The sequence below is a fragment of the Hibiscus syriacus genome, unplaced genomic scaffold (assembly GCF_006381635.1).
Source record: "Hibiscus syriacus cultivar Baekdansim isolate YM2019G1 unplaced genomic scaffold, ASM638163v2 tig00005974_pilon, whole genome shotgun sequence".
NCBI classification, from domain to species: domain Eukaryota; kingdom Viridiplantae; phylum Streptophyta; class Magnoliopsida; order Malvales; family Malvaceae; genus Hibiscus; species Hibiscus syriacus.
The window spans coordinates 3,800,311-3,944,489 of NW_024062076.1; the positions used below are offsets into that span (position 1 = coordinate 3,800,311).

Here is a 144,179-nt window from a genome sequence, read left to right on the forward strand (position 1 = left end):
GATTTTTAGTTCGCAGGCATTTATTCATAAAAAATAATAAAATAAAAGCTAAAGCTTATTTCTCCTTTGTGTACACCTAAGGACAGAGGTTCAGTACTGTCTTATATCAGGAGGAGTTCTAAGTTTTATTACATGTAGGGTTTTAGTTCTAGGAGTAAGGTACTCGAATTGTCCTTGTTAGTGCCCCTTTGGGCTGTTAACCCTCAATCCTAGTCCATTACAGACTTAAACGGACCGAGTTCAATTCGAGGGGATACATTTCTCTATGACTAACACGGAGAATAAATTCTCACGAAGACATAGAGCATATGAACCCGAAAGTTACTTGCTAGGTCTGACACGGAGAATAAATTCTCACGAAGACGTCGCTTTCACTCCCACTTAAAAGGGACAAGCTCAATTATAGAGCTTTATGTTATGCAATGCAAGTGTTGCGTGTGAGGAGAAATGTTTAAACTTCTAACAGAAAAATAAATAACGAAATAAAATACTTACAAGTAAAATGAAACATATAAATATTATGAAAATAATAAGTAAATATAAAAATTTTGAAAAGAAAGAATTAAAAATTAAATATATGAACTTTTAATTTTTAATTAATAGAGACAATTTATAATTAATTTTAAAGTTTGACCAAGTCCCCAGCGGAGTCACCAAGCTGTCGTAACCGGTTTTCGTCCGGGCACGAAAAATTTATTTGGCGGTGAAATTGATGTGAATAAATAGTTTTGAAAATAATTTGGGAGTCGCCATCGGCCTTTTGGATCAGGTAGGTCGAATACCTAAAAATTATTTTTTAAAAGAGTTTTAAGAAAACATCTATTAAAAAAATAATTTGATCTGCGTTTATAACCAAAAATTCATTCTTTTTAATAATAAAAAGGGATTCGTGGTCGGTTACGTTTAGGGAAGGATTAGCACCCCTACAACGCCCAAAATTGGTACTTTTTAATTATAAATGTCTCTAGTATTAAAATTAAAAATTCAAAAAATATTTAATTTATAATCCTATTATTTCAAATTATATAAATAATATTTATTTATTTATTTAAAAATATTAGAAAAGAACTTCTAGGTGCCTTAAGACAGCTCTTTCTTTGATATAATAAAATTAAATTTAAATAAAATTAAATAATAATTTTTAATAATATTTAATTTTAAAATACCAGAATAGGACATCCAGTTATTAAGACTGTCCTTTTCTTCGATATTGAAAAATATTAAAATAATTTATTGAAAAAAATAAAATTATTATTTATTATATTTTATGACTATATGATAATAATATTTAAATAAAGCAATAAAAAACAATTAGAATGATATATTTAAAAGTAGTAAAATAAATAAACACATTTAAAAATAGTGACTAAATTATATTAAAAATTAAATTAAATATCTAATTCATAATTAATCAAAATTATAGGTATTAAACAAGCTATTTTCTTATTTATTAATTTAATGACTAAAATAAAATTTATCTAAAATTCGAATATCAGATTAAAATAAATTAAAAATAAAAGCTCGGGATTAGAATATTAATTATTAAAACTAAAGGACTAAATACGTATTTATCCTAAATATATTATTTAATAGAAAGGACTAAAATAAATAAAATTAAAATTAAAGAACCAAATTAAAAGGATTATAAATTTGATTTAGTGACTAGAATGTAAGAGTTACAAGTTTGGATGGCTACGGAAAGGGTTTAACCTTTAGTTAATTACACAGATACCCCTCCCCCTTAAACGACGTCGTATGGAGGAGGGTTTATAAACCCTAAACCGGCTGGCCCTTCGGGCTAACCATTCATTTCTTCATTTTTCTTCTTCTCTCAAACAGAGAGAGAGAAGATTTCTCTCTGGCTTCTCTCTAAAATTAGAGAGAAGCCGGCCCGGTCAGCCACCGCTGTTGGGCTCCGATTGCTGCCGCCGGCCACTGTTAACGGTGGCCGGAAATTACAAAACCCACCCCAAATCAAAGCCCCTATTTTTCTATATCTAGTTCTAAGGTTATTTTAGCTTAAAACCTTACCAATCGTCGTAGATCTAGGATATTTCTCTTCGACGTTTTGGTTCTCTAATGACTTGTAGAGGCTCTCACGACGGCGATTTCCTCGGTAAGTCTCTTTTTCTCTTCTTTTGGTTTGTATTTTCTAGGATCGTTGGTGTAGTTCTTGCTTTGTTTTTTTTTTCTGTTTTTTTTTCTTGTCGTTCTCTGCCGTCCCCCTTCTTTCTTGCAGGTGTGGTGGCTTTTATAGCCACCACTGAGGCTCTCGTCGGACCGGTTCCAGTGGAGACTTCTGGTGAGTCACCATAGCTATGGCGGTGACTCATCATACAGCTCGATGTGGGTAGTTTCGTGGCGTTCTGGAGACTTCTTCATGGGAGTCGTGGTAGCAGGGGATCGTCGGTAGCATATGGTTGGGTCACCTGGCAGTGGGAGTGTTGGCAGAGGCGGCGGCTGGGCTTCTGGAAGCATCAGAGGCGGCTGGGGGTGGCTAGGGTTTAGAAACCCTAGCTGAAACCTTACTAATCGTTTAGGGTTTCTGGTTGGTCTGGGCCGGTTCTGGTTTGTTTGTAACTGGGCCGGTCCAGTTTTGTAATTATTTATTAAATAATAATAATATATAATATTAATAATAATAATAATAAATAATGATAATAATAATTATAATAATAATAATAATACTAATAATAATAATAATAATTTTAATAATAATAATAAATTTAAATGAAAAAATGATGTCTACAAGCTTATTCCGGACGATCAAAGGATTAGAATCGAATCAAAGCAAAGCTAAGGTGAGTGCATACTATATGTATATTATAATGGAATAAGACTTGTGATAAGTCTAATCCCTATGTTAATTTTTATAATACAGTAGTTGTGAATATGCATACATGATAATTATTGTGATACATGCATAAGACATATATATGTTCATGTGATATGATATGTGATATGAGAACATGATATGAAGTGACATGAGCTACATGATCACAAGAGAAATGACATGAGCTATATGATCACAAGAGAAATGACATGAGTACATGAACATATGAAATATAAGAATAATGCCCATAGTATACGATATGAGAATTATAGGTGTAATTGGCATGCCAAGAGTCGAGGATATAATAGTCCTTCGAGATGTAGGAGTCCTACGGGACGAATACTGAACTAAGGTTCGGTGCCCCATGAGGGAATAGATACGAGCTGTGGTGACAGCATTAGTGCACAACCTCAATGCACTCACATACCTCTAATCTCAATAATATACATGGGCTATGCAATTGAAATACCGATTTACAGTGAAAGTGACACAAGAAGGTAAGTTTCGTATGTGCATTATATGTTATCGTGTGATAGATACATGCATATTGAAATGTCATGATCCAATTGTAAGTATGAACATTCAAAGTTTATTGTTGCATATTCATTTATTGCCTCACTAAGTCTATGACTTATCGTGTAAGTGATTGACACGTAGGTACCAAGAATCAGGAAAAGTGGAAATAAAAGTAGCACAGACAGCAATACTACTAAGAGATCAGATCAGAAGTAATTGACAAAGTATGTACTTGGTTATGTATAGAGTGTTCGCATGTAATAAGTGTTAATTACAAATACTCTGATCGATTTTGTACTTTATGGTCTTATGTAAATTAAAGTATTTCGTTTTAATGAAAGTTTTAAAAATTCCCGGGATTTTCTATAAGAGTCAAGGTTTTGAAAAGTGAATGTGACACCTCAGACTTATATTCGGGTTGGATATGAGTTAAGGGTGTTACATTTAATGGTATCAGAGCTACGGTTTAGTCGATTATCGACATAAACCGAAGTCTAGAGTATCTTATAAGGTATACATGCCAACAAATAGTGGAAACTTCTGATCTGATGGAATAGTAAGTATGTTGTTTTGCTAATAGAACTATATGGTTGTATTTTTATAGATGTCCGGACAATGTAGATCTAGAAATGAAGCGGGAGACGATAGACCCGCTGAAAGCAGTAATTCACCTGCCCTGGCCAGGCAGAGTGAAGAACAGACATCCTCTGGAATGCCTGTTAATGATCAAGATATATTCTTTAGAACGTTAGACGCGATATTGACGCGTTTCCAACCTCCTGTTACTTCAACTCCAAAAATGAATGTTGCGAAAGAGTTGAAGGGATTAGGAGCTCCAGAGTTTAAAGGGGAAGCCAATGAAGGTCCTGTTACTGCGGACCTTTGGCTTAATGACATGAAAGTCATGCTTACAGGACTTCATTGTTCCGATGCTAAGAAGCTGGATGGAGTAATTTCCTTGTTGAGAGGACAAGCAAGGATCTGGTGGACCAATGTTACATTGAGGATATCTAATGCCCAAGTAACTTGGTCATTATTTTTAGAAGAATTCAAGTATAAGTACATTGGAGATCAATTTGTTCATCAAATGAAGCAAGAGTTCATGAATTTGAAGTAATGTAATCACACTGTATATGAGTACGAGTGTGAATTCAATAAATTGAGCCGCTTTGCTGCCGAGATAGTTCCTACTGAAAAGGATGCTTGTGAGTGGTTCGTAGAGGGTTTATATCATCGGTTAAAGGAAATGTTGATTGTCTTGAATTTATCATCATTTCAAGAAGTAGTTAACCGTGCCAAGGCTCTGGAAAGAGCTCAGAACGAGAGGTTTGAAAATTCAAGAGCTCAGACAGTCAAAAGATCGGCTGCTTCTTCGAGTTCCGCACCATCAAAAAGGGGCAAAGATGTTGGTTTTCGACCCCAGGTTAGATCAGAATCAGTTGCATCCTGCGCTAGAGGATCAAATCAAATGAGAGGTAGACAAACTCAGTCAGTGGAATTTGGAGCTGGGAGAACTAATCAGAGTCAAGCCAGACAATGTCCGCATTGTGGAAAGAATCATTTAGGGGTATGTCGAATGATTTCTGGAGTCTTCTTTAGATGTGGAGACGCCGGACATTTCGTTCGAGATTGTCCAATGTCAACCAGTGAATCTGTACAGCCAGAGAGGTCTGTTTCTGTAGCCCAGAGGGGAAGAGGTAGAGGCAGAGGAAGAAGTCAGTCAGAGTCCTCTGTTCAACAGGAGATACACTCCACTTATTGAGTGTACAACCTCAAGACCAATGATGATTGTGATGACACAGATATTATAACATGTACCTTTCTATTGTTTGACAAAGGTGTTATTGTATTGATTGATTCGGGATCTACATATTCATATATTACTAGTACGTTAGTAAGAGAATTGAACATTCCTTTAGAAACTACTAGTAATGAAGTAATAGTGACGAATCCACTAGGGCACAGTGCTCAGGTAAATATGGTGAGCCGAGGGTGTCCCATACAGATTCAGAGAATTGAATTTCCTGCTAATCTGATGGAATTACCTTTTGACGAATTCGAAGTGATACTGGGGATGGATTGGTTATATCGTTATTACGCTGATGTCGATTGTAGATTGAAAAGAGTGACATTGAGAAGTTCTGAAGGAATAGAAGTTATTGTATTTAGTGAAAGATGCAATCCATTAGCAAGTGTGATTTCAGTAATGACTGTAAAGAAGTTACTGCTACAGGGATGTCAAGGGTTTATTGCTAATGTACTGGATGTTAGAACCAAGGAGAAAAGGATTGAAGAGATTCCTATAGCCAGAGAGTTTCTCGATGTATTTCCTGCAGAATTTACAGGTTTACCTCCTGACAGAGAGGTAGAATTTCAGATTGAGATAATACCAGGAACAACGCCCATTGCAATGGCACCATACAGAATGGCTCCAAATGAATTACAAGAATTAAAGATTCAATTAAAGGAGTTATTGGATAAAGGGTTTATTAGACCAAGTGTATCACCTTGGAGAGCTCCAGGTCTATTTGTTAAGAAGAAAGATGGATAAATGCGCCATTGTATCGATTATAGACAACTCAATAAAGTGACCATCAAGAACAAGTATCCACTTCCCCGAATCGACGATTTATTTGATCAATTAAAGGAAGCTTCAGTGTTCTCAAAAATTGATATACGTTCGGGTTATAATCAATTAAAGATTCAAGAAAAAGACATTTTAAAAATGGCGTTTAGAATAAGATATGGTCATTATGAATTTATCATGATACCGTTTGGAGTTACAAATGCACCAGCTGCTTTTATGGATTTAATGAACAGAATTTTCCAACCGTATTTGGATCAGTTTGTTGTGGTGTTTATTGATGATATTTTAATATATTCAAAAGAAGAAGAAGAGCATAGTTCACACTTACAGATTGTTTTACAGATTTTACGAGACAAGAAGTTTTATGCTAAATTCTCTAAATGTGAATTCTGGTTGAATGAAGTGGCATTCCTTGGACATGTAATTTCTGCAGAAGGAGTTCGAGTGGATCCCCAAAAGATTAAAGCTATTATAGAGTGGAAAGTTCCAAAGAATGTATCGGAAGTTAGAAGTTTTATGGGGTTAGTTGGTTATTATCGAAGGTTTGTTAAAAACTTTTCAATTATAGCATTACCCATGACTAAACTGTTGAAAAAGGAAGTAAAATTTGTTTAGACACAAGAATGTCAAGAGAGTTTTGAAAAGTTAAAGAATATTCTTACAGAAGCTCCAGTGTTAGTTCAACCCGAGTCTGGAAAGAACTTTATAGTGTATAGTGATGCGTCTCATAGTGGTTTGGGATGCGTATTAATGCAAGAAGGCAAAGTGGTAGCCTATGCTTCGAGACAACTAAAACCGCACGAGAAAAATTATCCAACACACGACCTAGAGATGGTGACAGTAGTGTTCGCTTTAAAAATCTGGCGTCACTACTTGTATGGTGAAAAGTGCTACTTGTATACGGATCATAAGAGCTTAAAATACTTGATGACTCAGAAAGAGTTGAATTTCAGACAAAGAAGATGGGTGGAATTTCTCAAGGATTATGATGTGGTGATTGATTTCCATCCTGGAAAGGCAAATGTGGTAGCTGATGCCTTGAGTCGAAAGACGTTTGCAGCTTTGTGAACTCTTGATGCTAGATTATCGTTAAGAGAAGATGGTGCAATTTGTGCAGAATTGACAGCCCGTTTGGCTAAATCGAATTAAAGAATTGAAAGTTAAAGATGAAAAGTGTTTAAAGAGGATACAACAGATAAAGAATGGAGAGGGTACGGATTATAAAATTAAGTCTGATGAGAACTTGTATTATCAAGAAAGATTAGTAATTCCGGATGATGATGAATTAAAGAATGATTTGTTAACGGAAGCTCATTGTAGTCCATTGACAATGCATCCGGCAGGGAACAAAATGTATATGGATCTTAAGAGTCAATATTGGTGGCCAGGAATGAAGAAAGACATTTCGGAATTTGTATCAAAGTGTTTGACTTGTCAACAAATCAAAGTTGAACATCAAGTTCTGTCAGGATTGTTACAACCAATTTCAATTCCTCAATGGAAATGGGAAAACATAACGATGGATTTTGTGACGGGTTTGCCTTTAACTCTGAACAAAAAGGATTCAATCTGGGTAATCGTGGATAGATTGACTAAGTCAGCCCATTTTATTCCAGTACGAACTGATTTCTCCATGGATAGGTATGTTGAATTATATATTAGAGAGATTATACGGTTGCATGGTGTACCTATTTCCATAGTTTCTGATCGGGATCCTAGATTCACATCACGGTTTTGGAAGTCATTACATAGAGCATTGGGAACTCGGTTAAACTTCAGTACATCGTTTCATCCTCAAACCGATGGTCAATCCGAGCGAACTATTCAAATTTTGGAGGATATGCTAAGAGCTTGTGTTATTGAATACAAAGGATCGTGGGAAAGGTATTTACCACTTACTGAATTTGCATACAATAATAGTTATCAATCAAGCATCAAAATGGCTCCATATGAAGCTCTATACGGAAGAAGGTGTCGTACGCCCTCGAACTGGTATGAACTTAAGGATCGAGAAGTTATTGGTCCTGAGTTGATTCAGAATACAGAAGAGAAAGTTCAAGTAATTCAAAATAATCTGAAAGCTGTAGCTGATAGACAGAAATCGTATGCTAATTTAAAAAGGAAAGAAATTGAATTTCAAGTCGGAGATAAAGTGTTCTTGAAAGTGTCTCCATGGAAGAAAATATTGAGGTTTGGACGTAAAGGAAAGTTGAGTCCTCGGTTCATTGGACCTTATGAGATTACTAAGAGGGTAGGATCAGTAGCATATCAGTTATTTTTGCCACCTAAAATGGAAAGGATACACAATGTTTTTCATGTCTCAATGCTTAGGAAATATAGATTTGATCCATCTCACATTGTGATTCCTGAAGAAATTGAAGTCCGACCAGATTTAACTTATGAGGAAAAACCTATTCAAATATTAGTACATGAAGTCAAGCAACTAAGGAACAAGACTATTCCATTGGTTAAGGTCTTGTGGAGGAATCACAAAGTAGAGGAAGCAACATGAGAACGTGAAGAGGATATGAGGATTAAGTACCCCTACCTCTTTACATAATGAAAATTCGAGGATGAATTTTCTTAAGGGGGGAGAGTTGTAACATCCTCAATACCGGGTTAGTGGCTAAATTGGAAAGTTTCAGATTTTGGTGATTAAAATAGAATGAATGAATAGTATAAAGATTTATATGTAAATTATTGTGTAGGATTGAATTGAAAGGAAGAAGGAATTGAAGGGAAAAAGAGTCATTTGCAAGGAAAATTAATTAAAGAAGGGATAAGGATATATATGAGTACAAGTGGGATGAAAAGAAGAGAACACCAAAGCCTTCCAGAGTTATCTTCTTCTTCTTTCTTCCTTGTACGTGTGAACCAAAGCAAAGGTAAGAATTCTGATTATTGAGTTTCTTGTTAAATTTAATATTGGGTTTTGATTATTAGATGATAACTAAGCTTAAGGAAAGCTTAAGTTATCTTAACATCAAAAGATGATTGAGTTAAGAGAGATTTAAGATTTGAAGTTCTTAAATGAAATCATGGAATAGAGTTCATAAATAGAATTGAAAGTTATATTTGACTTGTCATCAATCTAGTTAAGATATACGAAGTGTTAAAAACGGAATTCAAACATGTTGATTTATTAATGTAATTCTTGAATTACATATGAAGGATAAGATTTGAAGGTTTAAGATGAAATAAATGAGTATAAATTGGTTTAAGGATGTGTACTAGAGTTAAGAATGAAAAAAGGGATTAAACATGAAGGATTTAATCCAAATGAATGAACTTTCGGGTTCAAAAAGAGGATTCTGGGCAGAGTGCACCGATGCACATTCATGGTGCATCGATGCATCAAGGTTAAAACCCAGAAATTGTTTGAATGTGCATCGATGCATTGGTAGTGCATCGATGCACTCTTTTAAAATAAAGACATCGAATGCAATTCATGCATCGATGCATAAGTAGTGCATCGACGCATCCCAACAATAATACTACATCGAATACCATTTATGCACCGATGCATCAGTAGTGCATCGATGCATACCTTCATTAAAAGATGAAATTGACTTTTCTCTTAGTCTAAAGAGTGAATCATTAGAGTATATTAGTTATAATACTGATATAGATCCATGTTTGATTATGTAGATACTAAAAGTAAGCTTATTCCGGAACGATCAAAGGATTAGAATCGAATCAAAGCAAAGCTAAGGTGAGTGTATACTATATGTATATTATAATGGAATAAGACTTGTGATAAGTCTAATCCCTATGTTGATTTTTATAATACAGTAGTTGTGAATATGCATACATGATAATTATTGTGATACATGCATAAGACATATATATGTTCATGTGATATGATATGTGATATGAGAACATGATATGAAGTGACATGAGCTACATGATCATAAGAGAAATGACATGAGCTACATGATCACAAGAGAAATGACATGAGTACATGAACATATGAAATATAAGAATAATGCCCATAGTATACGATATGAGAATTATAGGTGTAATTGGCATGCCAAGAGTTGAGGGTATAATAGTCCTTCGGGACGTAGTCTTTTGAGATGTAGTCATTCGGGACGTAGTCCTTCGGGATGTAGGAGTCCTACGGGACGAATACTTAACTAAGGTTCGGTGCCCCATGAGGGAATAGATATGAGCTGTGGTGACATCATTAGTGCACAACCTCAATGCACTCACATACCTCTAATCTCAATAATATACATGGGCTATGCAATTGAAATACCGATTTACAGTGAAAGTGACACAAGAAGGTAAGTTTCGTATATGCATTATATGTTATCGTGCGATAGATACATGCATATTGAAATGTCATGATCTAATTGTAAGTATGAACATTCATAAGTTTATTGTTGCATATTCATTTATTGCCTCACTAAGTCAATGACTTAGCGTGTAAGTGATTTACACGTAGGTACCAAGAATCAGGAAAAGTGGAAATAGAAGTAGCACGGACAACAATACTACTAAGAGATCAGATCAGAAGTAATTGACAAAGTATGTACTTGGTTATGTATAGAGTGTTGGCATGTAATAAGTGTTAATTACGAATACTCTGATCGATTTTGTATTTTATGGTCTTATGTAAATTAAAGTATTTTGTTTTAATGAAAGTTTTAAAAATTCCTGGGATTTTCTATAAGAGTCAAGGTTTTGAAAAGTCAATGTGACACCTCAGACTTCTATTTGGGTCGGATATGAGTTAAGGGTGTTACAAAAATATCATCTATAAACACTACCATGAACTGATCCAAGTACGGTTGAAATACTCTGTTCATCAAATCCATAAATGATGTAGGAGAATTTGTTAATCCAAATGGCATTACCATAAATTCATAGTGTCAGTACCTAGTCCGAAAAGCCGTCTTAGAAATATCCTCCCTATCAATCTTTAATTGATGGTACCCCAACCTCAGATCTATCTTAGAGAACACTGCTCTGTCATTCAATTGATCAAGCAAGTCATCAATCCTCGAAAGAGGATACTTGTTCTTTATCGTTACCTTGTTTAATTGATGATAGTCAATTAAACAACTGCATAGACCCGTCATTATTCTTCACAAATAGCAAAGGCGCTTGATCGCTTGTGAATGTATATGCTAAGGCAAGCTAATCTGTACAAGTATACACAATCGATGCAAGTAATATAGTAGTGAGTGAGTATCGTCTCCATAGGGATTGGATTAGAAATATCTTTTCACCACAACTAGAACTAATCCTACTAAGTATTAAATCTAAGAACTAATATTAAGGAGCTAAGAATAATGATTAAATGATTGCAGACAAGTGTGGTCGAGATAAAGAAAATATGCAGACAAATAAAACAAAACAAATATTGGATTAAATATAATGCAAACAACCTCATATATTCAGACGTGTCATAGACCACTGATGCTAAACTATTATCTCGACAACAATTATTTGAAGCCTATAATGAATTATTATGACTCACTAAACTACCCAACATGATTACTAGGTATTCTTAGATGGTTGCTATGGCAATACCTATCAGCGTTAACTATAGACGTTGTCTTAACCTACTATAGCCTTTATCCATTTTAGTCGTTTGAGACTCACTCCTTATCTCTAAGGTAGACAAGTTAGAACTTCACCATCCCGGATTCATTCCTTTTCTCACGTTGATCTCTCTTAATTCTCTAGAATTCAAGAATCACGTTATAGACAAAAGGCTATCTCTCGATGCTCTTACAATGCCCAGACATGTTTTACCGAAACCCTAGGCGATCTCTCGTTGCTCTTACAGTGTTAAGGAAAAATATATAAACTATGAGAAAAACAGTCATAAGAAAATATAATTATTCATCATTCATAAACATAAAAATATTGTTCAGCCAAACAAAGTTTAACACCGAGTAAAGCATTCATGGTGTTATCAAAGATCATACAAGATTAAACCGTTTAATACAACCCCAAATAGAATTAGAATTTAGAAACAAAGGAATAATGACTCCCAAAGTTGGGGCTCTGTCGCGACAATCCTAATCAACAACCACGCCTGCCTTGGTGATCACCCTCTCTCGAGGCCTGATCACCGCTCTGCTATCGTCTGGCTATGGAGGACACCAAGGAAGACTGGGGGCTAGACGGAGGGAAAGCACTGCAGCTGCTTCCTCATGCCTAAGGTAAAGCTCTTCTTTCTTCTTACTTGCCCTCTTCTTTTTGTGGTTACGGATGGTAATTATAAGGAGAATCTCCTAGGGCTTTGCATACTTTTGGAGTTTCCTTAATTAACCGTTATTAATTTCCCAAATTTAAAAAGGAAAGGTGACTGGCGGCTGTCAGAATAATCAAGGTTTGCTTGCACGTGAAGTAGGTCATCCAACTGGCATGTGACATAGGCAGTTTGCCACATGTGCTTCAGGCTTCTTCAGATAAATCTTGCCTCGGTGAGATAAATCTGCTCCTCACGTTTTCATCTTCTCCTCACGTTCTCATCTGCTCCATTGGCCTTTGCAGCTTTTCATTGTCATGACTGAAATATTCTTCCTCTGTAGAGTTCCTGCACAAACATAACTCAAACAACCCCTTCTCCTCAGCAGCATCAGTTAAGCCAAATAAATCTTGCCTAGGAAAAACTTATCCACCACAAGCAAATATAACCTATATGCAACTAAAAATGCAATGCATAATTTGTTTAGACGAGCAATAACTTAAGTGAAAAGACTATAAATTAAGTATTTTTACGGAGTTATCACACCCGTAAACTTAAGCTATTGCTTGTCCACAAGCAATAGATAATAGCTAGAAGAAAATTAAAATTGTCATGACAAAGCAGATCAAGAATATCATCAGGTTTGAGATTTAAGCCCTCAGCAAAAATATGTGGCCTCAACATGTTCGATAGTCATATTAGTCAGGATCCTTTGCTATTGTGTGCGTGTGATTGTAACCAGTCTATGCATAGACGTAATTATAAAACTTAAAGTAAGCACTTCTAAGTTGTCAAGGCAACAAATTATTCATCAGGCTTAGTTTATACTCCTAGTTATTTATCAACTTTTATTCTCTTTATTCACATTTTTATAGGGGAGTCAGCTCATCATAACTACCGTTTCATACTCTAGGTGAAAGGGAGCATACATTCCACCCCCAAGCTAGTCGAGCAGATTCATCTTGTGACTACTTTCATTCACTCATATGCCTTGGCTATTCTTAATTTATTTTGGATTTTTTTATTAGGCATGCCTTTGAACAGAGGAATGTCCCTTTGTATTTTTCGAGTTTTCAAGTTTTTAAACACTAGAGAGTTTTTACCTTACCATTAGAATATTTTTGAAGTCTCGACAATTAGAAAGTTTTTTCCCTAAAATTTTACAGATTACCTAGAGCAAAGACATCCTACAATAGTGTTTATAAGTTTCAAAGGATCAAGCCTAGGGTTGGTTCTCTTCTTCAGACAGTCTTTACAATAATTCTGACCTAGGCAATAGAATTTTGCATTTATCATTGGGCATCCCTAATACATTCCTAACAATAATCTTAACATGCTTATGTCATGACAACCAAAATTTTCAACCAATTAACATCAATTACTATTTAAAAAAAGTATGGCAGAATGGACAATACCTCCCCCAAACTTGCGGGATGCATTATCCTCAATGCATGAAAACTACACTAAATGATGTTATATGCAAATGCAAAAATATAAAAAAATGAAGACTAAAAAAAACTTACTGTGGTGGTGTGGCTTGACTTGACGCCCTCGTGCGGCGTCGTTTGGGAGGGGAAGGGCTCTCGGATCCCGAGTCTACTACTTCTGGCTGACAAGGAGAGGGCTGAAGTATATGGCCCGCCGTTCTCTTGTATCATTTCTTGCTAGTCGAAGCGCGGGCTGGAGTGGACTACTCAGTCGCGGGAGTCGGTTGTGCTGGAACTGGTGGTGGACTAGGAGCTGCTGTTGGGGCTGGTAGTGTCGATTTAACTGGGGATGGAATGGGATCCTTCTCAAGCTGCTTCGGTACAGGCGTGAAATCTTCATCAGTGAAGAAGTGGGGTGGAGTATAACTACTGCTTTCAGTGGTGGAGAAGGATGAGGAACTCCTCGGTGTCATCGTGGCTTTCTTCTGGTACGGGTGAGACATAGGTTGCCAATGGTGGCACATCAGTGGGCACCCCTGGTGGAATTTCTGGAGGGACATAAGATGTCGAGGAATGGAATGTGTTACTGCCTGTATTGTAGTTGAGGGTGACACTGGGGAAGGTTAGCAGTCTGATCATTGTGGTTGGGAGTAATTCCTTGATGAAGGCGTTGAGTTGCATGTCCCTTGCCTTGGCGTATTCAAAGTAAATTTTCAAGTAGTCCTCCAGGAACCCAACCTTTTCACGTGTCTCACGCGTCTGTGTGACCACAGCAGCCATTCTAGCCGCGGTAACCAATTTTTCTCCTCGCTCCAGACCCTCCTTTGGGTCGTCATCATTGAAACTCATCAACTCGAGGACCTTTTTGTTTGTAATACCCTCCTTGGGTTTGATGAAGTCTTCGAATGGGTCCACAGGAACCTTTTTCTTTCTACACAGATGGTTCCTCTAGGCACAGTCATGGGTCTGCTCAAAGATGATTTCACCCACATCGATCATCCTGTAACAGTATCAGCCGCTTGACGAGGACAGTGGTGTTGTGGGACGTTGGCATCAGCTTGCCTTTAAGAAAATGGTTCCACAGTTTCACATGTGGCTTGAGGGCTCAACGATCTACTCGCTTTCTTGTGGGGGCATTCCCTTCTAACTTGGCCCACCCAAAACATAAATCCTGTAGAACTCTATTGTACATTTCTTGATCTGCCTCAGCCATAAATTTCTTATGTTGATCATCCACCTTCCCCAACTTAAAGTATTTGTTAAGTGCAGAAGGGGAAAAGCGATTGAGTTTTCCTCGAACATATACCGTGTGGTTGGAGGTGTTCGCGAGGTGGGCATAGAACTCCCTTACCATTATCGGTGCTACGACATTAGGATTACGAGCAAACTTCTCCCAGTTATGCTTCTTTATGACATCCATCACCTCAAGGCCAAACTGCTCTTCTCCCTCGGCTGGAAAAATGAATCCATCTTCCAAATAGACTTGGCGTTGCTGAATGGTTTTGAAGCGTGCCTCTGCTTTGTCTATTTGGAAATGTTTGAAACTTTGTCTGGGGGTTGGGTCGGTCTCGATCTCACCATTTTTCTTGGTTGATTTTAGTGGTGGCAATGATGAGGTATTTTTGAGAGAAATAAAACAAATTTTTTGGTTTGTAGAGAAAGAGGGAAACACGATGATGATGAAGAAGAGTGTAGTTTTTTATGGATAGTGATGGTTGGTTTTGGGGAATTTGCGTATTTTCTCAATGGGGAAAATATTTCTCATTAAATGAGAAATATGTGATTTGACGTAAAGGAATGGAAAATATTTCTTTCTCTTTTGTTCTGCCACCAAAACCTTTTTCCCTAGTTCGTCCTTTCTCCTTCATGCATGCTTCAACTCCCCATGCTGCCACGTGTTCCTTGTTTGCCTACAATATGAGAGAATAGAATAATAAAATAAAACGGATTAAAGCATAAAATAACTTAACTTATTTATGTACAGAATTCAGATTTTCGTTGCCTAGGTAACGAATATTTTCTCAATTAAGAAAAGCAAACTCTTGGGCATCGTTTGCCAACGATGTCTGTTTGTCGCGTATGACTAGGGCTCCTTTATACTCCTTGAGTCTCTTCCCATTCACTTTGAAGATGGAACCATCGTTTTGGTTCTTAATTTCAATCGCTTTATTGTCATGGACTTGGTGTACGATAAATGGTCCTGACCATCGTGATTTTAGCTTGCCTGGGAATAACTTAAGGCATGAATTGTTGAGCAATACTTGTTGTCCATAATAAAATTACCTCGACAGTAATTATCTGTCATGCCATTGTTTTTTTTTCTCCTTGTAAAGGCGGGCATTCTCGTATGCATGTGCTATACATTTATCAATCTTGTTTAGTTCCAATAGTCTTCTTTCTCTAGCAAGCTGAGCATCCATGTTTATCTTTTTAATGGCCCAATAAGCTTTGTATTTGAGTTCAATCGGTAGATGACATTCTTTTCCATAGACTAGCTTGAACGGGAAAATTCCCAGCGGTGTCTTGAATGTTGTGCGATATGCCCATAGTGCTTCATCTAGCTTCGGCGACCAATCTTTTCGACTTGGGTTGACCACTTTTTCGAGGATCTTCTTGATTTTTCGGTTAGATACTTCGGCTTGTCCATTCGTCTGAGGGTGATACGCCATAGCAATTATATGTCGTACTCTATATCTTTTCAATGCCTTGGCAATCAATTTATTATCAAAATGTGTCCCTTCATCGCTAATGAGAGCTCGTGGTGTTCCAAAGCGGGTGAATATATTTTTGTGCAAAAACTTCAACGCCGTCTTGGAATTGTTCTTAGGTGTTGTAATGGCTTCAACCCATTTTGATACGTAATCCACTCCCAAGAGAATGTACATATCTCCGAATGGTGTTGGAAAAGGTCCCATGAAATCTATGCCATAAGTCAAAAAGTTTGATCTCCAAAATGTTTTCCATGGCATCTCATGCCGTTTCGAGATGTTTCCTGTTCATTGTCATCTATCATATGACTTGTAGAATTCATGCGTATCTTTGAACAGGGTTGGCCAATAAAATCCCGACTGAAGCACTTTTACTGTTGTTCTCATCCCACCAAGATGCCCTCCATATGGTGACGAGTGGCATTGGAGTATGATATCTTGCTGCTCTTCTTCTGGAATGCACCTTCGGATTATTTGGTCTCCGTACTGCTTGAATAGAAATGGTTCATCCCAGTAGTAATGTCGCACATCGTGTCGAAATTTCCGTTTGCCCTGGCTAGATAAATCAAGAGGAAAAATACCACTAATAAGAAAATTAACAATGTCAACATACCACGGTGCAACCGTGACAAATAATAATTTTTTATCAGGGAAATCCTCTTTAATATCTGTGATGTCAGGACAATCAAGTTTGTTATCTAGCCTACACAAATGGTCTGCTACTTGATTTTCTATACCTTTTATATCCTTTATCTCTAAATCAAATTCTTGCAATAATAATATCCACCGAATTAGTCTAGGCTTTGCATCTTTTTTATTAATCAGATATTTAATAGCTGAGTGATCTGTGTGCACAATTACCTTAGTGCCTATTAGATATGGCCTAAACTTATCGAATGCAAATACTACTGCTAAGAGTTCCTTTTCAGTGGTGGTATAGTTCACTTGATCATCATTAAGTGTTATCTTGCATAGTAGATAACATGAAAAATTTTACTTTTTCGTTGCCCTAGCACTACTCCGACTGCATAGTCACTAGTGTCGCACATAAGCTCAAACGGTTCGCTCCAGTCTGGTGGGATAACTATTGGTGTTGCTGAAAGCTTTTTCTTCAAATCTGTGAAGGCATTTAAACAATCATTAGTAAACTTAAATGGATGATTTTGTTGAAGCAAAATACATAAAGGTTTAGAGATTTGAGAAAAGTCTTTTATGAACCGCCTATAGAATCCTGCATGTCCAGGGAAACTGCGTACACCTCGCACATTAGTGAGTGGGGGAAGATTTGCAATTACATCCACCTTGGCTTTGTCGACTTCGATGCCATGGCATGAAATTTTGTGTCCAAACACTATTCCTTCAGTTACCATAAAATGGCATTTTTCCCAATTCAGTGCTAGGTTGGCTTCTTCACAACGTTTCAACACCTTGGATAAATTACTGAGGCATTGGTCAAAGTCATCACCCGAAATGGAAAAGTCGTCCATAAATATTTTCATGCACTCTTCCACCATTTCTGAAAAGATTACCATCATGCATCGTTAGAATGTAGTTGGAGCGTTACACAGTCCAAACGGTATTCGCCTAAATGAATAGGTACCATACGGGCATATGAACGTTGTTTTCTCTTGGTCTTCGGGTGCTATGGCAATTTGATTATACCCCGAGTATCCATCGAGGAAGCAATAAAATGCCTTTCCCGCTAATCTATCTAACATTTGATCGATGAAAGGGAGGGGAAAATGAGCCTTCTTTGTTCCTTTATTGAGCTTCCTATAATCCATTCATATGTGCCAGCCCGTGACTGTTCTCGTGGTGAGTAACTCATCATGCTCACTTTTAACCACGGTTACACCACTTTTCTTTGGCACGCATTGAACTGGGCTAACTCATGAACTATCGGATATAGGATAAATCACTCTGGCATCCAACCATTTTATTATTTCCTTCATGACAATCTTCTTCATGATTGGTTTGAGCCGTCTTTGGGGTTCTACCGAGGTACTATGGCTATCTTCAAGATTGATTTTGTGTATGCATATGGTTAAACTGATTCCTTTCAAGTCTGCCATCATCCATCCTATAGCTTTTCTGTGCTATGACAAAACATACAACAAACTCTTCTCCTGTTCGTAGGTTAGGTTGGCAGAGATTATCACTTGTAAAGTTTCATCGACTCCTAGATAAGCATATTTCAAATGTGATGGTAAAGTCTTAAGCTCCAATTTTCGTTGCATGTTGTAAAGATGACTCTTGAGATTTAACTTCATCATAATCTAAAGGTTCGAATTTCATACCTGACTTATGAAGAAATCTCAATTGGTCATTTGTCTTTCCTCTGTGTTTTGCATTGTCATTGCTTTCAGGGTGTTCATTGTGCAGATTTCTGTTGTTGTGGCCATGATTGTCAGAACCGTCTTCTGAAAATAGTTCGACTGGGCCAAAGTTTTATGCTTCATGCACCTCAGTTGTAGGTTCATGGTACAAAGTACTATACTCATCGAGCCTTAGGGATTCACCTCGTCCAAGGATTACCTTTTCTTCAATCTTACTAATGCATTGACATTTCTCTGGATCATCTGCGTATTTCATAGAGTTGAAAACATTGATCGTGACGCTTTGCTCGCCAACTCTTATGGTGAATTCTCCCTTTCACAATCTATTAAAATTCTCCCAGTGGCAAAGAATGGGCGTCTCAAAATGATTAGTGCATTTTCATCGGCTTTGCAATCTAGAATGAGAAAATCCACTGAAAATACGAATTTATCCACCTTAATTGCAACGTCTTCAATTCGACCCTTGGGTCGCACATAAGATCGATCAGCCAACTGTAGAATGACCGAGTTGGAATGGGCGTGATACCCATCTAGTTTCATGAATATCGATTTTGGTATCAAGTTTACACTTGATCCCAAGTCAATGAGAGCTCGTCCGATGAAGTCATTAACAATGGAACATGGTATTACAAAGCTGCCAGGGTCTTTTTGCTTTGGTGGGAGTTTGCTCACTACTGAGCATATTTTTGTTACCGTGGTGATACGTTCTACCTTCCTTTTCTTTGTAACAATTTCTTTCAGATACTTGGCATAGGAAGGCATTTGCTCGATGGCTTCGAGTAGGGGCATATTGATACACAACTGGTCCAGAACATCAATGAATTTCTTGAACTGGATGTCATCATCATGTTTCTTCAACCGTTGAGGGAACGGTGGTAGAGGTCTCACATCGACTACTGATGGTGCATGGTAATCGCTGGCCTTGACCATGAATTTCTTGTTATCCAGTTGATGCTTTTATGAGCCTTCACTTCTTTCCTTCTCTTCATGCGCTTTCTCTTGTTCATCATTCTCAGATTCCTCATCCGGTTGTGTTACGCCTTGACGAGAATTGTTCAGTTGTTCTCCCTCAAACTTGTCATCTTGATCAACTTGTTTTCCACTCCTTAGTGTAAGTACATTTCATTGCTCCTTTTCATGATGACTAGTGACTTCAGTATCACTAGGGAGATTTCCGTGTGGGTGAGAACGTAATGTCGTGGCAATCTGTCCCACTTGATTCTCTAATGCTCTGAGAGATGAACTATGGCTTTGTAAAAGTGTTGCCTGACTTTGTAACAAATTTCCTTGATTTTTTATTGTTGTAGAATGTTCGTGCATCAAGGTGTTTGTAGACGCCATGAAATCTTTTATCTAGGCCATGAATTTCTGCAAGGATAATTCCAAGGAGTTAGTATTGGAATGAGTGTTAGAGGAAGAAGCTATACCTTTATTGTTCTGCCAGGGCTGTTGATGATGTTAATTCTGAATATGTTGATGGTCCGAATTATTTTGTTGTGACCTGTAATTTGTGGCTTGATTATTGTTGTCCCTTGATTATTCCAAAAAAATTGGGTGTTGTATCCAACCAGGGTTGTACGTGTTCGAATAGGGATTATTGTTGTTCCGATTATAGTTGCCCACAAAACTAGTTGACTCATGGTTTTCAGGATATTCACTCTCATGATGGTTGCTGTGACAGAATAGGCACACATTATTGGTCGCCTTGACTTTTCTTACCTCATTAGGATGTTGCAAATTTTTCAACATATTGGTTATGGCAAAAAGTCGGGCTGCTACCGAATCATTGCTTTCTAATTCATATGCTCCAGAGGTTTTTCTGTTGGTTCCCAATCTTTCACTTGGAAATTTATAGTCATTATTCGCTATCCTGTCGAGGATGTCAAAAGCTTCCTCGTGTGATTTGTCTAGTAGGGTGCCATTTGCTAAGGCATCCAGCATCATTCGAGTTGGTGCATTGACTCCATTGTAAAACATCACCACTTGCGTCCAATCATGAAATCCATGATTAACACATTTGTGAAGTGAACTTTTATATCTATCCCAATATTCGTACATTGATTCATCATCGCCTTGGTGAAAACTTGCAATGTCATTCCGAAGCTGTGAATTCATATTGGGCGGATTATATCGAAGTAAGAAGCTCTTGCATAAATCTGCCCATGACTCCATTGATCCGGAAGGAACTCCGCTGAGCCAAGATCTTACTCTATCACGTAAGGAGTAAGGAAAAAGCTTCAGTTTGAGCACATCTTCATGTACTCCTTGTTGTCTAAATGAATCACATACTTCAAGGAAAGAACGCACATGTTGTCTAGCGTCTTCATTGGGTGTACCAACAAATTGGCCGATAGAGTTCAGCATATTAAACATCACCGGTTTGAGTTCAAAATGAGTGGCTTGTATCTCAGGTGCCACTATTCCAGGATTGAGGTCATCGATAATTGGGTTCAAGTGATCTCGTATCGCTCTTGGTCTTGCAACTTGATCTCCTAAATCTCCCATGTCATTTTGCATTTGATTCAATTGTTCTCTGGTTCTTTGGGCACATAACCTTTGTCTGAACGATTGGTCAACTTCGGGGTCGAATGGTTCCAAAGGCTTACCAGCAGATCTCAAGGTCATGCAATAATAAAAACCTATAAAAGAAAATAATAAACTACGTTAGACTAAATAATTATAAAGTGACACAAAGAACTTATTATGGCTAGAAATTTTGACAGTTGACAATCCCCGACAACAGCACCAAAAACTTGATCGCTTGTGAATGTATATGCTAAGGCAAGCTAATATGTGCAAGTATACACAATTGATTCAAGTAATATAGTAGTGAGTGAGTATCGTCTCCACAGGGATTGGATTAGAAATATCTTTTCACCACAACTAGAACTAATGCCACAAATTAATCCTACTAAGTATTAAAGCTAAGAACTAATATTAAGGAGCTAAGAATAATGATTCAATGATTGCAGAAAAGTGTGGTCGAGACAAAGAAAATATGCATACAGATAAAACAAAACAAGTATTGGATTAAATATAATGCAAACAACCTCACATATTCAGACGTGTCACAGAGCACTGATGCTAAACTATTATCTCGACAACAATTATTTTAAGCCCAGAATGAATTATTATGGCTCATTAAACTGCCCGACAGGATTACTAGGTATTCTTAGACGGCTGCTATGGCAAACCCAGTAACTCTTCAGGAAAAACCTCTGGAAACTCCCTAATTGTGAGAATATCTTTCAATCTCATTTATGATACTCGAGTGTCTATTACATTGGCTAGAAAAGAAACGCATCCTCTTGACATCATTTTCTTTACTGTCATGGCGGATATCACATTGGAGGTTGATTTATCTTTCTTGCCAATCACTATAACCTCGAAACCTCATGTATCCTTTAAGAATAGTCGTTTCTGGTGACAATCTACATATCCATGATGTGGAGACAACCAATCCATGCCCAAAATGATTTCGAGCTCATCAAAGCGTAACTCCATCAAGTTTGCTAAAAATACTACCCCTTGAATTTTAATTGGACATTTTCTACACACCCTAGTCACCCTTGCACTTTGACCCATAGGATTTATTGCTATCATTTCACTAGCAATTGGTTCTAAAGGAATTCCTCTATTTCTAATCAACTTGGTACTAATATATGAATGTGAAGAACCACGGTCGACTAGAACAAAAATAGGCTCATCAAAAAGGTGGAATGTACATGTTATGATTTCTGGGTCATCCCGATCCTCATTGGTCTTTATATTATAAACTCGAGCCACTCCCCGAGTCTCTTGCCTTAGACCGACCTCCAATTGACCACCTAATCTTCCTCTTCCTCTGCTTCTACTAGGTGCTGCTATTGATCTCTTAGATTACATTGATCTATCCCCAGATTTTTATGGACATCTTCTAACATAAAGACATGTTCCTCTACAAATAAATCAAGCACCAGAGAGCACTCTACACACTCCCTTATGGAATTTACCACATGTCTGACATGGGTTACTTTTTCTCCAACAGCTCTACCTGAGCTCAAAGAAAAAGAATGAGACTGTTTAGATTTCTGTGCAGCTACCCCAGTATCTGCTCTATCAGTATATCGAGAGGTTGATCCCTTGCCTCTCTTAGCATAATGTGTAGATGAAGACATACCAATCATCTTTCATGTCTGCATACTCTACTCAGCAGCAAGAGTCTCCTCTTGAGCTCTTTCAATCGCCTTCGCTCTATTTATCACTTCTTGAAGACTGGATGAATTTAATGCCAACACCATCTCCTTTAGCATATTCCTCAAACCCTCAATGAACCAATCTCGATGAGCTTTATCATTAGGAACAACCTCTGTAGCATAAAGACTGAGCTTATTATATTCGGCTTCGTATTCATGCACTGCTCGTTCACCTTTTTTCAAGCTAAGAAACTTCAACAACATCGATCTCCTAAACTGTTCCCCGATATACTTGTTTTTTAACTCTTCTTGAAAGAACTACCAGGTCACTTGCTCGGGTGAAACATACATCATCGTGTTTATCCACCATACCCGAACTGAACCTCTGAGTAACGATACAGCTCCTCCCAATTTCTGATGATCAGAGCACTGAAGGCTTTCCACCATAAATCTGCGTCCATAGGACCTTCACATTCTTCTCCTCTGAACTCAGGAGCTTCCAAACGTTTTAACTCCTTTGGAATTAGCATTCACAGTACTAGAGGAGCAGGGGAGGCGGAGGAGGTTGGAACCTTATCAAAATAGCATCGAGAGCTTGCATAAAAGCTCCAAACTCCGGGATAGTCAAACCCTGAGGTGTCGGTGAATTGGCATTCTCAGATGGAATTCTATGTTCGCTATTTTCTTCATAGCTTTCACTATCTGATCTATCTCTACTCTCTTGTCTAGCCGCTCTTCTTGAATTTGTAGAATCCAACATCTATTACAACATACATAAAGATAAAACTTAAGTTAGTAAGGAGAGACATCTTATCATATTTATTCTATACCCTGTCAGTAACCTTGACATCTTAGTGGCATGTAAACTCTTTTTACCTTAAAATTTACACTTGATTCGGTCGAGAATTGACTAAACCTATAGCTCTGATACCAATAAATGTAACACCCATATCCCATATATCTTCCGTATACGAGGTATTATATCACATCACCATTATTTCTGTTCCTCATTCGAAAACCCATAAAATTTTGTTTCGTTTTATAAAACATTTAATTCACTTAAATGAAAACATTCTTTAACTCAAATAGAATAACAAAAAGAGATGTTCTAACACCCCACCATTTTACAAAAGTTTAATCCAGTACTATTCAAATCATTTCTTACTAAATCTTATTACATGCCAACTAAAATAGATCAAAAGTAGACATGTATGTCATACGATTACTGATGAGGCGACTCTGGCTTGGATGTCCAATGATCTCCTTACTCAGATTGAATTCTACCTACGCGTGAAATAAGCACACGTTAAGTATTACTTAGTAAGGCAAAAACTAATAATATAATGAAAACCATAATTATATCATTATCATTTATTGATCGAATACCAATCTGTTATTTCCATTCATTATCATTTCATTATAATGCACACGTAGTGCCCATTCGTCATTCATAATTAAATTATGATTTTCTTGCTTTGGACACACAGTGCCAAAATAGTTATTCATCAACATAGGATAAATTCCGTGAAATGTACACTTAGCGCCGAAACAGTTATTCATCCACATAGGATGAATTCCGTGAAATGCACACTTAGTGCTGAAATGGTGATTCATCCACATAGGATGAATTCAGTGAAATGCATACTTAGTGCCGAAACGGTGATTCATCCACATAGGATGAATTCCGTGAAATGCACAATTAGTGCCGAAACGGTTATTCATCCACATAGGATGAATTCCGTGAAATGCACACTTAGTGCCTATTTGGTAATCACCACGTACATATTAAACAATCATACATATACAATTAGTGCAACATATAGAGACATAATTTAATGCACTCACCTTACTATCCTTGCTATGTATCCAAAAGGTAAGGTTGATAACTCTGGTACTTTTCCTTTGCCCTTGGTTTTGCTTGGTTCTGATCTTCTCAAGCATCCATAAAGAAACATATATCATACCCAATATTAGAATATTTTCTAACCATTATACTTAAACAATACTCAAAAGAATATATCATTAACTTTCTATACCAAGATCAACCTATTTTTAACATTAATGTCTACATAGTATTGATACTACTACCCTGGTACTGATACTTCTATACTATGGTACAAATACCCCCTTCTAGTATTAATACCAAAATTAAATTCGATGTTTCATTAGATCGATACCCTTACCATGGTATCGATACTACCATACAATGGTATCGATACCCCCTTCTGATACTAATACTGAAATTAGGTTCGATGTTGCTTGGTATCGATACAACTTATCATGGTATCGATACCACCTCGTAGGTATCGATACTGATTGAATCAGTATCAGTACTACTCATCTAATTTATCTCTTTTTAACCTATAGTATCAGTATTGTTCTTAGAGGTACTGATACCCTTGCCCATAATTTTTAGTTTTCAACTCGATTTTCATCCCAATGTGGTCAATTATCGTTGTATTTACCTCATACAATACCATTAAACTCTTCTTTAACTATTTATACTAACATTCATTCATTTAGCCTCTTAGAACATCTAAAATCATTCAAGAACCTTCAATTCTAAGAATCAAACATCTTTTTCTAATATGTTCTGTAACCCATCTAATACTTCTAATCTCTCATTTGCCTCTATGACAATTCTAATCTACCTTAAAACATCCATAAACACTCTTATATTAACATCTCATTTTAAAACCCATTTTATAAAATCCCATTTTATAAAATCCCCTTTATTTCTTCAATTTCATAGTTTTAATCTCATTTAATGTTTCCTTAAGCTTCTATACCACCTAAGGTTGTAAAAGAAACTCATAATCAACCAGAAAAATTAATCAATTGAATCTTACCTTTAGGATCTATGGAGGAAGCTTATCACGTGAAAGGAGAAGAAGAAGAAAGAGCTTTTAGTTGATATCTACTTTCCGACCCCTTTTTCCCTTACCTTTTATATCTTATAAATATGAATTTTAAATTTATTTTTTTCTTTAAAGGACTAAAATGCCCTGTAAACCATCCATTGTTACAATTTAGTCTAATTCACTAATCCAAATCATTCTCATCTTTATCATTTAATCTAATAAATCCTCCAAATATTTAAATTCTTTCAATAAAGTCCTTAATTCAAAATTTGGGGTATTACACAAGCGCCTGAAAAGTTCAGTGACCATATTGCAAACGTACTAATTGCAGTGTAACGGCGTCAAACGGCCGGTTACGTTGGGGATCATATTGCAAACAGACTAAATGTTGGTGGGTTGTATTACAAGTTTCAAAAATTGGGGGACCTAAATGAAAGCTTTAGAAAAGTTCAGTGACCATTACTATACATTACCCTTAAATAAAATGTTCCTTTTTTATATTTCAAGTTCTTTATTTACTTGTTTTATTTTAATCCTAGTTGCTTGTTTGCTTCAGTTTCATATTGTTTATAAATGTGATGCCTTGTTTTATGAAGTTATATTTTAATTCTACTTGTTGTTTATGGTTATATCGCAACTTTAATGCATGAACTGTTCAGTATGTAGCCATGTTTGGTCTCTAAAATTATCATCCCTTAGTTTGGTTGTTCATATAAGTTATCAAGTTCCTATTACGTATAGGTTAAACTTTCAAGTTTGAGTGTATGTGTTCAGCTCCATATTATACCCTTATTATTTATACGTTATGTCTTTCGGTCATTATGTCGTACGTTATAGGCGAATATATAAGTTATTTTATTTGCTAGTAATATATACATAGTAAACATATTGTATATTTTGCTTTATATTTCAACGAACATACAATATACGTAGCTTGTCCTAAAAGATGTGAAGGTATTGTGTTATTTTAATATATGTAGCTTGTCCTAAAAGATGTGAAGGTATTGTGTTACTTTTAAAATGAGGTTCCTAAAAATTTTTATACTAAAATGAAATTGTAAAATATCAAAATTGATCATATTACGGTTTTTTTTATAAAATAAAATTTTACAAACTATAGACACTAAATTTTCACCACCAAGCACTCCTCACGCTTCCAACAACCCGAAATTCCCGACACCCACTCAAAACAAAACATAACCAATTCAAACTCTCAACAAACCAGCAGTTTCAGTCCAAGCATGACTCTGAACCGAACCTAAAAATAAGTTTTTTGAGCACTACAAATTAACGAGGAAATCATACGAAAGGGGGGGAGAAAAACAAAAGAAATATGAGGATAAAAAATAGAGAAAAAAATAGGAGAGTTTCGTTTTTACCTTGGCCTTTCGAGGTTTGTTCGCCAAGGAGGAGGTCGTCGTTCGCCGAGTTTTGAGTGTAGAACGGCCACCAAGGTGGTGGTCGACCGTTCGGCTTTGATTTTCCTCTGTTGGCTTCGCATGGTGAGTGATGAAGAGAGGGATAGGGGTCTGGTCTTCGGGCAGATTGAACAAAGGGGAGCCTTTTTTATTTTAGTTTTGCACGTGAAATTATAAAGGTAGGGTTGTGTGTTTTTAATTTTTAGGTAAATTTAGCACTAGCTCCCACAGCTTTTGTGATTTTATTTTCTAGCCACTTAATGAACCTTTGCCTTATTTTATTTTGAGCATTAAAGTTTCGGTACTTACATTTCAGTCCTGTTTTCTTATGTTTATGTTTTTTGTTAATATTCGAATTAGACCCTTGGATTTGTGTATCTTCTGTTTTGGTCACTAGTTTGGCATGAATATTTAGGGTTAATTATTGTTTAGTCCTTTATTTTCTTACCTATTTTATTTTATTGTAATTTTCTTTGTTCTTTTTATATATTATTTATTTTTTTAACATCTTTTACATTTTCTTAATGTTTTTTATTATTATTTTTTTTATTTTTTTCCTTTTCTCTTATTTTTTATTTATTCTTTTTTCCTCCTTTTGATTTATCCTTTTATTATTTTTTTTATATTTTTATTTTTATATTTTTCTATTTTTTTATTTATTTAATATATTTTTTATTATTTTATATTTTTTAACCTTTTGATTTATTTTTATTGTTTATTTATTTATTGTTTTTTCTTTCGATTTATCATTATTCTTTTTTTTATTCTTTTTTTCTTCTTTGATTTATTTGAATATTTATTTATTATTTTTTATCTAACATTTTTTACTTTTTTTCAATAAGTAGTTTCAATCGATCAAATGTAAGAAATTCGAATCGGGTTTTTTAAATTCTAATTTAAATTTTATTTTCGCAATTAAAGACAACCGACAAATTAATTAGTACCGAAAGGGCGGTTCAAAGGTGCTAATCCCTCCTTGACCGTAACCGACTCCCGAACCTGACACATTTCTGGTAAAACGTAGACAAGGTAAGATGGTGTCCTATCTACCTAAATTCATTTTAAAATGGTTGGTGGTGAATCTAACCCAACTCATTCACGTCGTAGCCCAATTCCGAGCCCAACCGAAAGGCGTTTCCGACAGCTTGGCAACTCCGCTGGGGACAAGTAAGTGATTCGGCCAGAATTAATTTCCAGTTGTCTTTTTATGCGAAAATAGTAAATTTAAATTTATTTATTTGATTCCAATTATTTATCTTTGATTATTTTTCAAATAAATAGTTGTACTAACATTTTTTAATGATTTCAGATTTTTCAAAATTGTCATCTCTAGCTTTATACCCGAGGTTTGAACCCTTTTAAGTGGGGGTAAAAGCGACGTATTCGTGGGAATTTATTCTCTGTATGGGCCTAGCAAGTAACCTTCGGGATTCATATACCTTATGTCTTCTTGTGAATTTATTCTCCGTATGGGCATAAGGGAATGTATCCTCTCGAGTTTAACTTAGTCCACATAAGCTTGTAATGGGCTTAGGACTGAGGGTCTGGCAAGCCCAAGTGGGCACCAACAAGGAGGACTCTAGTACCTCTTTAGAACATAAACCGGGAGAGTACAGGGAATTAGAGCCCACCCCAAAACCTCATTCCAAACCCTAGACTGCTTTGTTTCATGCTTTACTTTCTATTCAAAGCATGCGAACTAGACAAATATGCGGTTAGGATTTGTTTGAAATTAGCATGCGAGATAGAGATCATGTCCGGGTAGGAATCATAAGCATATGGGATAGATATCATATGGGGTAGGAATTTTATTTTCATGATTGTTTTTTATTATTTCCACCTCACTGAATTTTTTGTACTCTTTTATTTTTTTTCATCATTTGCATCATTCAAAAGAGGTGTTGATCCACCAAAAATGTGTTTGTTTAACATGGATAATCTGTATTAATGGATAAAGGGGTTATAATACAAAGAGATCAAAAGCTCAAAAGTCCAGTCGTGGTCAAAGAATACTCAGAGGCAAAGGTTGCAGGGGTAAGACGAGAAAAAGGTTACTGACTCAGACGCTCCTTTCGAAAACTACGATAACAAGATGGTGAAACCCTAGCTGAGCTGGATGCCATTACTGACGAATTCAAGAAGCAAGCTTCGGATTGTTTCTATGGTGTTGTCGTTAGGGAACAGACTCAGCAGAGAGTGAAAGACGAGGATGCAATCCTTCGAGACTTTTTTGGGGCAAACAGCTCGTCATTTGCACAATCTAGCCAAATGAGCCAGAACGATTCGACAGACGAAAGACGAACCAACTTGTCAAAGGCTGTTCGGGATTTATACTATCAAAATGTTTTTTATCTCTTCAGACGTAACACTTTTATCCTCAATAAGGATTATTTCTAATAACAAACACATTTTTTGGATCAATGCCTCGAACATTACATGTATCATGTATTTAGACATATTTTGCATTTTTTCCTTGCATTCGCATTAACTAACAAGAAGCATGTCTCATCGAAAGGAACACATATTGGATACACCACCTCAAGCTCATGACACACCCTATCCGTATAACACCCGCTTGAAAAAGAAGAAGATGGAAGCAAGAATAGAGAAAATCGAGGAGAACATGGCAACATTACAGAAAGAACTTGAAGATAAGATAAACCAGAGTAGTTTGAGTACTCTGAATACAATCATGAAGAATCAAGAGTCCTTGGTCGATCAAATTGTGGCCAAGTTGTCTGGTCTACATCAAACCAGTGCGCCCGGGACAGGTTCACCGGAAAGGGTAACTATAACACCTACCCTACAAGTGGTTGTCTCACCTGAAATCTTATCGGAACTTCGAGGGGACATATCTGCTGCGAAAGTGTAGCCCTCATCCTCTCTATTTAACCCTGAGAGCAATCTGGGTTATTACCGTATACCAGATTCAGATGAAGAAGACAAAACAAAGAAGAAGAAGACAAATCAAAGAAGATGGAGGAAAAAATCAAGCAATTAGAGGACCAAATGAAGGTAGTTAAAGGACACCATGACTACCCTAGAGTCGATACCGTGGAGCTCAGTCTGGTCCCGGACTTGGTTCTTCCTCCGAAATTCAAGTCCCCGGAATTTGAGAAGTTTGACGAGAATAGTTTCTCATTCGCTCACATCACCATGTTCTACCGAAATATGACAGGATATGGACGAAACGACCAACTCCTAATCCACTGCTTCGAGGAGAGTCGGTCGGGTTCAGTAATCTGGTGGTATAACCAGCTAAGCCGATCAAATATCAAGACTTTGAGGGATCTGGCCAAGTCATTTCTGGAACAATACAAGCATGTCAATGACATAAGGCTAGATCGAGTTATGTTACAAAGCATGGAAAAAAGTATAACGAGAGTTTCAGGCAATACGCACAAAAATGGAGGGATTTGGCTGTACAATTTCATCCGCCCTTGGATGAGAAAGAAACCCGAAAACTTTTTGTATAGACACTGAAGACTCCATACTTCAGACATCAGGAAGCTTTTCAGACTTGGTTATGGCCGGAGAAATGGTCGAGTCGGCCATAAAGCAAGGCAAGATAAAGGATGGGGAAGCCAATAAGAAACCTCTTATGAAGGAGAGGGATAGAACCTCTTATGAGCGAGAAGGATAGAGAAATTAACAACATCAGACACCTCAGTAAAGGTGTTACAATCTCCAGCCCAAAATCAACTGCAACTGTACCGTCAGGTACTTCTAAACATGATTTCAGAGAACCCAGGAAGGAAAGGGAACATTTCGACTCTATTCTGATGACATACAAAGAATTCTATCAACAACTTCATGACACCCACGTAGTGTTACCATATCCGGTGGAACAAATGAAGCCCCTATACCCCAAGTGGTATGATGATAATGCTCATTGTGAATGTCACGGCGGTGTCCCAGGTCACACTATCGAGAACTGTTACGTATTCAAGAGAGTCGTCCAGAAGATGCGTAACCAGAATTGGATTTACTTTAACAACTTGGGGGCATCCAAGTGAGGGAGATCATTTCATCATTTAAGGCATTCTGTTTGAATTTGTTTTTTTTATTTTCTCAAGTTTTTGTAAGAACATTTGAATAAATTTATGTTACTTTAATGATGACGAGCAAAGAATCACATTTACAAACTTGCAATTCTTTGAATATCAACTAAATTAAGAAACTCTGTAAATAGTTCAAAGTTACAGGTCTTTAACAAAGTAACATGATTTAAAACAAGGACTTTGACCATACTTAGAATATACCCTTAAACATCGTAGTCTGCTCTTGCAATTAACCAATATAACATTTTCCTTTCATAAGGTGCGGACATGGCATCCTTTTTCATATGACATTACTATGCTTAGACGTTCAGTGATGATAATAATCTTCATAGATGTAATAGTCGAGTACGCAAATCTAGTTTAGGTTAGTTGCTTGGAAATTGAACTCTAAAGATGAGATTTCTTGACTTTAAAAAACACCTAGACTATAATAGGTTCTTTTTAACAAACTTAAAAAATTGGATCCGTATACCCAGATTATAATATTATATATATACAATAAAGCTTGAGTTGTCCATCTAGAGAAATTGGTTAAACGCCCCGACTTTATGGATAATATTCAGCTAGCCTGATAAAGGTGATTATGCTATACAATAAAGCTTGAGCTGTCCCTCTAAGGCAATTGGTTAAACGGCCCGGCTTTATGGATAAGATTCAGCTAACCTGATAAAGGTGTTTACATATTGAGTTGTCCCTCTAGAGAAATTGGTTAAACGCCCCGGCTTTATGGATTCAGCTAGCCAGACAATGGCAAATTTAAATAAAGAGTTTCGGTAAAAATGGACTAAGGGAGTTAAGGAACACCTGTTATAGTCAAATACACACGAGCACTCAAGAATTTCATTTTTAGACCGATATTTCTACACTACCTTTGTTAGAAGAGCTTACAAAACTTGAACAAATGAAAGATTTCAGAGGACTGAAATAGAAGGTCTAGTAATTGATAATGTTAATTGTGTCATTTTGTCTGCATCCAATTAAAATGCCAAGCCAAAGAAAAGTATGTTGCAATAACCGAAAAAATGACCTTTTTATGGCTGAAACCTTAGGTCAACCTGAAGTCAACTCATCCATTTGAACATTTTTCAAAGAGATATAATTCTGAGAGCATTCAAAAGAGCTATTGATTCCTTTTATATACTTTGAACTCATGTTTACAATTTGATTCAATTGCGAACAATATTTTACAAAATTTTATCATTTTCCCTTTTAAAACAAGAAAAAAGAGAAAAATATTTTCAAACAGGACAGTCTTAAATATGAAATGTCTGTAAAGCCAAAGCTCGAGAAGCAAATGGGACACGATCGATTCCAAGGACTAGATTGGCAGACAAAGCACGAGACTCCATCCAAAGAGATAAAACATAATTCATTCATATTGCATGCATCTTAGGCATACTTAAGAGCATCACATTTATTATTTTTCGCATACATGATTTTTTTTTACAGCTTTTAGAGTCAAGTTTCGACTTTAAGACGAATGATACTCGATTCGAAAGAACCTTTAAAGATTGATGATGATTGCTTAACTCAACAGTAAGAAGCCACACCTCATCCAATTCGACAGATTGAAAGATCGATAATCAACTTCAGATGAGTTCGAGAACCAGCTCAGAAAGTGTCCAGTTCAAATTAACTCAACGACGACTGGCTAGTTCCTGATTGACGTTATCAAGCTAGATTTCAATTCCACGACGGAAGATATCCAGCTGACAGAATTTATTAGTGGACTTTCCTATGAAAGGGAGTCATCCAAAAAATCACATTACTTGGTTCAGACCTGCTTAGGAGAACCACCTGAAGAATTACGATCGGCTTAAACCTGTGAAGGGAAGCCAATTTTTTCTATTTGCAGTATAGCTCTAGGATAGAAGGGTTATCTACCACAAAGAGACCTTTGAGTTCGATTACACTCAACTCAAAGGCACATCATTTGTAGCATAGCTTAAGTCGAGAAGGGCTATCTGCCACCAAAAGACCTTCGAGTTCGACTACGCTCAGCTCCATGGCATATCATTTGCATCATAACTTAAGTCGAGAAAGATTATCTGCAAACCAAAGACATTCGAGTTCGACTACGCTCAGCTCAAGGCACATCATTTGCAGCATAGCTTAAGTCGAGAAAGGCTATCTGCCAAAGACCCTCAAGTTCGATTGCACTCAGCTTCGAGGGCACATCATTTACAGCATAACACAAGGCTAGAAGGGTTATTTGTCACCAAAATACCTTCGAGTTCGACTACGCTCAGCTCCAAAGCACGACATTTGCAACATAGCTTAAGTCGAGAAGGGTTATATACCAACCGAAGACCTTCGAGTTCAATTACGCTCAGCTCCGAGGCATGTCATTTGCAGCATAACTTAAGTCGAGAAGGGTTATATGCCAACCAAAGACCTTCGAGTTTGACTACGCTCAGCTCCAAGGCACATCATTTACAGTATAGCTTAAGTCGAGAAGGATTATCTGCCAAAGACCCTCGAGTTCGGTTACACTCAGCTTCGAAGGCACATCATTTGCAGCATAACTTAGGTCAAGAAGGGTTATCTGCCAACCAAAGACCTTCGAGTTCGACCACGCTCAGCTCCAAGGCACATCATTTGCAGCATAGCTTAAGTCGAGAAGGGCTATATGCCAAAGACCCTCTAGTTCGATTACACTCAGCTTCGAGGGCACATCATTTATAGCATAACTCAAGGCTATAAGGGTTATCTGTCACCAAAAGACCTTCGAGTTCGATTACGCTCAGCTCCAAGGCATATCAGTTGCAGCATAGCTTAAGTCGAGAAGGGTTATCTGCCAACTGAAGACCCTTGAGTTCAATTACACTCAACTCAGAGGCAAACCAAATCTACAGCATAGCTCGAAGCAAGAAGGGCTATCTGTCAACAAAATTGTCGAGTTCGATTTCCATTCAGCTCGATGACACCTCAATTACACTACTGTCCGGTTACAATCGAGGTTTTCAAGTCAAGAAGAATACCTGGGTTAACCGTGCCTTAGTGACAATAAACCTATTTTTCGGTCAACATTACTTAAGTCGAGAAAAGCTATCTGCCAACAAAGACCTTTCGAGTTCGATTTCATTAAGCTCGAGGGCCTATCTACCACATGATGGAGTCAAGGAACTACTTTTCGGTCAAATTTTTAGCTAAGGTCTTTAAATCGAGAAGAAAATCGAAGTGGACTACAATTTGGAAATAAGAAGTCACATTCTAATTCTAATTCCGAACTGCGGCTTCAATTCCATATCATTTCAAGTTGGACTCGACTTCGCGATGAATGGGCCATCCGCAACACAATTCGACAGGGAGTTATTCCTAATTCAAGTCAATTTTTAACTCCACCGAGCGAAAATTTGTGTCCTTTTGTTTTTGTCCTATTTTTCGTTCCACGAAAAAGGAACAACGAAAAAGGACAAAGAGGGGCAGTTGTAAACACTAAATTTTCACCGCCAAGCACTCCTCACGCTTCCAACAACCCGGAATTCCAGGCACCCACTCAAAATAGAACATAACCAATTCAAACTCTCAACAAACCAGCAGTTTCAGTCCAAGCATGACTCTGAACCAAACCTAAAAATAGGTTTTTCAAGCACTATAAATTAATGAGGAAATCATACGAAAGAGGGCGAGAAAAACACAAGAAATTCGAGGATAAAAAATAGAGAAACAAAAGGAGAGTTCCATTTTTACCTTGATCTTTCGAGGTTGGTTCGTCGAGGAGGAGGTCGTCGTTCACCGAGTTTTGAGTGTAGAATGGCCACCAAGGCGGTGGCCGACCGTTTGGCTTTGATTTTTCTCTGTTGGCGTCGTGTGGTGAGTGATGAAGAGAGAGATAGGGGCCTGGTCTTCGGGCAGATTGAACAAAGGGGGGAGCCTTTTTTATTTTAGTTTTGCACATGAAATTATAAAGGTGGGGCTGTGTGTTTTTAATTTTTGGGCAAATTTAGCACTAGTTCCAACATCTTTTGTGATTTTATTTTCTAGCCACTTAATGAACCTTTGCCTTATTTTATTTTGAGCATTAAAGTTTCAGTACTTACATCTCAGTCCTGTTTTCTTATGTTTATGTTTTTTTGTTAATCTTCGAATTTGACCCTTGGATTTGTGTATCTTCTGTTTTGGTCACTAGTTTGGCATGAATGTTTAGGGTTAATTATTGTTTAGTCCTTCATTTTCTTGCCTATTTTATTTTATTGTAATTTTCTTTGTTCTTTTTTTATATATATTATTTATTTTTTTAACATCTTTTATATTTTCTTATTGTTTTTTTATTATTTTTATTATTTTTTTTCCTTTTCTCTTATTTTCTATTTATTCTTTTTTCCTCCTTTTGATTTATCCTTTTATTATTATTTTTATTTTTATATTTTTACATTTTTCCCTTTCTTTTGATTTATCTAATATATTTTTTCTTATTTTATATTTTTTATCCTTTTGATTTTTTTATTGTTTAATTATTTATTGTTTTTCTTTCGATTTATTATTATTATTATTTTATTCATTTTTTTCTTCTTTGATTTATTTGAATATTTATTTATTATTTTTTATCTAACATTTTTTTTACTTTTTTTCAGTAAGTAATTTCAATCAATCAAAGGTAAGCAATTCGGATCGGGCTTTTTTAAATTCTAATTTAAATTTCAATTTTCGCAATTAAAGACAACCGACAAATTAATTGGTACCGAAAGGGTGGTTCAAGGGTGTTAATCCTTCCTTGACCGTAACTGACTCCCGAACCCGACACATTTATGGTAAAATGCATATCATGTAAGATGATGTCCTATCTACCTAAATTCATTTTAAAATGGTCGGTGGCAATTCTAACCCAACTCATTCATGTCGTAGCCCAATTCCGGCCCCAACCGAAATACGGTCGCGACACAAACATATAAAATTAAATATTCTTCTCTGAATTTTCTTCACGCGTACATACAATAGGAAATTTTTTTATTCTTTAAAATGTGGCGTTAATAAACTGATGGTCATGTTGTTGACCAACCAAATTTCCGTAATGTAAAAGATCGTCAATAATGTTTCATCGCATTTGAACGTGATGGACTTCCATGAAGTTTACGAAGATCAAACTGATGTTCACTTAGTACTGGAGCTCTATTTCAACAGTGAGTTGTTTGATTGAGTCATCGCAAAAATGAGGTACTCGAAGGTGGGAACAATGATAGTGGTGCGACAGATCTCATAGGTCATTGGGGTTAAAGATGATTCATAAGGTGAACATTATTCATAAGGATCTAAAATCGAAAAATTGCTTGTTTTTGAGAAAAAACAAAGATTCGACGTTGAAGATCATGGATTTTGGATTGAGTTCAACGGGTTGTTTGGATTTAATGATTATGTTTCACCATAGGCGCTTTCTCATGGAAAAATCACCACAAAGAGTGATGTCCAGTTATCACGTTTTTTGAATCCATTGATTTGTTTTATTGTTCCTTGTTGGATTTGGCATTCTACAATCTCAATCTTTGGAAATTGATTTTTTGTTTGTATAACTGATATTACCCAACTTCATTTTATCTCTAGATCCCTACCCTCGCATTTTTCTCTGAACTTGTGGTGTTATTATTTGTTATAGGAAGTTGGAAATCTTCTATTATTCTTGAAATGTAGCATGAGTCCTTGAAAGAAGGCAAATGAAGCTAAGATGTCTGCGGAAGAAGTAGGGAGAAGATGAACAACAATGAAGGTAGGAATAAAACCTATTAAAATTGAATAAATTGAAATTTTATCCTTAAACTAATTTAAATTTACAAAAAGACCCATAATCAATATTTTTTTTCTAAAGTGCAGGGGTTAAAATAAAAACTAAACCATTTTACTAACAGGCCAGATCATCAAACTAACGACATTCAACATCCAAGTGACCAAAACTTAATAAAATGATAATGTAAGTGATCAAAACTTAATAAAACGGTAACGTAAGTGACCAAAATGTATGTTTTTAAATTTAGTAAGCAAAACTGTACAAATATGAAAAGAAAGTGACCAAAACTTAATCCATGTATTATCTACGTGAAAATGATGTAATTTTATTTTTATATATTTACCGTGCCATATCAGCAATCTATTAAAAGTTTAATGGTTGTTAACCTTCAATGACCACATCTTAATTAAAACAAAACGAAAGCGACCAAGTATTATGTTTTTTGAAATCATTGAGGAATAGTTTATAAAACTCAAATGAAAGTGACCATTTATGTAGTTTACTTTTATTTTAATTGTTTAAAGTGATTACAAGATAATATATAAGATACCTTACAGATATTATTGTTCAAACATTAATAGTTTATTATTTATATATTTGAATAGTCAAATATTAATATTGGACATTAAAACATTAACCTTTTATTATTTTATATATTATATTGGTTAAAATTAAAATTTAGGGTAAATTACATGAATGATCATTAATGTTTGAGTAAGTTTTCATTTTTTCATTGAAGTTTCAAAAGTAACAAATCGATAACTAACATTATTGATTTGTAATCAATTAGTCACTCAACATTGACAATCATTAATGCAGGTAACGGAAAACTGAGCTGGACTGTTAATCGTTTACCTGGTCTGTTAATTGCTTACATGACCGATTGACCAATCATATCTTCAACTTTAAATAAAAATCCAAAGTAGAGCCACTACAACTGCCTCATCACCTTCGTCCCTCCACCTTCTGTGAGCTTTTCGTGTAATTTAATTGAAGAAAATATGAGATAAAGATTCTAAAATTGATATTTGGTTTGTGTATCTTCACTAATTCTAATTTTCGTAAAAAGAATGATGAAAGCATGATAGAGAATCAACGTCAACGGGAGGTGGAAGATGAAGAGACTCCATTTTGAAGTATATGAAAGTTTCTCTAAAATGAGAGAAATAACACCCAAATTTCGAACCCACTACACATTGCCATCCTTCCCCATATCTGCTGTCAAGCTGTTCATCCCAAATTTCAAAACTTGAACACTCATGTAAGATAGGAAACCATCTAGTGACATGGAAGGAACCAAGAGAACCTTTTAAGTCATATTCAAAAAGAGTTTGAAGGTGGCACCGAGTGAAGCAAATTTAAGTCTGACACCTGTTGATCTATATGAGGTATGACAGTTGATAAAATGTTGTTTATGCTAGCACAGGTTGGCTAGAATATCTTATCATCTCCTTTTTCCTCGTTGTATTTATATTTTTCTTTGTGCTTTTAGTATGAGAATCGATAAAACATTAGTGACTATTTGTGTACTTTACCCTAAAACTTATAATAAGTTTAAAAAATTAAAAATACAAATACTTTTATTATTAAGATAAAAATATTATTAAAACTAACAAATAAAATTGAATATAACAACAAAACACCATGATTTGACAATCACCTCCAAAAATGTATTGAAGTTTGACTCATGTAATTTACCTTCTCTTGGTTCCTGAAGATTTTCAATTAGTTAATACATTTATTTGTTAATTAAAATAATTTAATTTTATTTAAAATTTGATTTAAGGGTTAATATAGACAAAGCAATCAATGCATAACTAACTTATGATGAAACTTTGTAAAAAAATTATGTTACGAAACCTAAATTCAGATATTAATATAAATTGAACACTTACTCCTTTAGGTACTAATATAGAAAATAATTAAACTCAAGGATTAAATAAAGTTTTGTCCTATATAATTTTTTGCATTACAATATTCACTGTTTTACTGACTACCTTCACATTGCAAATTGCAATTGCCAAAAGCTTCGTTATCCTTTAAAGGTTAGTTTTCCCCTATTATTATTCACTGTTTGACTATCTTCTTAGACAAATCAACCATTTAGTACTAATCAAAGTTATAGCCCACAGAAAATCGAACTCGGGGCTGGGGTTGGCCAACTACAAAGGAAAAGAGCGGCTGCTTCAATGCTAGATGTTGTTCAATTTTGATTTTGACCCTTCTTTTCAAATTTTCCTAGGGTTTTTCCTATTCGGTTTTAATTTGGGGTTTTCTGAACTTTTCCTTGAAAGGTTAGTTTCCCCCCTCTATTATTTCCTTCTCTTTTTTGTTCGTTGAATGTAGCATTCTATTTGAATTGATTTTTTCAATCTTAGAATGATTTTGAAGCTTTCAGGTTTGGATTTATGTTCTAATTTATTTTCAAGACGCTGACTTCTTGCTCAGCGATAGCGCCATGATTTTGTCCTTCCGTTTAATAGATGTTGATGCATGTTTAGAAATCTTGGAAGCTGTTTTAGTGAAATAAAAAAATGGAATGGAGGACTTTTTTTCTTGTTATGGACCGTTTTTGGTTTCATTTGGAAGTTTCAACTATATAAGTGTGCTTTAGCAAGGGCTGGTTTGAGGAGCAGTAGCGTGGAATTCCTTTTAACTAGGGGTGTATTCGGTTCGGTTCGGGTTTTTATCAAATATTGAACCGAACCGAAATAAACGGTTTTTCAAAATTTAAACCGAAACCGAAATCGAATGGTTAAAAAACCGAAAAACCCGAAACCGGTTTTTTCAACGGTTCGGGTTTTTCGGTTCGGTTCGGTTTTTTCAATGAAAAAATCACTTGAAACTATAAATTTTTTTAAAAAAATTACCTATTCAATACGGAACAAATGAGTTCCTTATGGAAAACCCGAACCGAACTGAATCAAAATAATTAAGACTTTAAACCGAACTGAAAATCGAACCGTATAATGCCAATCCGAACCGAACCGTTTTACTCGGTTCATGTCGATTTTTCAGTTTTCTCGGTTCCATTGCTCAGCCCTACTTTTAACTATGTGTGTGATATTATTTTCTAGGCTGAATTGGTTGTAGGATGAATGGTTAGCAATATTGAAAGATGTTTTAATGAAAATAAGAATATGGGAATGATGAAAATGGAGTACAACATTGTTTTTATGTTACTTTTGGGAGGACTAGTAAGTTTCAGTGCTATATAAGTATTATAAACCTTGAATGGTTGGAACTTTCTTTGTTAATGGTTGGTTTGAGAACTCATGGAAAATTCATTATAATTGACTTGTCTTCTTTGTTAGAGGGGTTATTCTCGTACATTTAAATAGTGGAAAACAATTTTATGGTTATCTAATGTGGACAAACCACTTGTTTAATACCAAATATACTCTTTAGTCTTTAGTAACACAATGTTTGTAGCTAGGTTTTTGAACATGAAGCGAGGCGAGGGGGAAGCAATATGCACTGTTGAACAGGTTGGTGTCCTTGTCCAAATTGAACATCAGATTTACCCCTTGCCTTTCTTTTTTTAATCCAGACATTTTGGTTGTGTTTTAACCTAGAAAAGTGGAAGTTGAGTCCATCGGGTTCTCAGATGTGTTGTGCTTTATGAACAAGCAATTAACTTGATTTCAGTAGTTAAGGAGATTCATGAGCTTAACTCACAAGAGCTTAATAAGTTGCTGAGAGACTGAAAATTTCACCATTAACTTTGTTATTGGAAAAGGATTAGAAGTAAAGGTATAATCTCCTCATTTCATTATCACCATGGTTTCATTCTTCTGTTTTTCCAATGAAACATCTCATATACAATTGTTTTATCTTTTAGATTGATTTGGAAAACCTTAGGATTTCTTCCTTTGAACCTTATTGTCGTGCTTGTGTCTCATAGAGATGAAGCTCTGCTCATATATTCATAATGTGGCATCCGACTCTTACATTCCTTGTGTGAATTGGCCTCTTCGTGATAAGGAAGCAATGACGGATTAATGAACGTTGCTCTTGTTGAAGAATCAAATATAGAAAGCTCTAGACTCGATGAAGAACAATGGAGAATGAATAGGGGAAGGTGGCGACAACAAGTAGGGTTCTTAGGGTTTCTTTTAGGTGCTGGAAACAGGGTAAAGAATAATATTAGAACAATATAAACAAAAAATAAAGAACTTAAAAAAATATGATAATCAAGAAATCAAAAGATCTCCCTTGTGAAGGTGGATGACAAAGGTGATGATGGAGAGGATGGATTTGTGGAAAATAGATGGATAATGTCCTATCAAGAACACGATAATATGGTTCTAACCAACCCTCCTAATCGCGATGAAAAGGCAAAATAGAGTGTGAAGATTAATCTCCCTCACAAGAACTTAAAAGAACTCCAGGAGAAGAAGCTTCGAATGCACAAAGCAATCAACACTTAGAAAAACGAACTCAAGTTGTATTATTAATCAAAGAAATCTGTCTTTACAAAGTTTAATAAAGTCTCCTTTATATAGGGGATGAGTTCTAAAAGTCCTAAATAACTAATGAATAAAATAATAACAAACTAAACATGTCTTAACTCTAATTCCGAATAAAATAATAAAAACTAAAAATATTGTTTTAACTCAACATTAATTCTTAATAAAATAATAAATCTAATCCTAAAAGATAATGCATCATCCTATGTTAAATTATATTACAAATAATCAATAAAAATATTGAAAATTCGTAATATTTACAAAATCTCGTATTAATCCCGTATAGGATTTTCTGCATGCACTATCTTCACTAAAATGATTGTATATTTAGTTCCCCATATCATATTGATGCAATTTAAGAAATGTTGGAAAGCTAAGAGACAGACGGCCATATATCCAGAAGACATGTTGACCAAATAAGATCATGATCCCATTCAAAAAGTCGTCGTAAGTATGATGTTGTTCTGGTATTCTTTTCCAAGGCTTGGACGAGTGGATCATTTGAAAGAGTTATTACTTCCTTTTATGTGAGCCTTGTGATGCGTGTACCATCCTCCTTTTCTTCAAAAAGATTCGACCTCGAATCTGAAACATTAAAAGGAGCAACATTAGAATCGTTTAATGATTCATTCACATTATGCTTACCTAATAGATATGCTTTGAATTTTCGAGGCTTTGTTCTTCTAATAGGTTCGAGTAGAAACATATTCCAAAGAAGCATGTATTATCATTATGGACTCCGATGCATTTATCATTCCCCCACTTCTCAAAAGGTTTCATCATCGAATTTGAAAATTTCGAGGCTTTGTTCTTCTAATAGGTTCGAGTAGAAACATATTCCAAAGAAGCATGTATTATCATTATGGACTCCGATGCATTTATCATTCCCCCACTTCTCAAAAGGTTTCATCATCGAATTTGAAAATCCAAGAGAAATAGAATTAGATGTGTTGAAAGAAAAACTTGTGAAACATTTACCAGGATCAATGTGAGGTGTCTTTATGCATTTTAGTCAAGGTTTCTTCTTTGTAGGAACTAATTTCTTGTAGTCTTGAAATCCTCTTTTGCATACAATTTTTGTAATATGATGTTTAGGTTGAAATTGGACATGGCACCAGTTAGTGTTGCCTTTTTTTATGATTGCTTTAGATATTCTCTCCATGGTTTGACTCATATGTAGCGAGAATGAGTGTTGAAAAACCATATCAACTGGTTTGTGAAAGTAATCCCTTAACTCTTCTAATTGTAGTTCATGAATTAAGAATTCTCGGGACGTGATAGTTCATCGTCTATTGTGTTTTGCTTTCCTCGGTGTTTTATGCACTTAAAGGTGTTGTGTGTATTATAAATGACAACTTAAAGAGTTTTACCTTGTAAAAAGGAGAAGTACGTTACAATATCATTAAAATGAGTAATAAAATACTTAACTGTGGACTATCGTAAATCGTGACTCTTCATTGATAAGACATAGTGATTAAGGCTTTCAGGTGGTAACCCGTCATGATGGTCACCTAGCACCATTCGACAACTCTTGGTGATGGATGATGGTGAAGGCTAGTCCCGTGTTTCTTTTACTTTTTCATCATTTACATGGATTCCCTATGCACGAACTATAAGCCTGTGGAGTTGTTTAAATCATGTTTCGTCACTAAGATGGCGTCACGACTAAGACTTTCCTGGATGTAGCCTTTTTGTGACAAATCTAACTCTTTGGTTTATTTGAGATTGTATGTTTGATGAGGTATGATAGAACCTGGAATTATATTGGTTTGATTTTGTTTTTATTTTTCCGGTGGTAATCTGTAGGTGGATCACCTAACACTTTTAAAAACTCATGTAAAAAAGATGAAAACACACTAGGCAAATCCTTTTTAATGTTAGAAATCGAAACAATTGATTCCCTAAAGCGAACAATGATGCAAGGTTGTTTGTAAAGAATGTTCTCTCTCAATTCTTTTGTGTTTACACATAGATTTTGAGTTACTCTTTTCTTCTCACAATTAGGTTCACTCATCTCCCATGGGTCATTATTCTTTTAGCTTTTGTAACTAGTGACGTCTTTTTCTTTTTCCTCTTTCTCAGTTTTTTCTTTTTTTGCTTTTCACACCTACTCACAAATTCTCATTTGATCTTTCGGGATTTCTTTTTGTGACATTGGCCTAAGAGTGTAAGGTTTGCCATCTAGGTTCAAAGTGTATTTGTTTGCCTTACCATAGTTGGTAACATCATTGTCGTATTTCCATGGTATTTCCAGAAGGATGTGAGAAGCTTGCATTGGAATCACGTCATACCAAATTTCATCACAATACTTGCCCATTTGTAGTTTGACTAGGCATTGTTTGGTTACTTTCATCTTGTACTCTTTATTAATCCATCGCAGACATTATTGTTTTGGATGTTGTTGACAAGGTAGGTTGAGTGCCTCTACCAAGTATCTACTCACCAGTTTGCACAACTTCCATTATCAATGATTATGGAGTAAGGTTTACCTTGTGTCAAACATCGGGAATGAAATAAGTTTGTTCTTTGAATATCAGCTTCTTTGTATCTTCAATACTTAAAACCAACGTATAACCATACAATTAGGTCTAAAAAATTCTCTTGGTTCAAACATCCTGAAAATCACAACACTCAACGAAACAATTAAATTAAAATAAAAATAAAAGAAAGAAAATTCAACAAAGCAAGAAACCTCACAAGTCACTCCAAGAAAGTAACATAGTGAGAGGCAAGTAAGCCGATCTTGTACTCTTTAAAACTCACTTTACCAACTATTCTTCTACAGTTCGTATCGGAGTTTGATTACTAGCAAGGGCGGTAGAAAACCTAAAATCTCTAAGAGGCCAAACAAGGGTTAGACTACAAGAGAGCGAGAATGCAAAGAAAGAATAAGTATGCAAACACATTAGTCCTACTAACCCAAGGAAGATAATGCATTAGATAATGAAAAAGAACAATAAAAGCAAAAAAAAAAGAACCTAAAGCACTAAGAATCAAACCAGAAACCTAGAAAACGCTGGGTCAACTTGAGAAATGTTTTTGAGGGGGTTATCGGTGTCCAAAACTTTTAGAAAAATTCTTGAATATCGTTCGATATGTGTAGAAACAACCTGTAAATTTTCAGGACTAAATATCTTCAGTAGTATTGAGTAGACTCTGTTGAAAAGTGTGTCCTCAAACAGTCTATTTTTCGTGATCGCTTTGTTCGAAGGTGTTATTGATCTCTAAAACTTATGATTTTTTTGGTGAATGATCTTCCATATATGTAGTTTCAATCTGAAAATTTTCACTACGAAATTTATCCTGTAAACGTTTTAAGAAATTCGACAAGATTCTAGATTGAATCTGTCGATGAAACTTGAACGGTGTATTTGAAGGCTCTAATGAACTATGATTGGGGTGGATTCTAGCCTGAAGATTACTCTTAGGATGAATATGAGATCTGAAGAAAATCATTTCTAAATTTCTTCGTTTGCAATTTTTGAATTTTTTGTATTTGTTTATCTTTTTGATTTTTCAGCCCCTTTGTTTCTTTTTATTTTATGAAAAATAAAAAACTTACAAGAAGGATTTGAATCTAAATTATAATTAAATAAAAAATAACCTAAAACGATGATTTTTTGCGAACTATCTCAGTTGAGGTACCTTGGTGGTTTTCTGTGCAAGAACAAGCAAGATTGCTTGATTCTTTCCAAGAATCGACCCAAATATGATACCAATTGATAGGAAAGTGGTGGCGGATTAATGAACGTTGATCTTGTTGAAGAATTCATCCTAGAAAGCTCTAGACTCGATGAAGAACAATTGGGAATGAATAGGGGAAGGTGGCGGCAACAAGTAGGGTTCTTAGGGTTTCTTTTAGGTGCTGGAAACAAGGTAAAGAATAAGATTATAACAATATAAATAAAACATAAATAACTTAGAAATAAAGTATAATAATCAAGAAATCAAAAGATCTCTAGTGTGAAAGTGGATGACAAATATGATGATGATGAGGGTGGATTTGTGGAAAATAGATGGATAATGTCCTATCGAGCCCTCCTAGTCGCAATGAAAAGGCAAACACGATAATATGACTCTAACCAATCGTCCTAGTCGCGATGAAAAGGCAAATTGGAGTGTGAAGATTAATCTCCCTCACAAGAAGTTGAAAGAACTCTAGGAGAAGAAGCTTCAAAGGCACAAGACAATCAACACTTGTAAAAACGAACTCAAATTGTATTATTAATCAAAGAAATATGTCTTTACAAAGTTGAATGAAGCCTCCTTTATATAGGGGATGAGTTCTAAAGGTTATAAATAACTAATGAATAAAATAGTAACAAACTAAACATGTCTTAACTCAACTTTAATTTTTAATAAAATAATTATTATAATCCTAAAAGATAATGCATCATCCTATGTTAAATTATATTACAAATAATCAATAAAAATATTGAAAATTCGTAATATTTATAAAATCTCGTATAGGATTTTCTGCATGCACCGTCTTCACTAAAATTATCATATCTTGAGTTTCTGATGTCAGATTGATGCAATTTAATAACCGTTGGAAAACTAAGAGACAAAAAATCATATCTCCAGAAGACATGTTGACCAAATAAGATCAGAATCCCATTCAAAAAGTCGTCGTAAGTCTGTTGTTGTTTTGGTCTTCTTTTCCAAGGCTTGGACGAGTGGATCATTTGGAAGAGTTATTACTTCTTCCTTTGATGTAAGCCTTGTTATACATGTATCACCTCGCCATACTAAACTTGAGCGGGTTGCTCTTAAAATTACCCACTGGTTATTTTCTATTATAATAATTTTAGTTCTCTTTTTGTTCCATTATTTGCCGAGTTTGTTCTTGAATATAACAAAAACTTGAAATAAGTAGAAAAAGTTACAGCATCAAAATGAAAGTCAAAATAGGGATATTGTAGTGTAGGATAAATGATCACTGCTTACTATAAACATCCTTCATTTTTAATATCTCAATGTTTGGATTTTGAAACTAGTTATAGCATTAGAAATTATACTGTAGGATAAATAAGTTTACTCCTTAACTTTAAATTGTCCAGATGTTATTTCATCCCATATTTTGGGCTATGGCCTTTTTAATTATATGACTGGAAATTCTTTTAGATATAACCCGGGGAATAACCTCTTATATTCTTCCTCCTGTGACTGTAATGCTTAATATAGATGGCAAGCCTCACCAATACCTTGAGATCCCCATACATCCTTGATTGAATCTAGATAGAGTTTGCAACATCTTGTGAATTTCTAAGGAACTTAAAGTCTAGTATGAACTTTTTCTCTAAAAAAGATCTTTATTTTAAATTCACCACCGCGGTTATTACAGATGGTACCTGTTTAATTGCATTAGTCACTTCTCTATCCAATACTCAATCTAGTGTTATAAATGTCCTTTTGGATTGGATCTTATGTTTTCTCTTTTCATCAGCCAATCTACTACATAACACGGCTAGTTTTGATGATTTTATACTGTAAGTTTTCTTTCTCCTAATCCTTTCTCCTCTTATATTGCTTACAGGTTCTTCTTGATGATGTAAAAGTATCAGATCAGCTGGTTGATCTGGTCTTTTATGTGCTTCTTGTTCTCAATGATTATAGACAAGTTCCTTTTTATTCTTTCCTTCACTTCTTATCTTCAATTTTTGTATTATTCTTTTATGCCCTTTCAATTATGTCATATCTACAATGAATTTGCTTTTATCCAAACATGCTTCATGTTGTAGGACATCCATGATTCAGATCCTGTGCCAGTTTTGCATTCATCTCTTGTGGCATGTAGCCTGTATCTATTGATTGGATGTATATCTTCACAGTGGCAAGATCTGGCTCTTGTTATGATAACACATCCTAAGGTATCACTTAGTTAACATTATTATGAACCGACTTTGAGGGAAAACGAGATGTGTTACATAAAATTATTTATGGAATCATTATGCATGATATTTCTATATTCCTTTATGAACTTGTTTTCTCTACATGTTTCTTCCTTAGCATTCCATGATAGTAATAGTCTTATTGAGTTCTTCAATCTGTCATGTATGTTGTTGACTGTATTGATTCAAATTCCATTTCAGGTTGACATGTTGATACCTGCACCACACGCCCTAAAGGAAAGGATGATGAATTTACTATACCACTTGGCCCTATCACACGAGGTCGGACCAAACTTCTTAAGGACAAGCTTCAAATCGCAGTTCAAGCATTAATCCGTAAGGGTCTAATACCAGCAGATTTACAAAAACTTTTTGAAGGGGACCTAGTTGTTATCCGATAGACATGTCTTCTGGAGATATAACTATCTGTCTCTTATCTTTTCAACGGCTCTTGAATCGCATCAAACTGATATCGGGAACTCAAGATACATTCAGTTTACTGAAGACAACGCATGCAGAAATTTCTATACGAGATTAATACGTGATTTTTATAAATATTACGAATTTTCAATATTTATATTGATTATTTGTAATATAATTTAATATAAGATGATGCATTATCTTTTAGGATTAGAGTTATTATTTTATTAGGAATTAAGGTTGAGTTAAAAATTATTTTTAGTTATTATTATTTTCTTAGGAATTAGAGTTAAGGCATGTTTAGTTTGTTATTGTTTTATTCATTAGTTATTTAGGACCTTTAGAACTCATCCTCTATATAAGGAGGTTTCACTCAACTTTGTAAATCAGATTTCTTTGATTAATAATACAACGAGAGTTCGTTTTTGCAAGTGTTGATTGCCTTGTGCCTTCGAAGCTTCTTCTCCTGGAGTTCTTTTAAGTTCTTGTAAGGGAGATTAATCTTCACACTCCAATTTTTCTTTTCATCACGACTAGGAGGCTTGGTTAGAGTCATTTATCGAGTTTGTCTTTTCATTACGACTAGGAGGGTTCGATAGGACACTTATTCATATATTTTCCACAAATCAATCTGCACCATCAATCATCTTTATCGTACACCTTCATAAGGGAGATCTTTTGATTTTTTATTATCTTATTTTATTTTCAATTTCTTTATCTTTTGCTTATTTTGTTCTAATCTTATTGCCTTGATTCCAGTACCTAAAAGAACCCTAAAGAATCTTAGCTACTGCTGCCACCTTCCCCTATTCATTCACTTTGTTCTTCATCGAGTCTAAAGCTTTCTAGGTTTGATTCTTCAACAAGAGCAACGTTCATTAATCTGCTACCGCTTCCCTATCAATTGGTATCAGATTTGAGCTGATTCTTGGAAATAAGCAAGCAATCTTGCTTGTTCTTGTACATATAATCGTCAAGGTACCCCAACGGAACTAGTTTACAAAAGATTCATAGTTTCAGGTTCTTTTTATTTAATTTTAATTTAGATTCAAATCATTCTTGTTAGTTTGCTGTTTTTTTAATAAAAACAAAATAAGGCCGAAAGAAAAAGAAAAAATTCAAAAAAAAAATGAAAATGAAGGAATTTAGGGTTGATTTTCTCCATATCTCATATTCATCCTAAGAGTAATCTTCAATTCAAATTTCACCTCAATTGTAGTTCATTAGAGCTTTAAAATACATCATTCAAGTTTCATCGGCAGATTCGATCTAGAATCTTGTCGAATTTCTTGAAAATTCTAAATGTGGAATTTGGCAGTGATAATTTCCAGATTGAAACTGCATATGTTGAAGATCATTCACACAAAAAATCAGAATTTTTGGAGATCAAGAACACCTTCAAACAAAGTGATCACGAAAAAAAAATTCTTTGAGGACTCACCGTTCAACAGAGTCTACTGGATACTACTGAAGGTATTTGGTTCTGAAATTTTACAAGTGGTTTTTTGACACATCGAAAGACATTCAAGAATTTTTGCAAAATATTTGGACAACGTTAACCCCCTCAAAAACGTTTCTCAAGTTGACACAACATGTTTTAGGTTTCTGGTTTGATTTTTTTTCTTTGACTCTTAGTGCTTTAGGTTCTTTTGGTTTTCCTTTTATATTGTTCTTTTGCATTACCTAACACATTATCTTTCTTGTGTTAGTAGGACTAAATAGTTTTCATACTTCTTCTTTCTTTGCATTCTCGTTCTCTTGGAGTCTAACCCTTGTTTGGCCTCTTAGAGTTTTAGGTTTTCTTATTGGTTTTGCTAGTAATCAAACTCCGATACGAACTATGGAAGACTACTTGGTAAAGTGAGTTTTAAAGAGTACAATATCAGCTATGTTACTTTCTTGGATTGACTTGTGAGGTTTCTTGCTTTGTTGAATTTATGTTATTTTATTTTTATTATACTTTAAAATCTTCTTTTGAGTATTATAATTGTAGTATGGGCGACAATAACAACGAGACACTTACGACTATCTTAGTCGCACTTGAACGACTCACAACTCAATTTGATCAACTTCACAATGCTGTGAGAGAACGACAAGAACTACAACTGGATCTACCAAACTAGAATCCAAGGCCAAACAATGCTGAACTTTTGGCCCCCAAGCGAGCAAAACCACGTTTTCAAGCACCCGAACTCTTTGCAAAACCAAAATTCACAATCCTATCTTTCAAAGGAAACTACAATCCAGACAAGTACATCGATTGTGAAGGAAAAATTGATCTCATGTTTGCATACCATGTTTGCCCCCTAGTTGAACAAGTTCCCCTCATCACCTTGGAATTCGAAGGATATGCTCACCCTTGGTGGATGCAAACAAGGAAAAAAGATCGAAAACTTCCAAATTCAACCAATCACTTCTTGGACTGAACTCAAACATGCTATGAGGAACCGATTCCTACCGACACATTATACACGAGAAGTTAAACAACGATTACACCGACTTCGACAAGGTAGAAGTTCAGTTGAAGATTACTACAAGAAGATGCAGTCCTTACTCAATAGAGCTAACATAACCGAAGAAGAAGAGGAAATCATGTTAAGATTCGTCGTCGACTTAAACTCAAACATCACTGATCTTCTTGATCTCTATGGGTACGAAAACCTTGAAAATACACTAAAGAAAGCATTGAAAATTGAAGCACAAATCCAAAGATTCTGACTCAGAGAACATTACCAAGGTACTCCATTCTTTTACTCAGGTAATCCTTCAAATCCTTCCTCATCTTCTTCTCCATCTTCTCAAAAAAACTCGAGAGGTGACAAACCCGACAAAGAGAAACAATGACCAGTAAAGAATGACACACGTCCATCCCCTAAAGACGACACCCAAGCAAGAGACATCAAGTGTTTTAAATGCTTAGAAAAAGGCCATATCAGCCGCAATTATCAAAACACGAGGACCCTAACCATCCTAGGTGATGAATCTTATAATTCTGACTCCGATGACGACATCCTCAATATTCCATCACATGCCGAAGCCAAAGAAGATATTGATGACTATAGAAGCGATGAGTACAATGGCACAATCTTACGCCTAGATGATATGTTGGATGAACTACATTGTGCAAGTATCTTCACCAAAATTGACATGAAGAGTGGATACTATCAAATTCGAATGAAAGAAAGTGAAGAATGGAAAACAGCATTCAAGACAAAGTTCGGCTTGTATGAATGGCTTGTTATGCCCTTTGGACTCACAAACGCTCCAAGCACCTTCATGAGATTGATTAATCACATTCTTAAGGAGTTTATAGGTAAATTTTTTATCGTTTACTTTGATGACATTCTTATATACTCGTCTTCTGTTGACTCTCATGTCATTCACATTCGAATGGTTCTCGAAGTTCTTCGACGAGAACATTTATATGCTAACATGGACAAGTGTGTGTTTTGCAGTGATAAGCTTATGTTTTTAGGATTTATAGTTAGTGTACAGGGTATCTATGTAGATAAAGATAAGGTTAATACAATTCAATAATGGCCCACGCTTACTTCCATCACCGAGGTAAGATCTTTCCATGGTTTGGCAAGTTTCTACTATCCCTTTGTCAAAGATTTCTCAACCATTGTTGCACCATTAACTGAGATCATCAAAAAGTCGGTTGAATTCAAATGAGGCCACTACAATAAGAAGCTTTTGAACTTCTTAAAGATAAGTTATGTTCTACCCTTATTCTCCGTCTTCCCAATTTTTCTAACACCTTTGAGCTAGAATGTGATGCTTCAGGCATAGGCATTGGTTTCTCCCTCATGTAAGAAAGATAACATATCGCTTACTTTAGTGAAAAGTTAAAAGGTTCACAATTGAACTACTACACCTACTACAAGGAACTTCTTGCACTCGTCAGAGCACTCAAAGTATGGCAACATTATCTTCTCCCTAAAGAGTTTGTCATTCACATGGACCATGAATCACTCAAATGGTTAAATGGACAAGGTAAGTTAAACAAACGACAAGCTCGATGGGTTGAGTTCATTGAATCCTTTCCTTACATAATCAAATACAAACAAGGGAAATATAACATCGTAACTGATGTATTATCTCAATGATACACACTTATCACTCAAATCCATGCTACTGTTTTGTGTTTTGTACATATCAAATAACTTTATCCTAACAATCCATATTTTTCTGAGATTTATACATAATGTGTAAAATGTGCTTTTAACATGTTTTATCTTGTAGATGGCTTTCTTTTTCGCATGAACAAATTGTGTATACTACAAGGCTCTTTGCTAGAGTTCTTGGTTCACTAGTCACATGTCGGAGGACTCATGGGACACTTTGATGTTCACAAAACACTCGATATGGTGATAAAACACTTCTTTTGGCCATACATGCGCAAAATAGTGGAAAAGATTTGTGCATCATGCATTACGTGCAAACAAGAAAAGTCAAAGGTAAATCCTAATGGTTTGTACACGCCTTTGCCGATTTCTTCTTCTCCTTGGATCGACTTCATTCCTTGCATAAAACGGGTGATGCCCCACACTTTGCTTATTTATTCTTCCGAGAAATAGTCCGCCTTCATGGCATTCCTTGCACCATTGTGTCCAATCGTGACACTAAGTTCATAAGCCACTTTTGGAAGGTATTATTGGGTAAGATTGGCACAAAACTTCTCTATTCCACCGCTTGTCATCCTCAAACCGATGGATAAACCAAAGTAATAAATCGGATTCTAGGATCTTTGCTAGGAACTGTGGTAGGTAAGAATACTCGTAATTGGGAAGAATGTTTACCTTTTGTTGAGTTTGCTTATAACCGATCCATTCACTCCACAATAAGTTATTCTCCATTCGAAATAGTTTATGGTTTTAACCCATTAACTACTTTGGATCTCATTCCCTTGCCTTTAGATCAGGTTGCAAGTTTAAATGGTGAAAAGAAGGTTGCCCTTATCAAAGACATTCACGCCAAAGCCAAACTCAAGATGGAGAAAACCTACGAGGCAATTGCAAACCGAGTTAACAAGGGTCTGCGACATGTCACCTTTGAACTAGGAGATTGGGTTTAGGTTCATATGAGAAAAGAGAGGTTCCCAAAACAAAGGAAATCCAAGCTATACCCACGAAGCGATGACCCATTCCAAGTCCTTGAACGAATCAATGACAATGCCTACCGCATTGATCTTCTCGGTGAGTATAACGTGAGTGCATCCTTTAATGTTTATGACTTATCTCCTTTTGATATTTCAGATTCGTAGACGAATCCTTTTAAAGAAGGGGGAGATGGTACATGCACCACACGCCCTAAAGCTAAGGATGATGAATTTACTATACCACTTGGCCCTATCACACGAGGCCGAACCAAACTTCTTAAAGACAAGCTTCAAATCGCAGTTCAAGCTTCAAATCGTAGTTCAAGCATTCATCCGTAAGGTTCTAATAGCAGAAGATTTAAAAAAACTTTTTGAATAGGATCCAGTTATTATCCGGTCGACATGTCTTCTGGAGATACAACCATTTGTCTCTTATTTTTCCAACGGTTCTTGAATCGCAACAATCCGATATTGGGAACTCAAGATACATTCATTTTACTAAAGATAGCACATGCAGAAATTCCTATACGAGATTAATATGTATTTTTGTAAATATTATAAATTTTCAATATTTATATTAATTATTTGTAATATAATTTAATATAGGATGATGCATTATATTTTAGGATTAGAGTTATTATTTTATTAGGAATTAAGGTTGAGTTAAAACATTATTTTTAGTTATTATTATTTTATTAGGAATTAGAGTTAAGACAAGTTTAGTTTGTTATTATTTTTTCATTAGTTGTTTAGGACCTTTAGAACTCACCCTCTATATAAAGGAGGCTTCACTCAACTTTGTAAATCAGATTTTTTTTTATTAATAATACAACGAGAGTTCGTTTTTGTAAGTGCTGATTGCCTTGTGCCTTCGAAGCTTCTTATCTTGGAGTTCTTTCAAGTTATTTGAGAGGAAGATTAATCTTCACACTCCAATTCGCCTTTTCATTGCAACTGGGAGGGTTTCTTAGAGCCATTTATCGAGTTTGCCTTTTCATTACGACGAGAAGGGTTCGATAGGACACTTATCCATCTATTTTCCACAAATCCATCCGCACCATCAATCATCTTTACCGTCCACCTTCATAAGGGAGATCTTTTGATTTCTTTATTATCTTATTTTATTTTCAATTTCTTTATCTTTTGTTTATATTGTTCTAATCTTATTGCCTTGATTCTAGCACCTAAAAGAAACCCTAAAGAATCCTAGCTACTTCCGTCACCTTCCCCTATTCATCCCCTTTGTTCTTTATCGAGTCTAGAGCTTTCTAGGTTTGATTCTTCAACAAGATCAACATTCATTAATCCGCCACCGCTTCCCTATCACATGTTTATGGATGTAGCTTGCAGAGCAACTCATCTAGCTGTCAAGTTTCTCCAAAACAAGTTGTTTGCTCAACATTCCGATATTTATGCTAAGCTGAGTCCTACTGAATCAATGGTTAACTATCTTTGCCAACAATGCGAGGCTTCTTTACAGTTCCTTCAGTTATTGTGTCAGCAAAAACCATTTCGGTAACGCTTGCTGAAGAATAAGGTTTGCGTGCCAGCATTTCATTTATATATTCATCTGGCATAAAGTATTGTATTAAGAGACATTACCCTAACTAAGTTTTAAGGAAAAATAATCTGTTTTGGTCACATCATTTTTCTACTTACTGGTATTCTCTTGTGAAAAACGAGAGAGGAAGATTACTAGTGAAAAGGATCTGGGATCTAAAATGTCATAATTTTTATTTAGGCAATTAAGAAGTTATGGTTTCAATAAATTGTACCCAAGGTGATTTGTCAATAATTGTATGGAAGATCTTTACAAGATCGCTGTTAAGTTTTGAGGAAGATCTTTACAAGATCGCTGTTAAGTTTTGAGTCCTATAGGCTATAAATTTTTAGAGTATCACTGTGATCTTCTGGAATTTAATACATTTTTTAATATGAGCAATGGGATTTCATCTTTGGTATTCGTTCAGGAATTATGTGGAAAAGGTGGTGTTCTTTTCCTGGCTCAATCCATCTTGAAGTTACATGAACCAGGTTTTGTTGAATCCTCCACAATCATGGCTGCATTATCTAGGCTGAAAGCTAAAGTCCTGTCAATTGTAAGTCCTAAGCGTGTGCATTTGTTTTGTCTATATATGTTGAGGTTTAAGATGCTTTATAATCTTCTGCAGCTCCCTTTTGATATGACACTATTGTAATGAAGTGTCCTGTTTATGCAGTTATTGCATTTGTGTGAAGCAGAAAGCATTTCTTACCTTGATGAGGTTGCCAGTTCTCCTGGAAGCCTGGATTTAGCAAAGTCTGTTGCACTTGAGGTCAGTTTTTTGTTTGTTATGAATTTTTTTTTTTTTTGGTAGAGAATTATACACAGAATTGTTTACCTGGATTCTTGTGTTTAATACACTAATTATAATGAGGCAGGTCCTTCAGTTTTTGAAGAGTGGACTTGGTAAAAATCCAAAACATCTCAGTGTTAGTTCTGATAGAACCTATCCTATGGGGCTTCTTCAACTTAATGCTAAGCGTCTAGCTGATATCTTCTCTAATGATTCAAATTTTCGATCGTACATCAATTTGTACTTCGTAAGTTATTATATGTTCAGACCATAGAATTTGTTCCTCTGATTTTTAGAGAATTGCTATATTAGTACTTCTGAGACAGCTCTTTTTTACTAATTTTTTAATAAAAAATTACATAATTCCCGGTGGACAAAAACCTTACTAACTTTTGTAATATTCGAAGTTTTTGCCGGATTTTCATGTAAATTGATATATTTTTGTGTTCTATTATTCCTTTTTTGCATCCTTTATGGCAAGATTTATGACTGCTTCTTTTATGCTCATTCAGACTGAATTTTTTAGTGCAATATTTTCACCATCTCTTGGAGATTTTCTATCCATGTGGTGTTCTGATGATCTCCCTGTAAAAGAAGATGATGTTACTCTGTATTTGAAGTATTTGCTGCAGCTGGATGGGCTTTAGATTTGGTTTCATCATCTGACTCATCAAACACAACAAATCTGGAATTCACTTTTATCCCCAACAACACTTCTCAGGCTTCCTATGTACATCAAAGAACATCTTTATTTGTCAAAATATTTGCAAATCTTCATTGCTTTGTGTAGACATCAATTTTTTCATTTTAAATTATTATTATTAAAATTATTATTATTATTATTATTATTATTATTATTATTAATAGTAATATTATTTATTATTTATTAAATATTACAAAGCCCAAATCACAGCCCAATTACATTCAAATCCCAGACCCAACCAGACCCAACCCAAACCTAAATGGAAACCCTAAACTGATTTGGGGTTTCAGCTAGGGTTTCTAAACCCTAGCACTATTGTTGCTGCCGCCGTTTCCAGATGCTTCCAGCCGCCTCTGATGATTCCAGGTGTCTCCTCTCGCCATTGCCGACGGTCAGCCGCCCCACGTTGACGCTTCAACTGCCAGGTGACCCAATCCGTTGCAACCACGACGACGCCGCCTCGATGAAACTTCCAGAAGAGCCAGTTTCTCCTCCACGTCGCAGCTACCAAGGTGAGTCACCACATAGCCCGGTGACTCACCGAGAAGCCCCTCTGTGACCAGTCCATACCGAGCACCATGGTGGCTATAAAAGCCACCACCGAACCTGCAAAGAGGAGGAGGAACCACAACAAGCAAAGAACGGAGCCACGAACCCACAACCAGCAGAAAACCAAAACAGAAAACAAAGAAAGAAGAAAGAAACTTACCCTTGGAGCCTTGACCATCGCCGGAAGCACTAAACATCGCCGGAGAACAGAAAATACCGAAGGTATTTTCGTAGATTTACTCCGATTAGGAGTCTTTTAGGGAAAACAAAGACCGGAATCGGTCTTAGGGCGTTTAGATCTATACTTTAGGTAAATTTGGGAATTTCCGGCCACCGGAGGCGGTGGCCGGCGGCGGAACATGCGACGGATCATGGTTGCCGGCCGGTGGTCAGCTCTCTCTCCGGGGAGAGAGTTTAGAGAGAGCAGAGAGAGTTTTATCTCTCAGAGAAAGAAAGAAAAGAAAGAAATGGGAAAGCTTGGCCCTTCGGGCCAGGCGTTTAGGGTATATATACCCCTTCCCGAACGACGTCGTTTTGGGAAGGGGTATATGCGTAATTTACATGTATGGCTAAACCCTTTCCGCAGTCACTCCGAGTTTGTAACATTACAAATTAGTCACTGAAAGCAAGTTTTGATTCTTTTAATTATGTCATTTAATTTTATTTTATTACATTTTAGTCATTATCAGTTTATATATATATTTAGGGTAAATAACTGATTTAGTACCTTATAATTTTATTAACATTTATTTTAACCCGATTAATTAAATAAGGCTAAATTACATTTTTAGCACTTAGAGTTTTTATTTATTCGAGATAGAGCCTTTAAACTTTGATAAATTTTATTTTAATCACTGATTAATTAATTAAGGGTTAATTACACTATTAGTAATTTTATTTTATGATGATTCGAATTATGTTCATTAATTTAAATAATTTTACATTTATTATTTTATTTATTTTAGTCATTGTTTAGTTATATTTTAACTTAATTTAATTTTTATTATTTTAATATATTTTAAATCATTACTTTAATTATTGTTTTACTATATTATAAATATATATATTATTTATTTATTTAATAATGTTTATTTATTTTCAATATCAAAGAAAAGGGCAGTCTTAATATAACTGGATGTCCTATTCTGGTATTTTAAATAACTAAATATTATAAAAATTATAATTTAGTTTTATTACATTTTTAATATTTATTTTTATTTATTAATATCGAAGAAAAGAGCTGTCTTAAGGTACCTAGAAGCCCTTTTCTGATATTTCTAAATAAGTAAATATCTTATTTATGTATATTAATATATTTTCTTAAAATTATTTGAAATAGTAGAATTATGAATTAAATATATCTTTGAATTTTTAAATTTCCAATAATAGAGACAATTTATAATTAAAAAAAAAATGTACCAATTTTGGGCGTTGTAGGGGTGCTAATCCTTCCCTAAACGTAACCGACCACGAATCCCTTTTTATTATTAAAAAGAACGAATTTTTGGTTAAAACGCATATCAGTTTATCTTTTAATTGATGTTTTCTTAAAAACTCTTTTAAAAGATATTTTTTAGGTATTCGACCAACCTGACCCAAAAGGCCGATGGCGACTCCCAAATTATTTTCAAAACCATTTATTCACATCAATTTTCCCGCCGAGAATAAATATTTCGTGCCCGGACGAAAACCGGTTACGACAGCTTGGCGACTCCGCTGGGGACTGTCAAACTTTTAAAATCAATTATAAATTGTCTCTATTAATTATAAATTAAAATTTATATATTTAGTTTATGATTTTTCCTTTTCAAATTTTTTATATATATTTATTATTTTCATAGTATGTATATATTTTCTTATTAATATTTTTTTATTTGCAAGTATTTTATTTCATTATTTATTTTTCTGTCAGAGGTTTGAACATTTCTCCTCACACACAACACTTGCATTGCATAACATAAAGCTCTATAATTGAGTTTGTCCCTTTTAAGTGGGAGTGAAAACGACGTCTTCGTGAGAATTTATTCTCCGTGTCAGACCTAGCAAGTAACTTTCGGGGTTCATATGCTCTATGTCTTCGTGAGAATTTATTCTCCGTGTCAGGTATAGAGAAATGTGTCCCCTCGAATTGAACTCGATCCGTTTAAGTCTGTAATGGACTAGGATTGAGGGTTGACAGCCCAAGGGGGTATCAACAAAGACAATTCGAGTACATTTACTCCTAGAACTGAAACTCTGCATATAATAAACCCTAGAAATTCACCTAATCTAAGACTGTACTGAACCTTTGTTCATAGGTGTACACAAAGGAGAAATAAGCTCTAGCTTTTAATTTATTATTATTTTTTCTCCCTGAATAAATGCATGCGAACTAGAAATCATGCGGTTAGGTTAATTTTTCCAAACAAAGCATGGAACTAGAAAGCATGAGGTTAGGATTTATTATATACCATAATAAATAAATTTTTTCTTTCAATTAGTTGGTATTAACCATTTTATTTTTTCTTATTTTCCCATGTATGTTATTTCCACTCTAATTTGTTTAAATTATTTTCTTTTGTTTGCATTCCATGATCATGACCAAAAGGTGTTAACTGAAAAGATTGTTCATCAAATTAGAAAGAAATCATAAATGGACAAAAAGTTTTATGATAAAACAAAATATGATGCGGCCAAAGAAAGACATCCTGAGGAAACTCTGAGGATAGAAGCAAGCTATGCACCCAAAGATCGTATGACCATTAAGGATCAAGAGGAGATACGAGAAATAAGAGAGCAGATGTCCAAGATGATGGATAGAATATCTGTTTTGGCCAAAGGAAAAGAGATTCCAGCACAGAAAGAGAGAGAGCTCAATGAACCTAACCCTGCAGTTTCAGATACGCAAGGGACTTCGATTCTTAACCAATTTGAGAAATTACAGACAGTCATCATTCGTATTCACAAATCGTCTGGAGATACCAAAGAAATGGTGACGACTGTACAAGCTCCCAGAGAAGAGAAGAAACCATGTAATCTGAAATCATCGAAGTTTAGTATGCTCCCGATATCTAAAACTCAGGTTCAATCCAAGATAAAAGGCGGTTCTCATATTGATGCTATACCTATATCATATAAAGAGTTGTATGAAAAGTTACTTGAAGCACGAGAAGTGGCTCCATATTACATAAAACCGTTCCAACCTCCGTATCCAAATTGGTATGACATCAACGTTCATTGTGAATATCATGCCAGAGCTCAAGGACATACCATTGAGAATTGTCTTGCCTTCAAACTTCGAGTCCAAAGTCTTTTGGATTATGGAACCTTACAATTTATGGTAGATGATAGACCTAGTTTGGTAACCAAAGGTCCTGCTAGATTAATACCAAAAGTCTTCAAAGGTAAGAGTATCAGTAGGGGCGCCCATAGAGAAGAAGATTTGCTGAGGTTTGAAGCTCAAATACGTAATTTGAAGATTGAAAACGATAAATTGAGCACCAAAATGGAAACCATACATGAAGACTTCCAGAAGGTCAGTCAAGCCTTTCAAAATGCTGGTATAGGAAATACCCCAGAAGAGTGGATAACAGGGGTCACCAAACTGAAAAAGAGTTGCAACATACATGAAGATCTTGTCCAAAAACTTTTTGAACACAAATGTTCTCTCACAAATTTAAATGATCAACTCCGAGAATTGACATAGGAGATGAAAGAACACCAGAATGTCATGGAAGAAGTTGCAGTTCAGACAAGCTATATGGTCCATAAGCTGATAAACTAACTTGGTTTTAGAGAAGAAAATGGGAAAGTTATTCCCTATATGTAAAGTTTTATTGAAGTTAGGACTAAAAGTTGTCCCCTACATGTAAAAGTTTTGTTGATGTACCGAAATTTTTGTGTTCAATGAAATCTGTTCTAAGATGATCACTCTTGAGAAACACCTTTTCATACATGCATTTTCATTTTGCATCTTTGCATTTTTCATTTTGCATTCATACTTTTATGTTTGCCTATGAAATGCACATTTTGCATTCTTATTTTTCCAGTTATGCTTTTTTCAAATTTTTATTTAAGTACTGTTATGTACTTTGATTATAAAAACATGTAAATAATTCATGAAAGGTTCTGTAACAGTAAAAACCAAGACCATTCATTCATATTACTTTACTATCATCATGAAAACAATGGAGCAATCTTATAAGGGACTACAAGACTAGTGGCCAGAACAATTGACAGGGTTACCTCGGGATACAAGGAAAGAAGCGTCAGATTCAGTACCAGATGGATCAGATCAAATTATTCAGGGAATGGAATCTGATGAAGAAGAGACAACTGCTATAGAGAAATCGTGCTATCAGATTGAAGAGTCGAGAAAGATAACATACCCTGGGGCATCCCACTCAAACCCAAAGAATAGCCTCATTAATTATTCACAATATGAGGATAAAGTCAAGAGAACAGAGAAAGCAATCAGAAACATGAAAGATGTTAGTGCCTACCACAAAGAATTAGAAGCAAAAGAGCTTAGCTTGGTTCCAGATTTGATTATTCCCCATGAATTCAAAATGCCTGATTTTGAGAAATATGATGGCACAAGTTGTCCCCTAATCCACCTGAGAATGTTTTGCAGAAAAATGGGAGGATATTTAAATTCTGATGACCTGTTAATTCACTCTTTCCATGATAGCCTTGTTAACCCAGCAGTAGTCTGGTACAATCAGTTAACCCAAGAACAGATCAAGAAATGGGTAGATCTAGCTGATGCATTTTTGGGACAATATCGGTATGTTAAAGGCTTAGTTCCAACACGTATGGATCTTCGAAGAGTAAAGAAGAAAACCAATGAAAGATTTCAAGAATATGCCTTAAGATGGAGAAGAGTGGTAGCACAAGTTCAACCTCCCATGTTAGAAGAAGAGATATCACATATGTTTCGTGATTCCCTTCCAGCGCCTTTCTTCGAGTTAATGCAGGCAAATTCGACAAAAGAATTCGAGAATCTTGTGACAAGTGGAGATTTAATTGAGAATGTAATCAATGAAGAAAACTCAAAAGTCACATCCAAGAGCCCAACGGATCAAAAAGTGAAAGCTGATGATGTGAATGTATGTCGCATCCAGAATCCCTGCAACTGCAAAAGAAAAAGAGCAAGTAACTGTTCGGATCGACCAAAGAAAGTCATGCGATCAAGAAAAACTTTAGAAGTGTTCCAAACTTCTATTTCAGACTTATACCCTCATTTGGTTAAAAGTCAGTACATCACACCAAGACCAACTAAAGTGACATCAAACCCTTCTGCTCATAGCTATGATCAAAGTAGTGTTTGTGATTTTCACTTGGGAGTATTTGGGCATTCCACGGGCAATTGTAAGCAACTGTTAAAAGAAATAGAGATGCTTGTTGAAAAAAGAGTCTTGACACAAAAAATAATCAAGAAATGGGAGGTAAATGAAGACAATGATTCTGATCTTATTACACAACCAACATTAAAGGAGTGATGATGCATGAACAAGTGGAAGTGTTATCTACTACTGTAGTACCTTTCTATTTTCAGCATCTTGTTTGAACTTGTTTTTTGTTCCTTTCTCCGCTTTTTGTGCAATAAATAAATGTGTGTTGCTTATTAAGGTTATGAGCAAGGAATCAAATTTTAATCTTGAGATTATTGAGTATCAAGTAGATTAGATATTCTTTTAATTTTTCAAGAGTTATAGATCTATTGGCAAGTGGTAAAATTATATCTTCAATATCCCATCCAATGCCAATTACTCAAACTAAATCTTGACACTACAAAGATTCCGAAGTAATGTCTCTACCTATTTTTACACCTATTTCAGATATTTACCTTCTCGGGTAGATTTGATTGATGATACTACATTCCACCATATACGACTTCAAAAGTCACACATTGGTCCTTCCAAACACAAAACCATCATAAACCAAAAGACCTCAAAAGAACCAAACTGTCAACTATTCATGAATTTTACTGCAAGAAGATACGAGATGAGGTATCAGGGACCAACTCATCGATAATAATTTCGAGTGATTAGGGCATACTCAAAGAAGAAGGGGAAAGTGATTGATTGAAATAAATATATCATGCATTTTTTTTCATGTAAATAAAGTTAATCTGGAATATTCATCCCCCTGTGGATACCTCTTTTTACAAAGGTTTCTGTGTATGAGATGATAAACGGCATTGTTTCATTTATCCTTTAAAATATACATATATATCCTTGGTTGTCCCCATTTGAGCTTGAATAATGTTTCTTCTAATTCAACCCTAACCAAGGATCACCCTCTACATTGGGGGGCAAGGTAAAGGATATGGGCTCACAAGAATAAAGATTGTCAATACAGCTTTATTACGAAGACAAGTTTCCATGAAGTCATGAAAGTTTTGAACTACAAAGTATGTCAAATACAGAGTGCTTGAAGATCAATCCAATCAAGAATAATGGAAAACCTCCAAAATGCAAAAGGAAAAGGAGGTGCTCAAAGCAATTGAAGTATTATACTCATCCAGCAAAGAAAAAAGAAAAAAAAAATTGAATCAAGATGGGTGACTTATTGAGCCTCAAGTTACAAGGTTGATCAAGTACAAACAAGAAGAGCAAGAAATGTTGGAGATATGAGAAAATGGAAATGAATCCAAAATTTGGCAGTCTAGAGGGATCCAGTTGATGGAAAATTCCCCAGCAAGGCAGATCCAAGTCAAACAAAACAAGATTGATGGCATCAGAATGAATTGATCCTTGGTTTGATGACCCTTAAACATTTATTTAGGTTTTTTTTTTCATAACCATAAGCCATGGCCTACGTTACGTACCTGAAAAGTCCATTTTAATCGTACATGGATTTCTAAGTAAAAGAGAATATCTTCAGAATTCATTCCGCCTCTCAAGATTGATTTTTATTTGCAAAAATTAGTTTTTAAAATCTTTAATGCATGATATGAAAAATGATAAAAGGAGGGTTCAAGATATCAATTTTAAAAAAAAAACATCTTTGAAACCAAAGGAGGATTCGAGTTGAAAACCTAAAAAGGCAGCTCGAATATTGAATGGTGCAACAACGACATAAGAGACGATCTTAAGCTCTTAATGAAGCACCACACATCTCAAAAACGTTCCTGAGATTCTGGAAACGAGAAGCATCTCTACAAGATGAGCATAACAACCATTTCTTCAAGTTAGTGGAAGCCCGAAGCGACATACTGAACCAACTTGAAAGAACCTACTTTACCAAAATCAACCTACACCTCAAATCAGTCAATAATTTTGACACTTGCCATAGGACTATGATTTTTGAATGATTTAAAAGTGTAGATGATTTATTTGATATTCATTAAACTCATTGTTTATGATTCGATTATATTGTGAACCTGAAAGGGGTAATACTTTGCAAAATTCTTTCATTCTTCAATAAAGGAGAAAAAACATTTTCAAACAGTACAGTCTCAAATGAGGAAGGTCCTTAAAGCAATTGTTGCTTATTCTACCTCTGTTGTAGAAAAAGAATGAACGAAGCCAGAAGAATGAAGCGCTTCACATTTTTGAAGGCAAGTGGTCCAAGAAGCCAGAAAGTCTGGAGAATTGAACTTGTGACACTCTCCTATGACATTAGCAATTCATCAAGAAAGATTATCGTTTATCTCATGCTGAGGGCGATAAGCATCACCAGACAGATTATTTTCCCCAACCATCAATTCATGTTCTCTAGAAGATTACATCATAAAGCCATGAACAAGTCACTACCTGCTCTCTGGTGTAGGCTCAAGTCTTGATACATCAGTGCTATTTTTTCTATGATGATCATTTTCTTTGTCAAGATGATACCCATTATGTCCTTCAGAAGATTGCTGAATTTGAATTTGAGGACTTAGGGCACAGAACAAGACATTGGAACAGAATCTACCCTTATAGGCCTTTTATATAAGTAAGGTTGCTATATGGAATGTCACCGACAACAAGGTCGAATTCGACAAATCTATTCATCAATTGCTCCAACCGATCATCATTCAGTTCTTGCACATTTGTTTTCGAAAATATGCCAAGACCATAGAAGACAGCCTCTGCATCACTGATCCCAGAAGAAAAAGACAGGACATGGATACCACCGGGGAACATGTCTCTAGAAGATCCTCCTCCTCGTGTATGGTTTTTAGGGAAACCTAGAAGCATTTCCACCTCATCAGGTTCAAGTGGAACCATTTTATTCCTTCTAATCCATACCAGATTCCATTTTCAATCACTCATCAAGAACATACTTCTGGACACTCGAAGGTGTTTCATTGTCATAAGCTTCAAGAGCCTTACAGATCCTTTCTGTCAAATTGGCACTTCCTGTACATGTTTATAACAGTTCAACTTTGTTCTTGGATCCCAGGAAGACCATCATTTCTTTGTCAATGGAAAAGCATCAGTATATGGAGGAAGCAGAATTAGAGAAAATATGTTCTCAATTGGCAGAATTATGAATATAGCCCTTTTCAGTGTAATAGCATGAAAATGCTTCGAATCTACAAATTCTGGCTCTACATCGAATAAGTAATGTGATATTCCTGTCCAAACATTAACTGGAACAAGTGCCATGTGTTCATAGTAGAAATAAGAAGACTCAATAGCATCTTCTGGAAGTGTTCTTTGAGTTATCTGATCTGGTTTGGTATGAACCCCAAAAACCAATCATTGGATTTTAAAGATGAATTTGCTCATAGTAGAAATAAGAAGACTCAATAGCATCTTCTGGAAGTGTTCTTTGAGTTATCTGATCTGGTTTGGTATGAACCCCAAAACCAATCATTGGATTTGAAAGATGAATTTGCTCATAGTATAAATAAGGAGACCCAATAGCATCTTCTGGAAGTGTTCTTTGAGTTATCTGATCTGATTCGGTAGGAACCCCAGAACCGATCATTGGAATTGAAAGATGAACTGCATGATCATCTTCATTAAGAAGCTTCTTTTCAAGCTTCCTCTGCTTCTTCCTTTTCCACAAATCATAGCCCAAGTTTCGCCTTTGCTTGTAATTGGGATCATTGCATAATGGCTTCCTATCTTCTACCATAAGAAGTGCGTCAGTAACCTTAGCCATTTGATCAGCACATATAAAATCTATCAATTCTGCAATTGATGAATCTGAACCACATCTCTCCATGGTTATTGAAGCTTCAGCCTTTGAGAATCCCATTTTTTGTCAAGTATAACAGTTTACTCTCCTCATCAGAATCAGAATTCATGATTTCCTCGATATAAGAAGAACTATCAATATATGTGAAATCATCATGAAAGATCGCTTCATAATCAGATGAGTTGTTATCAGAATCAACATGTTGCATGGGTGCGGATTTTTGATGAGCTTGTACCATTGTATATGTAGTCTTACCATTGCATCATATTATTGTTTGCATAAATTGGTTTCGCTCCCACAGAAAAGTATATTTCAGATATGGCCTTCACTGAAAGATGATAAGCCACTGTGTCAGCCTGGAACGGATTACCAAGCTATTTTTACTTCACTGTCTGACTAAATCCCTCCAGATACAGAAAATGGTCACCTCATTCAGAGGACACATATCTCAGATGTTTCTTTTAGAATGATTGAATACTTTTTAAGTTTGTGATAACATGAAGAGAATTTCAGTTACTTGGTAACACTACTGTTTAGTGACACCAGAATGAGAGTATTCAAGATAAATAGATTTGGGGCACGAATAAAGCTACAAGTACCTACAACGATTCATTGTCAAAATTGGACCTCGTGGGGATCTTGACATTCCAGTCAAACAGAGATTGAGAGTGAATCAGATAAATCTAGAGGGACATCTTGAGGGCCCATTTCAACCAGAAATAGAATATTGGGGCATTTTAAAGCTCACTTCAGACAGATCCATGTGGGGTATTTTGAAGACTCAGATTAACAAGAAGCAAATATTGGGGCATGCTGAAAACCCTTTTCAAACAGAATCAGAAATGTTGAAATATTCTGAATATTTATCAGCAAAATGCTGGGGCATACTGAAAACCCATTTCAATCAGAATCAGAACTGTTGATGCATTTTGAACACTTGTATTAGCCAATGTTGGGGCATGCTGAAGGCCCACAATATCATGTGTCAAGCTCATTGACTTGAAAAAATATTTCCAATGAGACAGAAAGATATGAAGAATGAAAATGGTGAAACAGTGACAGTCGAGCTGACTATACATAATTGCTTCGTTCATCAGGCAATTACATTATGATCATAATGTTGAATAAATGTTTACTCAGCAAGTATGTTTTCAAATACCTAATCTTCTTAACCGTATGTCACATGACAGTGTGTTCTTTTATAACTACATTACGGTTGCATGAATAAAGATGATCCCCAGGTAGACTACTTGATCCAGGGTTCAGTTCCTTAAGATCTCAGCATTGAATTTGGCCTTCTGTGTGTCGGTGATAATTGAAAATATTTCTTTGAGATTCCTAGCAAATAGTTTCAACCATACTATTGAGATTATGAAGCTGTTTTTCACATCAGTTTTTGCTTCCTTGATAACATTGAAAAGGGAGACTTAACTCTCACTTATATTACTGTTATTCCCGTTGTTATTTGGGATCATCATTGCTAGCCAAGATGAACTGAGTTTTCATATATTTTAGTTTTATCATTTGTATTTCATCCCCAGTTGCAAAAATTCCACGGATATCTTTCTGTACAATTGATCCTACAGTTGATGTGTTTCTACTTCCTACAAAGATCATTATAGAAGAAAATGTGATCAATATCACATTTGTCTTTGCCCGAGATGATATCAAGATCAGTTAGTGTCTCCTATTCAATTTGACACCAACATATCTTGTAAATTTGACCAACTTTTTGGTCTTACCAACATTACACTTGAATCCCCACTGAGTTTTTGTTCTCAAATGGTCTAGTGACATCATACAAAAGCTTTGAACACTAGACAATGAGTTTCAATGATTGAGAAACCTTGGCAGAAGCCACAAGAAAGAATGAATGTGTTTTCAAATGTTTTACATCTGAGCAGAAACCACATGATATGAAGAATGTGTTGTCAAATGTTCTACGAACCAGTAATTATGATGCTGAACCAATACTGCAGATCATATGGTTTTCCTTTAGTAATACAAGATGAAGCTTGTCTTCTTAAACTTCAAGATCAGAAATGAGATATAATGAAGATTTCTTTCCACGGAAAGAGAGCTAAAATTTTAACAACAAGAAACTAGTAGAGCCAACTAAGGTTGAATGACAGGTTGATTGTTAAGCATCTCGACATGATATGGTCCAAGTTGCCTTATTCGAGATCTGATTATAGGTGGAAACATGAAAGGAATTGGAATAAATCTTCCTTGTGATGTGTTTCAAAAGTCAAATTAGAACAAACTCTACTCTCCTAATTAATCCCTGCTGAGTCAGATGATAGATTCTCTTTTCAAAGATGAAAGCTTTATGGGATTTCTACACAAGTCCAAGCAAAGAAAGTTGGTTTTATCCAAGACAAGATGGGGCATCAAAGTCATAGCTCTGACTACAGCAAGAGTTCCACAAATGAAACATTTCTTCTGAGACTTTCATGAAGCAAAGAAGACGCCAAGATACAAGTTGATCAGATGATTCTGCAGAAATGAAAGCTTGATAGCATAATTTTCTACACTAATATCCAGAGATAACCCTGGAAATAAATGATGAAATGAAGAAAGACCAAGTTCACCACTTTGAAGTCAAATGAAGATTGCATCAACATTCATGCATTTATAAAAATATCATTTACACAATAGCCAATGCATTACATTGATACATATGAGTGCATTCAAACATGAAGTTTTACAGATCTTCTGAAGAACAAGAAGATTTAGGGTAAAAAAATACCTTACACGAAGAAGGTATTCAAAACCATAAATACAAGAATCATGCAAACATCTGAAGAAGAGATGGACGCAATCCACAAAAATGAGCATTATCTTGAGATTGGGGCATGTTACCCAATCAATATCTTATTTTGAAAAAAAAATGAGAAAACGATTTCCATAGTTTCTCATTCAATCTTTTCTAAAAATGAAATTGATGAAAAGTAAGAAAACGATTTCCTTAGTTTTTTTACTTAGTAAACTATTTCCCACATCTGTAAGTCCTTCAGTGCATGATGTTTCAAAAAAACCTTAGGGAGCTTTTTGATGTTTTCAAAGCCTTAGGGTCATCTGTAAGTCCTGCAGTGCATGATGTTTCCAAAAAGCCTTCGGGAGCTTTTTGATGTTTTCAAAGCCTTAGGGTCATCTGTAAGTCCTTCAGTGCATGATGTTTCCAAAAAGCCTTCGGGATCTTTTTGATGTTTTCAAAGCCTTATGGTCATCTGTAAGTCCTTCAGTGCATGATGTTTCCAAAAAGCCTTTGGGAGCTTTTTGATGTTTTCAAAGCCTTAGGGTCATCTGTAAGTCCTGCAGTGCATGATGTTTCCAAAAAGCCTTCGGGAGCTTTTTGATGTTTTCAAACCCTCAGGGTCATTCATAAGACCTCTAGGCAGAATGTTTTCAACATTTCCATATTACTCAAAATAAGCTAAATGAAAAAAATTATTGTCTTTTTCGTCTTTGCTCTATTCTTGTTAACACAAGAATGAGCAAAGAGGGGCAGCTGTAGACATCAATTTTTTCATTTTAAATTATTATTATTAAAATTATTATTATTATTATTATTATTAATAGTAATATTATTTATTATTTATTAAATATTACAAAGCCCAAATCACAGCCCAATTACATTCAAATCCCAGACCCAACCAGACCCAACCCAAACCTAAATGGAAACCCTAAACTGATTTGGGGTTTCAGCTAGGGTTTCTAAACCCTAGCACTACTGTTGCTGCCGCCGTTTCCAGATGCTTCCAGCCGCCTCTGATGATTCCAGGTGTCACCTCTCGCCATTGCCGACGGTCAGCCGCCCCACGTTGACGCTTCAACTGCCAGGTGACCCAATCCGTTGCAACCACGACGACGCCGCCTCGATGAAACTTCCAGAAGAGCCAGTTTCTCCTCCACGTCGCAGCTACCAAGGTGAGTCACCACATAGCCCGGTGACTCACCGAGAAGCCCCTCTGTGACCAGTCCATACCGAGCACCATGGTGGTTATAAAAGCCACCACCGAACCTGCAAAGAGGAGGAGGAACCACAGCAAACAAAGAATGGAGCAACGAACCCACAACCAGCAGAAAACCAAAACAGAAAACAAAGAAAGAAGAAAGAAACTAACCCTTGGAGCCTTGACCATCGCCGGAAGCACTAAACATCGTCGGAGAACAGAAAATACCGAAGGTATTTTCGTAGATTTACTCCGATTAGGAGTCTTTTAGGGAAAAAAAAGACCGGAATCGGTCTTAGGGCGTTTAGATCTATACTTTAGGTAAATTTGGGAATTTCCGGCCACCGGAGGCGGTGGCCGGCGGCGGAACATGCGGCGGATCATGGTTGCCGGCCGGTGATCAGCTCTCTCTCCGGGGAGAGAGTTTAGAGAGAGCAGAGAGAGTTTTCTCTCTCAGAGAAAGAAAGAAAAGAAAGAAATGGGAAAGCTTGGCCCTTCGGGCCAGGCGTTTAGGGTATATATACCCCTTCCCGAACGACGTCGTTTTGGGAAGGGGTATATGCGTAATTTACATGTATGGCTAAACCCTTTCCGCAGTCACTCCGAGTTTGTAACATTACAAATTAGTCACTGAAAGCAAGTTTTGATTCTTTTAATTATGTCATTCAATTTTATTTTATTACATTTTAGTCATTATCAAATTATATATATATTTAGGGTAAATAACTGATTTAGTACCTTATAATTTTATTAACATTTATTTTAACCCGATTAATTAAATAAGGCTAAATTACATTTTTAGCACTTAGAGTTTTTATTTATTCGAGATAGAGCCTTTAAACTTTGATAAATTTTATTTTAATCACTGATTAATTAATTAAGGGTTAATTACACTATTAGTAATTTTATTTTATGATGATTCGAATTATTTCATTAATTTAAATAATTTTACATTTATTATTTTATTTATTTTAGTCATTGTTTAGTTATATTTTAACTTAATTTAATTTTTATTATTTTAATATATTTTAAATCATTACTTTAATTATTGTTTTACTATATTATAAATATATATATTATTTATTTATTTAATAATGTTTATTTATTTTCAATATCAAAGAAAAGGGCAGTCTTAATATAACTGGATGTCCTATTCTGGTATTTTAAATAACTAAATATTGTAAAAATTATAATTTAGTTTTATTACATTTTTAATATTTATTTTTATTTATTAATATCGAAGAAAAGAGCTGTCTTAAGGTACCTAGAAGCTCTTTTCTGATATTTCTAAATAAGTAAATATCTTATTTATGTATATTAATATATTTTCTTAAAATTATTTTAAATAGTAGAATTATGAATTAAATATATCTTTGAATTTTTAAATTTCCAATAATAGAGACAATTTATAATTAAAAAAAAAAGTACCAATTTTTGGCGTTGTAGGGGTGCTAATCCTTCCCTAAACGTAACCGACCACGAATCCCTTTTTATTATTAAAAAGAACGAATTTTTGGTTAAAACGCAGATCAGTTTATCTTTTAATTGATGTTTTCTTAAAAACTCTTTTAAAAGATATTTTTTAGGTATTCGACCTACCTGACCCAAAAGGCCGATGGCGACTCCCAAATTATTTTCAAAACCATTTATTCACATCAATTTTCCCGCCGAGAATAAATATTTCGTGCCCGGACGAAAACCGGTTACGACACTTTGTTCCCAACATCCGTGAAGGTAAATCTCCACCTGAATGTTGGCAAGGTCTCTATTAAATCCGTTCTATTCTTTTACATTAATGGAATTATCTGCTTCAATTCACAGAGCAGGAGAGGAACCTCTTCCTTCACAAGTTCCTTGGGTGCTTGCAAATGGATCCATCTAAGTTATTACCAAGTTTTGTCTTCATCTCTGGTCCACATAAAGCTGCTGCAGTTTGTAGGAACCTGCGTAAGTATCTTGTTGAGCTTGGTTTCCTTTTTTTCTCCAAGTAGAACATGGTTTCTCTTGTTTCTTATGAGTAACCTTTTTATGTAGGTTCCCTACCAAGTCACGCTGAATCTTTGATTCCTACTTTTCTGAATGAGGATGATCTGCAGCTCTTGAGGTGATCTGTAGCTCATGTTTTATTTATCAAATTCCATCGAAGTTCCAGTAGCATTAAAACTTAGTTACAGTTTTTGCTATATTATACGTTTCTGCATGATCGAGCACAGCTTTCTTGCAACTCTTCCACCAAAATGTTTGAATAACGACACTCGACTAATAGGTGTTCATACCAACTAAAGATTAATATAAAACTCATGGAGTGTGCCCTTCTTTTTCACTTGCTACCATGTATGATTACTTTTATAAACACACTTAAAAGTTGTTTCTACAATTTTAATTTTCAACTGTAACACATTTCAGATCTGGCTTTGTTTGCCATATTCAAATTGATCTATTTATCATGTTCATTACTGCTCTCTTCTCTTTTTGAGTTCATTTATTGATTTGTCTTAAACACTTTTTATCTCTATTTCAGGGTATTCTTTGATCAATTACAGACACTGATAACTCATTCTGAATGTGAAGAAAACCGGGTTCAGGTAAACCTTCTTTTTCTTATAAATGATCAATATAGCATTCCTATCTCGAATCCATCTTGTTGTGGTTGGTATTTATCTCCCTATTCTGTTATAAGCTTTTCATTTTACAATATCTTTAATATCCAACTCTCACCAACGTTTTATAACTGATAGGAGGATCGAAGTGTAGGGGGGTTGCTCGTCTCCTTTTCGAAGTATAGAGCCTCCAAATCTTAATGGTCGAAATGGTAACCTGAAAGAAGAAATGTTTGAGAATTCTGCTTTCCAAGATGGGCATTTTTATATCAGGAACAATCATATGGATCAAATTGATGGTTCAGCAAGGCAAGACATGATGGATGATAAAGATAAATCTGTTACGCCTAGTGGTTTGAAAGAGACGATAGAGACATGCAGAACGCTGAAACAAGTGGGTCGGATACAAGTTCCACAAAGGGAAAAAATGCAGTAGAGCGTCACAGAGGAAGTACAAATGCAGATGTTGGAGATGATGAAAAAGTTGAACCCGTTCAAACTGAAGAAAAGAATCGAAGGAAAAGGAAGCGAACTATAATGAATGATGAACAGGTGGCAATAATAGAAAGGGCCCTTCTGGATGAACCTGAAATGCAGCGAAATACTGCTTTGATACAATCATGGGCTGATAAATTAAGTCATCATGTATGTAAAATCGATCTATTAATTTATTTTTTATTAAGTTAATTTAGTTACTCATTTCATTTAACATGTTTCTCCTACAATTTCTCAGGGCTCTGAGGTTACATGTTCACAGCTAAGGAACTGGTAAGGAAGAAATCTCTTACATGCTAATAGTTCTAGAAACCATTCTGATATCACAAAAGTGGCTTCTTTAATTATAAAAACAAATAATTGGGGGAAAAAGAAAGGTTATAGTAACTGTTATGTATTGAATGTTTCTTTAGAGTTTCTTTCCTAGAATTCAGTAAGCTACTTGAAATGAAATGAATATTTTGTTGCTTCAAAAGCACCAATTGGAATAACTAGCAATTATCGGTTAATATATTATGATGATTAACGAATTTTTTAGCACATTTCTATAGTTCCTATTTGTTATTGTGTGAAATTAATTATATTACTGCCATCAGGCTTGCACGCTTATGTAAGGATGCTCGTCCGCTTCAGGAGCCTGACAATGCATTTGCAGGAAAGAAAGGTGGGCCACAACAAGGTCATTCAGCAAGAGCTCCTGATAGTCCTGGTCAAGAGACTGCCCCATCCAATGCCAGAGGCACTCGAAGCTGTAGACATCCGTTTTTGTCCGGGTTTTTCTTTTTATTTAATTTTATTACTATTATTATTATTATTATTATTATTATTATTATTTTATTAAATTACATATTACATTTTGTTGCAGGCCACCCAAGCCCAACAACCCATCAGACCGGGCTCAGTAATTACAAGGCCTAACCCAGGCTTAACCCGAAGCCCACATGAAAACCCATTGGGTTTCTTCCTCAACTTCAACAGCCCATCAGGAGACCAAGCTACTCGGATCCAACCCGATCTCTTAGGGTGTCTAAAACCCTAACCTTAGGGTATGATGCTGCAGTCGCCATGTCTCCCCTGACGCCGCCTCCGTTGACTGTTTCCCTGCACCAACAGTGACTTAATCAATCACCGCAGAGAATAAATCTACAACAAATATTATCTAGAAGCTAGGATATTATTGCCCTACCCGAAGAGTTCAATCAACAAATCACCAATCACAACAAGCATATAAAAAGAAGGCAGAGAGAACCATTGGGGACCATTGGGGACCATTCGGGTTTTCAAGGAAAAACGAGAGAAAAATAGGGAGAGAAACTGAGAGAAGAACATAAAAAAAAAGAAATCAAGAGAGGGAGGGTGAATGATTCGAACCCCAAACTAAAAAACATAAAAATAAAAGAAAAAGAGAGAAGATGAGAGAATCTTACCTCGGTTTGGAGATCGAGAAGCCCGACGGTCGTCGGTCGTCAAAACTTTCGAAGGTAAAACTATAGATCTAAGGGGCTAGGGGAGTTTTTAGGATAAACGAAGTGGGGTTTCGAGTATAGGGAAAGGAGAGAAACATTTTGGGGTCACTTTGGCTTTCTTTGGCCACCAACGCCGCCATGCACCGCCGCTTACCACCGCGAGCTCCGCCGTGTCTCCCCTCCCCGACGAGGAGAGGTTGAGAGATTTCTAAATCTCTCTCTCTTCTCTACTTTGGCTGAAATTAGAGAAATGAGAAAGTGGAGAAAAGAAGAAGCCCGATTTTGGGCTTATATCCCCCAACCAAAACGCTATCGTTTAGGGAGGGGGATTTTTGTGTTTTGCGAATGGGTAAACTATGTTATGGGGCTTCGGGTTTTTGTACCTTTTTATTTTTGCCACCGATTGTAATTTATAAACTTCTTACTTTATTCTCTACATATGTAAACTTTGTATTAAGGTCACTTGTCTGTTTATTGCTTATATTATGTAAGTTTATGTATTGTACTCAGTATTTATAAAACTCTTGTTTTGGTCACTACTATGTATTTTAGGTTAAATCCTAGATTATGCATGTATGTTTTACTTTCATTTTATTTTAGTCATTTATTATAATTTATGGGTTATTTCCATTTCTAGTACATTTATTATTTAATATTTAAGATTTGGGATTTGGTTTATTTATAATTACTATTTTAGTCCTTTAAGTTTTTGTTTTTATTATTTTAGCTTTATAAGTTTCTGTTTTAGCTATTTTGGTCCTTAAACTTTCTGTTTTAGTTATTTTAGTCCCTTAAATGTCTGTATTTTATATTTAGTCCCTTAACTTTCTGTTATTATTATTTTAGTCCTTAGTTTTATGTTTTTGATGTTTTGGTCTTTGTAACTTCAAGTGCATACTTTTTTGTCATTATATTTTTTTGTTTGTAATGTTTGTTTGTTTTCATTTTAGTCTTTTGTGTATGAACATGTTTTCACATATTGTAGTTATTTGTATTTGTAAATAAATATTATTAGCTCTATTTATTGTAAATATTTCATTTCACCTATGTTCATTCGCATTTGTTTTATTGTACGCCTTTAGTTTTAAATATTACTCGAATATATTTCAAGAACTCGTATTTGTAGAACGGGCGTAGAAAGTATCACTTGATCGAAGTGGTACAATCTAATACAACGTTCTAACCAAATACGAACTTGAAATAAATTGATTTTATTTTGCTAATTAATCCTTTTATTTTAAGTTGAACCATGTGATACATATTACTAAATAGTGATTTATTTATGCAAAGATTGTTTTTCATTTTATATTTGATTCACATCTTCTACAATTAATTATGAGGGAATATTATTTTACTGACAAGGAATAGTCGAGTTAGCTTTCCCAATGGAGGATTGCTAATTTCGATATTTCTTTTCGAGTCAAAGAATTTTCTCTAATTAATTAATTCGAAGTAAATTAATTAAATTTCAATAAACGGATCATATTTTAACTTTATTTTCGATTTGTAATTTCCACCATTTACAACAACGTTTAAGCGACACAGTACCAATTTTGGGCGTTGTCGGGGTGCTAATCCTTCTCCATGTATAACCGACTCCCGACAAATTGAATTTCTGGTAAATGCAGACCATTTTTGTCTTAAAAATGATTTTTCTTAAAATTGTTTTTAAAAGATGTTTTTAGGTATTCGAACTACCTAATTCAAAGGTTGATGGCGACTCATTTTCCATTTTATTAAAATCAATTTCAAATCACCAAAATTTTTCAAAATAAAAGTCCTAATCGTTTTAAAAATAATATTTAATTATTTTTCAAAAAAATGGTTATGACAGCTTGGCGACTCTGCTGGGACCTTTTTTAGAGAGTCAGGTTGTACGTCGCTTACACATTGTCATTGGGATCGAAATTATAAGTTCGAGTCTTTAGTTAAATTATGATTCGTTTATTGAAGTTTTTAGTTGCTTCATTTTTAATTGTCATACTAACATTTGAGTTTTATTTTTCAGCTTTGACCAAGTTTTTTGTCGAGTTTTTCTCTTCCGTTTTTGAGTCAAAGGTAGGTATGCTCCTTCTCACACACATCACATACATTTGCATTACATAAGCTTTAGACATGAGCTTCGATCCAAATTAGTCGGGGTGAATGCTTTTGATCGCTTGTAAATGTATATGTTAAGGCAAGCAAATATGTGCAAGTATACACAATCGATTTAAGTCATATAGGGTAAGTGAGTATCGTCTCCACAAGGATTGGATTGGAAATATATTTTCACCACAACTAGAACTAGTGTCACGAACTAATTCCTACTAAGTGTCAGCTTAAGAACTAATATTAATAAAACAAAGAAGTGATTTAATGATTGCAGAAAAGTTGGTTGAGGCAAAATAAGTATGTAGAATACTAAAATAAAATAAAACAAGACAAATGTTGATTTAAATATAATGCAAACAACCTCATATATTCAGACATATCACAGATCACTTATGCTAAACCTTTGTATTCTCAACAATTATTTTTAAGTCTAGACTGAATTATTATGACTTGCTAAACCTGCCCGACAAGATTACTAGGTATTCTTAGACGGTTGCTATGGCAATACCCCTCAGTGTTAACTACAACCATTGGTTTTTCAAACTGTTGTTGTAGCAATACCTCGCAGCGTAAACTATAGGCATTGGCTACCCTACTCTAGCGTCTATCCCTTTTAGTCGATTGAAACTCACTCCTTCTCTCTAAGGTAACAAGTTAGAGCTTCACCATCCCGGATTCATTCCATTGCTCATGTGGATCTATCTTAATTCTATCAAAACTAATAATCACTATCTAGACAAAAGGCTATCTCTCGATGCTCTTATATTTCCAAGACATGTTTTACCATAACCCCAAATAATCTCTCAATGCTCTTTCAGCGTAAGGTAAAATATTTAAACAATGAGAAAAACAGTCATAAGCTAAACATAATTCATAATTCATAAAACATAAGAATATTGTTCTGGCAAAACAAAGTTTAACACCAAGTAAGACATTCATGGTTCTATCAAAGATCATCCAATATTCAATGTTTAACACAACCCCAAATAAATAAAGAGTTAAGAACAAATGAAGAATGACTCCCAAAATCGGGGGCTCTGTCGCGACGATTCTGATCAGCACCGCATATGCCTTGGTGATCAACCTCTCTCGAGACCTGATCATCGCTCTGCTAAAGTCTGGTTATGGAGGACACCAAGGAAGGTTGTTCTATTGACTGTGGGAAAGCACTGCAGTTGCTTGCTCACGCCTTGGATAAAGCTCTTCTCTCTTCTTCCTTGCATTCTTTTCTTTGGCGGCTACGACTGGTTATTTATAAGGAAAGATCTCCTAGGGCTCTATATGCTTTTGGAGTTTCCTTAAATAACCGTTATTAAATGCCTAGACTTAAAAAGGAAAGGTGGCTGTCAGAATAATTAAGGCTTGCTTGCACTTGAAGTAGGTCATCCAGCTGACCTGTGTCATAGGCGGTTTCATCACACCTGCTTCAGACTTCTTCAGATAAATCTTGCCTCGATGAGATAGATCTGCTCTTCACGTTCTTATCTGTTCTATTGGCCTTTACAAATTTACGTTGTCACGACTGAAATGTTCTTCCTCTGTAAGTTTCATGCTCAAACACAATCCAAACAATCCTTTCTCCTCAACAGCATCAGTCAAACCAAATAAATCTTGCCGAAGCAAAACTTATCCACCAGAAGCTAACATAACCTATATGCAACTAAATGCAATTAAAATGATGTGCATACTTTGTTTAAACGAGCAATAACTTAAGTGAAAATACTGAAAATTAAGTCTTTTTACGGAGTTATCACACCCTCAAACTTAAGTTATTACTTGTCCCCAAGCAATATATAATAACTAGAAGGAAATCAAAATTGTCATGGCAAGCAAAAATCATATTGTTTGAGATTTCAGCACTCAACAAAAATATTTGGCCTCAACATGTTCAATAGTCATATCAGTAAAGTCCCTTCCCTAGTCAGGATTCTTTGCTATTGTGTGTGCATGATTGTAACCAGTCTATGCATGAAGGTAATTAGAAAACTTAAAGTAAGCACTTCTGGATTGTCAAGGCATCAAATTATTTATCAGGCTTGGTTTATACTCCTAGTTATTTATCAACTTGTTTTCAAGGGAGTCATCTCATCACACCTACTATTCCAAACTCTAGGTGAAAGGGAGCATACCTTCCACCCCCAAGCTAGTCGGGCAGAGTCATCCTGTAACTACTTTCATTTACTCATATGCCTTGGCTACTCTTAATTTCTGATGGAGTTTTCTGTTTATGCCTTTGCACAGAGGAGTATCCCTTTTTTGTTTTCCAAGTTTTTAAACACTAGAGAGTTTTCACTTTACCCTTAAAATATTTTTAAAGCCTCGACAAACAGAAAGTCTATAACAAAATTTTACAGATTACCTAAAACAAGGACAACCCACAATCATGTTTGTAAATTTTAAAGAATCAGGCCTAGGGTTGGTTCTTTTCCTTAGACAATCTTATAATAATTCTAGCCTAGGAAATCAAATTATGCATTCATCATTAAGCATCCCTAATTCATTCCTAACAATAATCTTAACATGTTTATTTCATGACAACCAAAATTTTCAACCAATTATCATCAACTGCTATTTAACAAAGTATGGCAGAATATGGTACAATACCTCCCCCAAACTTGAGGGATACATTATCCTCTATGCATGATAACTAAAACTACATGATGCTATATGCAGATGCGAAAAAAAACAAAAAAAACTAAAACTAAATGAAAACTCACTATGGTGAGGTGGCTTGACTGGACGCCCTCGTTCGGCATCGTTTGGGAAGAGAGGGACTCTCGGATCCCGAGTCTACTGTTGTTGTCGTCGAAGGAGATGGCTGAAGTATACGGCCTGCGGTTCTCTTGTAGCGCTTCTTGCTGGTGGAGGCTCGTGCTGTAGTTGACTGCTCGGCAATAGAAGTCGGTTGTGCAGGAACTGGTGCTAGACTTGGAGCTGCTGCTGGGACTGGCGTTGCTTGATGAACCAGGAACAGAATGGGATCTTGCTCGGGTTGCTTTGGTGCTGGAGTGAAATCTTCATCGGAGAAGAAGTTAGGTGGGTTATCTTAACTGCTATCGGAGGTGGAAAATGAGGAGCTAAGGAACTCTTCTGTGTCACCTTGGCCTTCTTCTAGTACGGGTGGGACATGGGTTGCCAGTGGTGGCACATCAGTGGGCACTCCTGCGGGAACTGCTGGAGGGACATGAGATGTTGAGGCATGGTATGTGCTGCCGCCCGTATTGTATTTGAGGATGATATTGGGGAAGGTCGATAGTCTGGTGTTAGTGTTCAGGAGTAACTCCTTGAAGAAGACGTTTAGTTGCATGTCCCTAGCCTTGACATACTCGAAGTAAATTTCCATGTGATCATCCAGGCGTCCGATCTTTTCACACATTTCTCGAGCGTGCGTGACCATAGCGGCCATTCTAGCCACGACAACCAATTTTGCTCCCCGCTCCAAACCTTTATATGGGGCGTCTTCATCGAAACTCATCAACTCGGGTACCTTCTTCATAGTGATACCCTCCTTGGATTTAATGAAATCCTCGAAGGGCTCCTCAGGAACCTTCTTCTTCATGCATAGTACAGTTATCAGGTTGGAAAATAGTAGGTTACCTCGGTTCCTTTTGGCACATTCATGGATTTGCTCGAAGATGAGTTCTCCAACGTCGATCTTTCTTCCATATATGATCGAGTGCAAGAGCATCAATCTTTTCACGAGGACAATGGTGTTGTGAGATGTTGGCATCATTTTACCTTTTAGAAAATGGTTTCACAACTTCACGTTCGGTTTTAGGGCTCGGTGATCTACTCTTTTCCTCGTTGGGGTATTCCCTTCGAACTTGGCCCACCCGAATCATAAATCTTCCTGCACTCCATTGTATGTTTCTTGATCTGCCTTAGCCACGAATAACTTGTGTTGCTCCTCCACTTTCCCCAACTTAAAGTATCTATTGAGTGCTGAAGGGGAAGATCGAATGAGATTCCCTCTGATGTACACTGTGTGGTTGGACGGGTCTTCGAGATGGGCATAGAACTCCCTTACCATTACCGGTGCTACGACTTTGGGATGGTGAGCAAACTTCTCTCAGTTGTGTTTCCGTATCACGTCCATCACTTCTGGTCCAAACGGTTCCTCATCCTCTGTTAGGAAGACGAATCCATCTTCCAAACATACTTGTCATTTCTGAAGGATTTTGTAGCGTGCTTCTACTTCGGCTATTTAAAAATGTTCGAAACTCTGTGTTGAGGTTGGGGCTTTCCTTGATTGTACCATTGTACTTGGTTGGTATGGTGAAATCAGTGGTGGCGATGGGGAGGATTTCATTGAGAGAGAAAATTTTTCTTGTTTGGTAGAGAGATAGTGAGGCACGATGAAGAAGATGAAGTTGGACATTTTTTTTAAGGTTATGGGTGGTTTCAGGGTAGATTTGTCCTTACACGAAGGTAAAAGATTTTTGTATTCAATGAGAAATATATGATTGGACATAAAGTGGGTTAAAAGATCTCTTTCCCTCTTTATTATGTCGCCAAAACCATACACCTTAGGGTTTATTTTTCTTTTCATGTATGCTCCAACTCCCCATGTTGCCACGTGTGATGTGCACTCCTACAATAAAAAAAAGAAATAAAATTAAATGAATAATAAAATTAGAAAATAACTTGATTTATTTATGTACATAATTCAAATATTCGTTGCCTAGGCAATGAATTTTATTCAAGTAAATAAAGCAAACTCTTGGGCATCATGTGCCAACGATGCCGGTTTGTTGCACATGACTGGAGCTCCTTTTTACTCCTTGAGGCTCTGCCCGTTCACCTTGAATATGGAGCCGTCATTTTGGTTCTGTATTTCAATTGCTCCACTATCATGGACTTAATGTACGATGAACGATCCTGACCTTCGTGATTTTAGCTTGCCTAGGAATAAATTAAGACGTGAATTATAGAGCAGTACTTGTTGTCCAGAATAAAATTGCCTTGGCAAAATTTTTCTGTCATGCCATCGTTTGTTTTCTCCTTGTATAGGCGGGCATTCTTGTAAGCGTGTGCTCTAAATTCATCCATTTCGTTCAGTTCCAAGAGTCTTCTTTCTCTAGTAAGCTGAGCATCCATGTTTAACTTTTTGGTAGCCTAGTAGGCTCTATGTTCAAGTTCAACACGCAAATGACATTCTTTTCCATAGACCAGTTTGAACGGTGACATTCTCAATGGTGTCTTGAATGTTGTGCAATAGGCCCATAGTGTTTCATCTAGCTTTGGCGAACAGTCCTTTCGACTTGGGTTGACTACATTCTCAAGGATTTGTTTAATTTCCCGGTTAAACACTTCGGCTTGTCCATTCGTTTAAGGGTGATATACCATAGATATCATATGTCGTACTCCATATCGTTTCAGTGTCTTGGCAATCAGTTTATTGTCAAAATGTATGCCTTCATCGCTAATGATAGCTCGTTGTGTTCCAAATCGGGCGAATATATTTTTGTGCAAAAATTTTAATACCGTCTTGGAATCATTTTTAGGTGTTACAATGGCCTCAACCCACTTTGGTACTTAATTCACTGCCAAGAGAATGTACAAATCTCCAAAAGATGTGGGAAAATGTCCCATGAAGTCTATTCCCCATACGTCGAAGAGTTCAATTTCCAGAATATTTTGCCATGGTATCTCATGTCGTTTCGATATGTTTCCTGTTCGTTGGAATATATCACATGACTTATAGAATTCATGTGCATCCTTGAACAAGGTTGGCCAATAAAATCTAGACTGAAGCATTTTCGTTGTTGTTCTCATTCCACCAAAATGCCCTCCATATGGTGATGAGTGGCATTGGTGTAGAAAATCTTTATGTTCTTCTTCTGGAATGCATCTTCGGATTATTTGGTCTCTGCATTGCTTGAATAGGAATGATTCAACCCAGTAGTAATGTCGTACATCATGTCGAAACTTCTTTCTACCCTAGCTAGATAAATCAGGAGGAACAATACCACTAACAAGAAAGTTAACTATGTTGGCATACCACGACGCAGCCGTGACAAATAATATTTTCTCATCAGGGAAATCCTCTTTAATTTCTGTTATGTCAGGAAAATCAAGTTTGTTATCTAGCCTAGACAAATGGTCTGCCACTTGATTCTCTATACCTTTTCTATCCTTAATCTCCAAATTGAACTCTTGTAGTAATAATATCTATCGAATTAGTCTAGGCTTTGCATCTTTTTTATTAATCAGATATTTAATGGCAGAGTGATTTGTATGCATAATTACCTTAGTGCCTATTAAGTATGGCCTAAACTTATCGAATGCAAATACTACTACTAAGAGTTCTTTTTCAGTGATGGTATAGTTTACTTGTGCATCATTAAGAGTACGGCTCACATACTATATAACATGAAAGATTTTACTTTTTCGTTGCCCTAGCACTGCCCCGACTGCATAGTCACTTGCATCGTACATGAGCTCGAAAGGTTCATTTCAATCTGGTGGGATAACGATTGGTGCTACCGTAAGATTTTTCTTCAAATCTGTGAAGGCATTCAAACAATCATTAGTAAATTCAAATGGATGATTTTGTTGAAGAAAAAGACATAAGGGTTTAGAGATTTGAGAAAAATCTTTTATGAACCGCCTGTAGAATCATGCATGTCGAAGGAAACTGCGTACACCTTGCACATTGGTGGGTGGGGGAAGGTTTGCAATTACGTCCACCTTGTCTTTTTCGACATCAATGCCTCAACATGAAATTTTGTGACCCAACACTATTCCTTCAGTCACCATAAAATGGCATTTCTGCCAATTCAGCACTAGGTTGGCTTCTTCACATCGTTTCAGTACCTTGGATAGATTGGAAAGACATCGGTCAAAATCATCACCCGAGACGGAGAAATCATCCATAAATATTTACATACATTTTTACACCATATCTGAAAAGATTGTCATCATACATATTTGGAATGTAGCTAGAGCATTACACAGTTAAAATGACATTCGTCTAAATGCATAGGTACCATACGGGCATGTGAAAGTGGTTTTCTCTTAATCCTCTGGTTCTATGGCTATTTGGTTATACTCTGAGTATCCATTGAGGAAGCAGTAAAATGCTTTTCCCACTAACCTATCAAGCATTTGGTCGATGAAAGGGAGGGGAAAATGGTATTTCTTTGTGGCTTTGTTGAGCTTTCTGTAATTCATGCATATGCGCTAGCCCGTGACTATTCTTGTGGTGAGGAGTTCGTCATGTTCGCCTTTAATCACGGTCATACCACCCTTTTTTGGCACAAACTACACCAGGCTGACCCATGAACTATCGGGTCCAACCATTTTATAATTTCTTTCATGACTACCTTCTTAATGATTGGATTGAGCCTTCTTTGGGGTTATACCGAAGTGCTATGGCTATTTTCGAGGTTGATTTTATACATGCATATGGTCAGACTGATTCCCTTCAAGTCTGCCATTGTCCATCCTAGAGCTTTTTTGTGCTGTGACAATTCAACAAACTATTCTCCTGTTCGGAGGTTAGGTTGGCAGAAATTATTACTAGTAGAGTTTCATCAACTCCTAGATAAGAATATTTCAAATGTGATGGAAAATTTTTAAGTTCCAGTTTCGGTGCATGTTGCAAGGATGACTCTTGAGACCTAACTTCATCATAATCTAACGGTTCGAATTTCATACTTGATATATTATGAAGAAGATTCGATTGATCCTTTGTCTTTCCTCTGTATCGTGCACTGGTATTGTTTTCAAGGCTCTCATTGTTCAAAATTCCATTGTTAAAGCCATGATTCTCTGAATCATCTTCTGAGCATAATTCGCTTGGGCCAAATGTGTCATGTTCGTGCATCTCGGTGGAAGGGTCATGGTACAAAGCATTGTATTCATCGAGTCTTAGAGATCCACCTCGCCCAAGGATTGTCTTCTCCTCTACTTCTCTAATGCATTGGCACTCTTCTGAATCATCCACATATTTCATAGAGTTGAATACATTGATGGTGACGCTTTGCTCTCCTACTCGCATTGTGAACTCTCCCTTTTCACAATCTATTAGGATTCTCCCAGTGGCTAAGAAGGGTCGTCCCAGAATGATTGGTGTGTTTTCATCGACTTCACAATCCAGGATAAGAAAATCAACTAGAAATACGAATTTATCAACCTTTACTATGACGTCCTCTATTCTGCCCTCTGGCCGCACATATGACCGATCGGCTAGCTGTAAGATGACTGAGGTTGGACAGGCGTGATACCCGTCTAGTTTCATAAATATGGACTTTGGTATCAAGTTTACACTTAATCCCAAATCAACAAGAGATCCTCCTTTGAAGTCATTACCAATTGAGCATGGTATTATAAAGTTGTCAGGGTTTTTTTATTTTAGTGGGAGTTTGCTTACTACCGAACAGATTTCTGTTGCCGTGGCAACATGTTCTACCTTTCGTTTCTTTGTAACAATGTACTTAAGAAACTTGGCATATGAAGGCATTTTCTCGATGGCTTCTAGCAATGGTACATTGATACACAATTGGTCCAGAACATCAATGAATTTCTTGAATTGGATGTTATCATCATGCTTCTTCAATCGTTGAGGGAATGGTGGTGAAGATCTCACATTTTCTACTGTTGTTGCTGAAGAATCTCTGGCCTTGACCATGAATATCTTGTTGTTTGAGTGATGCCTTTATGAACCTTCAATTCTTTCCTTCTCTTCTGGCACTTCCTCTCTTTCAACATTTTCAGCTCGATCCTCTAGTTGTGTTATGCCATGGCGAGGACTGTTCAGGTGTTCTCCCCCAAACTTATCATCTTGGTTGATTCGTTTTCCACTCATTAGTGTAAGTACATTGCATTGCTCCTTCCCATGATGTCTAGTGATTTCAGTGTCACTAGGGAGATTTCTTTGTGGGTAAGAATGTAATGTCATGGCAATTTGTCCCACTTGATTCTCCAATGCTCTTAGAGATGAACTATGGCTTTGCAAAAGTGTTGCTTGGCTTTGTAACAAGTTTCCTTGATTTTAATTGTTACAGAATGTTCGTGCATCAAGGTCTTTGTGGAGGCCATGAAATCTTTCGTCGAAGCCATAAATTCCTACAATAATAACTCCAAGGATTAGTATTGGAATTAGTATTAGAGGAAGAAGATATACCTTTATTGTTTTTCCAGGGCTGCTGATGATGCTGATTCTGAAAGTCTTAATGGTCTGAGTTGTTTTGTTGTGGCCTGTAATTTGCTGCTTGATTGTTTCTGTTTCCTTGATTACTCCATGAAAAATTTGGGTGCTCTCTCCAACTAGGTTTGTACGTGTTTGAATAGGGGTTATTGTTGCTCCGATTGTAGTTGCCCACAAAATTGGTTGACTCATGGTTTTCCAGACATTCACTTTCATGATAGTTGCCGTGAAAAAATATGCATGCGTTATTGGTCACCTTGACTTCTCTTACCTCATTAGGACATTGCAAATTTTTAAACATATTGGTTATGGCAGAAAGTTAAGCGGCTATCGAATCCTTACCCTCTAATTCATATGCTCCAAATGTTTTTCTACCGATTCCCAATATTGTATTTGGAAATTGATAATCATTATTTGTTATCCTGTCGAGGATGTCAAAAGCTTCATCGGGTGATTTTTCCAGTAAGGTGCCATTTGCTGAGGCATCTAGCATTATTCGAGTTGGTGCATTGAATCCGTTGTAAAACATCACACTTACATCCAATCGTGAAAGCCATGGTTAACACATTTGCGAAGTAGACTTTTGTACCTATCCCAACGTTCGTACATTGATTCATCATCTCATTGGCGAAAACTCGCAATGTCATTGCGAAGCTGTGTATTTATATTGGGTAGATTGTATCGGAGTAGGAAACTCTTGCATAAATCTGCCCATGACTCCACTGAGTCGGAAGGAACTATGCTGAGCCAGGCTCTTGCTCTATCGCGTAGGGAGTAAGGGAAAAGCTTTAATTTAAGCACGTCTTCATGTACTCATTGTTGCTGAAACGAGTCGCATACTTCAAGGAAAGCACGAACATGTTGTCTAACATCCTCATTGGGTGAACTGGCCAAATTGTTCAATAGAGTTTAGCATGTTAAACATCACCGGTTTGAGTTCGAAATGAGTGGCTTGTATTTCAGGTGCCACTATGTCTGGATTGAGATCATCGAGAATCAGATTCAAATGATATCGTATCGCTCTTGGTCTTGTAACTTGAAGATTTATAGCTGCATCAAGTCCTAAATCTCCCATGTTGTCTTACATTTGAATTTGGTTTAATTGTTCTCTAGTTCTTTGGGCACGCAACCTCTATCTGAGTGATTGCTCAATTTCAGGGTCGAATGGTTCCAAAGGCTTACTGGCAGATCTCAGGGTCATGAAAAAAACCTACAAAAGAAAATAATAAACTACGTTAGACTAAATAAATATAAGGTGACACAAAAAGAACTTGTTATGGCTAAAAATTTCGTCAGTTGCCAATCCCCAGTAACGGTGCCAAAAACTTGATTGCTTGTAAATGTATATGTTAAAGGAAGCAAATACGTGCAAGTATACACATTCGATTCAAGTAATATAGGGTAAGTGAGTATCGTCTCCACAAGGATTGGATTAGAAATATATTTTCACCACAACTAGAACTAGTGTCACGAACTATTTCCTACTAAGTGTCATCTTAAGAACTAATATTAATAAAACAAAGAAGTGATTTAATGATTACAGAAAAGTTGGTCAAGGCAAAATAAGAGTATGCAGAATACTAAAATAAAATAAAACAAGACAAGTGTTGATTTAAATATAATGCAAACAACCTCACATATTCAGACATATCACATAGCACTTATGCTAAACCTTTGTATTCTCAACAATTATTTTTAAGTCTAGAATGAATTATTATGTCTTGCTAAACCTTCCCGACAGGATTACTAGGTATTCTTAGATGGTTGCTATGGCAATACCCCTCAGCGTTAACTACAACCCTTGGTTTGTCAAACTGTTGTTGTTGCAATACCTCTCAGCGTAAACTATAGGCGTTGTCTATCCTACTCTAGCGTCTATCCCTTTTAGTCGATTGAAACTCACTCCTTATCTCTAAGGTAACAAGTTAGAGCTTCACCATCCCGTATTCATTCCATTGCTCATGTGGATTTATCTTAATTCTCTCGAATCTAAGAATCATTATCTAGACAAAAAGTTATCTCTCGATGCTCTTATATTTCCAAGACATGTTTTACCAAAACCCCAGGCGATCTCTCGATGCTCTTACAGCTTAAGGTAAAATATTTAAACAATGAGTAAAACAGTTATAAGAAAAACATAATTTATCATTCATAAAACATAAGAATATTGTTCAGGAAAAACAAAGTTTAACACCAAGTAAGACAGTCATGGTGCTATCAAAGATTATCCAAGATTCAACGTTTAATACAACCCCAAATAAATAAAGAGTTAAGAACAAAGAAAGAACGATTTCCAAAACTAGTGGCTCTATCACGACGATTCTGATATGCACCGTGCTTGCCTTGGTGATCAGTCTCTCTCGAGACCTGATCACCACTCTGCTAAAGTCTGGTTATGGAGGACACCAAGGAGGTTGGTCTGTTGACGGTGGGAAAGCACTGTAGTTGCTTGCTCACGCCTTGGATAAAGCTCTTCTCTCTTCTTCCTTTCTTTATTTTCTTTTGAGACTACGACTGGTTATTTATAAGGAAAGATCTCCTAGGGCTTTACATGCTTTTGGAGTTTCCTTAAATAACCGTTATTAAATGCCCAGACTTAAAAAGGAAAGGTGGCTGTCAGAATAATTAAGGATTGCTTGCACGTTAAGTAGGTGATCTAGCTGGCATGTGTCATAGGCGGTTTCATCACACCTGCTTCAAACTTCTTCAGATAAACCTTGCCTCGGCGAGATAAATCTGCTCTTCACGTTCTTATCTGTTCCATTGGCCTTTGCAAATTTACGTTGTCACAACTGAAATGTTCTTCCTCTGTAAGTTTCACAAACATAATCCAAACAACCCTTTCTCCTCAGCAACATCAGTCAAACCAAATAAATCTTGCCGAAGCAAAACTTATCCACCAGAAGCAAACATAACCTATATGCAACTAAATGAAACTAAAATGATGTGCATAATTTGTTTAGACAAGCAATAACTTAAGTGAAAAGACTGGAAATTAAGTCTTTTTATAGAGTTATCAACTTTACTCTCGTAAGAATTTATTCTTCGTATGAGTATTAGCAAATAACCCATGGGATACATACTTTATACCTTCGTAGGAATTTATTCCTCGTATGGGTATAAGGCAGTGAATCCCCTTGAATTGAACTCGTTATGTTTGAAACCTGTAATGGGTGAGGATCGAGGGTCTGGAAGCTCAAGGAGGCACCGACATCAAGGACAATTTGAGTACCCTTTTCCTGTTAAAGCCAAAACCATGTATGTTGTGAACCGTAGAAAGGTCACCCTAGGTATAGTCATATTAAACCTATGTCCATCAATAGGTACCCAAAATAAGTGTACACAAAGGAGGAGCATTTCTAAACCCTTATATTTTGTTTTAAGTTCGTATAATCTATTTTTTTGTTGAATAACAACCTACGAACTAGATACCATGCGATTAGGATCAAATCTTTGAAAATAATCATTTTGGGTAGAAAGCATGTTTGGGTAGGATCGCTATCTAATAAAAGCTTGCTCGGGTAGATATCATGATTGGGTAGGTGTTATATTTACCTGTAAATAGTATCTTTTAACTCCATTGATTATCTTGTTTGTACTAACTCGTCTCTTTCTTTTGTTTGTGTTACTAACTCATTTTCTCTTTTGTTTTTAATTTTTCATCATTTTTTGCATTGCATTGCATCGTCATAACATAATGTGAAAATATTGATCCGCAAGGGGTTATTCAAGATAAAATTTTCACAATAAGAGGTAAAAGTTTTCAATCAAGCAATCACATACACAGACATGCACTGAGGGCTAAATGAAGTCCAGAATACAAGAATGAGACTCGCTCGAAGATCATGAAGCATTCGGGATTGATGGTAATCCACTGATCTGAGGAGTAATCCAGTTGTAGATTCTCATCCATGATTATTCCATCGCTAACCATCAAGGATCTACGCACCGACTTCAGCACTGCAGGACATTAACCGAGTTAGGTTATAGAGAACTTGAGGGGCATCATTTTCAAGGGCGAAGATCCGAGATAAAGTAGTCATCCACTTCAGACTCGGCATCTAAGCGAAGCCATGTCTGTAAAGTGGACTTTCTTATAATGTGGAGAATTTTACCTCTGGTGAAAATTATTATATGATATTCATCGTTGGGATCAATATTTGTGTATTTGCATTTGCATCTTTTCATTCTGCATAACATTCATTTAAACATTTTTACATGCATTAAATCGTGGGAAACTTTGAAGAATCACCTCTAACTGTGCAACTTCATTCACACAGTACTAAGAATGGATGCAAAATTCGAGCAACTGAAGAAAGAGCTGGAAGAGAGTTTGCAAAAGATGCAATCAGAATGGGAAGTTAAAATGGAGCAGGCACAAAAGGCCACCGTGTATCATATCTTGCAAAATCAAAGCGACATAATGGACCAAATGGTAGAAAAATTGGTTGGGCTCAACCAGGAAATAGGTAAAGAGAAGATTTCCTTGAGCCATGAAACAATTGAATGTGTGAAGGCACACGCTAGTTCATAACCACTTATCTCACCCAACAGGATTCCAAGCTACCCAACAAGCTTCTCTGCCACTAAAAATCGAGCAACTGTGTTATATCCTCGGGATTATTCTACTAATCACAGCATGTCAAATATCGATAAGATAAAAAGAGCCAATAATGAGATCCCAGAGAATTTGAAATAGTGGTGCAGATAAACATTGTAACAACCTCAATACTGGGTTAGTGATTAAATTGTAAAACTTCAAAATTTGGTGACTAAAGCATATTAATTGAATAGTATTGTAATTGGTATAGGGTTAAATTACAAGGAAAAAGGAATAGAAAGGTAAAATGGTCATTTACAGGGGAAATAATTAAAGAATAGATATATTTATTTTAGCTACACGTGGAAGAAAGAAGAAAAACATAAGCTTCCAGAATTCTCTTATTCTCTTCTTTCCTCCTAACGTGAAAACTCATAGCAAAGGTGAGATTTCTTATAAGTTGTTTGTTAGTTGAAATTTAAGTTTGGTTTTTCTCCTTAGATGCTAATTAAGCTTAAGGAAAGCTTAGGTTGTTGTAAAACAACAAGATGAAGGGTGTAGGAAGAATTAAATATTATGAGTTCTTGAAGGGAATTTTGAAGTAGAGTTCAAATTTGAAATTTGAGGTTGAATTTGACTTGTCATCGACTTCATCAAGGAATATAAAGTGTTAGAAGTGTATTCAGAACATATTCAAATTTGGGTATGATTCTTGAATTATATATGAAGGATATGATTTTGAGGTTAAAGATGATTTACATGGATATAAGTTGGTTTAAGTAATGATGGTTGGGTTTAATGACATAATATGGGTTTAAAATAGAGGAATTGAGTGAAGAATTGATGATTTTCAGGCTTAAAATGCAATTTCTAGGTTGTGTGCATCGATGCACATTCAATGTGTACCGATGCACTCGTAAATAAGGAACATCGAATGTCATTAATGCATCGATGCATAAGGAGTGCATCGATGCACCCGTTTAAAATACAAACATCGAATGGGATTTATATACCGATGCATAGGTAGTGCATCGATGCACCTATCAAGGGATGCATTGATACATGGTGTCATGCATCGATTCATACCATCATTAAAAGTTGGAAATAGCTTTCTTTTTAGCCTAAGGAGTGATAGTTTAGAATATACTAATTAATATATTGATTAGTATCAATGTATTACTATGTAGATATAGAACTTAATTTCGTTCCGGAACAAACAAAGGATTAGGATCAAGTCGAAACAAGCAAGGACAAGGTGAGTGCATTTTAAAGTTAAAGTGTATAGAGATAAGACTTGTGATAAGTCTATCTCTGATAGTTGAATTCATGATTTCATATTCATGTACATGCATACATATATTATTTCTATAGTGATTTCATGCATAATTCGTTATGCTTCAATATGATATTATGTGAATCAATGTTATTACAAGAGAAACAATTTAGGTATGTGGATTAATGGAAATAATTATATGTGTTTATATGAAAAGTTATGAAAGAGATATGAAATGAAAAAAAAATATATTCATATTTAAGCCCATGTTATATGATACGAGAGCTATAGGTATAATTGACATGCAAAGAGTCGAGGGATTATCAGTGGTCCTTCGGGACATAATGGTCCTTTGGGATAAATATTCAGTGCCCCTTGAGGGAATTATACGAGTTGTGGTGACAGCATAGTGCACAACCTCTATGTACTCACATACCTTTGTTCTCAAAAATGTACATGGGCAATTCAAAGATAAATTAAAGTGAAATTGGTATGAGAATGTATGTGTTATATGTACATGTTATCATCATATATGTTATCGTGTAATCGATACATGAACATTGAAATGTCATGATTAATGGTAAGAATGCATGTTCATAAATTCATGGTTATACATGTGAATACATACATTTATATCATGCCTCACTAAGTCTGTGACTTAGCGTGTAAGTGATTTACACGTAGGTACCAAGAATCAGGAAGAGCGAAAATAGGGTGGCAAGAACAACAACATTGCTAGCGAATCAGATCAGAAGTAACTGATAAAGTATGTATTTTGTCGTGTATAGTACGTTGGCATGTAAGTAAAGTGTCAGTTATGAATGCTCTGATCGATTTTGGTTGTTTTGGTCAATCCATGTAAATAAACCACTTTTATTTTAATGAAAGTTTTAAATTTCCTTGTTTTCTTTAAGTGTCAAAGTTTGAAAAGTCAATGTGACACCTCAAACTCATATTCGGGTTGGATACGGGTTAGGGGTGTTACATTTAATGGTATCAGAGTTACAGTTTAGTCGATTATCAACATAAACCAAAGTCTAGAGTGTCCTATAAAGTATACATGCCAACAAAATAGTGAAAACTTCTGATCTGATATAATAGTAAGTATGTTGTTTTGTTGATAGAATGATATGGGTATGTTTTTATAGATGTCTGGACATGGTAGCTCTAAAAGTGAAGCGGGAGATGATAGGCCCGCTGAAAACAGTAATTCACCTGCACTGGCCAGGCAGAGTGAAGATTAGGCACCCTCTGGAGTTCCTGTAAATGATCAAGATGTGTTCTTCAGAACACTGGACGCGGTATTGGCGCGTTTTCAACCTTCTGTTACTTTAACTCCAAGAATGAATGTTGCAAAGGAGTTGAAGGGTTTAGGAGCACCAGAGTTTAGAGGTGAAGCCGAAGAAGGTCCTATTGCTGCGGACCTTTTGGCTTAATGATGTAAAAATCATGCTAGAGGGACTTCATTGTTTCGATCCAGAAAAGTTGGATGGAATAGTCTCCTTGCTCCGACGAAAGCAAGGATTTGGTGGACCAATGTTACATTGAGAATGCCTGGTGATTAAGTAACTTGGTCTTTGTTCTTAGAAGAGTTCAAACATAAAAACATTTGAGATCAATTCATCCGACAAATGAAGTAAGAGTTCATGAACTTGAAGCAATGGAATCATACAGTGTATGAGTACGAATGTGAATTTAACAAGTTGAGCCACTTCGCTGTTGATTTAATTCCTACAGAAAATGATGTTTGTGATTGGTTCGTAGAAGGTTTACGTCCAAGACTAAAGGAAATGCTAATTGTGTTAAATCTATCCTCATTTCAAGAAGTGGTGAACCATGCAAAAGTTCTTGAAAGAGCTCAGAATGAAAGGTTCGGAGATTGACGGGCTCTGACATCAAAAAGAACATGTGCATCATCGAGTTTGACACCGTCAAAAAGGGGCAGAGATGCTGGTCCTTGACCACAAGCGAGATCAGACTCAGTTACATCCTCTGCAAGGGGATCAAATCAGATGAGGGGTCGACAGACACAATCAGTAGGATCTGGAGCTGAGAGATCTAACCCGAGCCAAGTCAGACAATGTCCACATTATGGAAGGAACCATTCGGGGATATGCAGGATGATTTCTTGAGCCTGTTTTAAATGTGGGGACACTGGACATTTTGTTCTGGATTATCCCATGTTAGCGGGTGAATTTGCTTAGCCAAAGAGGTCTGCTTCGGCTACACAGAAAGGTAGAGGTAGAGGTAGAGGAAGAAATCAATCAGAGTCGTCAACTCCGGAAGAAATACATTCTACAGCTCGTGTGTATAATCTCAGGACTAGCGAGGATAGAGATGACTCAGAGATCATAGTAGGTATTTTTCAGTTGTATGACAAGAATGTGTTTGTATTGATTGATACGGGGTCCATATATTCTTACATTTGTAGTAAGTTGGTGAAAGGATTGAATATTTCGTTAGAATCTACTAGCAATGAGGTAATAGTGACTAATCCGTTAAGACGCAGTGCTCAAGTCAATATGGTGTGTTTTGGATGTCCCATACTGATTCAGGGAATTGAATTCCCTGTTAATCTGAAGAAATTACCTTTTGACGAATTCGAATTAATAGTGGGAATGGATTGGTTATATCATTAATATGATAAAGTTGAATGTAGACTGAAAAGAGTAACGTTGAGAAGTTCAGAAGGTATAGAGGTTATTGTATTTAGTGAAGGATGGAACCCATTGGCTAAAGTAATAGTAGTGATATCGGCAAAGAAGTTATTGCTACATGGATGTCAAGGGTTTATTGCAAGTGTGTTGGACGTGAAAAGAGAAAGGGATAGAAGAAATTCCTATAGTCAGAGAGTTTTCTAACATTTTTCCTGCAGAGTTACCGTGTTTGCCACCCGACAAAGGGGTAGAATTTCATATTGAAGTATTACCGGGAACTGTACCTATTGTCATGTCACCATATAGAATGGCCCCAAAAGTGTTACAAGAATTAAAGATCTAATTACAAGAATTATTGGACAAAGGGTTTATTAGACCGAGTGTTTCACCATGGGGAGCTCCAGTTTTGTTCGTCAAAAAGAAAGATGGATCCATGCATCTCTGTATTGATTATAGGCAACTCAATAAAGTGACCATCAAGAACAAGTATCCACTCCCCTGAATTGACGATTTATTTGATCAGTTAAAGGGAGATTCAGTGTTTTCGAATATTGATTTACATTTTGGTTATCATCAATTGAAGATTCAAGATAATGATATTCCAAAGAAGGCATTCAAAACGAGGTATGGTCATCATGATTTTATTGTGATGCCGTTTGGAGTTACGAATCCCCCGGTTGCTTTCATGGATCTTATGAACCGAATATTTTAACCTTATTTGGATTGGTTTGTTTTGGTATTCATTGACGATATATTAGTGTATTCGAAGTCGGAAGAAGAGCATAGTTCCCATTTGAAGACAGTTCTACAGATTTTGAGAGAAAAGAAGCTTTATGCCAAGCTCTCGAAATGTGAATTTTGGTTGATGGAAGTGATATTCCTTGGACATGTGATTTCTACTGAAGGAATTCGAGTGGATCCTTGAAAGATCAAAGCTATTTTAGAGTGGGAAATTCCAAAGAATATGTCAGAACTCTGGAGTTTTCTAGGGTTAGCTGGTTATTACCGAAGGTTTATTAAAAACTTTTCGATAATAGCACTACCCCTAACTAAATTATTGAGGAAAGAGGTAAAATTTGTATGGACTCTGAAGTGTCAAGAAAGTTTGGAAAGGCTGAAAAAGGTTTTAACAGAAGCTCCAGTGTTGATTCAACCCGAGTCTGATAAGAACTTTGTAGTGTACAGTGATGCGTCTCATTACGGATTGGGATGCGTACTAATGCAAGAAGGCAAAGTGGTAGCGTATGCATCGAGGCACTAAAACCGCACGAGAAGAATTATCCAACGCACGATCTAGAAATGGCTGTAGTAGTGTTCACTCTTAAGATCTGGTGTCATTACTTATATGGCGAATGATGCTATTTGTATACGAACAATAAGAGTTTAAAGTATTTGATGACTCAGAAAGAATTGAATTTAAGACAGAGAAGATGGGTGGAATTCTTAAAAGATTATGATGTAGTGATCGATTTTCATCCGGGGAAAGCGAATGTGGTAGCGGATACCTTAAGTCAAAAAAAGTTTGCAGCCTTAAGAGCTTTGGATGCCAGACTATCATTAAAAGAAGAAGGCGCCATATGTGTGGAATTGACTCTCAAGCCATCATGGCTAGACCGAATTAAAGAATTACAAGCTGGAAATGAAAAGTGTTTAAAGAAGTTACAGCAGATAAGGAATGGAGAGGCCACAGATTATGTAATGAAAGATGATGGGAACTTATATTATCAAGGGAGGTTAGTAATTCCAGATGATAATGAATTAAAGAAAGACTTGTTAACGGAAGCTCATTGCAGTCCATTGACTATGCATCTGGGAGGAAACAAAATGTATATGGATCTCAAGAGTCGATATTGGTGGCCTGGAATGAAGATAGACATTACGGGATTTGTATCCAAATGTTTGACGTGTCAGTAAGTTAAAGCTGAACATCAAGTTCCGTCAGGACTGTTGCAACCTATGTATATTCCTCAGTGGAAATGAGAGAATGTAACAATGGATTTGGTAACAGGGTTGCCTTTGACTCCGAATAAAAGAGATTCAATATGGGTTATTGTAGACATATTGACTAAGTCAGCTCATTTTATTCCAGTACGAGTTGACTTTTCCATGGATAAGTATGCCTAGTTATATATCAAGGAGATTATACGTCTACATGGTGTACCTGTTTCTATTGTTTCAGATAGAGATCCTAAATTTACTTCACGATTTTGGAAATCATTGCATAGAGCATTGGGAACTTGGTTAAACTTTAGTACAGCGTTTCATCCACAAACCGATGGGCAATTTGAGAGAATAATTCAAATTTTGGAGGATATGTTGAGAGCTTGTGTTATCGAGTTCAAAGGATCATGGGAAAGGTACTTGCCATTTGCTGAATTTGCGTACAACAATAGTTATCAATCAAGCATCAAAATGGCTCCTTATGAAGCTCTTTATGGAAGAAGATGTCGTACGCCTCTGAATTGGTTCGAACTTAAAGACAAAGAAATTATTAGTCCGGAGTTGATCAAAGAAGTGGAAGAAAAGGTTAAAGTAATTCAAAGTAATCTCAAAGCAGCAGCTGATAGACAGAAATCATACGCGGATCTAAAGAGAAAAGAGATCGAATATCAAATTGGAGATAAAGTGTTTCTCAAAGTGTCTCTTTGGAAGAAGGTTTTGAGGTTTGGTCGAAGAGGAAAGTTGAGTCCTCGATTCATTGGCCCTTATGAGATCGTAAAGAGAGTTGGACCAGTAGCATATCAACTGACGTTGCCACTTGAAATGGAGAAAATTCAAAATGTCCTTCATGTCTCAATGCTTCAGAAGTATCGATTTGATTCGTCCCACATCGTGACTTTAGAAGAGGTTGAGGTCCAATCGGATTTGACTTATGAAGAGGAACCGGTTAAAATCATAGCTTATGAGGTTAGGCAACTAAGAAACAAGATCATTCCATTAGTTGAAGTATTATGGCAGAATCACAAGATAGAGGAAGCAACATGGGAACGTGAAGAGGACATGAGGATTCAGTACCCCCATCTCTTCGCATAATGAAAATTCGAGGACGAATTTTCTGAAGGGGGAGATTTGTAACAGCCTCAATACCGTGTTAGTGACTAAATTGTAAAACTTTAGAATTTGGTGACTAAAGCATAATAATTGAATAGTATTGTAATTGGTATAGGGTTAATTGCAAGGAAGAAGGAATAGAAAGGTAAAATGGTCATTAGTAGGGGAAATAATTAAAGAATATATATATTTAGTTTAGCTACACGTGGAAGAAGGAAGAAAAACATAAGCTTCCAGAATTCTCTTATTCTCTTCTTTCCTCCAAACGTGAAAACTCATAGCAAAGGTGAGATTTCTTATAAGTTGTTTGTTAGTTGAAATTTAAGTTTGGTTTTGCTCCTTAGATGCTAATTAAGCTTAAGGAAAGCTTAGGTTGTTGTAAAACAACAAGATGAAGGGTGAAGGAAGAATTAAAGATTATGAGTTCTTGAAGGGAATTTTGAAATAGAGTTTACATTTGAAATAGAGTTTACATTTGAAATTTGAGGTTGAATTTGACTTGTCATCAATTTAATCAAGGAATATGAAGTGTTAGAAGTGTATTTAGAGCATATTGAAATTTGGGTATGATTCTTGAATTATATATGAAGGATATGATTTTGAGGTTAAAGATGATTTTTATGGATATAAGTTGGTTTAAGTAATGATGGTTGGGTTTAATGACATAATATGGGTTTAAAATAGAGGGATTGAGTAAAGAATTGATGATTTTCAAGCTTAAAATGCAATTTCTGGGTTGTGTGCATCGATGCACATTCAAGTGTACCGATGCAATCTTAAATAAGGAACATCGAATGTCATTAATGCATCGATGCATAAGGAGTGCATCGATGCACCCGTTTAAAATACAAACATCGAATGGGATTTATGCACCGATGCATAGGTAGTGCATCGATGCACCTGTCAAGGGATGCATCGATACATGTTGTAGTGCATCGATGCATACCATCATTAAAAGTTTAAAATAGCTTTCGTTTTAGCCTAAGGAGTGATAGTTTAGAATATACTAATTAATATACTGATTAGTATCAATGTATTACTATGTAGATATAGAACATAATTTCGTTCCGAAACAAACAAATGATTAGGATCAAGTCGAAACAAGCAAGGCCAAGGTGAGTGCATTTTAAAGTTAAAGTGTATAGAGATAAGACTTGTGATAAGTCTATCTCTGATAGTTGAATTCATGATTTCATATTCATGTACATTCATACTTATATTATTTCTATAGTGATTTCATGCATAATTCATTATGCTTCAATATGATATTATGTGAACCAATGCCATTACAAGAGAAACAATTCAGGTATGTGGATTAATGGAAATGATTATATGTGCTTATATGAAAATTGATGAAAGAGATATGAAATGAAAAAAAATGTATTTATATTTAATCCCATGTTATATGATACGAGAGCTATAGGTATAATTGGCATGCCAAGAGTCGAGGGATTATCAGTGGTCCTTCGGGATATAGTAGTTCTTCGGAACAATTAGTGGTCCTTCGGGACATAGTGGTCATTTGGGACAAATATTCAGTGCCCCTTGAGGGAATTATACGAGCTGTGGTGACATAATAGTGCACAACCACTATGTACTCACATACCTTTGTTCTCAATAATGTACATGGGCAATTCAAAGATAAATTAAAGTGAAATTTGTATGAGAATGTATGTGTTATATGTACATGTTATCATCATATATGTTATCGTGTAATCCATACATGAACAATGAAATGTCCTGATTAATGGTAAGAATGCATGTTCATAAATTCATGGTTATACATGTGAATACATACATTTATATCATTTCTCACTAAGTCTGTGACTTAGCGTGTAAGTGAATTACACATAAGTACCAAGAATCAGGAAGAGCATAAATAAGGTGGCAAGAATAGCAGTATTGCTAGCGGATCAGATCATAAGTAACTGATAAAGTATGTATTTTGTCGTGTATAGTATGTTGGCATGTAAGTAAAGTGTCAGTTATGAATGCTCTTATCGATTTTGGTTGTTTTGGTCAATACATGTAAATAAACCGCTTTTATTTTAATGAAATTTTTAAATTTCCCTGTTTTCTTTAAGTGTCAAAGTTTGAAAAATCAATGTGACACCTCAGGCTCGTATTCGGGTCAGATACGGGTTAGGGGTGTTACATTTAATGGTATCAGAGCTACGGTTTAGTCGATTCTCAGCATAAAACGAAGTCTAGAGTGTCCTATAAAGTATACATGCCAACAAAATAGTGAAAACTTCTGATCTGATATAATAGTAAGTATGTTGTTTTGCTGATTGAATGATATAAGTATGTTTTTATAGATGTCCGGACATGGTAGCTCTAAAAGTGAAGCGGGAGATGATAGGCCCGCTGAAAGCAGTAATTCACCTGCCCTGGCCAGGCAGAGTGAAGATCATGCACCCTCTGGAGTGCCTGTAAATGATCAAGATGTGTTCTTCATAACACTGGATGCGGTATTGGTGCGTTTTCAACCTTCTGTTACTTCAACTCCAAGAATGAATGTTGCATAGGAGTTGAAGGGTTTAGGAGCACCAGAGTTCAAAGGTGAAGCCGAAGAAGGTCCTGTTGCTGCGGACATTTGGCTTAATGATGTAAAAATCATACTAGAGGGACTTCATTGTTTCGATCCAAAAAAGTTGGATGGAATAGTCTCCTTGCTCCGACGGCAAGCAAGGATTTGGTGGACCAATGTTACATTGAGAATGCCTGGTGATCAAGTAACTTGGTCTTTGTTCTTAGAAGAGTTCAAACATAAAAACATTTGAGATCAATTCATCCGAAAAATGAAACAAGAGTTCATGAACTTGAAGCAATGAAATCGTACAGTGTATGAGTACGAATGTGAATTCAACAAGTTGAGCCACTTCGCGGCTGAGTTAATTCGTACAGAAAAGGATGTTTGTGATTGGTTCGTAGAAGGTTTACGTCCAAGACTGAAGGAAATATTAATTGTGTTAAATCTATCCTGATTTCAAGAAGTGGTAAACCATGCAAAAGCTCTAGAAAGAGCTCAGAATGAAAGGTTCGGAGATTCGCGGGCTTAGACATAAAAAAGAACAGGTGCATCATCAAGTTCGGCACCATCAAAAAGGGGCAGAGATGCTGGTCCTTGACCCCAAGCGAGATCAGACTCAGTTGCATCCTCTGCAAGGGGATCAAATCAGATGAGGGGTCGACATACATAATCAGTAAGATCTGGAGTTGGGAGATCTAACCCGAGCCAAGTTAGACAATGTCCACATTGTGGAAGGAACCATTCGGGATATCTAGGATGATTTCTTGAGCCTGTTTTAAATGTGGGGACACTGGACATTTTGTTCGCGATTGTCCCATGTTAGCGGGTGAATCTGCTAAACCAGAGAGGTCTGCCTCGACTACACAGAAAGGTAGAGGTAGAGGTAGAGGAAGAAATCAATCAGAGTCGTCAGCTCCGCAAGAAATACATTCTACAGCTCGTGTGTATAATCTCAGGACTAGCGAGGATAGAGATGATCCAGAGATTATCGCAGGTATTTTTCAGTTGTATGACAAGAATGTGTTTGTATTGATTAATATGGGGTTCACATATTCTTACATTTGTAGTAAGTTGGTGAAAGGATTGAATATTCTGTTAGAATATACTAGCATTAAGGTAATAGTGGCTAATCCGTTAGGATGCAGTGGTCGAGTCAATATGGTGTGTCGCGGGTGTCCCATACGGATTCAGGGAATTGAATTCCCTGCTAATCTGATGAAATTACCTTTTAACGAATTCGAATTGATACTGGGAATGGATTGTTTATATCATTACTATGATAATGTTGACTCTAGACTGAAAAGAGTAACGTTGAGAAGTTCAGAAGGTATAGAGGTTATTGTATTTAGTGAAGGATGGAACCCATTGGCTAAAGTAATAGCAGTGATATCGGCAAAGAATTTATTGCTACATGGATGTCAAGGGTTTATTGCAAGTGTGTTGGATTTGAAAAGAGAAATGGATAGAAGAAATTCCTATAGTCAGAGGGAACTTATATTAGACGATAATGAATTAAAGAAAGATGATAGCTGGAGATGAAAAGTGTTTAAAGAAGTTATAGCAGATAAGGAATGGACAGGCCACAGATTATGTAATGAAAGATGATGGGAACTTATATTATCAAGGGAGGTTAGTAATTCCAGATGATAATGAATTAAAGAAAGACTTGTTAACGGAAGCTCGTTGCAGTCCATTGACTATTCTTCTGGGAGGAAACAAAATGTATATGGATCTCAAGAGTCAATATTGGTGGCCTGGAACGAAGAGAGACATTACGGGATTTGTATCTAAATGTTTGATGTGTCAGCAAGTTAAAGCTGAACATCAAGTTCCGTCAGGATTGTTGCAACCTTTGCCTATTCCTCAGTGGAAATGGGAGAATGTAACAATGGATTTGGTAACGGGGTTGCCTTTGACTCCGAATAAAAGAGATTCGATATGGGTTATTGTAGACATATTAACTAAGTCAGCTCATTTTATTCCAGTACGACTTTTCCATGGATAAGTATGTCGAGTTATATATCAAGGAGATTATACGTCTACATGGTGTACCTGTTTCTATTGTTTCAGATCGAGATCCTAAATTTACTTCACGATTTTGGAAATCATTGCATAGAGTGTTGGGAACTTGGTTAAACTTTAGTACAGCATTTCATCCACAAACCGATGGGCAATCTGAGAGAACAATTCAAATTTTGGAGGATATGTTGAGAGCTTGTGTTATCGAGTTCAAATGATCATGGGAAAGGTACTTGCCATTTGTTGAATTTGTGTACAACAATAGTTATCAATCAAGCATCAAAATGGCTCCTTATGAAGCTCTTTATGGAAGAAGATATCGTACTCCTCTGAATTGGTTCAAACTTAAAGATAAAGAATTTATTGGTCCAGAGTTGATCAAAGAAGTGGAAGAAAAGGTTAAAGTAATTCAAAGTAATCTCAAAGCAACAACTGATAGACAGAAATCATACGCGGATCTAAAAAGAAAAGAGATCGAATATCAAATTGGAGATAAAGTGTTTCTCAAAGTGTCTCCTTGGAAGAAGGTTTTGAGGTTTGGTCGAAGAGGAAAGTTGAGTCCTCGGTTCATTGGCCCTTATGAGATCGTAAAGAGAGTTGGACCAATAGCATATCAACCGACGTTGCCACATGAAATGGAGAAAATTCACAATGTCTTTCATATCTCAATGCTTCGGAAGTATCGATCTGATACTTCCCACATCGTGACTTCAGAAGAGGTTGAGGTCCAACCGGATTTGACTTATGAAGAGGAACATGTTAAAATCTTAGCTTATGAGGTTAGGCAACTAAGAAACAAGATCATTCCATTAGTTAAAGTATTATGGCAGATCACAAGATAGAGGAAGCAACATGGGAACGTGAAGAGGACATGAGGATTCAGTACCCCATCTCTTCGCATAATGAAAAGTCGAGGACGAATTTTCTTAAGGGGGAGATTTGTAACAGCCTCAATACCGGGTTAGTGACTAAATTGTAAAACTTTAGACTTTGGTGACTAAAGCATAATAATTGAATAGTATTGTAATTGGTATAGGGTTAATTGCAAGAAAGAAGGAATGGAAGGGTAAAATGGTTATTTATAGGGGAAATAATTAAAGAATAGATATATTTATTTTAGCTACACGTGAAAGAAGGAAGAAAAATATAAGCTTCCAGAACTCTCTTATTCTCTTCTTTCCTCCCAACGTGAAAACTCATAACAAAGGTGAGATTTCTTATAAGTTGTTTGTTAGTTGAAATTTAAGTTTGGTTTTTCTCCTTAGATGCTAATTAAGCTTAAGAAAAGCTTAGGTTGTTGTAAAACAACAAGATGAAGGGTGTAGGAAGAATTAAAGATTATGAGTTCTTGAAGGGAATTTTGAAATAGAGTTTATATTTGAAATTTGAGGTTGAATTTGACTTGTCATCGACTTAATCAAGGAATATAAAGTGTTAGAAGTGTATTTAGAACATATTGAAATTTTGGTATGATTCTTGAATTATATATGAAGGATATGATTTTGAGGTTAAAGATGATTTTCATGGATATAAGTTGGTTTAAGTAATGATGGTTGGGTTTAATGACATAATATGGGTTTGAAATAGAGGAATTGAGTAAAGAATTGATGATTTTCGGGCTTAAAATGCAATTTCTGGGTTGTGTGCATCGATGCACATTCAAGTGTACCGATGCAATCTTAAATAAGGAACATCGAATGTCATTAATGCATCGATGCATAAGGAGTGCGTCGATGCACACCCGTTTAAAATACAAACATCGAATGGGATTTATGCACCGATGCATAGGTAGTGCATCGATGCACCTGTCAAGGGATGCATCGATACATGGTGTAGTGCATCGATGCATACCATCATTAAAAGTTGGAAATAGCTTTCTTTTTAGCGTAAGGAGTGATAGTTTAGAATATACTAATTAAGATACTGATTAGTATCAATGTATTACTATGTAGATATAGAACATAATTTCGTTCCGGAACAAACAAAGGATTAGGATCAAGTCGAAACAAGAAAGGCCAAGGTGAGTGCATTTTAAAGTTAAAGTGTATAGAGATAAGACTTGTGATAAGTCTATCTCTGATAGTTGAATTCATGATTTCATATTCATGTACAAGCATACATATATTATTTCTATAGTGATTTCATGCATAATTCATTATGCTTCAATATGATATTATGTGAACCAATGCTATTACAAGAGAAACAATTCAAGTATGTGGATTAATGGAAATGATTATATGTGCTTATATGAAAATTGATGAAAGAGATATGAAATGAAAAAAAATGTATTCATATTTAATCCCATGTTATATGATACGAGAGCTATAGGTATAATTGGCATGCCAAGAGTCGAGGGATTATCAGTGGTCCTTCAGGACATAGTGGTCCTTCAGGACATAGTGGTTCTTCGGAACAATTAGTGGTCCTTCGGGACATAGTGGTCCTTCGGGACAAATATTCAGTGCCCCTTGAGGGAATTATACGAGCTGTGGTGACAGCATAGTGCACAACCTCTATGTACTCACATACATTTGTTCTCGATAATGTACATGGGCAATTCAAAGATAAATTAAAGTGAAATTGATATGAGAATGTATGTGTTATATGTACATGTTATCATCATATATGTTATCGTGTAATCGATACATGAACATTGAAATGTCCTGATTAATGGTAAGAATGCATGTTCATAAATTCATGGTTATACATGTGAATACATACATTTATATCATGTCTCACTAAGTCTGTGACTTAGCGTGTAAGTGATTTACACATAGGTACCAAGAATCAGGAAGAGCGGAAATAGGGTGGCAACAACAGCAGCATTGCTAGCGGATCATATCAGAAGTAACTGATAAAGTATGTATTTTGTCGTGTATAGTATGTTGGCATGTAAGTAAAGTGTCAGTTATGAATGCTCTGTTCGATTTTGGTTGTTTTGGTCAATCCATGTAAATAAACCGCTTTTATTTTAATGAAATTTTTAAATTTCCCTATTTTCTTTAAGTGTAAAAGTTTGAAAAGTCAATGTGACACCTCAGACTCGTATTCGGGTCGGATACGGGTTGGGGGTGTTACAGACATTCCGTAGAATGAGAGGACAGAGCTCTCACAGTGAAATGAATGCAACAAAACTAGTATTAGTTCCCGACTTAGTGCTCCCGCCCAAATTCAAGATGCCCGAGATTGAAACGTACAGTGGAACCAGATGCCTCAATGCACATCTCACGATGTTTATCCAAAGGATGGCTGGATACACCTACAACGATCAGATGTTGATCCACTGTTTCTAAGACAATTTGATTGGACCCGCTTCTAAGTGGTATAATCAACTGAGTCGTACTCAAGTCCTCTCCTGAAAGGATTTGGCTAGTGCTTTTTTTGTGCCAATACAAACATATGACTGATATAACCCTGATCGAACAACGATGCAGAATATGGAGATGAAGAATAGTGAGAGCTTCCGAAATACGCACAACGATAGAGGGATGTTGCATCTCAAGTGCATCCACCAATGACTGAAAGAGAGTTCATCACTCTATTCATTGACACATTAAAATCTCCATATATTAATTACATGGTTGGAGCTTCCACGAAGAGTTTCTCTAACATTGCCATGTGTGGAGAAATGATCAAAAGAGCAATCAAGAATGGCCAGATAGGAGGCACTAGTCATACCGACAATGAGGAAAGAGCTGAGATTAAAATAGCATGATCTTACCTAACTAATCAGGCGACCAAACCTTATAAAGCATTCCATAAAGAGACTTTTATAAATCCAATGAAATATGAGGAGTGTCTCCTAACGCTAGTTGAGATGAATTTCGTGACTCCAGTTCATTCCAAACCAAGAGAGTCCCCATATCCTGAAGGCCATGATATTAATGCCATATGCAGCTATCACATTGGGAGCTCAGGGCACATCACTGATAACTGTGGGGCATTGAAGCGCAAGGTCCAAGATCTGATCGATTCAGGGGCATTGACTTTCAATGAATAGTGGGGCATTCTGATAAGGAGTCGGTTGGGGCATCCATCAGGAGTTTTGTTGCATTCTCATGCATATCATCTTGTTTGAATTTATTTTTCTTTTGTACTTCTTATGCTTAAATGTTTGTAAATCACTTGACTTTTGAACATTTTAAATAAAATGCTTCCTTCTAAGGAAATGAGTAATGAGCAAATTCTAATTTTGAATTCTTTGAACATCATCTTAATTAAAAGCTCTTTAATAATTAAGGTTGTTAATCTTTGACAGATAACAAGATTTAACCCATGCAAAACAAGGACCCCTTGATCCTAATCTAAATGTGCACCAGAATCCATACCCTTCTCTTGAAGGAACCAAGCTAGATCTTTCCTTATATGTACAGTAAATCATCTTGGCATTCAGGTATGTGTTAGGAGTGGAAAAAATGGGGCAACTAGCACATGAGATTGCAAAGCAAATTAGTTTCTACTTCCTGTTAATGATGTTCAGTGATGATCATGATCTTATCAGATGGAATGGTCAAGTGGGCTAATCTAGTTTAGGTCAGTTGCTTGGGAATTGAACTCTAACAATAAGATTTTATGACTTTCAACAAACACTAAGGCTATAATAGGTTCTTCTCAGTGAGCTTAAGAAATGGAATCCGTATACCCATAATATATATATATATATATATATATATATATATATATATATATATATATATATATATATATATATATATATGTATGTATGTATGTATACAATAAAGCTGAGCTATTTCGCTAAAGCAATTGGTAATAGAGCAAACTCGAAAGCCCTGGCCTTATGAATAGATTACATTCAAACCATGACATTGATCGGGTACTTGGCAATATGGTGTATGCTCCACTGTGGTTGTCAAGTCGAAGACTTTGTGACGACATGAATCCTTCAACTAGCCTAATAAAGGAAATTATAATATATATGTACAATAAAGCTGAATTCAGCTAGATAAACAATGGCAAATTAATTCGAATTTACTAAAATAAGGAGTTTCGGTGAATATGGACTAAGGGAGTTGAGGAACGCTTATAATAGTTGAACTCACACGAGCACTCAGAAATCTTATTTTTAGACCGATATTTCTACACAACCTTGACTAGGTGAACCTACGAAGCCTGAACAAATGGAAGATTTCAGAGAACTGAAACAAAAGTGTTCTAAAGAGTCTAGCAATTAACTATGCTATTTGTGATATTTTGTCCGCCTCCGATTAAAATGCTAAACCAAGAAAGAGGGGCATATGGTGATCTTCACGACGACCAAATAGAGGAAACAAACCCTAGAGTTTAGGTATCTAACCTCGAAACCAACCTTTTGATCTTGATATTTTTCAAAGATTTGCAGCTATCAAGATTAAAAGAGCAGTTGATTTTCGATATTCAATGAATTCATATTTTGTGATTTGCTCCAATTGTAAGACCGAAGAATGGGCATTATTTTAGTTCATTTGACAATGAAAACCCACATATTCTTTCTTCGTCAAGTTGTTTTCAAAAGAAGAAAAATATTTTCAAACAAGATAATCTCTCTGGAGGCATATCTCGGAATTCAACAAATATCTCTCCGAAGCTCAGAATCGAAGCTGGGGCAATAGAAGCTAATTTTTTTTGGGCAAAGATTTAATGGGGAAAGGAAATGAAATTGTCTCATGTCTAGGTTTGCAAGAGTTCACCCTAGTGGAAATGCAGACAAACTGAATCAATGATAGAGTGAAGACTGCTCTCGCAACCATTCTCCTTACAGATTGAGAAAAATATACATCAACACATACATACATACATATATACATACACATACATACATACATACATGATACATAAAATTTGCATCAAACATTTATCATCATGTATATTAAAGACATTTTTCTCCTCACTTGAGGACAAATTCAATAAAAAATCAAATAAATTTCATCTTGACATCCATCTTAACATCCAATATAGTCAGTAAAAAATACATCATTTTGATCTCTCAGAAAATCAAAGCTCGGAAATGACCAGATGTCTCTAACTTGAAGAAGCAATGATTTGACTTCCTAAAGTCAACAATCAAGACATTTCCTCAACATGAAGGAACAAGTAGACTTTCTATCTCCTTTGAGGGTGTTTTTATTGAAACAAAATTTTGTCTCGCTTGAAATATTTTTCTACAAATTTTAAAAATTTTAAAACAAATTTTTGTCTCGCTTGAGACAATTTCTCTCAAAACAAATTTCGTCTCGCTTGAGACATTTTTTCTCTGAGATACAAATTTAAATTTGTTGTACTTGAAACAAAGTTAATCTCACTTGAGATTTTCAAAACCGATTTGTCTCGCATGAGATAGTTTCACTTTTAAACACAAATCCTGAAATTGTTTCCCTATAAACAAAATCGATAATCTTTGAATCTTTTTCTCTTAAAACGATTTTTGTCTCTCTTGAGACAGTTTCTCTTTAAACAAATCTTTGAGTCTATTTCTTTTAAAAAAAATCTTTGAGTTTGTTTCTATTAACAAAATCATCTTTGAGCCTATTTCTTTAAAAACAAATTTTGTCTCTCTTGAGATAGTTTCTAATGAAAAACCAACTTTTGAGATTGTTTCTTTGGAAACAAAATTTTGTCTCTCTTGAGACAGTTTCTTTTGAGAAAAATCTTTGAGTCTGTTTCTTTGGAAACAAAATTTACCATCTTTGAGTCTGTTTCCCTTGAAACAAAATAAACATCTTTGAGATCGTTTCCCTTTAAATGAATTTTTTCTCATTTGAGACAATTTCCCAAGAAACACCGATCTTTGAAAATGTTTCCCTTAAAAACAAATTTTGTCTCGCTTTAGACCGTTTCCTTTAAAAGTCATATTTCATTCGTTTCCATTGAAACGAATTTCGTCTCTTTCGACTTTTGAAACACATCATCTTTGAGTTTGTTTTTCTTGAAACAAATCTTTGTGTCGATTTCCCTTGAAACCAAAATCCCTAAAGATTGTCAGCCGTCCTCATCACGTAGGAACTGTGTCATCCCCTAACCAAACCTCCTCATCACGTAGAAGCTGTGTCAACCATAGATAACATGTCGTCCTCATCATGTAGGAACCGAGTTATCATCACTCCTAAAGATGGCTAGCCGTTCTCATCACGTAGGAACCATGTTATCCCCCGACCAGACCTTCTCATCACATAGGAGCAGTGTCACCCCTAGATAACCAGCCGTCCTCATCGCGTAGGAACTGAGTTATCACACTTCCTAAAGATGGCCAAGAACTCTTCATCACGTATGAGTAGTGTCATCCTTTGACTAGATCTCCTCATCACGTAGGAGCTATGTCACCCTTAGACGACCCAAACTATTCATCACGTATGAGCAGTGTCATCCCCAACAACTAACATTATCCAATTTCTAAGCATAAAAGGGATAGAATCAGACAAAAACGTGAAAAAACGTGTTGTCTTGTCGTCTTTGCCATATTCTTGTTAACACAAGAATGTGCAAAGAGGGGCAGATATAGACACTCGTTTTTGTCCGGGTCTTTCTTTTTATTTAATTTTATTACTATTATTAATTATTATTATTATTAGTTATTATTATTATTTTTATTAAATTACATATTACATTTTGTTGTAGGTGACCCAAGCCTAACAACCCAGCAGACCGGGCTCAGTAATTATAAGGCCCAACCCAGGCTTAACCCGAAGCCCACATGAAAACCCATTGGGTTTCTGTATCAACTCCAGCAGCCCATCAGGAGACCAAGCTACCCGGATCCGACCCGATGCAGGATCCGATCCGGTCCCTTAGGGTTTCTGAAACTCTAACCTTAGGGTATGATACTACAACCGCCATGTCTCCCCTGACACCGCCGCTGCTGACTATTTCCCCGCACCAACAGTGACTCAATCAATCACCACAGAGAACAAATCTACAACAAATATTATCTAGAAGATAAGATATTATTACCCTACCTGAAGAGTTTAATCAACAAATCACCAATCATAACAAACATATAAAAAGAAGGCAGAGAGAACCATTGGGGATCATTCGGGTTTTCAAGGAAAAACGAGAGAAAAATAAGGAGAGAAACCGAGAGAAGAACATAAAAAAAAGAAATCAAGAGAGAGGGTGAATGATTCGAAGCCCAAACTAAAAAAATAGAAAACTAAAAGAAAAAGAGAGAATATGAGATAATTTTACCTCGGTTTGAAGATCGAGAACCCCGACGGTCGCCGGTCGCCAAAACTTTCGAAGGTAAACCTCTAGATCTAAGGGGCTAGGTGAGTTTTTAGGATAAACGAAGTGCGGTTTTGAGTATAGGGGAAGGAGAGGAACATTTTGGGGTCCCTTTGGCTTCCTCCGGCCATCGGCGCCGCCGTGCTCCGCTGCTTGCCACCGCGAGCTCCGCCGTGGCTCCCCTCCTCGACGAGGAGAGGTTGAGAGATTTCTAAATCTCTCTCTCTTCTCTGTTTTGGCTGAAATGAGAGAAATGAGAAAGTGGAGAGAAGAAGAGCCCGATTTTGGGCTTATATCCCCCAACCAAAACGTTGTCGTTTAGGGAGGGGGATTTATGTGTTTTACGAATGGGTAAACTATGTTTTGGGGATTCGGGTTTTTGTACCTTTTTATTTTTGACACCGATTGTAATTTATATACTTCTTACTTTATTCTCTACATTTGTAAACTTTGTATTAAGGTCACTTGTCTGTTTATTGCTTATATTATGTAAGTTTATGTATTGTACTCAGTATTTATAAAACTCTTGTTTTGGTCACTACTATGTATTTTAGGTTAAATCATGGATTATGCATGTATGTTTTACTTTCATTTCATTTTAGTCCTTTATTATAATTTATTGGTTATTTCCATTTCCAGTACTTGTATTATTTAATATTTAAGATTTGGGCTTTAGTTTATTTATAATTATTGTTTTAGTCCTTTAAGTTTATGTTTTTGTTATTTTATCTTTGTAAGTTTATGTTTTAGCTATTTTGGTCCTTAAACTTTCTATTTTAGTCATTTTAGTCCCTTAAATATATGTATTTTATATTTAGTCCCTTAACTTTTTGTTATTATTATTTTAGTCTTTAGTTTTATGTTTTTGTTGTTTTGGTCTTTGTAACTTCAAGTGCATACTTTTTTGGTCATTATATTTTTTTGTTTGTAATGTTTGTTTGTTTTCATTTTAGTCTTTTGTGTATGAACATGGTTTCACATATTGTAGTTATTTGTATTTGTAAATAAATATTATTAGCTCTATTTATTGTAAATATTTCATTTTACCTATGTCCATTCACATTTGTTTTATTGTATGCCTTTATTTTTAAATATTACTCGAATATATTTCAAGAACTCATATTTGTAGAACAGGCGTAGAAAGTATCACTTGATCGAAATGATACAATATAATATGACGTTCGAACCAAATACGAACTTGAAATAAATTGATTTTATTTTGCTAATTAATCCTTTAATTTTAAGTTGAACAATTCTATACATATTACTAAATAGCGATTCATTTTATGCAAAGATCGTTTTTCATTTTATATTCGATTTGCATCTTCTACAATTAATTATGAGGGAATATTATTTTACTGACAAGAAATAGTCGAGTTAGCTTTCCCGATGGAGGATTGCTAATTTCGAGATTTCTTTTCGAGTTAAAGAATTTTCTCTAATTAATTAATTCGAAGTAAATTAATTAAATTTCAATAAACGGATCATATTTTAAATTTATATTAAATTTGTAATTTCCACCATTTACGACAACGTGTAAGCGACACAGTACCAATTTTGGGCGTTATGGGGGGTGATAATCCTTCCCTATGTATAACCGACTCCCTGACCTATCAAATTGAATTTCTGGTAACTCAAACTATTTTTGTCTTAAAAATGATTTTTCTTAAAATTATTTTTAAAAAATATTTTTAGATATTCAACCTACCTAATTCAAAAGTCGATGACGACTCATTTTCCATTTTATTCAAATCAATTTCAAATCACCATAAGTTTTTAAAATACAAATCATAATCGTTTTAAAAATAATATTTAATTATTTTTCTAAAATATGGTTATGACAGACTCATGTCAGGACTGCACACCAGTGAAAACCCAGCGGCTCCAGAATCTGTTGATTATGGTGCTGCACACTTTGTTCAGTGCAAGCCTGGTAGGTGCAGTGATCGGTAAGGGAAAAGTACATCAGGTACAAGATAAATGGTACGAAAAGAGATTGGAGGAATTGGGAACATGTGTTGTCGATATCGTTGACCTAAAGGCTGACGGATGGGTGAAGCTTCCTCATCCTTCTGAAACCACAGGTGCTTCATTTGAAGATGCTGAGAAAAAGCTTGGGGTTATGAGAGTTATTTGGGATTCAAACAAAATATTCATGTTACGACCTCAATAAATTGCAGTCTTTCTTGATTTTTTTTTTCTCTCTTGCCACTGGCAATTAAATATAACTTATAAGTCAGTACTGTTTCGATTTCACAAGCTCATGATGTAACCCGTTTCATGTTTTAGGACACATACATTACACCATAAGCCAAAATTGCTCCCGGAAAAGAACACATAAAGCAAGTAGGTAGGAATTTGGAAGGTGGACTAAACTTTTAATATGCCCTTTGTTATTTGGATTGGGGTGACTGTTGGATATGGATGTGTTTAACTTGGGTAAGTTAATTTTTTCTTGTGGCTTCTGTTTCTGGGAGGACCCTTGCAGATCTCATCTCCATATGAAGAGTGACATGGATATTTCAAGGAAAATAAAGGCTTAGCTATATAGGCACAATAAAAATTATTTTGTTTGTATTACAGCAGTTGGTGGAAGTTGTTAGGATTATAAGGCGATTTTTACTCAAAATAATGTTTCTTGACATCACCTATATAAGAAGTGGAAAGTTATCGTGCAATTTTTAACGACTTTCAGCGACTATTCAAGCGAAGACCTTATTTCAAAAAACAATAATTTTGGCGCAGGATATCCTTAGGCTTGGGTCCATTTACAGGTCATACAAATTGTTTGCAGCACTTTGGGAATGACATATCAGTGATTTATATATAATTTTTGAGAAATTTGAGGCATTGAAGTCTATTATTACTGCCCCCACAACACAACCAAAGGATGCTATTGGACTGACTGGACAAAGATGCTTTCCTTTGAGGGCTGTTAATATTGAAGTTCAGATTCTTTACTTTGAGGCTCCCCCAACCCCACAACACCAATACCACTTTCTGCCTCATCATTTCACTTAACATTACAAAACACACGAGTTATGTACCAAATGATTTCCAATGTATTTTCACCCTTTATTGGGTAAATCATTTAAATAACTAAAAAAAGATTTTTTTTAATTAATATAATATAATATCTTTATTGACAATAAAATTTTATATATTTCTATAAATGGTGCTCGAATTTAGAATATAAAAAATAAATATGCTTATTTTTTTTAAGAAAACCGTATAGAAGTTCGATAGGAATGAACCGACCTTTGTTGATAAAAAATGGTAAACTACACGGGAGACCACTAAATTATAGTTAAAAATCAATTTGACCACCAAAGTTTCAATTGAATCAATCAGACCACCCAACTATTTAAATGTTTCAATCAAGCTACCGCCCATTAATTTTTAACGGAGGTGGTGACGTGGCCGTTAAAACATTTTGGTATAATTCACAATTGATCCATATAATTTATATATTATTTCAATTTGATCTTGATTTTAATAGATTAAAATAAATTTAACCATCGAATCAGGAGGTGTAACGTGTCATTGGTGACACCTGTCATGACACGTGTCTTTATTCGATTGGATGACTAAATTTATTTTAATTTAGTAGATTTATTTTCCACAAATCAGACCATCTAATTGAAAGAAAATAAATTCGCATAAAAGGTGGGTGAGAGAAATTGAACCCAGGTTGCTTGGTTAGAATATTAGAAATTAAACCATTGAGCTAAGACAACCGTTTGATATATTTTGGACAACAAATAATATATATATTGTACCTTAATATATAAATGTTTTACTCAAAATTAAAGAATCAATATACCAACAACCAGTTGGTCTAGTGGGATGAGGCACTAGGTCCCTTAAATAAGATCAGGGGTTCAAATCATGGCGTTTGCGAATGGAGCAAACTGGGTTAGGAGGGTTGCCCTCGCCTCTACAGTACCCGATCTGGATTAGTCGATCAATATATCGGATATCAGTGATTAATTAAAAAAAAGAATAATTTATATCTTAAATTTTAAAATTTTCTTTTATTTTTGTTTTAACATATTAAATATTTTTTCTTAACTTATTAAATATATTTATTTTTATTTTAATATAAAAATATATATTTTATCTTCAGCATCACTGAAAAATATATTTTTTAAAATATTTTAACTTAAAATATATATATTTTATCTTTATCATCAGTTAAAATTCATTTGAAAAATTAAAATATATATTTAAATATTTTATTATTAATTTAATATAAAAATATATATTTTATTATTATCTTAAATTTTAAAATTTCTTTTTTAAATATCTTAACTTAAATAATATTTTCTTTTTAAATTAAAATACATTTTGAGGTTAAGATATTTTAATATATTTTAAAAATTTAGATAATGATAAAATATATTTTTAATTTAAAATAAAATATAAAATATATTTTTAAGTGAAGATAAGAATAAAATATTTAAATATATTTTAAGTTAAAATATTGTAAAAATATATTTTTAAGTGATTATAAAGATAAAATATATATTTTACATTAAAATAAAAATAAATATATTTAATAAATTAAGAAAAAAAATAAAATATATTTAATAAGTTAAATCAAAATTAAAATATAATTTTAAAAATTTAAGATATATAAAATATTATTTAATTTTGAGTAAATCATTTATATATTGAGCTACAATATATATATTATTTGTTGTCTAAAGCAAATCAAATGGATGATTAGCTCAATGGTTTGATTATCAAAATTTTAGTCAAGCAACCTGGGTTCAAATCATCTCACCTACCTTTTGTGCATATTTATTTTTCACCAATAAGAGAGAATTAAAAATAAATTAAAATAAATTTAGTCATCCAATTGAATAATGAAACGTGACACCTCCCAATTCTATTGTTAACTTTATTTTAATTTATTAAAATTAGGATCAAATTGAAATAATATATAAGTTATAGGGATCAATTGTGAATTATACTAAAATATTTTAACGATCATGTCACCACCTCCGTCAAATTAATTTTTATCATAATTTAGTGGTCTCTTATGTAGTTTACTTATAAAAAATATTATTTTTGTAGAGAGAGATGATACATGAAGGAATTAGGATTCATAAACGTCTTTTTTAACATTTCAGGGGTGTTTAGATCAAGGAATGTGGGATTCACATGGAAATGAAATCCACATTCTCATGTTTGGTTGGTTGGGAATCTCATTCCCAGTAATGTTTTATTACCAATAGTAGATTTTTTTTGGTATATTACCGAGAATGACATTACCTCCCTTTCCTTAGGTATTGTTGGATTACCGGCGTTTTGGACTAAAACGCCCTTAATTGTTTTTCAAAAATATCTTTCTTCTGTCATTGAATAATAAAAATTCTATGAAGGTTAAATTACAAATTTATCTTTAAACTATTTTAGATTTATAAAAAAAGTTTATAATTAAAATTTTATATGAAGTTCATGGATTAAAATAAAATTTTATCGCTTCATTAAACCTTTTTATATTTTCAATTTTGTAAAAAAATATAAATTTTATGAATTTAAATTTTTTTAAAGAAAATATATAAATATTTTTTAATTTGTTAAAAAATAAATATAAAATAAGGATAATTTGGTCAAATATACATTCTAATAATCTTTTATTTCTTTAACCAAACACGATACTCTTACATTCCTTCTAAACCAACCAAATACAAAATAAACATTTTCAATAATCTTATTCTATGATAATTTTACATTTCCACCTGTAATCTTACGAAACCAAACGCACCTTTAATTTCATTTTTGTCGCTACTCACTCATCTCTTCCAGTGATGGATTGAACGTGGCATCGTTCTCCTTTCTGCTCCTCTGCTAGTGTCTTTCCGACAGAACTACCCTTTCATTTTAAGACAATCCACATAACTGTCCAAAAAGTAACATCCTTGGAAATCCCATTTCTTTGTCTCTCTCCATCACAATCAAAGGAAAAGGCAATCAAAGGAAAAGGAACAGCCTTTTCCATTTCTTTTATCCTCTCTTTCTCTCTGATACATAAAATTTTGCCCCTCAATGCAGCTTTCGAATGTTCTTACTTTTTCTCTCTGTAGCTTTTGCCGCAGTTACTGTTTGAATCCTTCAATAATGCTAAAACGGTAACATAGTAAAGTTCTCTCGGATTAAAACTCAGGAAATTTTCTTTTCCAGGAAGCCTACTTTCTTTTCTTGGGGGAGAATATTTTTTTTGAATCAAACTTTCTTGGGAGATTCTTGTCACAAGTTTTTAACTTTCTTGGGAGATTCTTGTCACAAGTTTTTATTTTTCTTGGTGGGTTTTGGACTTTAGGTTGAAGGATTGAAAGGATGTTTTTGAGTGAATGAAGCAATAGTGTGCAGATCAAAGAAGATGATCATAAAGATGTGAAGGCCTTTTAGAGAAGGTGATTATTTGATTTTTCACCCTTTTATGAACGTTCTTTTGTTATTGGAATTTTTATCAGGGTCCTTTTTTTTTTGTTGGGTTTAGCTGTTAAAATGTAAGTAATTTATTCTTTTCAAGTTTTTGGCTTTTCTTTGACTTTTGCTTGAGTCGTTCCATTTCTGATCTCTATTAATTCTATAATATTTTAAAAGACATTTCTTCTGTTTTCTCTTTGATCTTGAGTTAGGGTTTATGGTTTGGATTGCTGGGGAAAACGTTTAAAGATTGATGGTCTTGAATCTTAAGGACAAGGAGGTGATTTGATAGTGTGTTTGTTTGAAGACTTGACAAGAACATTTAAGGTATGGTCTGCTTCACTCATAATGTGATTTTTGTTATGATGTTGCTAACTAATTTTGACTTAATATTATATGAATCTATGTTTACTTGGATTCGAACGAGTGGTGGATACAACTACTAATATTATATGAATCTATGTTTACTTGGATTCGAATTCGAGTGGTGGATACCACTACTAGTAAGTGTTTGATATGAATATGTTAAATTTTTTTGTCTAAACATTTCCCTGTATTTGCTGGGTCAGAGTATTTTGAAGAAAATGAAGAGCCCGAGCAACATATCTGTGAAAGCTTGAACTTTTCAGTTGAAATTAAATGATTATACAAGAAATTGTTACTTCTCGAACATGTGATTGTGCCTTAGCATGAGTTATGTAATATATGGCGTATTTATTCATATGTTTTCATTGAATGTATTGGCCCTTTCGGATCATGAGGATTTTTTGCTTGAAGTTACCGGTTTAGATTGTTATTGAGCGAGTCTACCTGCTCTTCTTGCAGTTTCGAGCCGGAACAACCTGTTCTTCTTGAATAATACCCTGATTCAAAGCCAAAGAATCTCCTGCTGCTACGGTATGATATTCTTCTCAACTGGGATAAATTAAGGTCTTTTGGTTTGTAATGGTTTCAAAGAATCAAAAGTTTGTTTGGGATGATAATTTGCTTTGTTTCAGCCGAGACATGTTTGGATGTTGGATGTTTTATATTGTGATCGATGCCGTGCCGTGCCATTTTTTGAGTTTTGCTTTTGAATTTCAGAGAACTAATAAACAAGCAAAGCATTATGATCGCCAGGGGAGACCCAGAATGTCACGGGATCTCCGAAAGTGGAGTTCGGGGAGATAGACACTACTGCGCCTTTTCAATCTGTTAAAGATGCCGTCACTCTTTTTGGTGAAGGTGCTTTCTCCGGGGAAAACCCCGCCATAAAGAAGGCAGAAGCTTATTCTGCAGAGGTAAATGACTCCTGGAACTTCTGTCTTTCACCTGAATTGTTGTTTCAAGGCATTGTATAATTTAGTGTTGATTTGGATAGAATATTTATTGCACATTCATGTTTTTCTTTTGTTTCTGCATTCGACTGTAGACCTTCAACTCGGATGATAAATATTAATATCGAAATATAACAATCGGAGCTTGAGGAATAAATTTCTGGGAAATCTAGTCATATGAAAATTGCGTGATCAGTACTATTATTAAACTTATGTTACAACTACTCGGATGTGAGTGAATATTTGTTGGACACGAATGCCTCTAGTAAATGAAGAGTCGGAGCATCGTAGTTTAACTCTCTTTTTTGTCTAAAAATTCTTTGTTGTCGAGTTGCAGAAAGTACTAGCAAAGGAGACACAACTTCACTTGGTTCTGAAAGAGTTGAACAAGTTAAAGGAGCATATAGAAAATGCCGAATACTGACTTTACTATTTAGTGAATGTGACAGTATTTTCATAAAGTTCCACAGAAACCTTGAAACTTCCACATGATCATATTAAAAAAATATTTACAAATTACATAAAACTCTACAAACCATGACTTAATGCTGAAATTATGTAATCTTAGAGAAAATGAAATTATATCAGAGATGGCAGCCACTGGCGTATCGTAGTTAGGAGATTACACTATCGAGGACCAGTGGAGTAAATAATCACATGCAAAAAAATGAATCATATCAGGTTTCAAATCGACGTCGCATTTTCGGTTATTTTGAGTTTACCGTGATTATGGCCGTAGTGGGCGCTATTACGGCCGTCGCGGACACTATTGTGGGTGTAGCGAGTAACTCGGACAGCGGCGAAACCGCTATTTCGCGGACAAAATCATGTTTTCGAACCGTGATTTAAAACCCCGAATCATATTTTTATGACTTACACATTATCATGTTATAGAAATATTTGCAAATTTCATAAAACTCTATAAACCATGACTTGGCGCTGAAATTATGTAATCTTTGTGCAAATAAAATTATATCAGACATGGCAGCCAATGGAGTACATAAAATTACGTAATCTAGTTAGGAGATTACGCTATCAAGGACTGGTGGCGTAAATAATCACATGCAAAGAAAAAGGATCATATTTTTAAGACATACATAGCAAAATCTCTCCTTGATGTTTAACCCATCATCCATTCCTGTTACTCGGAGGTATATCAACCTATAAAAGCCAAATAAGAAAACATAAAAGAAAAGGGTGACAGGAAATTTCAATGACTAAAGCTAGAATTGGCGAACATCGTTTTAGGTGTAAATGATGAGAAAGATACGGAGCATGAATGTGTATATTACCATATTAGTTCATACGAAGCATGAATGTGTATATTATCATATTAGTTCACAATAAGAACTAATGTACTGAGTGAATAATAAATTCTTCCAATTAATCCATACCCAGCAAATATGAAGCATGAATGTGTATATTGCCATATTAGTTAGTTGACTTATTCCAAATATTGGGGACCAACCATTTACCATGTCTCCCTTAAGTTCGATACTATGCTTCAGATGACAGAACGTAGGAGCTTTTCAGTCAAGCATCCAGTGAATGTTAATCTTATGGTCAAGTATCAGTACGAAAATTGATTAAAAGAATCTTGGGCTTTCCTTGCTGCTGTAATGTTGTGGAATTCGGATTAATTTCCACCAATAATAACAAATTCACCTTGGAAACTATTATCTAGGTGACTAGTGTGAAAACGATTATACTAAAAATCACACCAAGGTAGATTCTCAGGAAAGAGGAGGAGTCACAATGGTACCCACTTTTCTTAGACAGAACTACCAAGACAAGTAATTTTAATAGGACAATAATTAACAACAACTATACCCGACAATAGCTATTAAATAGACATACAGAGAACACCAAAATTTAACGAGGTTAGGCCAAAATTATGCCTACCTCCTCGAATACTACTAAAATAATATTTCACTAGTAGAGGAAATATTACAAAGAAAGAAAGAGTACAAATAACCTTTAATAGTGAAGAAGGCTTATATTTGTGGGATGCTTAACTAAGGAGGAGGATGGCTTTATTTATAACAAAAGAATTTTCCCTCCTCCTTATACACAACCAATGTGGGACTTTGTCAAAAAACCAACAAATCTCCACCTTAGCAAATTCTACACACATCTCTCAAAAATTCAATCTTCAGAGTGTCTGCAAATTCATCTTTCAATTTGTAACAATATTGACCAAGTCTAAACAATGTTTAAACTTGACCGCAGTTACCACTTTTGTCAACATATCAGCAGGATTCTCAGTGGTCCAAATCTTCTGGATTATGACTCTACTTTCTTCTAGAATCTCTCGTACAAAGTGATATCGAACATCGATATACTTCGTCCTTGCATGGTAAACATGGTTCTTTGCTAAATGAATAGCACTCTGACTGTCACAATGCACTTTGATGTGCTTCTGTTCCATTCCTAATTCACCAAGCAACCCTTGAAGCCAAATTGCCTCCTTCACAGCCTATGTAACTGCCATATACTCTGCCTCTGTAGTAGACAAAGCCACTGTTGACTGTAAGGTGGACTTCCAACTGACTGGTACCTTTGCAAATGTAAACACATAACCAGTAGTTGATCGACGCTTGTCCAAATCACCTGCATAGTCTGAATCACAATACCCAACTACACAATGACCATCTTGTTTGTCATGCTGAAAGACCAAACCAACATCTACGGTGTTCAAAATATACCGCAGAATCCATTTCACAGCTTGCCAATGCTCATTTCCAGGATCATGCATATACCTGCTCACAACCCCAACTGCCTGTGAAATATCGGGTCTCGTACACACCATTGCATATATCAAGCTACCAACAGCACTTGCATACGAAACCTTTGACATGTATTCCTGTTCTGCATCATCCTTAGGTGACATGGATGCACCGAGCTTGAAATGAGGAGCAAGAGGTGTACTAACTGGTTTTGACTTCTCATTCATGCCAAAACGTTTTAGTACCTTTCTCAGATATTCTTTCTGAGACAAACAAAGCTTCCCAAATTTCTTATCCCTTGATATCTCCATGCCTAGAATCTTCTTCGCTTCACCAAGATCCTTCATCTCAAACTCCTTGTTCAATTGAGTCTTTAGTTTTGCAATTTCTGTCTGACTCTTGGAAGCTATCAACATATCATCAACATAAAGAAGAAGATATATATATGATCCGTCTTGTAGCTTGTGTAAATACACACAATGATCATATTTGCTTCTTGTGTACTTTTTCCCTATCAAAAACTTGTCAAATCGCTTGCACCACTGCCTTGGAGATTGCTTCAATTCGTACAGTGATTTTTCTAATTTGCACACCATCTCTTCTTTTTCAGCAACTTTAAATCCATCTGGCTGAGTCATGTAGATTTCCTCATCCAAGTCTCCATGTAAAAATGCAATTTTTATATCCATCTGAACTAGTTCTAAATCTAAATATGCTACCAAAGCCAACAAAATTCTGATGGAGGAATGTTTTACAATTGGAGAAAATACTTCATTATAATCAACTCCCTCCGTTTGAGCGTAGCCTTTAGCCACCAATCTTGCTTTATAACGGATGTTATTCTTGTCAGGAAATCCATCTTTCTTTGCATATACCCACTTGCACCCAATTGCCTTCTTTCCCTTCGGAAGACTAGCTAGTTTCCACGTCTGATTCTTTTGAAGGGATTGTATTTCTTCATTCATGGCGATCCTCCACTTTTTATGTTCTGAGCTTTGGACTGCTTCATTAAAAGTGGCAGGAACGTCATCAATTGCAATTGGTGATGCAAAAGAGACCATATCAGCATAACGAGCAGGTTGTCTAATGGCCCTCTTACCCTTTCTGAGTGCAATTGATTCATGTTGCTGTGGAGGTTCTTGGGTCTGAACCTCTTCTTCATCTGACTCTTCTTCTACCATAGGATAGTCAACATCAGTTTCTTTACTAGCTGGGTCAATTCTGCTCCCTTCAAACTCCACCTGTTTGGGAGTTCCATCTGTCTGCTCCAATTTTTCTGAAGTCACCTTTCTCAGCATGGTAGATTCATCAAAGGTAACATCCCTGCTGAAGATTATTTTCTTTGTTTCTGGACACCAAAGACGATAGCCTTTCACACCAGAGATGATCCCCATAAAGATCACCTTATTTGCTCTTGGATCCAGCTTTGACTCCTTAACATGATAGTATGCAGTGGAACCAAACACATGTAAGGAATCATAATCTGTAGCAGGTTCTCTAAACCATTCCTCTAATGGTGTTTTACCACCAATAGCAGTCGATGGTAAGCGGTTGACAAGATGACAAGCAATGGCCAAAGTCTCAGCCCAAAATTATTTGCCTAACCCAACATTAGACAACATACACCGAACCTTCTCCACTAATGTCCGGTTCATTCGCTCTGCCACCCCATTTTGTTATGATGTAGATCTGACAGTGAAGTGTCTAACAATATCTTCTTCTTCATAGACTTTTAGAAATAGATCATTTTTATACTCTCCACCATTGTCTGTACGGGACGTTTGATTTTTCTGCCTGTTTGAGTCTCCACCATCTTTTTCCATTTAAGGAAAATCCTAGCACCTCATCATTTGTATTCATTGTATACACCCAAACTCTACGGGAAAAATCATCAACAAAGGTGACATAATAGTGTGTTCCTCCCAATGAAGTTGTCTTGGAAGGCCCCCATACATCTGAATGAACATAATCCAAAATACCTTTAGTATCATGGATTGTTGTTCCAAATTTCACCCTCGCCTTCTTCCCTTTAATACAATGCTCACAAAAAGCTAATTTGCAAGCCCGAGCACCCTTCAATAATCCTTGATCTATTAGTAATTTCAAGGATTTTTCACCAGCATGCCCCAAGCACATATGCCATAAACTGGTTGCTTCTGACTTCTTTTCATCAGTAGAAACTGCCACTGCTGCCGTCCCAATAATTGTACTACCCAAAAAGTAATACACATTGTTTCTTTTCCGGATTCCCTTCATTATCACCAGTGCACCAGAGATAATCCTCATAATCCTATCTTTTGCCCTCACTTCTAAACCTTTTGACTCTAAGGTTCCCACAGAGATGAGATTTCTCATTAAATCTGGTACATAATGGACACCTGTTAAGTTTCTGATTGATCCATCTTGATTCCTCAAGTGAATTGAACCAATCCCAAGTGTGTCAAGAGAGGAATTATTTGCTGTGTAGACAATTCCACCTTTTAGTTCTTTAAAATCAAAGAATCATTTTCTATTAGGGGTCATATGGTGGCTACAAGCTGAATCTAACAGCCATGAACTGGAACAGTTGGTTGATGGCGTAGCAGCGAATGCGAAATCTGAATCTGCATCATCATACTCGACCACATTTGATTCCGAGACAGCCTTTCCCCTTTCAGGTTTGCCTTTGTTCTTTAGCCTGGGACATTCTTTCTTCTAGTGCCTTTTTTCTCGACAAAAGGCATATTCATCTTTGCTCAATATGGACTTTGACTTCGATCTCCCTCTCCTTCCTTAATTTTGACTCTTCGAACAGCCTCTAACAACAAGAGCTTCTGCTTCGACACTTGTGTTTTCTTGTTTGTCTTTCTTTCTCAATTCATAACTATACAAGGCAACAGTTACTTCACTAAGAGACACATCAACTTTCCCATGAAGTAGAGTAGTTTCAAGATACTCAAACTCATCAGGAAGTAATCCCATCAACATCCGAGCCAGATCTTCGTCTTCAAAAGTCACATCCATATTCATCAGATCAGTCACCAGCTGATTAAAGCTAGTAATGTGATCATTCATAGTAGTACCTGATACATAGTTGAAGCGGAACAATCTCTTTTTCATGTAAAGCTTGTTCTGACCGCTTTTCTTCAAAAATTTCTCCTCCAATACCTTCCACAATTTACTTGCAGAAGTTTTCTTAGAAAATGCATACTTCTGCTCTCTAGAAAGACACGGTCGAATAGTACCACATGTCAATCTATTGATCCTCTTCCATTCTTTCTCCTCAACATCATCTGATTTCTTTCCTTCAATAGAAATGTCTAGACCCTGCTGAAATAGGGCATCTAGAACCTCACTTTGCCACATGCCGAAATGACCGGTGCCATTAAAAAAAATCTAACATTTGCCACAGCTGTTGACGACGATGTGGATGTTTTTATTGCGTCTGTCATTTTTACTACAAATTCTATTTAATAGCTGTCAATGCGGAATGCCAATTATCTCAAGGAAATTTTTTCTGATGAGAAAGATCAGCCTAAGCCGCAACCACAGAGCATACTAAAATAAACCAAGAGCGCTGATACCAATTGTTGTGGAATTCGGGTTAATTTCCACCATTAATAATAAATTCACCTTGAAAACTATTATCTAGGTGACTAGTGTGAAAACGATTGTATTAAAAATCACACTAAGGTAGATTCCCAGGAAAAATGAAGGGTTAAAACCCACTTTACAGAACTATCAAGACAAATAATTTTAATATGACAATAATTAACAACAACTATACCCGACAATAGCTATTAAATAGACATAAAGAGAACACCAAAATTTAATGAGGTTAGGCCAAAATTATGTCTACCTCTTCGAACACTACTAAAATAATATTTCACTAGTAGAGGAAATATTACAAAGAAAGAAAGAGTACAAATAGCCTTTAATAATGAAGAAGGCTTATATTTGTGGGATACTTAACTAAGGAGGATGATGGCTTTATTTATAACAAAAGAATTTCCTCTCCTCCTTATACACAACCAATGTGAGACTTTGCCAAAAAAACCAACATGTAAATGGTAGGGACTGGCTGGTAGTATTTTGAGATTTCCAATGATGAAGACATGAACCCAAAATTAAATGCTTCAATTTAGAAATTTAGTCATCCTAGAAGTTCATTTCTATCTATATAATCTTGGAGACATCAACAAAATGATGCCAAATTATAATTTAGTGTCCATTTGATACCTGTGCCACGCTTGTTCATATGTGAATATCGAGCTTTTAACAAGCTTCACCGTGGTAGCCTCCCCCAATTCCATCTGTATCACTTCAGAGAGTAAATAAGGTTCACAGGCTGATAAGATGATTTATATAAGAATCAAACAAAGAGTCATCAGTTCTTGTACTTGTATATATAATCACCGGATTTGCTTGATATTTCACTCAAATTGAGAAAAACAAAGAGTCAGATAATGATCAATTAGAAGTTTGAACTGACTAAATGAAAATAAGATAGACAAGAAACGCATACTAAGTTCAATCAGTGCGAAGTCTGAGCTACCATCATCCCAAACTTCTACTACATTAAGCTGACGAATACTGGAATCATAGTAGGAAATTCCAATTCTGCACAGAGGAGTTTGAGAAAAAAACCAATTGTTCCAGGTTCCAGGTTCCAGGTTCCAGACATCAATTTTCTTACCATAGACCATAACCAAAAGCTTTAACGAAATCTTTCATGTTTGCACTTACTTTTGAGTTTGTTTTTTCTTGCCAAAAGTTAAATCTACCATTTTCTTTTCCACAAGTTAAATGCAGAATAAGGAAATGGAGAAAAAAACAGAAATCAAAGATGAAGCTCACCGATGACCGTGGTGAATGCAAGCCATGAAGACCTGCATAATTTAGATCCATCCAAGCAAGCCAAAAAATCAATCATAACATCTTTACTGGAGACAATTTTTTCTTAGGACCAAAACAAACTTAAAAAGTAACATTATCCGTGATCAAATAAACATCAACAAAAGAAATCAAATAAACTTAAAAAAGTTTATTAAAAGAAATGCGGTTGCATGAATTGAATGTTCTGGAATTCCTTAATTCAGCGAATGGGCCAACGAATAATGGAAGATTTAGGTGTTCTAAAGCCGGTTGGAATGAACACGTGATTCTACTCTATTTGGATGATGGAAATTCAGCGAAAAGTGCGGAAATCAAAACGATTAAAGCCAAAATCAGAAAACAAACTTTAAAAAACATAGTATCTAAAAATCACGCTTCTCTATTTTCCTTAGATAGCCAAAAAGAGAGAGAACCTTAAAACTTGAATGTTGAGAGTTTCAGTTTTTTATTTTTACTTTGAAAACGAAGCAACATAAAACGAGCGAGAAAAATCATTTTCAACTTCTTTTGCTTTGTTTTCTTTCTTTCTTTTCCTCTCATTTTCAGAGCAACCAAACAGGTTTTACAGAAAACAAAAATCGAAGAAATATAAGCTTGGAAGTGAAATCAACCTGAGGGACGGCCTCGGATTCATCCATTTCTTCCTCCATATTTTTGGCGCTTAAATTTGATCGCTAATGAGAAAGGAAGGGGTTTTAATTTATCACCCTTTTCAACTTAACCCTCTGATTTGAAGTGAACTTGAGATTCAACCGTCTCAATTATTTAATTTGACTAATTAATAAAAATGTACGAACTAATTTATTTCTTTAATGATTAAATTAATTTTTATTTTTTTAGAGGCCACGTATGTAAGTAATAATAACAAGCCGAATTCTTAAATAATATAGTAGAAAAATTTATTTACTCGAATAATACATTCCACATATTATTTTATGAAATAGGGTGAATGTTACAGTAAACCTCGAAGACTTCGACCATCCATGCACGTGAGGACGTGAGGAAAATGAAAGCGGGGGATGCATGGATTGCCATGTTTCTTCGAGGGGTTTCGATGGCTGGACTCCAACGCGTCTTCGAGATTTACTGTAGCATTCATACTATTTCATGAAATAATTTGTCGACTGCATTATTCGAGCAAATAATTTTTTCACTACATTATTTGAGAAATTCACTCAATAATAACTATAAGCTTAATTAAAGCAGACGAATTTTGTAATCACTTTTAGTTTAATAAAAAAATAATTTATAAAAGTAGAAACTACATATTTAGTATCTAAATTTTGATTTTTTTTAAAGTCATACATAATGTTTAATTTATTTTTCATTTTAGTACCTCAACATTTAAAATTTAACACGTTTAGTACCTAAATTATTAGTTTTGGTCCGTTTTAGTACCTAAACTTTCATTTTTTTTAAAAAAAATTAACGTTAAATTTTGAACAAGGTACAAATGAAACAAAAACTAAACTTTGGGTACGATTTTGAAAACATTAAAAGTTTAGGTACTAAAATGGACTAAAACTAATAGTTTAAATACTAAATGAATAATTTACCCTTAATAAAATAATAGCAACAAATATAAAACTCAAAATAATATTTTAAAGAAAAATTAATTTTTAAAATGAATTAATAAATCTATTGGTCGAATGATTTCTTTTCTAAAAGGTAGGGGTAAATATAAAGTTTTTTTATAAATATTCCTAAATCGGGTTCCTAATTTTGATATCATTCAAATTAATCTTCAATGAACACCAAATTCACAACAAGTAAAACAAAAGTATATTCCCATTCACTTCTTTTGAACAATACAATGACAAGCTTATATATGTAAAACTATAACCGACTACTAGCCTAGTTGGCATAAATGTCTCCTAGTTGGCAAGCTTAACAACTTTGATAACAGCTTTAATAAACTTCACAAGCTTTCAGCAACACACCAACTTCAGCTACAACCAACCATAGTAACTGCACACCAGTTTTTATTCTCTAATATTCTTCCTACTCTTTTCTTTCTCCTTCCAAATGAGAAAACCTGCACTTTGGATCGAAATTGCTCAAACGAAGATTTGGACAATGGTTTAGTAAACCCATATGCAACTTGATGACTAGCTGGAACATAATTGACAAGAATTTGTTTAGCAACGACTTTTTCCCTCACAAAATGCACATCCAAATCAACGTGCTTAGTCTTTGCATGGTACACTGGATTGCTACTCATGGTAACAACACCATTATTATCGCACCAGACTACTGGTACACTCTGTTGTGTAAGCCTCATATCTGAAAGAAGTGCGCTGACCCAAGTTACCTTAGTTGCTACATCTGCAACACTACAATACTATGTCTCCATGGTGGATCTTGAAATAGACTTTTTTTTCTTGAAGGTCTAGGAAACAAGGTTGTCGCCTACAAAAACACAATATCCTGATATCGATATTCTATAATCAGGACTACCACCCCAATTTGCATCAGCAAATGATGTCACCCTCACATCCACACTATAGGGAGACAACAACAATCCATAATCAAGTGTGCCAACAAGATAACGAAGAATCTGTTTTACAGTAAGAAGATGATCCTAACATGAGGCATGCATATACTATGCAACTTTAGTTACACTAAATGTGATATTTGGGTGAGTGTAGCAAGTACACAACAACGCTCCAACAATACTACGATATTACTTAGCATCACATAGCAGATCACTAGCATCTCGTGACCACTTGGTTAGTGTCATAGGCGTTAGCACAAAATTAGTTGTATTCATATTAGCTTTCATCAACATCTCAAGTATAAACTTGTGTTTACTTAGAAAAAGAGATTCCCCACATTTCTTAACTTCAATACCAAGGAAGTAGTTAAGTTCTCCAAGGTCCTTCAATGAGAAAGCAACACCCAAGCATTGAACTATATCATCAATCTCAACATCTGAAGCTCCAGTAATGACAATATCTTCAACATACACTAACATATATGTAAAAACACTCATGTTATTACGAATAAACAGTGATGTATCAGTTTTAGATTCAACAAACCCTAGTTGAAGTAGACATTTCTTTAATCGAGCATACCAATTGCGAGGTGCCTGACACAGTCCATATAATGCCTTGTGCAGTTTACACACAAGTTGACTGCCATCCTCGGCATATTGTTCGAACCATGGAGGTTGTTGCATATACACCTCCTCATGCATATCTATATTTAAAATTTCATTATTAATGTCAACTTGACGCAGTTGTCACTGTCGAGCCACATCAAGAGACAAAACAACATGAAGTGTAGCAAACTTAACCATCGGACTAAAGGTCTCATTGAAATCATGTACTGGGACTTGAGAGGACCCTTTAGCAACCAACCAAGCCTTGTAGCGATAAACCAAACCATCAAGATTAGTTTTCAGTTTAAAAGGCCACTTACACCCCACAACTTATCGTCCAGGGGGTAACTTCACCATAGTCCATGTGCCATTACGCTGCAAAGCATCAAACTCAACATGAATTGTTGTTTTCCAGTTGGAATACCTCAACGCTTCATACACATTAATAGGTTCCACAGTTTCAGAAGTCACTACAAATGCTTTAGGCTTAAAAATGCCACACTTTCTCCTCCTGAGCATAGGGTGACTATTCATTGCAGGTGCAGGTGTAGCTAAATGCTCAGGCATATTGGTGACAACATTAACAACTTGTACAATTATCTGATTATTAGAAGCCAAAACTTCATCAGACTTAACTGTAGAAAAACGTTCACCAGCCACTACAGGTGTTGACTCAGAACTCCCTAACTCAACCTGCACATATCTCTACAGTGTATCACTAGACTCAGCAGCACCCAGGTCAGTCAACGAAAAATCAAGTTGAGCAGCTATTGCCTGTAACCTTGAAATATCAGCTACAAATTCTAGTTCAACTGACTCATTTATAGATAAATCAGATACACATGCTGCAGGAGACTTGTTAGAAAAACTTGCAAATGAAAAAACAGATTCTTCAAAAACTACATGACGACACACATAAACTCTCCCACTTGAGGCAAGACAAATATATCCTTTGTTTTGAGGGCTATAACCCATAAACGTGCACACTTGAGATCGAAACTCAAGTTTATTTGTTTGAAACGACCTTAAAAGATGAAAACACTTGCACCCAAACACTTTCATTGCAGCATAATCCGATTTCTTCCTAAAATGTTGCTCACATGGTAATATTCCTCCTAGCACTTTAGTTGATAATCGATTAATAGTATAAACTGTAGTCATGGATGCATAGAGCCAATACTGCACAGGCATAGAGGCTTGAGCAAGTAGAACTAAAGCAAGTTCAATGACATGCATATGCTTCATCTCCACAACATCATTCTGCTCAGAGTGTGAGGACAGGTAAGGCGGTGCACAATGTCATCCTATAGTAAAACTGGGGATAAAATTCTGTATTCTCAACCTCAATCACTCTAAACTACTTTAATAAAAACCCTAAACTAATTCATAACCAGTTTATGAAACAATCGAAACACTGAAACAACCTGAGACTTGTTTTGCAGGAAATAAATCCAAGTGTGCCTAGGATATGCATCAATAAATGTTAAGTAATACTTAAATCCTCTGGAAGCAACATGAGCAGGACCCCATAGGTCAGTAAACACCAACTCAAATGGAGTATTATAAATAGAAGTAGAAGAAGGAAACAACAACTTATGATTTTTGCCAATGCAACAAGCATCACATTTTCCATTAACATTCGAAGGAATTTTTATATCAATGACCTTACAAGTTATGACTAAAGTATTATAATTGACATGACCTAGACGTCTATGTCGTACATCATATAAGCTAGAGTCATGAGTATTAGAAACATTAGCATATCCTTTATTACAAACACCTAGTGAGCAATCTTCTAAAAACACATATAGACCGTCTTTAACCTTTCATATAAACATGACCTCAGTCATAGAGATATCACAAACATAACAGGCATTTGAGTAAAACTCAAAGTAAACTCCATTATCCCTAGCACACTTTAAAACCGAAAGCAAATTGTTCGTTACACCAGGCACATACAGAAGATCATTTAAGAACAAATGACGAGAAGAAGAAGGTAACACAACAGTACCAACCATATTAACCTTCAATGAAACACCATTTCCCATAACTAAATTACCTGGACCAAAGTGATCAACCTGAGGATTGACATTTTTAGACTTAGGCGTGACATGGTTCGTGGCACCTGGATCTATCATCCACTAATTAGATGTAGAAGCAAGATCTGCATGAGCTAAAGGCAACTCATCACGCTTCTTAGCATGGCAGCAATCACAACAAAAAGTGTCACTAACCGCAGCATGTGCATTAGTTGAATCCTACTTAGAACGAAACTGACCACCATCATCAGTAATACCGGTGAACATCTCATCAAACATGTGCCAACATTTGTTGACCAGATGCCCAACCTTTCCACAAAGTTGACAATAGACACGTGGCTTCCCTCGACCATGGCCCTTAGAACGATCACCAGTATAAAACCGTTGTGGCTGATGGTGACCACCACCATCAAGACCAACCACAGCACCACGAGCAACATGAGCACTGGCAATACCACCCTCCTCCTGAGTAGCAAACCCAACAAGTTGTGTTTCAGCATCAATAAGCATAATATAAACTTTATCTAAGGGAAGAGAATCTCCACAATAAGTTATGACAGCTATGAATGGTTAATAATCCTTTGGAAGCCCTTTGAGAATATTGGCAATATGGTCCACAACAGGAACATGACTGCCACACGACGCCAAGGCATCACAAACTTCTTTAACCCTAGTAAGAAACACCCGTATAATATCATCGCCCTTCTTAAGAGACTGTAACTTATAGTGCAAGTTCATAATAGAAGTTGTAGATCTATTAGCAAAGAACTGAAGTACCGTACTCCAAATAGCAGCAACTGTTTCAGCACTAACAAATTGAGGTAACGAGTGAGCACTAATGGTAGACAATAGGTAGGAGGCCACAACTATCTTGAGCAACAAAATCCTCATATGCTTCATTAGAGATCAATGTTCCATTCTCATCAGCAATCATCGCAGGCGGGGCTACATCTCACTGGTAAGCAATCGTTCAAGGCGATGACTCCTTACAGTAAGAAGAACTTGTTGTTTCCATAAAAGGAAGTTCATCTCGTCAAGAACCACATTCACCTTCTTATTGGTAAACATCCTAACACTACTGTAAGAAGCCACGAACGAAGCACCACACGAAAGAGCAAACGCAGCAGCCGAAGCACACCCCTCAGAACGCATCCAAGCAAGCTCCAGGATCTTTCGCGAAATATACCATGTTAAGAAATTCACAACAAGTAAAACAAAAGTATATTCTCTTTCACTTCTTTTCAACAATACAATGACAAGCTTATATAGGTAAAACTATAACCGACTACTAGCCTAGCTGACATAACCGTCTCCTAGCTGGCAAGCTTAACAGCTTTGATAACAGCTCAAACAAACTTCACAAGCTTTCAGCAACACACCAACTTCAGCTACATGCAACACACCAACTTCAGCTACACGCCAACCACAGTAACTGCACACTAGTTCTTATTCTCTAATAGGTTCATAGTTTTGATATTATTCAATTTAACCTTCAATTAACATTATTCATATGCATCTAAGTCTTTGAAGTTCAATATCATTTCAATCAAATCATTTAAGTGTAAAATTTTAAAGTTAAATCATTGAAGTATGAGTTTTATTTAATCAATTTGAATTTATTACTAAAACTTCCAATTTCAATTTCGAGATGTGACACCACTTTTATAAGACAATTTAGTAAAACAAAATAAAATATTCAAATTTCTTAAAATTTATTGCATGATCGAATCACGCCACTATATTATGCTCTATTTACTAAAGGGGATAAGCGTTGTTCCCTTTCTTGACCTGCAAGGCTGCAACAGTTCTACTCAAATGACACACAATGATAAATAGTTCAAGGACTCAGATGCATTGGAACAATGTTCTAAATACAACATTGTAGTTAGGCCATTAAGTTGTGGTCTAAATACAGCCCTAAACCATTTTATCTTCCATTTTTCTAAATCTCATCGATGTTGCTTCGCCAAAATACCATGTTGGTGATTTTTGGTCGCCATACACCACCGTCATTTCGTCTCCAGTCGCGATGATTTTAGTGTCAAAAGTTTACACAATACAAGGAATAGGATGATATGATAAAAAAAAATTTATTAAGACTTTCCACAAAGATTAACTCAGATTTTTCTAAAGTTTTTGTTTTATTTTCAGTTTGAATTTACTCTTTAGATTTTAATTCCAGCTTCTCTTTGAAGAGTAAATTTTCATCTTATTTACTCTTTTTAGTTCATCCTTGAAGATTAAATCAAATTTAGCTTTCAAGGATAAAATCTACGTCATGTTTACCGTTTAAGTTTCCTCTCGGAACTTAATTTCAGATTTTTTTCGGAAGATAAAGTTTTCATTTTATGTGGTTGTAAGGAGATTTACGGTATCAAAAATCCTTTGTCATGATATTTAGGTGATGAGTAGTTAAATTTGTTGATTTATTTAATTATTGTGTTGTTTAACATAATCTGTTAATTGTAATATTTATATTTTTGTTTTGATACATGTTTGTACTTTGAGAATACACTTAATTCTATAATTGATCATGTTTTTTTTTAAATTATCTAGATGTAGGATCGATTTGATAATCAAAGGTGTTCAATTAAAGTATGAGACTATAGTCTTTTCAAATTACATTTAACTTAACTGTGGCATACATTTGAGGTTCATTTTATGTTTGTATACGTTTTAAACAATTTAGGCACTTGATTTTTTTTCAAGGATCATTTGGGTGATCAATGTGATTTAGATTCCAGATCTAAATCACATTGATTTAGATCTAAATTCATGTCTTTTATATCAACAATTACAGGTTATTAACTGTTGTCTATCAAGAAAAAGAAAAATATTGCAGCTGAATCATTTGATTTAGAAATGATGGAAGCTATTTCAAATATCAAAGAATCAGATGTTTCTATGGGCACAATGTCCGTCAGCTCTGCATTGTATGCACGAGTTAAGACTGGAGAACTTGTTCTTCGGCAGGGATATAATCAATTGATTGAAAATTTAACAATTTTGGAAACTGGTGAACCGATATACTCACCTATTACCCAGGTTTGGTTGCAAATTCTACCAGTAGGTTACCTACCTTAAAGCCTATTCCCATGCTTGAGTGTGTTTATGTATATGTCTTTAGGAAGGACCTTTGCTTACAGAAGATCTTATTAGAGAAACAGAGGAGTTAGTGCTTCGGACAGGGAGGTCAGTATATTGTCTAAAAACTCCTTAACCTCTTGGCACATTATTTAACAGTATAGAATACTAATACTATTTTCTTTTGATGATAATATCTTAATCTGTTTATTGCATAAGATTTATTCTTAAATTTTAATATAGATCAAAGTTCCCTTTTTGTTTTAAAACATTGATGGTTACTTACAGGATCAACCTATATAACGCTGTTATTTATGTTGATTTTTTGTAATTATTCTCTTCTCTTTTCCATCTTTCTGTTATACGGAACACAGTTTTTTTGTCTGGTAATCATGATACTCTGTGTAGTTACATTATTCTTGTTATCCTATTACTCATTGCCTTATCTTTTTTGGGTTAGTGTTGGTGCTGGGTGCTCTCGGCTCCTTTCTGACATGCAGGGTTTCAAGGTGATATTTTAGCACAAATAAATATCCTCTATCTTACTGCTATTGTAGATGCATATGGATGCAAGAGAGACTTCTTTCAACCTTCAATGCTTAATCTTTTTCATTCAACAATTTTGTTGTTAGGCTGCAAACCCTGGCTGTGTTTTAGAAGATTTTGTTAGATGGCATTCTCCTCCTGATTGGATTGAAACTGAGGCAAGCAATGATGTTACTGGTAGAAGAGGTCAACTAAGTAGTAGAATGCAAAAAGAAGGTTTTTCTTGGTATCCCAGTTCCTAAAGTTTCCTGCATTTTAATTTCTTGTTTGTTAGGTCTTTCTATTGATGAGAGAACATTGATTCATTGATTGCAAAATGGAGTATGTTTGTTTGAACTCATATTACATTCTTCTGTGATTCGTATTGGTAGCATGTTTCATGTACAACATACTCTTCTAGTTGTTTGTATTCAAAACCTGCTAATAGAGTCGCTTACCATACTTTTGCTATAGTTGGCTTTAATATGTGAATTATGCATATTTGTTAGGTAATTTGTGGCGTGAACTATGGGAGACATCCAAACCCGTACCAGCCATTAAACAAACACCTCTCTACGATGAGGATATGGCAGTGTAAGTTGGACTCGTAATTTTTTATGTTACAACTCATATATTTTCTATAACGGGAGCATATTTCTTACAAGAATGGCATGTTTTATGGTTGCTTTAGGGAGGGAATCCTGCATTTCTTTGAGAACATTCCGGTTACTGATCTTTTTCAACAATTGTTTCTTTCTCTTGTAAGTGTTTTAACCTAGATAGATATGATCTTTTCTTTATTTATAGTGTCTTATTCGAACCATCTGTTCAATTTATGCATCCAAACTATGGGAATAGGAGTTCTCTGTAGTTCTACTTTGTTTCTAGAACATGATTTGACAGTTATGTTCCTTTAATTTAAGTGCAAGTGTCGGGATCAGGTGTGCTTGACACGAGTATGCTCAATTTTCTCTAGATGATCATATCCCCGTATTCTGTTAGATATGCATTAGACTCAAGTGACTAAGAACAATGAAGAATTACGGTAACTTAGGTCAGTAAGAACTATGTTGCTTGGACCGACTATTTTTCATGAAATACCTGTGGCCAAATGCATATACAAACATGGGTTTAGAGATATGACTCTAGAAGGATATTCCAAATAAAAAGAATCCTTTTTTTAAAAAAAAAAATTGGTATATATGTGTCAGACACGAATCCCGTTTTTTATACTTAAAAGAATATCAATAATATGATTTTATTTTCTTATTTTTAAGTTGAATATCATTACTCACCAGTCATTCCAATACTGATATCCCGTAAATGTCAAACACATGTACTTTAGGAAAAAAGAATAGTGGTGACATAGTTTGAATGAACTGTTACTCCGGCTTTGTTCTTCTTGAAATGCCTGTTATAAGCATATTAGGGACATGAAATTAGGGATATGACCTAGCAATACATAAAAAAAATTAAGGAAAAACGAATATATCCGCAATACACATGCTTGCATCCAACATTCACACCCGAATAAAAGTAATATAGGACAAAATATCAGTAATTAGGTGTTATTTTCTTATTTGTAAGATGCATATTATTGTTCTTACAAGTCATTCTTCGTAATGCTAATATTTTCAATTACGTAATGTTCAGCTTGGTTTGGGATTTGTATCAGCCGAGGACAAGCTCCCTGCTGATGAAAACTTATCAAAGCTGTTTTACAAGTGCCAAGGCTTTGTTGTTGCAACTTGCCAGAGAAATGTCTGGAACGATAACTGGACGAGCTTTGCCAGGTGGGTTTCTATTTCAATTTAGCACCTTTTAATGTTCGAAAAAAAAAGAAACCCTCAGTTTTTTAAACATATCAGACTGATTTCCAATCAAATAACGGCATGTGTTTGTTTCCCAAGGAAAATTTGGTTTCTTGGCATGCAAGAAAACCGTTCTTAGCTACTTGTCCTGTTTACCCTTTTTCTCATCTCATTTAATAGGTCTACGAGACAGTGGAAACAATGTTAGCGTCTCCTGAAGAAGTCATAATGACATTAAAGCAGGCAGAAGAGACACCGATGCAGGAAAACGGAAGTCCTACTGACAGTGAGCTAAACCATTGCTTTTTGAAGCTCGGATTCATATTCGTTAGCAAGGATGAAGATTAGGAAAATAACTAGTCGCAAAGAAGCAAAGAATTCAGATGAGAATCCCTCCCTTCCATTTGGTAGTCTTTTTGTTTTAGTAGCAAATCATATTTATTTTCAAAGATGACTCCTAAAGATAAGAATATCCCATAGATGAGTTTGGGTTAAACTTAAACGGCGTAGTTTTGTAGGTAATTGTAAATTATTGTGAAATGAGATGATGGCAGAAGTAATTTGATTTACTTTTTCTTCGTAATTCTCGATCCTGTTCCATAAGCATCCCGCATTTAATGCCCTAATTATATAATTGACGTTTTGCCTTCGAAAAGCTTTAACATTGATATTTTTATGCTTAAAAAATTAAATATTAAGCTACAAAAATGAGATCAAAGTCTCTAAGCTTGTTTATAGAGAAATGAGTGAGCAAGTTTGATCTCACTTTTACATCAACTTGCAGAAACATTAATTTAAATGGCCAATGTATTATTCTTTTTTTTATTATGGTAGAAACTTGAGAATTCATGTATTTCTCAAATTTCAGTTTTGTTTGATTCAAATTCAATAGGTTGAATTGAAAGAGATGCAACCATAACCAGCAGATGAAAATTAGAGGGAACTCTGTCTACAAGTGAAGGATCGTTAGCGACATAGCTTGTGAAAAACAGAAATGTCGAGTTAGGTTTTAACTGAGGATATCAAATTGAAAGTTAAATTAGATGTGAGAACTAATATAAATGAAAATTTAAATTCAGAAATAAAACAGTGAATGTTTTCAATATTTAATTTTTAAAAATAAAGATGAACAAACAATTAAATTAAAATATAATTATTATAAAATTTCATTACAGAATTATGTAAATATAAATAGTAAAGTTGATAAAAAATTTCATAACACAAAAGTTGTTTTAGTTTATAATAAGAATACAATATTAATACATAATAATCATCAACTACATTTAAAAAAATACGCAAAAAATATTGTTGTTTGCAAGAGCACACAAAAACATCATTAAATAAAAATTATGTTTAGTGATATTTGGGGCCTTCAAACTTTTAAAAATAATTAGTGTAGCCAAAAATGTCATTAAAATAAAAATTATGTTTAGTGGTATTTGTGGCCCTCAAATTTTTGAAAATAATTAGTGTAGCCCTTATTCTTTTTACGACTCAATGCGACCCTTAAACTGATCAATCTAATCGTTTGACCGATAGAATCGAATCTTGACTGTCAGAACTCTTACATGACATTTCATGAAGCTTACATGATAATCTACAATATTGATGTGATAATTCATGATATTATTTTGGCAGTACACAATGACAATGATGTGGTAGATGAACTTAATTGATTTTTTGGCTAAGTTCGAAAGCCTAATTGATTTTTAGGAAATTTGAATACTTATTTAATATTTTTGAAAAATTAAAAAATTATTTTAAATATTAAAATTTAAATATAAAAAATTATTAGGATATTCAATACGTTAAATATAAAAAATACTAAAAAAATTAAATTATTAAAAATTTAATTTAAGAATCACATTGAATGTAAAAAAAAATACTTAAAGATCATATTGATAAAAATTAGCTGACCCTTATTCCTATATGTAATAGGGTAAGGGGAGGTAGGATAGTAGGATGCCCCCAACGCCAGGTTGAGAGCAACTTCCGTAGGAGACCTCGGAATTATGAAATGCCCTCCGTGGGACTCGATCCCACGACCTCAAGGTTAAGAGCCTTGTGCTCTACTAACTGAGCTGGATAGTCATTTCTTAAAGACCATATTGATGTTTTACAAAAAATTGAAGTTTCTGTATACCATTAAGTCAACATATTGTTGTTAGAAGATTTTAACCCATTTAAGTTAAGTTAAAAATATAAATCTCATTTTTTTTTTCATTTTTTCAAAATTTTAAAATAATTTTAATAAAAATATGTAAATATAATTTTTGTATTTTTATATTTTTCAGATATTTTTATTTTTCAGAAATCGTATATGAAAATAATAATACAATAAAACTATTTTCACTTATATTTTTTATTTTCATTAGAAATCATTTTTAAATTTTACAAAAAATATATATTATTTCTTAGAATAATTTAATAAATTTTTTATTTATGAAAAAAATAATAAATCATTTAAAAAATAATATACATTCTTTGGACAAAACTAAAAAGTAATTGTGAACAGAAAAAATAATTAAGAAAATATTAGGCTAAAAATTAAAATGTATAATATTTATTTTGTTACGTGAACATAACAATTTATAAACAAAATTTAAATTATTTTTAAGGTGAACATCATTCAAATTATTTTACGAAAATATTTTTTTATTTTGAAATATCTCATTTTAATCCGAAAATATTTATATGTAAGTAAAAATTATTATTGGTTAAAAATTTTATGGTTGAGCTCCACAGTTCGAGGATTGAACATGGTTATGGTACCACTAAATGTAACCATATTAACCCTATTTAAAAAAATTAGGTCGAATATAGAGAATCCAATTAAAATCCATTTCCCTCGATGAAAACGAGTTTGATTCAAATTTTAAAATAATATTTATAATAAAGTAACAATTATCAAGGTCAATAACTCATAATTTACTAAAATAAAATATTTGAGGAAAAATTCAATATAAAAAATAAATATTTCTAAATCATGCAAAAGAAATCTTAAATATTGTAATGTCCAAACTCCCAAATCTCAAGTAAAATAATACCAAAATAATATAAGAAAAAATTCAACAAAGAAAAATCAAATAAAATTCATATTGAAATAATGTTTTATCTAAATAATGGATGTGATTCTCCAAGTGTAGAATGTCTTAAGTCCGAGTATTTGAAAGAGAACTATGGGGTGTAAACTATTAAAGTTGTGTGTTTCTAAAGTGCAACGGTCACAAATCAAACATAAACCGAACAAAAAAAATTCAAAGTCCAAATAATATGCAGATGATTATGCACTCATACACCTTACACGGTCCGAAGAGTAGGTTCCAGAATCACTCTAACTATAACACACCATTTGAAATGAGGTCCGACACAAAGGTAGAAGGCCATTGAATTCCAAGCGACATTCACCCCTGGAGTGAATGTACTAAACTTCTCTAATCAATTCAAACCCAGTATGACATGGCAAAATAAAATACAAATCCGATTTTCGATCCAATTCGACTATAAAAATATTTACATAATCAAATATTCTTAATGCATTGCATATATTCTGAATTCAACATATCAACATAATCAAATATTCTTAACGCAAAACATATATTGTGAATCCGACATATCAATATGAATCACGTGACAATTTTTAAATCATATTTATTACAACCAATTTTCATAAAATAGTCAAACCCATAATTCAACAGCCAAACAATCAAATAATCACATAAATAAATATAGCACAAAACAGAGATACAATTTAACAAATATTCTAACATTTTATAATGTCTCGTGGGACTCTAAGAGTGGGTCATCGGGTCCTACAATATAGTTTATTATTAAATAAATTATCTAATTCAACGTCAAACCAAATCTAAAACCAATATCCGCTAATACTCACGGTCAATACGGGAAACACAGGTCAGTTTGAAATTAGCGAATAACAGCGGAGACTGTAATTTCAATTCTGATTCAACTTCTGCTGCAAAAAATGACATCCAACTTAATATCTTCAATTCATCAATTCTGATTAACAAAGCAAATTAAATGACATTTAACAAAATTATCGGTTCGATACGGGGGAACCAGGTAATGGGGTTTTGATTCAAACGATGGTGGCGGTCGAGCAATAGAGGGGCAGTAGGGAGCAACCGCATGGACGACAGAGGGTTCCCACGGGTGGCGGTAGGCACACTAGGGGCGGCAGAGTGCACCCCACGACCAACCAGGGTGCTGCCAGCCCGCACCAGGCCGGTTACGCCTTCTTCGACGAGTGTGCGACTAATCAGAAGCTACAACAATTGCGAATGACTATGAACGGCGGCTGAGCAATGAAAAGAAGCTGTCGTCGGTCCTATTTAGGGTGAAGAAAAAAATCGGCGATGTTTAAATGGTCTGGCCTAGGAGAAACAAGTGGTGAGGAAGAGTGGCACTCACTAGAGATTTAACTTAATGGGGATAACGGCAAGCCAAGGGAGGAGCGACGACGTTGCTAGGGTTTTGGCGAGAAGCACAGAAAATTTGGAGGACGCTGCGTGGGAGATATACACGATGAGGCAGAGTTGTTTCAAATTAAAATTGAGTTAATTATAAATGTGATCCCTAATTTATTCAGGGTTTACGAAATGGGCCTATACTTTGTTTTCTTTACAAAAAGTCACCAAAATTCCTTTAAGTTTCAATTTAATTCCTAGGTCCTATTTAGGGATTTAGACAATTCCCCTAAATTTTAAGGTTTTCAATTTGGGATTAAAACAGGGTGTTATATTATCACTCTTTGCAGTCCAACTGATTTTTCTATAAATTAGTATCCGTTTTGTTTAGCGGAATGAATGTCAATCGTCCAAAATAAATGAACCGGGCCATCATGTGAAACATCCACTTCAAGCTTCCTGAAAAGATGGCTAATGACAGAAGCATATGGTAGTGAAGTAGTAATGAAATCATCCTTACCCACTAAATTAACAAGTGTAGGTAAAATGATTTTTGTAATGTTTCGACATGTTTTTGATCTATACTTCTCTAACCACCAACAATCTATATCTCGAATTTACGATGTTTTTTCACCAAAAGTTCGAATAAACTAAGAGACAAGAAGCTGAAACAATCTGACCTCCAAATCTATATTAATTGAGCTATTCATAGACACACGGTGAATACTCTCTAAATCATTTTTATAGAAATTCCCTTCATTTTTAAGATCTAAATCGGTAGCAAGGGAAGCTATATATATATCCTTTCCCATTACATAAGAAATAATTCCTATTATATTGTCCATATTATGCTCATGCACGACTGATGCATTACTGAAGAATACTCGAACAAGTTTAAGAAAATATTTAGGCTCTACATTAACAAACTCAAGCCAACCCTAATTTGTAAATGTTTCTTTAAAACCAAAGTTATGTATAGGAATGAACATGAAATCCATTTCCATAACACGTTCAACAAGAATTTTTCTTCCTTTAAAATGCTTAGAAAAATTTTCTTTCTCTTCCTCGCTTCTAAAGTTTAATGCATCAAAATACTTCTCTTAAGAAGTACTATGTTAAGGACGTTGTTGATCCAATTAATTGACAAGATAATTTAAGTGTTGAGGAAGAATAAGTGTGTAGAGATCATGTTACATGAAACGAAATAACTATAAGAACATTTATATCCAAAACCTAATCAAACTATATGTCAAATTTGTATACACAATGAAAATCTTAAACATAATCCATAAATCCAAAACTCTAGTTTAAGTTAGTGTTGAAAAAAATGGTGAATTTAATTGATGGATTTAATATTTATATTAAATCTATATTCATTTTGATTACTATTTCAAATTAAAAGATATTTTTAATTTGAATATTAGTAGGATAATTACTCTTTGAATATGTCAAATTAAAAAGGTATTTATTATCTATTTAACTTTGAATATTAAAGATAATTATATACTTTTAAATATTTAAAATTAAAATAATATCTTTTCAAGATTGAATACTAAAAGATGTCTATATCTTTTGAATATTTCGAATTAAAAGATATTATTCTCTATTTAAATTTGAATATTAAAAGATAGCTGGTTGGACTAAATATCTCTTGAAAATCCCTTATAAATATTGAGTTAACCTGCTAGGTTAAACACATGCTTTACAAGTGACAAGTTTAGAACTTTTTCTACATTAGTTTTTCGGTGATAAACAAAGGCAAGGATAGTTCGCGATCTTTGCAACTGTGCTACTGTAGCTGATCATCTAGCTGTTGTATCAAGGGAGATAGACAACTAATGAACTCGAGCAAGTGGTCGAAAATCTGTTTTAAGAAAATTGTGTAGCGACAAGCATAAACTATTTCTGATAAACTGATCAATCAGAAAGGATTATTTTATTTCCATTTATTTTTTATTTGATTTTAAGAAGTTTAACTTCTTAAAACCAAAATGTTTGATTTTTTCTCAGAATTTTATTTTGCATAACAATCTTAAGATAGAGTAAACTTGTTCTTTCTCTTGATTTTAATAATGATATTTCATTATTATTATTATTTATTCTATTTAATTCAATAATTAACATGATTTTTCTAACAATCTTAAGATAAATTTTATTCTTATTTCTGAGATGATATAGAATTCATTTGAGTTTAATCATTTTTGTGTATAAGGGGAAGTGTAAAAAAATCGACAAAACAAATATTGAGTGAAAATCAAGAGGAAATTACTCCAAAGATAAGTTTCCTTTGATTTTTGAATTTATGAATTTCAAATTCTTTGTGGAATAATTTTTAGTTTAATCTTTAATGTGAGACATGGTTCTACTAATTTCTGTGTAGAGATTCAAATAATTTGATTCTAAAATCTTTACAAGATCTTTGTGGCTGCGCACTTTGTGGGGGGAGACCTTGAAAATTGATAGTTTATATTCTGATTAACAAAGGTGAAGTTAATAATGATGATAAGAAAATTGATCAGGTAGGTAAAATTTGAATATTTCCCTTTAATATGAAATGACTCATAACTCTTTCTTCTACACCTCTTTAATCTAAAACGATTCAGATATTGTGAGAAAATGAGATAGCGAATAAATTTGTTTCGGGATTTATCCTGTCGTTTAACGGGTTTGCTAAAATCTCAAAGTGGGCAAATCTGTTTAATAGAAATTACCATGAAAGTAACTTTGGTCACTGATTTTATTTCAGAACATTGATTTAATTTGACAACAAAGCAAAAAAATAAACGAGAATTAATTTTTTTTTGTTTATTGGATTTTTTTATTTTGTATTTGAAATCAATTGAGATTTGAATTATGACACTTAACATAATTATTTGATTACTATTTATAATAGAAATCGTTTGAAAGTAACGACTTTATTACTGATTTAGTTTCTAACTAAATTCTATTGGTAGAATAAACTAGAATTTATTTTTGGTTTGTTGTTTGAACTATTATTCTAGTTTCGTTTGTTAAATGAAATTGTGATTGTCGGTGGTCCTTGATGAGATTCTAAAACTCAGCTTAATGAATAAAGAACAAAGAAGATAAGAGATAATAAGCTCTCTAAACCTTGTAAATGAAAAGTATATTTCAAGTCTTTACAGCTAAGTGGGCATTTTTTACCCCTGGTTCATCCCTTCACAGCTACTGAAGTTGCCAAAGTTTACCTAGATTAGGTCTACAAACTCCATGGACAACTTAAAGTTGTTCTTTCTGATCGAGATAAAATTTTCACTAGAATATTTTGGAAGGAACTATTGAAGTTATTAGGGACTACATCCTTATTTATAATTGCTTATCATCCTCAAACGGATGGCCAGACAGAGAGACTTAATCAATGCCTGGAGCAGTACCTAAGAGGCCTTTGTTTTCTAAAGCAAAATTCTTGGGCTAAATGGATCTCTCATGCATAATGGTGGTACAACGCTAGTTTTCATACGGCTTTGGGTACAACTCCCTTTACTGCCCTATATGGTTATACACCACCTATAATGACCTGGGGAACTGAGTCAAGAGTAGCTAATGTGCAACAATTTATGCAAGATAGGGATAATGTAAATAGTGTATTACTGGATCAGCTTACCAAAGCACAAAATCGAATGAAGCATTATGCAGATAAAAAGTGCAGTGATCGAGAGTTTGCAGAGGGAGATGAAGATTACCTTAAACTTCAACCTTATAAACAGACTTCCTTAGCCTTACGAAAGAATCTGAAGTTATCTGCTCGTTATTATGGTCCCTACAGAATCACAAAGAGAATTGGGTCAGTCGCTTATCAACTGGAATTACCGAGTCATTCTAAGTTACATCCAATATTTCACATTAGCCTTTTGAAGAAAAAATTTGGAAACAAAGATGTTGCTTCTACATACCCACCTGAACTCACTCCTGATGGCCAGCTGCGGGTTTATCCTGCGATTGTTTTAAATAAACGTGTTATTAAAAGAAACAACAGGGCTGTGACTCAACTGCTCATACAATGGTCGAATTTAGGAGAGGAAAATGCTACCTAGGAAGATTTCACAGTGCTTCGTTCACAATTTCCTGACTTCAATCCTTGGGGACAAGTATCGACTGCAGCTGGGGGTATTGTCATGATTCATGAGGCTGAAATGGAGAAGGATTTGGGAATCAGGAGGCGGAAAGGGAGAGGAATGAAAGGGAATTGAGGAAAATGAGAGAATTAGGGATTTTGGGAACAAATGAAATAAAATTGATGGACCAAGCGGGAAACATACCTGAAGAGAAGAACGGGCTGTGTGGATTGGCTGAGTGTGGACCAGAGAAGAACAAGCCCAAATTAGAGAACCAGAACCCA

General features: G+C 35.2%; 1 protein-coding gene, 1 long non-coding RNA gene and 1 pseudogene across 2 annotated transcripts; all 3 read left to right on the forward strand.

Moving 5' to 3' along the window:
• Window positions 1-39,896: 39,896 nt before the first annotated feature.
• LOC120200489 lies at window positions 39,897-111,679 on the forward strand (annotated as a pseudogene).
• Window positions 111,680-115,271: 3,592 nt separating this feature from the next.
• LOC120200442 lies at window positions 115,272-117,652 on the forward strand. Its single transcript, XR_005523534.1, has 5 exons — window positions 115,272-115,903; window positions 116,132-116,246; window positions 116,745-116,816; window positions 117,003-117,199; window positions 117,573-117,652. It is a non-coding gene; the product is annotated as an uncharacterized LOC120200442 (long non-coding RNA).
• Window positions 117,653-131,930: 14,278 nt separating this feature from the next.
• On the forward strand, window positions 131,931-135,939 carry LOC120200423 (rab3 GTPase-activating protein catalytic subunit-like). The gene is given in 11 exon segments (XM_039201282.1): window positions 131,931-131,957; window positions 132,713-132,800; window positions 132,803-133,020; window positions 133,103-133,167; window positions 133,520-133,568; window positions 133,692-133,821; window positions 134,094-134,178; window positions 134,276-134,345; window positions 135,238-135,355; window positions 135,358-135,377; window positions 135,576-135,939. Coding segments are annotated over 11 exon segments (1,038 nt in total). The 3' UTR covers window positions 135,744-135,939.
• The last annotated feature ends 8,240 nt before the right edge of the window (window positions 135,940-144,179 follow it).